Genomic DNA, 129724 nt, shown 5'->3' with positions numbered 1-129724 from the left:
TAACAACACACAACACAATACAGTAATAAAAACATGTCTGTGGCAACTTAACGGCTATTTTCTAAAAAAAAAAAAGCAAGAACACTGGTTTATATTGAAATTAGTTACGCGTAGACTGTGCAAAGCAGAGTACCAAATATGTCGTTCATTGTATTCAGACGTTTCCGAAACTCCCATTCAACTATGATAAATTGAGGCCATGAAAGTATGTCTAAGATTTCGGCGTTCGACAATAATTCAGCTTTTGCATACAGGTCTTAGAAGCTGCTGCAGTTCTTTAAATCCACGATGGATGAATCAGATAATCCATTAAAACACCATTTTAATTTCTAAGTGGTATACCTTGAAGGTGTTGCACGTTATTGCTACATAGTCTCCATCAATAAGGCTATTCAGAACTCGTTTTTGAGAACATAGGGAAACGACAATGTAGACAAATGTGGATAACCTGTCGTTACCTCTATAACGAAGAAGATCTATAAGTTTCGTGCGTTTTTCAATGAATTTATAGAATATATTCCCGGCGAAAAATAGGTGCAGAGCATATGCGTTAGAGATCGAAATTTAGGCACACTTAAACGATCGTTATTTCGATGAAAATAAACGGCACTCAAAAGACACCATCATTTGACATGAGACAGCGTATAGGGTTAAACGCAAGAGGACTAATACCTGTCAACAAACGAAATATGTTTTTTTTGCAGCATTGTTAAGTAGCAAGCCCAAGCAACTAAAAAAAAATACTCCAGAATTCTGTTGATCTGTGCTACTTGATAAAAATTATGTTTAAACACTATGAATGTGGGCCATTGGTAACTCCGATATACAGTTTACCTGAATGTTTAAGTAGCTGCCAACACGGCGATCGTTTACGTAGGCAGCACGCGAAAAAGGGTAGTTTGGACGATGTAATACGATTTTTTATGCCGGCTTATTTATAGGAGTTGCGATCGACCTACGTTAGCCCTTCTTTCTTGCACCACTCCCTTGACGTTCTTTCTTTCCACAATGAATGGCATTTATAACAATATGATCAGCGAACAATGTAGAAATATTCAATGGGCAACTAGCAAAAACAATCCAACATGCCTAGAATATTGAGTTCAGATCAATCTAGCTGTGCAAATACCACCGTTTTTATTATTAATAATAATAATGTTTTTATTATTATTATTATTATTAATATATAGAGAACCTAGAGCTAACTCAATGTGGCCTTCTAAATATGAATACTACTAATGATTTGCAATGCAAAACGCAGACCGCCCCAACTAGGCTAAAGGCCATCTTAGGAAAATCATCGTTAGTTATCAAGTTCTATTTCTTAGTTATGATTCTATCACAATTCTCGAGCTCCATTGGATAGAACCATCCATGGATAGATCCATTAGAAGTACAGTATTTGCCAACGGTTTTCAATATTGTGATACAAACCTGTGCACCTTTCAATGATTGAACGACTTATCTGTCCCGAGCAACATTGTGAATAATTTTTTTTTTATTTCTCTGATCAAATACGTAAGTTAATTAAGAGAATTTGCTGAAGGATTAATCAAAACATCTCAGTAGGAGGCAGAATTTAAGAAAAAAAATAATCGTTCATTTACGTCTTCTACCTAATTGCCTAGATTAATGAAAATTTTTTTTTGATAAAGATACTATTTCTCATTTAGATGTATATTAGATTTAAAGAAAATATAGGGAGAAAGATCGTGAGGATTTTAAGATGATGTGTAATCTGTATTGTTACAAATTTACCGACAAAACTACTTATTCAATTTGTGATAATATTTCAATACTTTTCTCGTTCTTGAAAACGAGTATAAAAAGCTTATCAGTTAATGTCAAAAACGTCACTGTCATAGCATTACCTTTAAACAACGCGACCGAACCTGAACGATAAGAAACGAGCACCTGAAGGACACGCTTATTGTGACCCTTTACTCGGTATAGCTATCTAACTAGTACCTTTGCACAGATTTATATCCCTCACAAAGATTTGAAACTGTCCTCCTGATCATTGAAAAAAAAAAAGGACGATATTGATCAGCTGGCTTTTTGCCAGATATAACCAAAAGCAGTGCTTACTGCAGAATATCATTATCCCTCCTTAGAAATTGGCATAGTTGTATGTCGGCTGTAAGGCCATAGGCGTAATGCTGAAAGTACAATATGGTCTTAGACAAGGTAGCTCTACCATGACAACGTGCTAGACATGGGATAGCATCTAGAAATGAAATCGTCCCTTCATAACCAGTTATGCAACGTTTATATACCTAGAAGTGGCTTTGGACTCGAGCCCAGAACACTGTGATAAGGACGGTAACCCAAGTGATTCAAATCTGTTAGTAGTCACCTTTCAATTAAACATGATAAGGACCGGCAGTGGTGCAGCTGAAGGGCGCTACTGTCCCTAGTTCTACTAGAACAGCTGCCTGCCATTATTAGTAGATGCAACCCGGTCAGTGTTAGCCCATGTAGCCCACTTATGGCTGTATCCAATTTAAGGTACATGTCGCATCCAAGAGCGTTAGGAGTAGTGAGGAAACTAAGGAAGCGGACGGGGCCGTTTGTCGGTTGCCTACATGATTGAATTTTGGTACTTTGGCCTGTTTCTAACTGCCAAACCTGTCTGCCCCATCGTTCCCTGTTATCAAAAATGGTAAACGCCATTGTTCACCTTGACGACGACCAGGTATTCAAATACTGTATGACAATCCCAATACATTTATACAAATAGCTAAACGAAAATTACAGAAACAGGAGCAGCGATTGAGTCACTGATCACCGTCAACTACTGACAAAAGCGTTCTTTTTCTAACTGAACGGTTGGCAGAAGTTTCAGCATTCAAGTAATAATATTTAGCTTATATATGCAAACATATACGACTGCTGCAGTTCCCGTTGGGATATTACATCTATATACCAATAAACAGGCGCAAAGGTGCACTTATGCTTCTATATGTATAAACGTTCATTATTTCAAGCAGGTTTATGTGCTTGAATAATATAAGGCTTACTATAGTACAGTCAGGCTAACTGTAAAACAATTAAGCAAGGTAACTTTCCTCGTGTGAAGTTTTGCCTTGCAGCTTGTATAGCTGTGCAAGAATCTGTCTTAGCCATCGGAGTAATTAATAAAATACGACTAGTATTTGTCAATCTGAATAAACCGTCTACCGGGCTTAGCGGGCGAGCTAGATATTCCGGCCACAATTACCGAGTTGATTATTGGAAAAAATAACATATACAACTACCTGTACGAGTTAGATCGAAACTAAACAAGTTGATCTTTCATTCGACACAATGGCCTAACTAGAATATGATAACGATACATAGGACGCGCATTGCGATGCGTATAGTCTAACTCGTAAAATTGTGCGATAATTACTGTCGGGCTATTATTTCAGATGGTCAAAATTGGCTATCTTTCAGCACCACTATCAAGAAAGTCAAAAACTCTCAAGCGAAACTATACCAAGCCTTCGTACCGGGCGATTATCGGACCTATCAAACAAAAGTTAGTATGCAACTCAAGGTGACTGTTCGTATTGTTGACAGCAGGAACGATCACTATGTCCTTAACTAGGCAATTATGGCTATAACAAAAAAAACAGTATCTAGAGTAAAAAGAGCGGATTAGAAATTTATCATTTTCAAAAGCACTCAAAATCGCAGCCAGAGTAGGGTACGGAGGCTCCTCAAATTCGAAATATTAAAATCATTTTAACCTGTTCATAACAGGAGGTCCATCATCTAGTTTGGAACGTTATCATTGTGGCCTACGATGAACATAGATCTTCCAGTCGTCGGTAAAATGTGGTGCTAATATGCTTTGATTTTTTGCACCCATTACATTTACGTCGCCTTAGTATGTATAGTACGGCATTGGTATGAAATTACATCGGTTTAGATACTGTTGATTTATATTCAAGTTTTAGAATTACACATGTATGTAATTCTCGGATTCCGAAGGTTTGGACAAAAAGCGCACGCTTTAGTTCGAAAAGAGCTAACTTCAAAAAGGCACTCCGTGGCTTATTATAAATCCAATATTTTACAGGGCAAGAAAAATACAAATATGGCTAACGAGAATAGTCTGTTATTCGAAGATCATAGGTATCTTCAGGCTTGAAAACGGTTCTCCAACAGAAATCTTTAGCTAAATGCCTGCACAGGAAGTGCTACCTCAGATGGCCATATGAGAAACGTCCAAAAGTACACCGGTTTCATGTATAAGTTCCGGGCAATACATCTCAGAGAATGCAAGCTAATTTATTCTGACAAACACTACTGATTACCTCACCCCATATCAAACCCACACCAAAAGTAACTTTCCAGAAAGGACTTGATCGACGAATGTTTTATCCAGACAAACGTTTTCAACTGGCCGATTATCGGCCAAGTGTGCCTCACGATTTTCGACTCCTAGAACATTGTCACGGGGACCATGAGGTGAGCTCTTGGTTTCGTAGACATGCACTCTGCGCATGCGCTTCTCCGCATTGGTTGGCATTGGTAACGTTTGCCCGTTCTGAGAGACATCTTTCTTTTTCTCGACAGGCTTCCAACACGTCTCATGTTGCGGCTGTTATTCGTTCACAAGCGCCAGACCTTTCGCATGTTTTAAATCATTCCTTCGAATATGTGTTCTTTGTCCGTCGCGCGCTTTACGAGAATGCGTTACCAGCGCGAATTGCAGATGAGTACCTTACTGTGGGGCTTCATTTTTTTGTGAGAACTATCTGTATAGAAATGTTTTGTGTGGATGTCCAGCTTCGAACACGCGTCCTACGCAAGAGTGCCCTATGGTTCCAAGCCTTGGCACCGCTCGAGCCATCACCGTACTTCTGCCGAGCAAGCTGTTTTTTCTGAAAATTTCTGTCAACGCATTTTTAAAATGTCCAGCTAGCTGGTACTGTTGTCGAAATTGTCAAACAACAACATCTTGAATTTCGGGCGTAACGACGTAATGTAGCAACGTATCATTAATATATTGTCGTGAGGGTGGCTAGAATTATTAGTAGCGCCATTTCTACATGTGCATAACTTATACAAATTATGACATTCTACTGTCAACATCTAAATATTGAAGGGAACTGTGTCCAACCTTGTAAGATCAACAGCAGAAGTTGATACTTCATTTACTTCTATTACTTGTCGACTGGATAAATTGAATGGAATTACCATTAGAGTATGACGCAATGAATATCGAGTATGCTATTTAACATCGGCGATTCGGACCAGGCTTTACGGTTGTAGTCTGCGTTTAAATACGCTCGAGTTCACTCTGAAGCAAACTGAAACATTGACGGTTGACCCTGAAAATGAGCCTTGTTTCCCTGCCCAGTACGCTTCGGCTTACGTACCTGACTATATTGAACGTACGTAATTTAGCCGGAGTAAGCAAACTGATCGAACAATGTCTACAATAAGATGAAATTTATAAAGGTCTAGCCACACGACAAACTCCACAATGAGTTTTAGGGTTTCATCAGTAACACTATCACAGCCAACGAATCTAAACCGGAAACGAGAGAGTGAAAAAATAAATATTTTGAGCCATTACTGGATATAGCTGCACTAAGTAGCCCTTTTAATCCTACCGTGATCACACGACACGACACGACACAACCGAAAATCCGATGACAGTATGTATCGCCTTTACCATGGGCATCGTTTGTTGACCGACATAGCCTTAGGCTTTGTTTACGGTTCAAGATCGCTAGTTGTGGCAGAAGTATAGCTATCTCGAAGATCGGTCTACTTTACCAGGACTCTGCGGCGTTCTATCACCTATGGGAAAGTGTACCGACTCTACCGCTTTACTGTACCTATTCGAAGCCCTGTAAGTGCCTCTAAAAGAACAACCGTATGTCAGAAAACTAGGCGCCTTTTAAGAGAAGAGCTGTGAAACTACCACACGCATCGCTTATTCGTGTGTGTTAAGGTAATGATACATACATCATAACTACTTTATAGCAATTTTGTGCTTGCCGGCCATTTTCACAGTGGTGAATCTTCCAGTGATTCGAAGATTAAAACTAGAAAATGTGCTCGTATAGTAGTTGTGCCTCATATGAAGGCTCCTTCCAAGTGCCACGTATATATGCATGGTTGAAAGAGCGCTGTCTGGTACAACTAGCGGTCCTAGGTATGCTTTAGGCCGCGTTAGGTTTATTGGTATCAATAGATCCCGTACAGTTCGATAGCGGTTTTATCACCCTAGGTTACAGCTGTCGCGAGCAAAGCGTAACAGCTTCTTCTCGTAAGAGCTTTGATAATCCATTTCTACTATTATTATTATCATCATGTAATAAGTGTGTGTGTGTGTGAAAAGTGATATCACTTCATTAGTAGACTGTTTTTTTTTGTTAGGCTACTTCCAAATCATGCAACTCTACATGGCGACGTACCTATTCATTTTGGTTAGTAAAATATCATCAGTACCATAAGATAAAACACGGGCAGGCGGTTGAGAGGCTAACAAATAATATTGTTAGCTTTGATTAAATAACTTTATGCACACAGATCATGTGGAAGGAATTTTTGCTAGGACTTGCAAAGGCGCCCCTGGTCACTTTTAACTAGAGGTTTAGCCATCCAAAAGACCGCGTCGATATTAAGACAAGGCTTGTATTATGCGAGTGAGACTAAGGATAGGCTTTGCTAATGCAACCGTTCGTGGGTCTCTTCGTAATTGTGCAGACAGTAACATGCTCGCCTAGTAAATATAGAGGGCATGTAAGCCGGTTCGAATTCATGCGTAGACACATTTCGTTTCATGTTGGAAGCTAAAGCAATGTTTACCTGCGATTAAAAACTGAAGACGTCTATGTAAACTATATGTGTATAAGCACTATGTGCTTTCTCTTCAACGTCTTGCCACTATCAGTCACTGTTAGTGCAAAGCGATGTCTCAAAGCCCGCTTATTAAGATAAACAAACAGTATTTTTTGCTGTATAAAAGAGAAATAAATAGAAATTGGTTTTAACCGATGGACCTGTCGCCAAGACCACGAAGGAGTTTTCATAAGGCGGCGCTTGATGCTCAAGGTCGAACTAGCGTAAGGGGATGTTCAGAATTATAAAAAAAAAATGCTTACCATTTCAATGTAGTTAATGCGGACTAATATTTGCAAATGGCCAAAATGACCCATATCAGGACAGGTGGTGAAGATGAACGTTGAACTTGAAACGTTTAAAGCACGACATTCATTAATGTTTGAACGCCACCTTTAAGTAAGACACGATTTGAAACTGATATGCTGGGACAAAAAATTCAAAGAAGATTAATACAAATAAAGAAAATGTTTTAGCAGCAATTAAATTTATTAAAACTCAGTAAATGTTAAACGTAAAGTAAGTTTCGACAAATAGATCGGTTGCAACAGCTATATAGACGCGGGCTTTTTTTTCCCTCGTGCCACTTTACTGTTGCTTATGTGTGCCGTCTATTGAATGGTCTGGCAAACGGTCGAACGGTAGAAACACGCAAAATGAGGCGGTCGCTATGCTGCTGCTGGTTAAGCTTTCAGTCACACAGTAAACGTGCTGCACAGCTTGAATGAAGAAGACGTGCCCAAAATATGTGTACGCAGCTATGGTATCGCTATACATGCATGATGGGGGCCTGCTGATCAGTGGACGAAATAGCATACAAAATGTGGGCTCCGCAGAGCCCTAGCTGCACCACGCAGCCTTTTCAACTTTATGGTAGCCTTACGGCCACATAGTTCATATAGCGTAAATACACTTTCTGACAGTAACAGCTGTCGCGTAAATACACTTCTGACCGTAACAGCTGTCATCTGACAGTAACAGCTGTCATCGCTTCAACCGCGACCCTGTTCGGATCTCTACCTGAACCTGATTGCCGCAGTGAGAATAAACGAGACTTCGGCGGCAACCCAATCGTTGCCGAGGTCATACCAATACCGCTATAGCAAAGATGTCGGCCAACCCCCCGATATCAACGAGGCTTTCGATATCCTTACTGTTAGTTATCGACTCCATAATTGGCGCCGCTTTGTTTGGAGCGATCAGTTCAGTATGTGGTACGACAGGCGGCGAGCCCGCATTATGTGTCGGTAAGTGACAGTGATTCGATCGAGCAGGGCGACTTTTATGGACGCACATCCCGCGACTTTGTGGTAACAGATTCGTCAAATAAGTTCGTCGTGAAGTATAAACAACTTGCTATTTTTTTTATCTTTCATTTCCGATCCTGTACCCTCTTTTCACGTCAGACTTGTAGTTCAGTAACTAAACTAATGTCGATTATAGCCTTTTTCTAACCATATCTTACAGTCGACGAACCTGTTACATCTGGAAGCTATGCAGAGGTGCTACATATGTATGTCGATTGTTTAGAGGTTGTCAGCGCCAAAGCGGTGTACGTTGACTTTGTCACAGAAGTGGTTAGAAGCACAGTGGCAAAGGCGGCGACAACAACAACAGACTGACGTCTCCAAAAGCATGAACAGTATTATCTCGATTAGCGTTTACAAGCTTCTGGCGGTGGCCATAAACAGCACCAAGCATTTCCTACATACATGTATATAATCGCAGAAATTTTGTAGCTTAATAATGAGCTACCTTCGTTAATCATTTGAATATCGCATCAAGCTTAAAACCTGAACTGGGCTGTAAAACGATTATTTAACGTCAACTATAGGCATACATGAGTAGTTGCTGCGGTCATCCGACAGAAGTGGATATTTAATCGTTAGATAGTTCGAATAGCTCAAACAAGAAGTAGCTGTGTGATTTGAGTTCGTTGATCATAATAACTTCGCCCATAATATAAGTTGAATGATCCTTATATGTCACCGATGTATTTGTTAACAGACCTGAACTCTGCTGTTGTTCGATGTCCGTCAACCATGTCTTATTATAGTAGGATCAGCGTACAGAGTCAAATTTCTTTGCTAGGCCATTTTTATGACGGTGTGTTTTCAAGTGGATATGATCAGACTGTTCTTACTTACCACCATCAAAAATCGATATCTCAGCACGTATTCACCAAATTCTTAACTTGAACGTTGCGGTTTACCAGGCAGACTTTCTGTAGTCCCTGTCGAGATATTTCCGTCTTTGTTTTTCCCACGAAGAGGCGCAAATAATGAAATGATATACGTGTGCTTAAAACCATCTGGATGCTTATGTTGGCAGGTATCTGCTATACTGCGCGCAACAAAGTAGCTCTCAAGACAAACAGATTTCTAAAGAATCCTCAAGTGATAAATATGTGTATCGAAAACGTTCGTGTCCGTATAGTAGTGATCATTTCAGTGGTATGGCAAAATTTGGGCCATTGCTAGCCCTAGCTGCACCTCGCAGCCTTTTAAACTTTATCAGCCATTGGGCTGGTCATCAGTTGAACTCATCTAACGCCGTTGTTTTGCATAGTTCATTACGACAGGTCGTTGTTGCCTCAATTACGTCGTCGTTTCGGCCTTTTATACATCGGCTTAAATAACTCAGTACGCTTCAAGTACGGTATACCCTTTACGATTCAAGTATCATCAAAGATCAGTTACTTCTAGAAAGCATATCAACTTTTTACGTCCGGGTTTTCTATTTAACCTCATTATCGGCTCGACAGACGTGGTACGTGCCCCCGGAGGGACACGTCGCTACGCAGCATTCACGAGTTTTATACTAAGTTGGTACGGCTTGGCCAAATAATTTGCACTGAAATAGCCTTTTGCTACAAGTATCGGAACATTTGAAAAGAACATAAAGTAAATGTAGGCCTTAAAAACCTTGCTTGACGTGTATCTCGTTTAATGTAACATGCGCAGCGATACTTTCTCCGTTCGGATAGCACCTATGTTAATTTTCATGTAACTGTCGGGCGTGTTTATCACGCGAGCTATTTAGAGGCGCTACCTATATAAACTGTCTGACAGTTTCCGAGACAGTGCAAACAATCGAAAAGCTGAACTGCGTCACCGACAGTTGGCAAGCAGATCGCTAACGTGATCCGCCGCATCGCGCGCCATGCTAGTGCTGTCCACTGGAAGAGCAACAGAGATGCGAACCCCATCGTATAATAGGACTTTATTTAACATTCATTAGAAATTTAGCACACAGTGAACGATAGCTAGCTAGCTAGAAAAGTAATGGTAAATTTGCTAAAGTCCATGAGCAATCGTTAATTCATTACCTGTACGTTGCTTGAAAAAAGTCAACTAGAAGTCAAAAGTCAAAGAGGCAGCTTCGCATTGAGTTTCCAATCACATTCTACAAACTAGCTACTTGTACTGCGTCCAGAAAATAATTTTTATCCCCATAATGGGTCCTTGCAAAATTACCACATTCCAACGAACGAATAACAAGGCTTACGCTTAATGGGCTCTGTAACGTTCCCGTCATAAAACCGAATGTTCGTGTATGTTGCCAGTTCGTATCTACGGCACTCATTAGCACATCTTAATGGATTGTACTGATCGATTGATAGAAAGCTTTTTACTAGAGCACATTTTGGCGTTTCAGTGAGCTAATAAGATATTCGACAAAACTGAAAAACGCCTTACATGCAAGCATGGCACACTTAGAGACAGCACTAATATCGAAAGCAATCTTTTTGAAAAATACCCTACCGAAATCGTATTAAACTGTATCTGTGTCCGCAAACAATACAGGTTTACAATAGGACATCTCTATCGCTGCACTTCGATCGATTACTCTTCTAAGACTAGCCAAGTTGGTTTTTGCTAAAAGTCAATGATTTTGATAAAATTCGATTTCAACTAACTAACCTGTTTGTATGAGTATGCGTGCTGCTTGACAAGTACTGAGACTAGTAATGTTTGTTTCATAAATTGTCATTTTTTGTCGAGGTAATGGTGGCATTGGCGAAAGCTGAAGCAACGGGGTCTGGATGGCTTTCAACCAGTCAGAGGCGCGTAGTACGGCGGCATACGACCAGACGCATTTAACTGCCACCCCATATCGGCAAGGCCTCACTTGTTTGACATCAGCTGAAAATTTATAAAGGATGTACGCTATAATCAGGGATTGATGTTCTTTAAGGCCAGTCTGTTGCTATCGGCTGATTAAATGTGAACCAATCTTGTTTCACGTGATTCATTTTAAATGTCTTTGGTATTTTCGTTGGCTGAATGAGAATTATAGTTGGTACTATTTGCATGCCTATATACAGACTGACAGAACAAAAAACTACAAGCAAAGCGACAAATTTATCGTATGTTAGAAAACAATTGATTGCAACAATTGAAGTAAAATAGACAAATAGAAAAATTACACGTAATACTAATATATACGCTAGAACTAATAACTATCTGGTAATTTTATGCCTATTTAGTTAACTGACGATCTATTTGCTAATATGTAGCCCACCTAAACGGTTAGAGTTCAAATATATGTACTGACGTACTGTCACCATGAGGATGTATGTCAGCCTTCCGACTCCTGTCACTTCTGATGTGTCTGTTTAAGTTCGGTGAGGCTAGTCTCCTTGTCAGTTGAAGATAGATCGGAAATTCGGATGAGAAAGCCTGACCTAAATTTTTCTAGCATTAAAAGTTATTAACGGACAAGGATTGGTATATTTGTGTTGCAATCCATATCTATACAAGATAGCTGACTGTCTATCTACATGCCAGACATTAACAAGCTAGTTTTTGTTTTTATTGACCCTTGCCCTACCATTGGCTTGGAGTGTTTGATAACTGACAGGTTTTGACCTTTTAGACTAATACGGAAGCCGTAAGATGCATTTTGGGCGGCAATGTCTCCTGTTAGGGACACCGCTCTTGTAGAAGAAAAGTTTCGGCAAGAACCGGATTGAATTTCATGTTATCTAGTCCTGAGCTGAACAAATAGTAGTACCGAGCTACATAGGTGGAATCACGAAGAGAGAAATTAACTATTCACATAAACTAAGTAAAGTCACGTATAATTCTAATGTACCATATATATATATATATATATATCTATGCTTTAAATTATTTACATACATAGAGTCCAGTTAAAGAATAATCGCTGATTAGTATGAGAAGGAAAGTAGGTAGTGCGATAACTGTTGTCTGTACGAAGTAAAGAAAGGTGTCTGCTCACTTGAAAGTTTTTGGAAAAAGTAGAAATTTGTTATTGTTGAAAACCTAATCATTTTGCCGGCTATATCCGTACCGCTCTAAGTACTCGCGTAGTATGCGTTGCCGTCTTCGGATTAGCCACTTCTCGTCCGCTGACTGAAAATACAAACTGGTTGGTAGATCTTCTTAACTCAAGGCCAGAAATGCTCTAATATATTTCCCTTAAAGGTGCTCCATAATAGTGAAGCGTATCTATATTCTGGTTATTGTTTGAGCATAAGCATTTAGCACGACTTCTATTATAGCTGCATCTGATAACCCTTTCTATGCGTGACCAAACACTGGAAGTGTGGTATCGAAATATTATGTTATTTAGTCCACGATCATTATTGGCGAAGGAATAAGTTTGTGCGTGCAGTGCGTAGATTGACTGTAAAACCTATATATATATATATATATATATATATATATATATATATATATATAGGTTTTACAGTATATATATATGGAAAATTTAAGACAAAAACAAAGTGATTTTTTCAAAACTCTTGACAATATGGGATCTTCGCTAAAATTTCGAGAACTTACTCTTACTTAAGCAGACACGATTGAGGCATGCTGGTTTAACGGACAAAAAAAACAGAAAATTAAATCTTTACATAATTTACTAAAAATTGTGACTTATTTTTTCTTAGATTATAAAACTTCAGAAATTACAGGATGACAGCATCCTTTGTTGGCTATCTAAAAGTTTGGGTTTTTGCCGAGTGCTACCTTTTCTGACACCCGAGCTTTTTCTTCGTTACGGAAAACGGTCTGAAGAATATGCCGTCAGGGTAATAACCGAAAAGGTGTTATTCTTTGTTCTCTGAGATTCAAATACACAGACAAAGAATTGAAGGTACGTTCTTTTTTTGCATATGGCATCGGGCAGGGCTCGTTGCTGCAAGTGGGGTGCAAGCAAAAAGCGAAATCTTCTGTATGTGGGTTTGGGAATGTGGGCGAGTGTTATTAGCGAATTTATTTTTTATTATACGTATAACCGCCACGCCTACCGAGAAACAGCGCGAAAATTGCCGCCAGTGACAAGTACTATAGCGTGATAGTAGTCAGCAAAGTGTAACCGTTGCAACTATAAGTAAATAAATCAGAATCTCGCTCGAGTGACGTGCTGCACACGCCGGTCATAATGTTACTATACACAATGAGTACATCATCCTGTACCTGCCGTTCAGTAGGAAAGAGATCAGCTGCACCTCTCGTGGTTCCGTCGTCGTAGACAGCTGCGGCAACGGCAGCAGCTTTAACGGTACTAGCACTGGCCGATGCCAGCAAAACGCACGCCCTACCACGGCCACTAGAATCACGTATAACGTGGCTACAACAACTAGCCTTCCTGTATTTTACCCCTGACCCGGTCTAACTTGGCCAGCCTGTCAAGTTAAGTGCATCACGTTAAAACGCCCATTGCGAGAAAGTTAGGGTCTAAAGCCATTAACGTTGGGGCTAGCTGTTACAAATAGGGTTGATGAGTATTAAGGTATAGAGTGCACAGCGAGTTGCTGAGTCCGACGCTGCTACCGTTTCTGTTGCGCTAGTCGCACTAGGTCCTGTATGTACACGGCCGTGGCACCTCACAACGCCAGCTACGAATTCTAGATAGATATGAAGAAGCGTGTGTAGGGACGAAGGGGGCGAGGTAGTATGGAGCGCAGGCAAGCAGTTGAATATCGATCGAGCTATACGATATAAGTCGCTTTTCGGCTAAGCTATTCAGTCGGCTGTCATAACTGTGCATCAAGATAACGGCTGGAAGGATCTAAATTCAGCGATAAACCCAGCCGTGTGTGGGTCAAAGTGAAATGTCCGTCTAACAAATCGGCCATGCCGATCAGTCGAATGATAGGTTTAATTCAACACTGGCAATGGCATGAGGGGATACATTGGCGCGACGAGAAATAGAAGCGGGACGGTATTTAACGTCGATCGGCTGAACGTGAGATCTGCGCGTTTATTAATCGACTGATCGCCTAACAAATCATCACTTTGAAAAATAATCTACTTTATAAGCCATATAGTCCACGTTCAATAATTGGAACTTGTGGTAGATAGATGAGGGTCTTTTCTGTCCACCTGAGTATACCGTGCAAATTTGATGCAGTCCTTTCATACCTCGGCATCGCTTTCCGCAAAGCGAATCGATGCAGTCACTCCTATACTTGGATTTGATTCGAGACACTGCATACTATACAGTTACGTCGTAGGCGTTACAAAATGCTCGTTGAATGAAAAAAACACAGAGATCGATACTAGTATAAAGACAGCCATATATATAAAACGCTACTTCTATATAAAAAAGTGCTATAATACTTGAGCGGGAGTATTGTTGATTTGTCGACTGCAGTCAGTCTTAAAAAAGACTTATTGACCTAATATGAAGATTAAACTGTTTCAATGATCGCCTTGTACGGTCGTGTTTGACCACACACTCAGACCAGAATCTCGTATATTTGAATTGATTCTTGTAAAGCTATGGATGAAATCTCGTTATAGATCTATTGTCCTACTGTGAAAGCTAAGTGAACCCATATGTAGCTTGGCGCGAAGTCTCTGGAACTTGGATTGCAGCAACAAAGAAGTATGTCGGGATTTTCTTACGTGATTTCATTACATTATTCCAGATCGTTGTAGCTCGTTCATGAAAATGTCCTTCATAACCTGAAACAGTGTGTGAGTGCCGACTATACTAGAAAATACTCGTTCCTTCATGGTAATTTTTCTCTCCTTTCGTAAGGTGAGCAAGTAACTTGTACATCAGTTGTTACCCTTCAGGACTTGACATCACTTCGACTAAGTTCAACCCATCTCAGACGCAAGCGCTTTTATCAAGGTCGTACGCTATACAGATAGCATGGAACCATGCCATCCACTGACGAGTATCAACAGTGAGAGAATAATTCTTATTTCTAATGTTAGGAGAAGAGTGTATTGAAACTACTTTATAGTTACTTTCAAATATTGGGATATTTTATAATTGTATACGGAAATTAGACGTTGAGGTTTTAAGAAGACATAAGAACGCAGAGTCTTTTCTATTGGAACAAATTTAGATCCGAAGAGTTGTCTTTGCCGATCACGAAATTAAGTAAGTTTAGGCGGTCCCTACCTAGTTCTATAGTCCACAGTCAGGTAATACGTGACGATGAGAACAACGATCATAATAAATAGGTTTTTCGAATTTCTTCTTACTTTGGCTCTTAGGACAAGTATATATGGCAGCCGACTAGATCGTTAAAAGCTAGCTACAATGAGCAAGAAAATGAAATGGTCCCATGCTGTAGTACCAATGCAAACGATGTCTGGGTTAATTAGCATCATGCATGAGACTGCTTGAAAAGGTCACTTTCTATAGCTTTTAATTAGTATTGAGAATATTGAAGGTCGACAGTATGTAAATAAAAAAGCAGGTTATTTTGTTAGAGGACGACCCATCTAGTCGCTAGAGAGTATTTTAGCGTAAGACGATAATGACTAGAAAGAGTCTTAAACCTCACAAATTCACATTAGAGGAGAAATATTCATTCGTCGAAAGCCCGGGTCGAAACACCGATCGTATTTGTCACATGGAGTAAAATAGGCGCTACCGTAATGGCAACGTACTACGTCTACTAATCGCGCCTTGAAAATGATTACTAAACACACAGGGCACATTTTAAAACTGTTGACTAGGGCTGACGTCATGCAATAGGCAATAATAGATGCGCTTCGAAACAGTCAACCGATAAACATCGATTTTTCGAATCAAATAACTTTAATCAAGAAAATTATTGAAATGGTTTCCCCTAGAGTTCTACGTGCGAACCTCTGAGGTGTACGCTTTTCTACTGAACGACATCTAGGGCCTTAACAAGTCCATGGCGCAAACACAGAGGCACAGAAAACTAACACCCGCATGTTAAAATTAGAAACATAAAGGCAGAGTCTTTGTCGAATTGGGTGCCCAGTGTTCTCATCATTCTGGTAAGCAGCCTAGCTTACAAAATATTTATTACGGAGGGCAAATAAGAGAGAACATATTGCGATCTGTAAAATATTCCGAGGGGCGATAGCTACACTATTAAGAAGCGTCTTCAAAGCTAGACAGTCCCGCTTGTTGCGGCTCTATCATTTTCCCCATCTGTAATGACTTTGGTTCGAAGTAAATACAGTTCAGATCAGATGAATCTTTGTACGACAACCACATGACATACGCTTTAGAAACTCCACCGTCACTAGAAACAGAAGGTGTTTCCCAATTAAAGTATATCAGATTTTATACTTTCCACACTTTAAATAGCTCGCTTACCCAATTCAAATAAATCATTAAGCGACTTGACATTAGTGGCATTTTCTGCCGTAAGCAGCCGCGGCCTTTTGCGAAAAGCCTGTAGGGAACAGACGAACGCGCAACTACGGACCTAGTTTATGCTAACAATATAGTTGAGCATACGCCCACGCATGTCGAATAAAAATACCTTTTAGATATTACAAAAGCCTTTCAGGCTCCATCTGCAGTTAGAAGGTTATAGTGTGTATAGACGTGTCAGCCTATTAGTGCGAGTTTACAATAGACAGCAGGCTAAGAGCACTTGTTACAGCTTTTGGGGCTAAGAGGTACACCTTACGTAAACTTCAAAGCCGCGGCTCCTCAATATAGATCCTTGATACTATACGTTACTCGAAGGACCTGTTCACATCTGTACGAAATAAAGATAGAAAAGCTACAGCCCATTTGCATCAATATATTTCTAGGAACTTGTTCACAATAATTCGTGCATTAAAAACAATTACGTCCCCGTAAAGAAATCGCTACACGTTCATGTTGAATTAGATGTATTCGTAGGTTTCGTTGTATATTACGATTTGTTACTTTTCGTAGTAAACGAACAACCGGAATAAAATAATCGACTCGGCATGGTAAACAGCAGGTCATTTTCGAAATCCGACCGAAAGTTTTCGCCATAGACGAACCTCTCTGAAAATAATAAAGCTTGCCTTTTACCAAGAAATCGGCTCCGGTTCATGTTAGCAGTTTTCGTAGTACTTTGAAAAAATTCAAAGATGATTTTTACAAGAAAAATCGGAAAATTATTTTTGGTACCGCAACTGTTGATAAACAGAATATCAAATCTCAATTCAGGCATCTAGGTCAACCGTAACACCATTTTCTGCATTTTAAATTTTTTAGCTGTTTGAGGTCCTTGCGCTCTCACTCCGAAATTTTGACCCTATTAAAGCTCTGTGCGTAGGAACACTAAAGAGTATATACCTGCGAATATCGCTGAACGCATACTTGCTGATAAGTGTGTTGTTTGGAGGCCTTAGAACGAATATGGCGAACTAGAAAAGCGGTTTAAGTTCGGAGTTTGCGCTGAAACCGCAGTGAAGGATGGTTACGTTACATAAACCCAACCATCAGAAATGATACATTCAGCGTATGGAAACATTATTGGAAATCAATGTTAGATAATAACTTTAAAAATAAAACACAAGGGTAATTTTTGCTTCTGACATTTTTCCCGAGAGTTTCTATAACAAGTTCATCGAACAAACAGTATTCGTTACACGCAAAAAAATAGACTTAAAAAGTCTACACATGTGTGGGGGTAGGCATTGCAAAGCGGGACTCTCATTGTGACGCAACTGTATAAATCGAACTTTAATTAACTAAATGAACACGCGGGCTTCGTTCCGTTTCGTTTTCGCCATTGATTTAATCAGCCTGATTCGTTGACGTTACATGCACTTTATCATATATTATAGCCTGATTACTTATCCCTGTCCGCTTTACGCACTGTTCCGTTACTCACTGGCGGTATTTTATAAGTTTATTATAAAATGAATGAATTTGTCTCATGCAACATTTAGTTAACATAAGCTATTGTTTAATTGCAGACCTATATTTTCAGGTCTCCGGTGCGTCAATTCCGTTACCTCATTCATGATTTAGTTAATCTATTAGAAATACTCTTTACGTTCTCTAATTGGAAAGCATCTAATACTTCGTTTATGCTACATGCCATGCGCAGATCGCCGCCCTTGCCGCCAGCCGATTGCAGTTTTCCTTCCAACTACAGTAACTATACTTTTTTGCCCCTTTTCTTATTGTACGCGCGATCCGGCGATGTTGATGCAGTCACTTTATAGCTCTCTTCCAGCAATTGGTACTTTCCTACAATCCGTCTAGGTATTTTATGTATCCTAGTACCCTGTTGAGCTTGGCATCAAAATTTCGAAGTGTTGAATTAATCTCATACCGAAAGCGCCGCGACAGTCTGAAATGGTGGCCCATGTCATTCTACAGTTAGTGCTAATCTCCAATAAGAACCTTGTTGCTATTTCGATACGCTATCAATTAACTGAGGAATATAAGCCGGATGCCAGGACGGTTCATTTTTTGTTAGCGCTTTCCCGAACTAACGAAGGAGGGATACTACTATTTCTAGAAAAACTTGTTTTACCATCAAGGAATACGATTTATTTTTTGAAAATTATCCAAACTTACGTACTGTGGGCTAAAACAGAAAGTTTCCCCTCAAAAAACGTTTTTCTAACGTAGTGCTTTCATAATTTTATATTTCATAAAAAGCGGCCGTCGAATAAATTGACCAAACCAAATTATGGAAGAAAAGCTTTACCAGGAAAAATAGTGCCAATAGAAGTAAGTAAATAGAGTAACTTAGGTAGAGAACATGGTATTCACATTTTTAAGTTACAAACAGTTTCGGCCCGAACCACCATTTTATTAAACTATCTCCCTTTGAACTCCATGTTGATTCTGTTTTGTGGAGCCTAACAAGACTACGTATGTCCAATATAATCCATAGCTCACCAACGTTGCCTCTGTTGAACTAGTGCCATTTGATGGTGATTGCATTGGATAACAGTTTTGTAGCTAAAACACCGAACTTTCCCTTTAGAATCATGAGTTCAATCAGCTACTTTTCTGTGGAGATCTTTCTAGGTTGAAATCGTAGAATCATGGAGAAGGTCAGACCAACCTGCCCTTTCTAGGGAGTTGATTTGGATTAGGGATAAATTTAGGGGTGACCTCTATGTGTCGAATCTTAGGTCCGGCGTTTCCTTTAGGTATCCATGAGACGGGTGACTCCCAGCACGAAACAAAGTCTGTTTAGGAATTCGAACCTAGGCCGTAACATGTCCCTAAGGTTAGCATGCAGACACGCTATCCACTAAACTATCCCGGGGACCTAGGCTTCGTATGCCAATATATACAAAAAGATTAGGGAGCGTTGCCCACAACACATATTACACAACATGTATGGATAAAGAAGGCTAAAATGAGATAGTAGAAAGATAGATTCAGATTTCATAACAATAAACTATTAAACGTATTCAGTTGAATTGCTACGGAAGTGTATCAACATTTTACCTCTGTGTCTTTGTACGCGTGAACATACACCTTCAGATTTAATGCACACTTAATTATCTCTAAGCATTTGTAGTATTTAAAATATTGTTTAGTCAGCCAATAGGAGGTCTAATTATAAATTACACGCTTAATTAACCGGTACGATAAGGTAAAACGTGATGAAGAATGATACTGCCAAATTAACGTTACTGAGTGTGAGCATAGCATCTGTTACACACAAGTTTGCTGTTTTTCGGGTAAATCACTATACGGATATCCATATGCTGTTATTATATCCGCGTTATTACGTGCGCCGATCATAGGAGACATTATTTTTATGAGGATTCATCCGGCCTGGAGCGTAATGGGACGCCCGGTGAAGTGGGTGTTTGTAGAAATCGCTCGCATCAGGAATATCACTTGTGATCTTTTAGCTGACGGACGCCTACAATATCTATTCATACACTCATAACAACGGCAGAAGAGTCACCGTCACGGACCATAAACTTCACTCATTATTATCTAGAGATGATAGGGATCGCGATTGCCGCTTGAGTCTGCTATACTGAACCTATCTTTTTGGGAGTTTGTGCGCAAGCCACTAAAATTGAAGTCCAAATGAAGCTGCAGATCTATTCGGCAGCATACAGGCGTGAAATAATATTCTTTTCCTATAAACCTGAAAGGTTTTCTCGATCTCGATACTCGTACGACCGTCAAACGCTTCCTTGCTTCCCCAATTAGACTCTTTATTTATAAAACGGAACCAATATCGATACCGTAGTTAAGATGAATAGCGCTGAAAATTTGATTTAATTTGGCATACAATCTGACCAACGAATAGTTGACCTTAAATAATCAATTCGACGTGACATGTTTTGTTCGTGCCTATTAGATTCGTAATACTGTAGCAGGCTCTTGACTTGTAGTTGCTAAAGTTTATGTAGGCATTAAATCTCGCTGCCTTAAAAATGATCCCACGATCCACAGCGAACAACCGTTTAAGCACTCATTTATATATGGAATAGAGTAAGGACTAGTTGATTACGAAAAGCCACGCTTACAGAACATGTACGAAGCTAGCCTCTTCGAAGACATATTAATCTCTCTTGAGGCAACTTATTTTCTTTTCATTTACATGGAACTTATAATGAAAAAGCTAATGACTAACCAGCTACGTACCTGCCCGAAAGGCATATTATTATTCAATTTATCAAATATAATAGCTATTTGCAATGTTTGCGCTAACGGGCAACCGTGGAGCCAGTGTGGAGCAGCCGAACACCCGCTGCGATCGTCTTCTGTTGCTTCGTCGTCCTCGTCGTCAGGTGGCATCGCCGGAAAAGTGTATTTATTGAGAGGGGGAAGGGGGAGGGAGAGAGAGAGAGAGAGAAATAAGCAGGAAAGGTGGTAAGACATATTCGCATACGCGGCACGCATAAAACGCTTCAGGCTGAAACATATTTTGCGTAGCTACGGTCTACCCTCAACCGCATTTTAATCATGAAATCCTTCTCTCGAAATTTCCTTGGCTCTCCTTCTCTCCCTTTGGCGCTGTATCGAACAAGACAATCCCCCTTAAATTCAGTCCCCCAAGCCCTTGGACCCATACAGCCGTCGCTAGCCAGCCATTAACCTCCCTTGTCGTCTCCACTTCTTAACTAAAACTGAGTGTAGGAGAGAGAAAACTAACGTACGTCCTTTCAAGATGCTATCCTTCACGTTCCTTTCAAAGATGCCTAATTTAATTAATAGAGAGCGAATGTTCCGGGAAAGCTAGACTGCAGTGGGACTGCGGTGGCGTAGGAAGGATAGGGGCGCGAGCCGCCATTGAATAAGAGGCACCAAACAGGGGCTCCTAGTTGGGGGTGTCGGCCGGCGGGCGAGGATCGGAGAGGCGGATGTGTGTTCAAAACATGTGCGTCTGCACCTAAACACTCAGTACGCGCCGGTCTAGGAGTAGCAGGGAATGAAATGGGCAATGAATGAGAAAGGACAAGTATAGCTCGTCTGGTCGACCCTCTCCACTTTGAGAGAGAGACATTGTGGCAAGGGCAGGAGTCGTACTCCTGGAGCCCAGATTAAATTTCAGTTATGTCGTAACAGCCTTTAAATACGGGGGGTATACAGCTAAAGATAGTGCGTCGTAAGCCTCGTTGTCTAATTGTTCGTTCGTGCGTCCGTTTTCTGATCCCAAGCAAAGTTTTCTGTGGTACAAATTGTACCATACCGATTTCGGAGTGTCAGTCCTTGTCACGCGTTATTCATTACCATCGTTAGTAGTACGGAGGCAGCGCATCCAGTCGCTTAGTAACTCAACGAACGCCAGATGTTCAATGGGGTTGATTGTTTATTTCCTTCACTGTCCGCAGAAATCGAAATAAGCTTTACGGTGCAATACGGCTGTTAGTGCCGTAGAGCACATTCTACCTGAGAGTGGTAGCCACGACTGACTTACACTGCTATTACAATCATGTGTCCCGCTTTTGTTTGGAGTGCGTGAATTTTCCGTATCGACAGTGAGTGCTTGTGTACAAGGTGTGCTCGTCTGGAGTTGAGTTGTGGACTACAATATCAGTATAAGCGTTGCTATTACTAATAATACTAAAGTGTCCAGTGGATCAGTGTTGAGCTATATCAGTGCAAGGAGTAACTCATTTTGGCCAGCAAAGTAGCGAAACACCTATATAGATACGTATACAGATCGAATAAATATATAAATAGAGGACACCGTGACACTGTTCGTGAAACGACGATACGTAAGAGGATATACTTACAATTCGTTGTCGGACGACCCCCGCAGTTCCGTGCGATAGTAGGTTAGTGCAACGCCGGCATCGCTGCAGCTCCAGTCAGCAAAACAAGGAAGGAACGTGCTCCGCATGTGTATAGGTGGACAGGCGGTACGAAACGATTTGAGATAGTCAAATACACCATACGCTTCTCTTATGATCATACCTAGACCGTACGCTAGATACACAGGCTTCTGCTCATGAAACAGCAAAGCTGAAAAGCGTGGAGTTATTAATATAAATAATATCCGCAGCTGTAGTAACCGTAGTATTGTATCCGTACAACCAGTTTGTGATAGAGAGACGCTAGTGACTACTACGCATAAAGACCATATAGACGAACGTATAATTGGTATATAGGGGGGAGGGGGGGAGAGGGAGGCACACAAAACTTAGATATATACACAAAACACACACATACAAATGTAACGCAGTAAAAATATATCAGACACTCTGTATGAAAAAACAATTACGGTAATTTTATCACTTCGATACTCGTCGTCATTGACATAACCAATGTCTGCCGGCTTGCTTGTCACGGCGTGACTGAGTACGCGGAACCAGCTTTATTTCTCAAACATTTATCTACTAGCAGCACTGTGGTTCGCCACTGACTTCCCCCGCTACACCCAGAGCCCTCCGTTGGATTACCCGTTTCCTTTTTGGGTCCCCCGCGCATTCACACCCTGTCAAACGATTCATGATCACGATTACAATGAGACCTGCAATGGTGCTATTACGTGTCCATGTTTGATGTGACTGCCTCTGGTCGGTACTGCAGCCGTCACTACGGTCGTCGGTCACTTATCGGAAACTCGCGGAATGGCTCCACGTCCATCCAGTCAGCCGGGGTTAGAGGGAGATGGTGAAAAAAACGATAGAAAGAACCCTGGAGTATACGAGACACATCGCTCGCACTCGCCTTCTCTACCAGCGGACAAACGATCGTTTGTTTAGACACCGGTAGCGTAACGAGAATTGATAGGAACAGAATGCTAAACTGGGAGAAAGCATGAGATATTTCCAAGAACCGGGAAGTGAGACAGAAACGTCTATGTGGACAAGTAAGGTGGCAAGTGATGTCGAATCAATCTCAAACTGTCTTCATTTACTGTCGCGTCTACTAAAAGATATCGTCCTGATGGCAACGACCACCTCACGCAAACACCGCCAGAGAAAAAAAAACAGCGAACCCTACTCAATTTGAATAGACTTCATACTATATGAACAAAACAATAGGAGCGGCAACGACAAAAACAGCGCGCGTAAGCGTCAATATGTTATCAAACACGCAACCACGTGAGCTAGAGGAACGTCGGGAGAATAAAGTTCGTTGGGAATGAAAAATAGAGCGCCTCGACGTTGTTGTCTAAAAAAATATTTGGTCGTTCAGAGAAAGCCGATGGGGACGACAATAGTCTGTCATCGTTCATCTTCTTCCCAGAAAGTGTGTACACGTGCACAGGCCTCGTGCAAGCAATCATCTTTGTCACTTAAACGGGTAAATGCTCCACCAAAAAACTAGTTACAGGAAAACGGGACCAACTCATAACAGTTTTGCATAACATCCTCCAAAAAGAAAAAAAATTGAAGTCAAAAGGAGATCATATGAATCAAAAATAACCCTCTTCTGTTACCGGTCAAAATATCCTTTCATCTTGATGCATTCGGCATATGCGTAAGCACTGCTTTATTTTCAGTTCCTAGGTAGGAAATCGTGCATAGCAAGTTCCAACGCATAATAGACTAATATTTTTTTTATATTTCATATATGCCACCACTCGTTTCTAATATCTAGGTATTAGATAGAGAATTTTGAAAGGTGTGAAGTCAAAAATAATGAAAAAGAGCAGCTGGGCGAAAAAGAAAGTTTCAAAAAACCAACATCCCACGGTTTCTACTAACATGCGGAAGTTGAATTCAGCTAAAAGTTGATTGTCAGCTAATGAAAGAGGGAAAAATTAGCTAGATGTGTGATGGACAACAATTGAGTTTTCAATTTATTCAAATGATGGTTTGCCTGAACATGTTAGTTAGAAGTTCGACCAACACTTGTTCATTATGCGGTTTCTGTTCCGCTCGTAAAGCGTCATCTGTCCTGTTATGTTAACTGTGAGCCGAGCAAGCTGCTTGACAAGCGGGCAACCGATTGATTATCGGGCCTGGCATAACCGTTGAATAAATACGGGCCTCCATATGGTGGGTGCCACCACCACAACCCCCATTACCGGCAGCGGTAGCGTCGGCCGACTGTTCCATTCTGAGTTGCTCGAAGCCAAATGTTATCTGAAGTACTGAGTATGCAAAGCGGGGAGCCGACCATCTCACTCTGATCTGAACAACCCTCAGAGAACACAAGGCCCTCGAATCATAGTCAGAGAGTCTCTTCTTATTGATGTCTTAGCACCGAAGCACAAGGCAGACACTCGCACACATAATGGGGTACGTCACATTCATACTCCATATCCAGTTAGCTGCCCTTGAGATGCATATTTTCTGGGAGAACTTAGGATGTCATTCAAGTTGAAGATATATAATACTGCTAACAAGGAAGGGGCGACGGAAGTTTATATATAACGCGACGTCATAAAATGTTCCCCGGAGGAAAAATTACGTTGAGGAAAAGGCTTAAAAGTCAATGGCTCTTGAAAAGCATCACTTTGTGTGTTGAAAAATTGTCCACGAAAAACGATCCGCATGCAAGAGCTTCCTAATAAATAAAAACAAATATGAACATCTGTTAAGTGTATACGCCAAACGCTAATATTATTAAGTGTGAGAATGTAAGCTGTTAGGTTTAACGTTCTGTAAACAACTAGTTTTCTATAATCCCAATCAGCGAATTTTGATTCGAAAAATGAAAACAATACGTCCGAGCTATTTAGTAAACATACTTCGACGCTGGCGGCGGAACGTTGAGTTTCGATTTCGACACGGCCAACTTTAACTTTCTTTTTCTCTATCACAACTTAAGCCGCCCTTTTGCTTTGTTACCTGTCAAAGCAAGCGTCGGTTGCAAAAGAGGACTCGTCCCCTGGGACGTAAGTTTAAGCCATACGAAGGCTTGTCTAGTGGTCTCGCTTATCTCGCCCTTTAACTAGCATGCAAGCCAGTAATAGCAACAAGAGCAGTCTCAACGGTAGTTAGCAGAAGTGGTAGTTAGTGTAAGAACAATACCATCGTTTTAGGAGTATCTATATCTCTGACGGTACGCGTACCTAGACATTCAATATGTATATGTATGTCGGTGACGGTAACTGGATGTACGGATGCGTGAGCTAGAAAATAAGTCGAGAGTCCGCAGGTTACTCCACCATCGCCATGACCGCCCTTTACCTCGAGTAAGCATTTATTTATTTTTTCAAGCTGCCGTGAAACAGCTCTATATTCAAACCGTACGAATTCTTATGAGGGAGAAAAAAGAGGAAGGACTAGAGAACAAGCCAGCCAGCCAGCCAGCCTGGCTGACTCAAGTGGCTGTACAGAAGGCGAGGCTTTTATTGCAGTTGGAGTTGCAAAGAAGCGGCAAGAGCGACATCTTCAGAAGAAAATTGTAGTGAAATAGTTAAGACTGAGAAAGGAGCAGCCTAGAAAGTGGGAATTAGGCCAGGGGAAGCGGGACTGTACGAAGCGTGTGAACTGCATGTCTCGACAACGAAACAAGAGCTTTCACAAATTGTACCTTTGTCCTGAACCCTCCGTGTCTTTTTCTCGTTTGCCTAGGCGCGAGCTCTTTGTGTTGTTACTAGATAAGGTGAGATTTATCATAGAAGTACATAGAAGCGACGCATCTGTCGTGCTACGCTGAAGCTGCGCGCCTTGAAGATTAACTTTTGTGACCTTGCTTTGCAATTGTACGATAGCCAGCTGTGATACGCGTATGTACTTATGTATCTATCAAACGCACACACACAGACGTATGTATACAGTATATATATATGTGTAATGGCACAGTCTACCAAGTTGAATTGCATTAACTTAACTGAACATTCAACTACTGAATGAAACTAGAGTGCTTAGGCGCTGCAAGCACCACCTGGTGCCCTCAGCTGTACTAACAATTCGCCAGCTCCTATGAGTGTTCCATCCCCTGCCTTTAACGGCACTAACATCAATAGCGTCGCAGTCCTCACCCAGTCAGTAGAATGTGAGCGTAATAATATTAGTATATAGTATAGCCTTAAAAGTTTAGAGTAGTCCTCTCAAATAAACCTTCTGTTAGTCAGCCTTCTTTGCCGTAGGCTTGCCTGTTACCGAGCGCAATCGCATCAAGCACGTTTCACAACTTCACAGAAGTTGTACTAGTAGCCGAGACTAGATTGGAACACAATTTATCAATGCAACAGCAAGCCACTGAGGTAAAAAACCTTGGAAAATAAATAGTCATTTACTTTGCTGCGGGCATTTTGATCGTGGAACAGCGGCCAGTGGAGTCAATCACAAAGTCAGCAAAAAGCCAATTACCCCGGGCGAATCGTCGACGTGAACCTTCTTATCTGGTCAGATGCACCTAGTGGTATTAATATCGGCTAGGTAGGCCAATATGATATGAGAAATAGGACGTAAAGACTATTTGAAACGGTGTGACATTGACGGTGGCATCTCGGAACGGGCCAGCGCAAGCAAGTAGGAACCAAGTGCGGGAGAGGACGTTCAAGTTATTCTGTCGTTGCAACTCGACTTACAGCTTTCTACGTCACTAGCAGCAGTTCCTTAGAGTAGTCGGAACAGGCTGTAGGGGATCAGCGACAGGGCGATTTTCCGTCCACTTGACTCCATCCCCGTTTATCCTAGAAAGCCTTGACTCTTCGTTGCACTCCGACCCCGTAGTAGAGGACTCCGCCTGACTGGATCATAAGTCACTCCTCAAGCAAGCCTTCATCTTCAGGACCTGCTTTTTCTCGAATATCCCGTGGTACGCCGCATTTCTTACGTATTCGGTCAAAGGCAATAGGTTACGCAGCATTAATACCAATACGATTTACAATGGCATTGGTGATAGATAAAATCTAGCAAGAGAACGAAGATAAGCGGTAAACATAGGCGCAAATAGCTGAAAACAAAACCAGCGTATCACTGTCCTTGGCCATAAGAACTGATCGATCTTCTATTTACATGACGTAACTTCAAGGTTCTTTATTGTCCACATTTTGCGTGTAATATTGCTTTTTTTGGGGGGTAAACATTATTAAACGATCGTATTTTAGCCGAGATACGACGTATGAAGTCTAAGTGAAAAAATATTTTACATTTAGTATTTTTTTTCAGGGTTTTAATTCAATGTCCGTATTAATTCTATCTGTCGACATAAGAGTCATCTCCGTCGTGCAGCGCGGCTCAAAAGAGTCGAAGTTTGGTGACAGTCGCAGTAAATGCAGGAAGGCGCAGGCGTGCAGAGACTCTTGAAAGCAAGAAAATAGGAAAATTGACGACAGCGCGGGTGCGTGGAATAAGTGTGTACCAGCCGTATGAAATCGAGAGGGGCTGCCTCTGCAGCGAGCGTCGTTCCACTAGAGGCTGTAAAAACATCAACTGATTTCAAAAAGCCGGTTCCTTTGGCGGTGTCCGTCGGGCACCCTCGAAGCCCGATCATTACCCATGATGACTCAGCGAAAAGGTTGTACACCTTCGCCGCGTATGCAGATTCAAGATATTCATACATATATTATACCTCTATAGGAGAATAGATATAATCAGCTTCCTAGGTAATCAACAGGTTTTCAACTTACCTTCCTAATATTTTCTCTTCAATCCCGTTACTAATCCTAGCGGGAAATATTCTATGTGTTGGCATTATTTTATTTATTATGGTTTTGTCGTGTCAGTTACCGAAGAAGAAAAAATATTTTCCAACAGTTTGTCGGGGAACTTGTGGATACTTGGGACAGCGAACTTTTTAAGTGAAATTAACTATACAATAAAAGCTGTAACAAACCACATTTGCTCATAAAATGCATAGTATTCTAATGAGTCTAAGCCTGGCTTCTTAATATAGAAGGTTCTATTCAATTATGGATTCACGTACACTCGAATAGGTTCCACCTATAATAATCATGTTTTTGTGCAAATGTTCCAAGGCGTTCTGTTGTATAAACTTGGTACCCATTATGGGCTCATAAATAGTTCGTGTTTAGTATAAACTGATATGGGGTTACGAGGCTTCTGCACAAAACCTATTCTTTGGTGACGTATACGAGATAACCACAGTAGCAAAGGTATTTGCGCACACTTAATTATCATAATTTGTAAAACACGGGCAGTTTTCGTCTTGTGTAGATGTGTTGACATTTGATAGTATTCCATTAAAGGCACGAGCAGAAGATGGGTCGAGATATTAGTCTACGGAACAGTCGGGTCGAACAACGAGAGAAATCCCACCTTTGCTACGCTGTCAGCACCGCCCATATTTGCCACTAGTCTTCTTAAAGCGGCCGAACACGTCCATGTTATATAACCGTTATCGAGCACGATTCATTGAACCATTCACTATATATTGAAATTTGCATGGGTTGTATATGTCGAACGCGCACACCTAGAGTCTACAAAGTTTTTTTTTTTATTTTCACACGAACACATAGCTACGCACACATTTCTACATGTCGTGCATGTAGATTTACTAAAAAGTGTTGGCTGATAGTTTATGTGAATACAGGTTCATGTTTCGAACACTTGTAGCAACCGCATTAAGTGACCTGTTTTATACTTAGCGTTTTCTAATGGTGCTTGACAATACGTGCGCCGAATTTGCGCAGGAGCCGTAAATAAAGTAAAAATTGGCTCCCTACCTATGCCTTCCCCGAAAATGCTAGTATAATTAGTGATAATTGATACCAATATAACGCATTTTACGCACAGATAAAAATATGCATATTTTAATGCACATCTATTTGAGGTAGATTATGTAGAGATGTGCAAATGAAAGTACTATATACACGTGAAGCATCCATTTGTGTATGGTGTATATGCATATGCGAATAGAGAGACCATTTAGTGAACACGTTGAATCCTCTACAAAAGATCTTTCTGTTTCCATGCGTTTTCCTCTCTGCCTCAATCATCATCAGTTGTCGCATCAAAGTCGTCATGGCTTTGGAGTGTACCAAAGACCGAATCCTGGCGTAGGCCGGACCCGGCAATAAATACCAAGCTCTTTATGATGTATACACTGTTCATATGCAGCCGCAGTAGTAGCACCAAGCTACTGTAGACGGACTGCTGTTGCCGTTGGCGCAGCTATTGCATGTTGTCACTCTCGGGTCCGTGGGCAAAGCAGCAGCACTATTCCATACGTAAGCTTATAAACCGGGGTCGAAATAGGAGTGGTCAGTTAAGGGGTGTATCAGGGGCCACAGGAACGGGGGGGGGGGGGGGTGTAGCCTAGATAGGGAAAACTTTTAGGGAAACCCTCTGACGGTAAAATGATTCGGGCTTTCCAGTCGATGCACTAGGCCGTATAATTGTGCATAGCCGTCTTACTTTTCTCGTTCGCTGTTCGTAGATCTATTCCTTTTCCTGGTTAGCTCTTCCTTTCTCTCCCACCTTCACTGCGCCCACTAATTTTACTGCACATGTGTCCCGCCACTGCTATTCCGGCCACCCGCATGACCGACCGCCCCCCGATGGCCCACCCGACCGTCTGATTCCTTGATGCACCCTCGACCCCTTTCCTTTGGTCGTACTGCCTTGGAGGGCGTCTGCTTCAAGCCTCCTACTAACATGTCTAGTCGAAGGGATAACTGGTATTATTGGTATGATCACCAGTCCATCGTGCTGCTTTGCTACGACGGTAAAGCCTTGACGTGGTGGCAGAGTGTTGCCATGAGTGTGCGTGCCAAACAGGATTTGGTGCCGTCCTGCCAGTGCTTGCTGCTGGTCCTAAAGAGGCCACAGCAGCTGCTTCTATGTCGTTATCGTCGTTCTTATAACTCGACGGAGGATGACATTATTCCAGTTTATAGGTAGACTCCGTGTTACGCTGCTACTGCTCCTGCGTGAAGCCAGCAAGTTACCCGACTAGTGAGCCAGTTTGCCTGAGTCACCATGGCCATGATGCGGGTCGCTGACTTTGGCCTACCGGCTCCCTAGTGAAGGTGGTATAAGTTGGGGCTCGACGGGTGCCCGTTAGGCCGTAAGGCCGCCGTAGGAAGCAGAGAAAGCCTGCTGCTTTGCTGGGTACTTATGCGCGGGAGGGCAATTATAGAAGTCTGCGCAGGAAAGCACTGCAGGTAGCCATAGTAGCGAGACCGCGCGGGCCCGCAGAGCCGCATAGGTCGGTTGGGTCACGCGCAGCTTTGGATCGCGACGATGGCAGTCGCCGACATGGATGGAGCAGAAGCGGTAGCTGCTGGGTGTCTTTAAGAGTATTTTATTGGGAAAAAAACTCTAGTCCGGCCAATGAAGCTAGCTTCCTTAAGGAAGATAAGGTATTATTATTATTATTATTAAGGTTAGCTGCTTATGGTTGGCGTTTCATAGGTTTGTTGGAGGAACCCCTGATAAGTCTAGCAAGACTTACTCCGGCTGGACTCCTAATGGGGGCAAGTCCTTGATGCTATACCCAAAAATAAGCGACTCCGAAGATTTGTTCCCATAGGATAAATAACGAATAATGTTGGACATAAAAAAATGAGCTGGCTTTACTTTATCTATGTATGAGAAGTATTGTACGAAACACTGCCCGCAGGCTCGGCGCTTGCCATCATCCACATATAAAATAACTAATGCTGCTGACAGTTATATGGCGACAATAGCTATAGCAATTTTGTGTAGACAATAGTCGCTTCGTAACGGGATGTTCGCTGATACTGCGTAACCTGTAGATTTAATCAAATGTCCGTACGTACCTAACATGTTATTAGACCTGCTTTACTCTTACCTAAGTACCTTAACCTACACATTTTTACATGGTTTGTGTCTGCGTTTAATATGTGGAAAAGAGCTTTTGAAATTTCTCGAACACGATATCAACACGCCCATATTTCGAGTACCGTAATGACCAATTACCTACCAAAGTATCTACACTTTTCGCGGAATCTAATTTTTAAATACTTAAGTAAGTTGAAAATCTTTTTTTATTTGGTGAAGCCCTAACTACCGCTCTCAATAGTAGAAATAAGGCTGTTTCAGGAATGCTACAATGTTAAATTATTTCGACGAGCTCAGGCCGTACTATATTTTGAATTTTATCCTAATACAGATAATTAGAATTTCCGTTCGCTCTACTTTTTTTCAGCATTTACTCCACCAAGACAAGTAATTATTAGGAAGAATTATAGCATATAATAATGAGATATTGAACATACTCTGCAGATATAACTTTAACGTATTTAACATGTTTGCCAAGTTAGAAATCAATTTTTTTGTCCGGTCTACGTCACGACATTTATCAAATCATGCCCAGCTACTGATTGCTGTTGTAAAGTGTCGTTTGTTTTTCTCAAATGATATTGGAGCGGGAGGGCAGATTAAGTTGAGACTATTGTAAGTAATAATATAGCAGAACGTGTCTTTGTCCTATTAGCTACAAGCCCAATGCTTCGGGTCTGATGATTCTCTTTAGCAGTATGATGGCGGCATTGCGCCATAGTGCATGGTTGACAGAGACGGAGAGTGAGTGCCCGTCGAGGAATGAAGCCAAAGGCAACGAAGCGCTCCGCTTGTTGAGGGACTGCAGCAGCCGTAGCAGTTAGCTGGCTGGCTGGCTGGCACGGAAGTGCTGCCTGCGTTCAGTCGTCTATCGTCAACCGATAATCTGCCTGCTTATCCAGCCGGTTAACGTAAGAATAATGGTGACTTGGGGAGCATGGTGGTTAGTCATCACTATAGGGTGGCTAATGCTATTGCTGTTCCACGCTCGAGTTTTTTTTTCTAGAAATATGGCTCCTTCGGGAGAAAAAACAGAGACTATCTAGATAGTAGCTGTATGAGTGATAGTAATGATACAGAAGAGAGAAACGAAGATAGAATGGTGGTAGTAGTGGTAGCCGTAAGGAAGCGAGGTTGGCTAAAGGAGACTGCAGACTCTGCACGAAAGTACTGGGAAAATAAAGAGTCCATGGGATCAGAGAATTTCCAAGATCGTCGCGGTGTTGTGCTCTCCAATGGTAAAATACCCCGACCACCGCTACTAGCAACGATGCTATTCTTGAGCGGTTGGATAAAGTGAGAGAACGCTGGATAACTTCTGGGGCCTCGCGCGGTTCAAGACTAGGCCGTCGTCCCGCTATGGCAGCAGACTGAAGCAGCGTATGCAGGATAGTATAAAATTGAAGGGAAGGGGGATATCTGGACCTGGTCGAGAAGGTACAAAGAACAGAAACTCATGGATAGCAGACGGAGCATTAATCACGGCGCATATGCGCTTTCATGACCAAAGGAGATCTGAGAAGGACGAGCTGGGCAAAGCTCCCACAGTGAAACTGCCGACCAAGGAAAATGTGTGTGATCTGACTACCAGGAAGAAAAGATCTGCTCCTGGCAGTCTGCTGCGGCCGTTTCAAGAAGAGGATGAAAACATTCAAGAGATTAACAGACGCCAAAGAACTGCGTATATGCGTCTATGTTTGGTGGCTTTGGTGGAGCAACACCTCTTTTCACAAAAAGTGCCTATGAAGGCCTTTAGGAGAAATAAAGGAAAAAGCTTCTTCGCTATAGAAATTGTCTGTTCGCTTGTTTATGTATCCATTCCATTAGTCAAACAAAATAACTAGGAAAAATGGTGACTATCTTTAACTTTTAATCACTGGCACTGTTTTCCCCTTCTGCCTTTCGGTGCAGAACATAAGAGTACACCATATAAACCGCGATGCCTCTGACACATCGCTAGAAGCCGCGATATTGACCAGTGTGATTGTTAGTTGCTCAGTCTCCCAGACTATTTTTTAGAGTATTTCATTAGTTGTTAGCGAGCACACCCGGTCGACAGACGGGCTACTGTTTTGGTTACCATTTCTATGCAGGTAAAGATAACGACATTCTGTGACAAAACAATGGCCAGCTTCTCTCTCGCTTCGATAACCTGCTGAACCTAATTCCTAGTTAAACTGCCATGAAACCCATCAAAGGAAACAAACACACAATTGGATGTAGATAGTGAAGGAAAAGCCCAGTTACTTTCATTTCGCTGCCCCCGCATTGCTCTAGCCAAGTTCGTACTGTGCGGACAAGAAGGAAAGACTTTGACAGCCAGACAGACAGAGGAACACAAGCACGCAGAGAAAGGTAAAGGTTCAGGCAGGCAAATCGACCCGTCAAGCGAAAACCGACCCATTTCAGCGAAGCTGGCTGTAGCCAATAGGGTCCAACAAAGACATCGTCACTCTTATGTGCCCTCAAAACGACCAGCACAGCTCGTCGTCGACTCTCTCTTTTTTGCCTTTTGCATAGCCCAGACCGTCCTTCGGGCCACCGTCTCACAATCAACTAACAAAAACGCTCCCATTTATCTCTGGCCTGTCGTCCCTACTGCTTCGTTTATCGGTTTGGTTGCGCTGTCACTGCTTGTTGCCGCTGCTCCTGCCGTTCCCGACCAGAACTACTACCTACCCTGCATCGCCTCTTCTTCTCTACTGAGTCAGTAGCAGAGCAAACACGCAGCTAGCATAACGCGGGCGCTCCCATCAGGTGGCGGCTGTATATGGCAGCTCGAGTTAAGAAGCCTCGCTTATCCTCCGCAGTAGTACTAGCACATGCAGTATGGCCCGAACCGTTGCCCAGACTTCAGCTAGTAGGACCGATAAAGCCGTTGGGCTCGTTGCACATGAAGCGCAGTATACTGCAATACATGTACAGTTTTTTTTCCTTTTGGGTTCCCTTCCCCCTATCGGTGGTAGTTTGTAGGGGAGGAACTTGAGGAGACTGGAGACAGTTTGCCAGCTGCTAGGGTGCAGGTTCGGGGTAAAGGGCGAGGAATAATGGAAGGTTGTTGGGACAAACTGTTGCATCATACAAGGTAGGCAAGCAGACTACCTAAAACAGGAGCCATCGACAGCTACTTGCTGGACGATCGCCCTTTTGGTCTGCCGACCCGTTGGTCATCTCGTAGATCCACGTCCAAGTGGAGCCTTTATACCAGGACCCCTCCACCCCATCTCCAGTTCTCAACCAGCATAAAATACAGTTATATACAGCCGCTTCCTTGGGCATCGGGTGGGCGCCTGATTATCGTCTTTCTGTGGGTGGGAAACACGATAGACGCTTGAAAGGAGAACGCAGGGAGTAGACTGGGAGGTATTGGGCTATGTTGTGTGAGATGGAGAGGCGAGTGAGAGCAGTATCGGTTGGGCCTTTCCTGTCATTCGTTCACTCGGTGGGGTGGTTTGCTCGGCGGTGACACTACTCCTATGACACCCCCCGCTCCAACTCCCTTCTTTCGGTTTCCCGTTCCATCGACTCTCTGGATTCGTCGTCCCGACCGGTCTTCCATACCAGCCTTTGCTAGCTAGTAGAACTGCTTGGAGGAGTACGCTATAAGAAGACGGCAACAGAGTTCGCTCCAGCTAAACATCGCTGAACGCTAGCTAACTGCGGACGCTCGTATATACATAGTGGCTACCCCTATCAATATCAGATTAGCGATATTTCACGCACTTACTCTTACTATTTCGTCTGGTGGAGCTGTGTTCACTCAACCGCCTGAAGGTTGGGTTGCGTTACTTTGGCAATTGCTGTTATTTGTTCGTCGACAAATCTATAAAGAGTGCACGAGGAGCGCGGTATCTTCGCATGCCTGGTGATGGGGCGTGAAGGGTGCACCCGCATAGCCTTCTCTTTAACACCAAGCTAGTTCCGAAGTACTCTCTATTATCTCCCTACGTTGACTGGCCTATTTTCTCTCTGTCATTTCTTCTAGCATGCATTTCCATCTGCGAATCCTCTTTTTTGTGCTGCTGAAAAGGGAAGAAGCCCTGCTGGGAAATCGGCCCCAAAGAGCCATAAGACCCGAAAGGTGGGCAGCCGACTGAGAGCGAAGACAATTGGATGTCTAGTTGAAGATGGTGACCGTTGTTTTCAGAACAAAGCTTTTCTCTCTAACAACATTATTCTGCTACCTGGTCAATAGTTTACTGCTGCTGCTGTCTGCGCTTCATGTTCCCAATAAGCAACATCGTTTCTTCTATTTGGAAAATTTGTCTATGTGTGTTGCCGATACTCGTCTAACTCTTCCGATAGCGTAAGGATTGTTGTTCAAGTTTTGTTTACCGCTCATACCATCAACAAAAGTAAAATGGAAAATTTGTTTGGCCTTAAGAGTCATATTGATAAAGTCGAGAGCGGTCCAGCTTTTGCCGTTATGAACACTCGGCAGTTGACTATTTAGCTGCGATCTTCTTTATTTTACACTATACAATTTGAAATTCCCTACGCCACCGTTTCGGTTGATTTAATCGTGTGTGGCTGACCGCTACACCATATGCTTGCCTGTGCAGACGTCTTACTCACAATGTACACAACTTTACAGATACGTGATCCAGGTTATTAGCCAGCTTATTCGTTACATTACCGTGACAATGGTAATTTCTCCCGACTGCTCAGATATGACGTGGTCACTGATCGCAACAGCAACTTCTCTCGTTCTTCTTGTCCATCATCAATAACAATTTGATTAGCACAACGAAGCCGAAACCTAGGTACGGTAAGCGTTATGCGACGCGGTGGCGCCTTCTCCCCCTTCTCTTTCCTTTCCTCCACAGTTCGTAATCCACCCCCATTCATTCGTCTGCAATTTTCTACTTACAACCACTTTCAGCAACACAGCCGTTGCGTTGCCCCATTGCACCTTCCCTTATTCCACGCAGTGCCATGCTTTTGTTCTCGTTGCTTTCCCAGTCATTGTTATTGATGTCGTTAGCCTATGGTATTTCTATCAGCGCCACCGTCAGGCTACCGGCCGACCAGACCCGACACTAGGCCTGTTGTCGCGTTTGCGTTTTTCCCATTCTTTACTTCTTCTTTTCTGATGTCCTGTACTTCACAGTCGTGTCGCCTATATAGGATGCCTGGCTGCCTATTTGTGCTCTGCGTTTTTGTCGCCAATCTTGACGTGAGCCATCTTGTATCCTTGGCGCTGGGGGCCCGGCTACACGGCTGCTGTTGATAATGCCGCTGTTGGTGGGAGCCTATCACTATAACTATATCGTTGACTGCACTACGTGGTGCAGACGTGCGCCGTTCTCTCCAGTTAGCATGGGCTGTCCGCATGTTCTGCTCTCATCGCTATCCTCTCTTTTTAAAGTACTGGCGGGCGCTCGAAAAGAGTTCGCGATACTCTGCCACTAGTGTCGGCGACCTGTCGCCAGCCGCAACGGTCTGTCTGCGTCGCTCGCTACCGACGACGACTACTGCGAATTCGTCGAGTATCATTGCGTTGTATTCAGCCAGGAGAAAGAGAGCCAAAGAGTTCGATTGAGCGAAGATTCTGTGCGGGCAGGATAGAGCGCCTAATATGGTCTTAGGAGCTCAGCTCTGACAGCCATCCACAGTCTCTTTATAGAAGCAAATTCTACCGTCAGTCCTCGGTAGTTTTTCGGGACTGTTGTCGCCTTTGGCCGCGCGAGGTTCCGCTCGCCTGCGCGCCAACCTGGCAACGGCTCGTTTTCAATGCTCGATGTTTCCAATTCAGGTCGTAGACGATGTCGTTTTCATCAGACGCCGTTCTTCGCTCCTCAACTGCACTTTTCCCTCGAGAGTGACACAAACTGGTTTTACGAGTTGAATGCGTTTCGGACCTGAAATTGCAAGTCGCTTTTGATGCTTGTACATGTTCTTATCCGGCCAAAGAAGAGAATAGTGAGGATTATAAGGATCTACGAAAGGACATCGTTTATTGGCCTAACAGAGTTTGCCTTAAGACCTGCAACCGTTTTCTATGCATATTCGTTCTTTAAAGTGCTGTGCTCTTGTCGAGGGAAGACTAGGCAAATGGAAAATCCAGAGATAGTTTTTCATTTTTCTTTCAAGTATATAAAAGGTCATAGTTCTTATTCAATATTTCGAACTTGAACTTTGCCAAAACATTAATTTGTCAATGCCACGCTGATGCAATGTAAAGAAGGGTTATTACGCAGGTACTCGGTCACTGTCAATACGTATCATCATAACACTGTTTCTATGTATACCCTACATATCTGACAAGGACCACAGGTCACGAGAATGTATTCGTACTTCATATAAATGTCGGCTTCTCTCTGTTCGGCAAAAAGGATTTTATTTTAAAGATTCAATTACGTCAGTGATATGATGGCAGGATAATTGGTCAAAATTCCTCGCCAGCATTACCTATCTGTGGAATAAATTGCCTCGAAAGTATCATGTCTGTACGTGCCTGAACGAGTAACGCCTTAGGAAACGACATTGCGCGTAGAGCTGAAATTGCAGATCCCCAAATGCAAGTGGCATATTTACTGACTCGCTTTTACTCAAGCTTGCCTATACTACAAGCCTGACTCAAGAAGCGAAAGCAAACGAATGCGGGCCTATTGTTTTCAACGAGCTGGCCTATTTCAACTACACGAGCTAAAGAAGGGTCTTTAAATATATCTCAAAATGTGTGGAAGTTACAGTCAACTCTATCAGGGCAACATAAGAACCATACTGCCTTAAACGCAGCGACTAAGAGAAGAAAAGGCTAGAACACATACTTGGCAGAAAGGAGCTAGTCTTGATCTCATTTTAGATGTATGCTAAGCCTAAACGAATGATGTCTTCATTTTAATTTGCCCATAGCTGTCTGTATTGGGCATTGGTCTTGATGCACCCTGATGCGTCTTGTTGTCAACACCTGGCGCAAACCGGTTTGATTTACTTATCGGTTCCATTTTGGAGCTGGAAAAGCTAAATTGTCGTAAACCTTGTTTTAAAGTACTAACAATGGTGATCGTTACGTCAAAATGTCACTTTCAACGAAGTAACCTAGAATCGCTTAAATAACCTCAGGCTAAGTAAGAAAAAGTCTCTAATCCCACAGGTCCTAGAAATGCCAGCTCCGCATCATGAGATACTTCGGCAGTTCGAGAATGATGAACATCGCCGAGGTAATCGCAATGGTCTTTTTTACGACAACTCACGTTTCGGTGGATAGCGATCGAAAAAGAACAAAGGAATCCCAATGCAACCATTTACCAGCCACCCAATGCAAGCGGCCACTAGCACTGACGCAAGATGATTTTTGCCGCCGACAGCGGTGATTTTTAGCCCAATCCAACGAATCGTCTGAAGGGAACAGAAAACGCTGGGGAAGTGCCCGGGAAAGGGCAAACGAAAAAAATCTATGTGCGGCTCCAGCGCACTGCTGCTGTGCTGGCAGCAGCGCGAAGTTGTGGAAGCAGACAGGAGAGAGGGGCCTAAAGGAGACCTGCGCAACCTGAGTAAAAAGCTTCTCGAATTGGACAAGAGGATCTGCCGACTGCCCGCTTCCTTTCTCACGCAGCGGCCAGGGAGGGGCTTAAAAAGGAAAGCGGGATTTCGTAATCGAAAATGGGCTCCTCTTCGAGACGAGCTTTAATAACTTATTCTCCTTTGGTAAGCAGGCCGGTCGGCCGGCAGGCATCATACGATTCCTTTCTCTGTCTGTCTGTTGTGAACCTTCAGACATAGCGACGCGTTTACCGGCTTCGAGTTGCTGTTACTGCGTCTGCTGCTCGCTGTCGTCTCCTCGTAGTGTGTCCCGTCGCAGTCGTAGGTTGTTCAAACGGAACGAGGCGAAACGACAGACGAAGGATGAAAACGTAAAGAAGCCGGAGACGACGGCGGTGGTCGTACGGCAGCAGCAGCGGCAGCGACGGCGAAAAAGAAGAAGAGGCGCTGGCAAGCGAAAGGATGAACTCAATTGTGAAAGAGATGAAAGTGGAGGACTGAAAGGTGAGCTGTGAGCTGCGTTCACTGCAGACAGTGCCGCCCTTGTGCGGTTACACGAATCGCGGCGAGAGGAGTAGAGCGAAGCGAACCCGAGTGACAATACCGAAAGTAAACGCAGCAACAGCGGCAATAACGTCCATCAGCTGGCGGTGGTAGCAGCGACCATAATGGTTCGGACCCGGGCCGACGCCGTCTCGAGTGAACTACAGATGTTGATACTGCTGCTGTTGCTTGAACCAAAACAAAAAAACGATGCATTCGACGTTTGTTACGTGGACTCATGTTGTATTGTTTGAAACGATGAGGACAGGTGGTAACGCTTTGAACTGGTGTGCAGACGAACACATAACGTCATTGCTACGTTTTCCCTATACTTCGCTTGTGCAGCAAAGCGTATGTATATCCAATAACCTGTTGCGTAAACAGAGATTCGTTATCGTCTTTCCAGCAGCAGGTTACTGTTCTTTATCCCATAAATAAAACTGTATATATTTAAACCTAAAGGCTAAACGATTGCCTTAGATAAATTTTAGTAAAGGGCCGTAAACTACATAAACCCTACTTCTTAGAAGCCTATTAAATGTTGTCCGTCGTTTATATAACGATTACTCTACTACAATAAAGCAACGTTTTGATGATTAACCTGGGCTCGAATCATGCGACGGGTGACGATGGATTAATATTTTACAACTGACATTTCCTTCATACGAGATTCACGTAACTTGTTATCATTTATCTCTAGTGGGTGATTATGTACCTGCCTTGAATAGACATTGATGTATCCCTTAGCTCGATTCGGTGTTAGCTTCAAATTTTCTCGCCCTCTTATATATACATATATATAGGAGTGGCTATTCCGGAACTGAACTCATCATCACTCGTCAGAACATCAAGCACTCGTAAAGCGAATCTAAAACACTTTGCCCTAATATTTAATCAACCACTAATAAATTTCTCCTCATTGAATATGCTAATTGCGCTTACAAACGGGTAGAGAGGCATGCCATGGGAAAAAATAGAGATGAACTTTAGCGTATTTCGAACAAAGGATTTTCTCTTCGCGAGTTCTTCTCGCTGTCAGCTGTTTCGCTTAAACTCTTTTTCCTTCTTCCTCCATTTTTTATTGTGTGGCGGTGGACGTCCAGTTGAAGATGCTAGTTCACAGATCATCGCTACCAGAGAAGACCAGACTTCATGCGGCTGCTCGCTCTCAGAGCTTTTGCCTGGAGTACCTGAAGCGTACTCTCTCTGGTAGCACGTACTATTCAAAAGTTTTCCGATGTGCGAGCATATCGAAAGGCGTTTTGCGAAAGTGGCTGGGCCCAGCGGAAACACGATTCGTTGCGGAATGCAAAGCGCAGAATGCCTAGACCATTCTTCCCAATGCCGCTAGGTATAATATAATGGCTGCTGTAGTTGGACCAACTTGCCATTCGCCTCTAGCACTGGGAAGTTCTCATCACTTTAGTTCTCCCACAAACTTATTCTGTTCGAAGCCGCCTTTCATTGACCTCTGTTTCTCTATGCAGCTTTGCGTTTTCCCCGCAACGTGAGCGAAGGACCATCTAACGAGTCACTGTCTCTTTCTCTCTCATTATCCCTGACCTGACTACCTGCATCTTGTGCCGTGTTATATCCCTATTACTCACTCTTTACTGCTCGGGCTCACAGTCAAATTCGTAGCCTGCTTCAAGATCATACTTCGTTTAGGGCTGATGAGGGTGTGGAGAACACGCAGGCGAAGAACTGAGCCTGATCCCGAATTTACTGCGCAGATTGCGCACCAACGATTCAATCTTGTTTCTCGAGAGTTTGCCTAGTAAACTAGACAGTATCTACCTAGACCGCAGTATAGGTAAATAAAACTCGTATGTATGCGAAGTTTTGCTATTTCAAGGTACGCATGCAGAATAGGCGCAGGAGAGGGAGGGAGGAAAGAAAATTAAAAAAGCAGTTATGGAAAATTGCGAATCGTTGTGTTTGGCAATGCAGCCAGTTGCAAAAAGTGCTATACCATCGGAGGCAGAGAGAAGCATTAAGGGTGAGCCAGAAATGCGGAGAGAGCAGCATGAGTGGCTGGCCATAGTGCTGCTATGTAAAGGTAGTAGAAACTGTTCTGATCCAGCGGAGCGACAACAGATGTTCCGAGGTAGAAGTACCACCTCAGTTGTCGTCGATCGACCCCCTGTTCTTTGGCCAAACGCAACCCCTAATATTTCAGACTGCTTCTTCGAGTGCAGATACGCCTTCAGTTTAACAGACATTCGTTTCATGAAGGCATTAGCCATCAGCCACAACAGTAACAGAAACAGCGATGTCGATCTACTTGCCTCACAAAGGAACCCGCGATGAAAGGGGCTGGCCCTGCAGTGACTATTTATCGATTTTTATATTGCACACACATAACGCCCCCTTCTTTCTTTCTTTCGATTGTCCTCGCTTTCTTCTCCACTTTTTTCTCTGTTTGTGACCTCTACGTACCTCTCTTAAATCTCCGCTCTTATACGAAAAATATAACGCGGTGCCACGAGATTTCTGGTTCAATCGAAGTTGCGCTGTTCATTGAAATGTCATGTCTGCAGTATATCCTACGTTGCTCGCATCGTACAGCGATCGTCTGCTACTTTCTAAAAATATCTGCTTATAGACTAAAGGGCGAGAATCTCTAGAAATATTTTTAGAATGGAAATTTACTTGCAAAATGCTTGCCGAAGCTTCGCCATTGTGGGTCAGGTTTTCGATCAAGGTCGAATCTATTGATCGTACACAACCAACCCGAGGTGGCCAACGGCCTCAATTAGAAAGACATTTTCATAAGCGCGAGCTATGCTAATCATCCACCGTAAAATTGAATAGGAAAGTAATGTAAGTGACTCGAGCTCGTTGTAAACAAAAAACGTTTAGCGTGTCTTGCATTTCTTATATGGCCACGCACAAACGCCATTTTGGTAACTAGCTGACAGAGAATCTGTTTATGTATATATAGCTGAGTAGGGCCCGACGGTTATAAACGTTGATATATAAAATGCCAAACAGCTATAAAAATGATCGAAAGTAACATTGAGTTTGAAAATTATAACTAAAAGATCTATTCCATCGCCTCGATTTCAATAAATAGCTCTCACTAAAGATGGCCTTGTTTAAATTAGGACATGTTTTGTTGCTAAGTGCGGTACGGGCGACAACAATAATTATTAGAATTTACAGTAAAGGGTAGTCATTTCGAAAATACTAGTTCATAGCTGCATACATCAATTATATATACTGAATATATGGCCTCGCCGAGTTTCATCTTTATTATCACTCACTTTTCGCGCCTTTTTTTTTGTTTCGAAAATAGAATACGCTTTTATAAACAGAATAGTTAACAGGCATGTCTGTTAGTGGTATTTTTGACACCAACAAAGAGGACTCAAGGCATAGGCAGATATCTTTTGTGAGTAATCGTATTGCATCAGATAGTATTTGCGATGCTGTTAACGGTCGTCTGTTCGTAATGTCTAATCGCCAAAGTATGACAGCCTCGACAATCACTAACCCTTTGTTTACGCAATAATCGCGCATCGTCGACGAGCCAGACCAGACTAGACCTTTGACTGCTAATGATAGTCTCATTTGTGACCCTCAGTTAAACCCCTACCATAAGCGTGAGTAGCTTCGTGAAGATACGAATCTTTAAATTTTCATCCATTATTTGTGGCTATCTTCTCAGCGTTCATCATGTTACCCTCAGAGGTTCAGGACGTTCATATGCTATTACAGAGATGGGTTGAGGCCGATGTATGTACTCTCTACAAGCTTGCTATCGTATCACTCACTCTCTCCATATATACAACAATTAGCATATCAATGAGCTCGTGTTTATATAGGTTATGTATGCAGTCGCATTGATTAAATTTGAACACATATATGCTCTTGTAAGGCCATGAGCTTTTTAACTTGATTTGTTCAGCATATCTGTATGTGCTGGCCTGCGCGAAGAAGCCACAAGGTGTATATATATATATATATATATGCAAATTGGTCCTCTGGTCAGTCGTTTTGCGGTTTGCGCAAAGTCGTATCTACGTACGCGTAATTATTATGATTAAACGTAATATCCGATATAACAGGCTGTGCTTAGGTCACGCAAGCAAGTAATAAAAGTCCCTAATAAACTAAAACTAATAAAAGTAATAGATACGTTACGAGCGTATAAATCAGATGCGTTCATGGCGTATCTATGAGTACTAGATAGATAGGTGATACAACAGGTATAAGGCTGATTATCGACTGTTTTACCTTCTGCTCAAAATGGGAAAGGCAGCTGTTGGCTTACTCCACCTGTGCGAATTCTGTTCATTTACTCAGCTTTCAACTTGACAACTTCCTGCAATAGGGTTCTATTACCGTTCTTGTCATCGTCTATCGGGGACCTAGCTGCTGTTGTTATTGTTGTCATAGTCATCGTCACTATTGTTGCCGTTGACGATGATTATCATCATGAGAGTCGTGTGGCCTGCTGTTTGGCGAGGCGGTCATCAGAAAAAATTTAAAGCTCGCTGTGCTCAGCGGGAGTTGATATTTCCAGGGACGCTCCGTGGGGATTGCTTTGTATGGGTGGGTTATTTAGCTTGTATTGTTTTCGAGTCCCTCCGCGAGTACCGGCGCTATACCGGATGACTTCGCACGTGGCTAGGCATGTGTGCATCTCGCACCATAAAAGCGCATATGCCTATGTCTTGTGCTGGATCGAGAGGAACTGCGAGCCGAGAATTAAAACTAGCTGAAGTCAAGGTCAACGTAGAAGCGTGGCAGTGCTTATGATCATCGAATCTCAGGAAGTGCAAATACAGGGTCCCTGTAGCTAAACTGACCTCCTCTTCTAAAGAACCACTGCCAGATGACAGCTACTGTAGCTCTCGGCATCTCTGCCTCTGATCTGTTGGCGGCTAGTTCCGAGCAGTTCACCCTTGTCATGTATGCACAAAGCTGTCGTGCGAGTGTTATTCGTTTCCGACCTCGGCCCATAGCATAATGCCATCTCTCGCAGGCATCATGAGCGATTCTGACGGTTGCTGCTTCTTCGTGCGCTCCTTAGTTGGTTCGTTTTCCGCTATGCTTCCCGCGGCGTCCCCTTTTGGTGCCTTTTGGTTTGCCCTGTTTCTGCCGCACGCAGAGATGACGCATGCCGTTTCATCGACTCCACAGATCCAACAGCGTATTAGGACTACCACGCTGCTACGCAACGGACGCGCGCCTGGTTTGTGTCACGACGCCTGTTATTGGCAGATGCCGGACAACAGAGGAAAACACCGTAACTGCTGGGCGCAGCTTCTTCCTTCGTCCCTCTTCTTTTCTCTCGTCCTCTATTGACGCGAGCGCAGTTAACTTAGATGGATGGGGTTACCTCAAACGACAAATTCTCTACGTCTTGGAGCCCGCCACTGTGACAGGCGAGGCGACATAGACTGACTGACCAAGCAACGATTGGGAGCAAGCCAAGGAACCCATGTATAGAACTACGACGTCAATGGCACTATAGCTATGCTGCTAAATAGACTGCTTTGTTGCCGCCTATAATTCTGTGAATGCGGGTATGCCTGAGCTCGGGGCCTTTGGGATTTTTAGCGAATTTGGCCAGCAAATGCTGGGCTTCGCTTTGGTCTGGACTGAACTATTCGTATGGTCGGTTCCACCGGTGGGATAGCAGAGAGTCGATAGTAGTGGAGATGGTGACGTCGACGCCGCTCCGCTAGCAAGCTGCTTGGCGAGCTCCTTGACGGGCGAGGATTACGATGACGCAGTAATCCCCAATTCGTGCGGCTTGTCGGTTCGCTTGGGTTTCTCCTTCAAGTCGGATATCTGTTCAGCAAGCAGCTAGCCACCATCGACGCCAGTGACCTCCGACGGAGCGACCACTAAGCCCGCTTTAATAGCTTTGCTCTCTGGCCCCAGCTGGCCTTGCTGGCCACGCCTCGCTATGCCATACCATATTCGCAGTCCAGGATATATTCTTTTCATATGTCTGTCTCCTTTTCACACTTTCTCCATCTCTGTTCCTCTCCTATTGTAGCTTCGGTGGTTCCCGGAGCACTGAGCGCGGGCGCTTATTATCCAGCGTACACTAGCGCCAACGATTTGTTCGCCAATGTCAGTCTAGGCTGTTGCCACAAACAACCTTAAGTGGGGAACGATAAGACTTAGCCATTTCTTGAGATTCGCATATATGTGGTGTAGCAACTAGGTAATGCGGTAGGCCAAACATTCGTTGCCTGCCAACGCGAAGAAGCTTCCATGGCTTGACGTGCATGATGCTCACTGCTTGCGGTGTGAGTCGTGCGTTCAATATACTACTGACGCAGTGTTGGTTTCCGCTAGCGTTTCGCGCTAAGGACTCTGTATGCAACGCACGTCTCTGCTGTAAACAGCCTAAGGAACGCAGTGCACGAGTCCTCGTACCGAGGCTGCTTAGTAAAAGTATCAGTAGTCAAGGGAAAACCATGGCTATGTTGGTGTCTAAGCTCAGTGTTTAAGCGTAGTTTTCTTGAGCAACGCTTCGTCCTTGAGAAGCGCGAGCGCAGCAGCCAAGGTATTGTATACGGTGCGCGAGCCAACCTCTACCACCTCCTTCATACCTCATTCCAGCTTTCGTGAGATGTTACCCGAAGGCCTTTTGAAGCTCTGGCGTTGCACCATACGCCGGTACTCCTCTATCCTTCTCACCTAGCTAACCTACGTATAGAAGAGCCTAAGCAATAACCCTAAAGATTTTCACGCTTCTTCTCTCAGCCGCTCAATCTTTCTCTGTCTTCCTATGTGTGGCTGGGTGCCTGTGGTAAATAGTAGCGGTATTCGCTGTCGTTGGCTTCGTCGTCGATTGCTTTGCAGTCATCGGTCCTTCTAGTCTACTATGGGCTGCCTATGGCAGAGCGTTAGAAAGAGAGGCTTAGCTGAGTGCCGAGAGAGTCGTTGAGTATGCGGGAGTCGTCAACTGAATTTTAATATCGCCGCCTTCAAGGACCTTGCCAATATTGCCCTTAATACGGACCACCACACACTGTCCGTGTCGCACTCACTCACTACTCTCACGCAGACAGACATACTATGTAGAAAACCTGCTGCCGTTGCCGCTGCGAGGACACCGTTGCTGCCGTGGCCGTCTCACTCACTGCTCACCGTAGCCGGTCCTTCAGTGGCAAGTTAAACCAACTCTAGAGAATAGGATGGGATGAGACGAGACACGAACACCCTATGTCGTTTATCCTGCCATTGTTGCTACAACTCCGCCACCGCTAGATCCTCCTTTCTGTATTGGGTATAGCCGATCAAATGCCGTCACTTGTGTCTCCTTCTCTTGTGTCTCCTTCTGTCTAGACGTGCTCCTTCGCCACCGCGAAACTCGACTTCAGTAAAGTCAGCTGGGTTGCTGCTGCTCACTAGTCGATCTTGAGGAAGATCACGGCGACGAGTCAGCTGTCAACCTGACCAACCGCCCACCCACTTCTGCGTACGAACGAACCCCTTTGCCGCTCGAGATGGGTTCTGGTTTGACTGAAGTGGCCTTTTGAGACCTCTCGTCCACCAACGATGGCGCTGGCGACGAAAACGAGGTCCGGATCGAGAGAAGACAACATGCACCCAGTAACTGATCCAACTTGGCTCATTTAGACACATTAATCTTTGCAGTTCCCGAGATTCGAATTCGAAATGTCAGCTCTAAAACCTACTTTACGAAGCACTTGACTAACAACGGTGCCGGCCACCCTAAAGGGCATTTGTCTTAGTAGAGGTGGATTGAAGCGGCTTTTAAATCTATATACGATTTCTATCCATCTAGTGAATAATTGTCATATTGGTCTTGCGTTTCGAAAAACGCTAAATCGCGACTCTTGCCGTGTAGAGCGTGTCGGACTTTAAATAACGTAAGGTCAAAATTTATCAAAGGGTATCTCGCTGATAAACTCTTCGAGAGAAAGCCACGGTCTCCAACGGAGAAGGTATAATTGTATTTCTGAATTTTATTTTTTATTTAATGTAGGTAGACTTATACTATGCAAGAGGGATAGAGTTTTAATTGTGATGCAAAGGTTGTCTATTTAGCTGTCATAATTCGTGCTTGCGGACGCGTTTAAGGCTTCGATAGTATGCCATTTGATGAGCAGCCGCACAGTTGTACGTAGTAACTATGGCCGTCATCAACAGCTAACGATAATGTAAACTATAATACATTAAGTATCCGGAGATCTCTTACATATAGAGCTCTGCCTGTACCATCCTTCCCAAAATTTCCCGTCTGTTCAGTAATACCCGACGAGCTGCGACGGGAGCTACTGATCGTAAGCTTACTACTACTACGCTGTAAAAACAGGGCTGTGTTTCACTTGAACTTACAAAGATACCCTCGCTGCGAATTTCCCGTCCCGCTATACCACATTAGAATCGCCCCTTGAATCTTCACCCTCAGAGGGGACCCCGTCAGCTCTTCGGGTCGTCTCTTGCTGAGCTCCATTCTGTACGGAGCAACCCCCAGTCCTCGTATATGGTGCTGCTATCCACGAAAACGAATTGTTGTCGTCGTTGTACGATAACTTTGGTGGAATTCAAAGCAATTCGTGACAGCGATCTGTTGTGGTCCACAAGTAGTCCAGAGATGCTCTAACACTGGATTGGCATAGGGCATGACTAACATCGCCAGTAGCAATTGGACAATGTCTTCTCTCAACATGGACCGATTGCCTGACACTAGATGACTCATCTGCGTCGCATTGAGAAGAGTCGTTGTCGTTTTACGGCGTTTTAGCGTCATCTTCTAACGACGCGGCCCCAGCTGAGAGCTGTCGCGATGCCCATGGGTTAGCTTGGTATACAACCGCGAAGCCAGTATGTTGTCGAAGAATATCTACAGCACACGACTAACTAACACGGTTCTATGTAGCGAACCGAAAAAAGAAGAAACCGCTCCTGCACTATACTACATATCCATCCAGGTAGCTACCTCCTAACTAGCAACTGATCTCGCCACCATCGTATCTACTATTCCCATGATACTGAAAAGCAGATCTCAAATCGAAGGCGAAGGAGTAGTGACTATAGCTGATTCGAATGGAGAGCTAGATGAATGTAGTTGGGGTAGAGCTGTTCGAGGTGAAGTAGTTCACAGCAAAGGACAGCTTGACTAACCCAGGTTTATGTACAGTCGTTGTCGTCGTCGCACATGGAAGAGTGAACTCGATAATTGAAGTGTGGGCCGGGGAAGATGTGAGGGTTGTGTGATGGGCCGGGTGAGGGTTGTGGGCTTCAGAGGTATGGAGAGCCTACTAACTCCAGTCAACCTTTTGTCATAAGCATATAGACGTATGTGTGCTGTCTCGCACTTCAGTTTCTAGCTAGACAACAGTTTACCTAGGAAGTAATGATGGCATGAGCTCGACGGCGATAAAAAGAAACAGATGGAAACGGGCTCTAACGGGCTTTTCTTGGTAAAGTACAGTAGCTACACTGTATTACACTACAGAATAACGACATAGTAAAACAGATAACCATTGACTACTAATGCTGCCGTCATCCTGTCCGAGTTGTCTATTTCTCGATTGTCCAATGAGTGCTAGCAAATGGCAGGTATCTCGTTATACTAGTAATAGACCACAAAAGTGATACAAATGTGAACACAGTCTCTCGATCCTAGCAGATAAGCTAAGAGAAATATATAATGTATTTATCTTTCGTATGTAAATGCACGCATATATATGCAATAATAGTTATACATATAGTACGCACGGGCTAGCCAAGCAGAACCCGTCTCCATAATTGAGTTCCTGACGGCGTCCGATAAGCCATTTCGAAGGGGCTGGGGGATTGGGGAGAGTGTGGGATGATCGGGTTGGGAATGCGCTTTTACACCGACACCAGTACACACTCCTGCGAACACACATCTATTGGCACGTAAATACCCCCTCGTCGGACTGTGTAAGCTAGCTGATTAGGCGCGAGAGTGCACGGGTCTGCGGGTGAGTCCTAGCGTGTATCTAGGATGTAGCTATATACAATTTAACAATTTCGGACTTGGGCGAGCTCCCTACTAGCGTAGTAAAGAATAAATAGTTTATAAGTGAGGGTCAAATCAAGGGGTTGTTTCTATCTCACTGTACAAAGAAACACGTGGAGACCGAAGTTGATGGCTGAATAAGGTAAAGGCGAATGTAGAAGGGTTCCTATTTGCTCGTTGATGGTCCCGGATCCTTCGTCTGTGTTCTTGGCACTTGCTTAGTTTGCTATAGATGATAGGACGCTGTTCTTAAACCTACGAAATCCTGGCAGATGAGAACTGCTAATTGTCTAGAAGTATTTGAAGCATGTTCAAAATTTATATTATACAGATCTGTTTATATTTATAGAGTTCCAACAGGAATTGTCTAACAAGTCATTACCGGTTGATCACAATAAAGTTTTATTGGATGGTAAGATAAAGGCAATAGATGGTAATAGTAACTGCTTTGCGAGTTTTTATTTGTGAAACTGATAAGCTCTGAATAAGTAAAGCATCTGTAATAAATTCGTATTTATTCTTTAAGGTACAGAGTCTACGCCCAAAAGCAAAAGGTGGCTCAAGACTCGTAAGGAGTAAAATATCTATAAAAATGAGTATATTTTTCTTTTCTGTACGGATCTAGTACGAATTATACCAATGGACATGTTCTTAAACATATATTATTGATGTAATATTAAAATTTCTATTTATGGAGTGGCATTTACATTTTTGTTCGCGTTGTATTCGTCGAATGATAATAGTCAATTATCAAGGTAAAGATATCGTTTCCGCAAAAAAAAAAGTCTATTGCTCTTTCGAATAGGTTCCGATAGCCTACTCCGAGTGCCACTAACGCTGTACAACGATAAAGACGATTGAACCAGTGTCCCCGCAGACCGCCACTGGGTGGGATAGGATAGCATTCTGCCCGCTGATTTTCTTTAGCGTCTTTTATTTGTTAACGTTATTGTCACGTAAGCAGGGTGCCCGTGATGGCCTAGTGGATGACACATCTGCCTGTTAGTCTTAGGGCCATGTTGTGGTCTGGGTTCAAATCCGGGCGCGGACAGCCAGCGAGCTGTGTGGTGGAATGCCTAACGGCGATACCGAACGTAAAACTCGAAATGTAGAATTTAAATAGATGACATTTTTTTGTTTTGCAAATCATCACTACTGTGTGAGCTATTCGGCCTTAATGTGCATCTTTTCGAATCAGTTAACGCATCCTTTACCATGTCCTTTTGCATACTTCTCATACAACACCTGTTAAAACTAACAATGAATCATGAGAAATGCCTCTTTAATTTAGAGTTAAATGGTAACTTTCACGGCGCTGTAAGCACTTTTGGATTGAAGTAAAAGTCATGAAGTATACCCTTTAACTCTGAAAACTTATCTTTGCAATTTCGTGACGCCTAATGAAACCCCTAGATAGGCAAACTAAGTTACAATTCACATTAAATTGATACAGGCATCCGTTTAATATATTTATATTTTCGTTTAGCATATATAGCGATATTTACTATGATTATCATGTAAATTTACGAAATAGTCTATTGTTTTCATTAGAACCATTGACGATACATTGCTAGAAATTAGTCGTACGCTACTTTCCAAAGTGTCTTATGCGAGTCCTGAAGCTCATATAAAAAAAATTATCTCCCATATATTATCCACTGGCCTAAGCTACTCAATATGGATACCGTGATGAATCTTACCTTGAATAATCATATCGCATTATGCTTCCCTATTGGCTCGTCCTCTGAGACATTTTGTGCAGTTAGAATACAAGAATAACAGGTGGAGACTACAAAGCTTACCGTCCTGATGGATGAGAGAAGCGCCACGGCTCTTTTCAATTTCGCCCATCCACTCGTCGTCATTGAAATAGCAACTGGGTACTCCCCTAACACAGCGCAGCGAGCGAGCAAGCTGCTCTAGGACGAACAGACTCTCGTGTATACGGACTGCATGTGGAGCCGATAAGGTAGTACCGAATATATTCACAAATGAAAGACACAGTGTTGCGGAGAACTCTGCAGTTTTATATCATACTCGTGTGCTTTTGGCAAACGATGAACGATAAGGGAGAATACTAAATCGAAACACATACAATGTTCGACCGCACTAAACGAGAAAGACATAGGTGAGAGATCCATCCTCTGAGATAAAACGTCCGCAGCTGGCGTATTACTTCGCTGCAAAAATCGGCTGCCTGATGAATTCATACAGCTGGTCAGAAGATCTGATATACACCTATGTGTGCATCTGTTTATGACATTAAAAACGATGTTTTTTGAATTGCTTATCTTTGTTGAGGCTAGGTGGATGTACTGCTAGAAGCCTATTCGGCCAGTAGTACAGTGAATGACTGAGCCCGAACAGGTCCATTCAGGTTTATAGTAATAGGCACACGTTCAACTCAGCCCCAATCTATTTCCCTCTTATAAGCGTCTTTAAGAACGGATGGGAAGCAACAATATTAAATTAGAGGGAAACTGATTCGGTTACCGCGAAATTACGTTGAACGGATGCGAGCGGTAGGGAAAGCCACACCAATGTCAAACACCAAACGCTGACTACAACCTGATAGATAAACGAGACCAAATTTGTGTACCTAACAATCAAGCTGACAGCATCGTGAAGGCATTATTTTAATAGTCAACGGCACAACAGCCTTCCAGCAGGGCGATGTTGATTCTCATACCAGTCACAGGTCACTGTAAGTAGATCCTCAAAGCGACGAGCGATATTGTCCATCATTGTAAATAGATTAACAAGTGAAAGTATCCCTATGACACTGAGCATCATGTATGAAAGACTGAGTATCAATTTACAGAAAAAAAGAGTAGCGCAACGCACCACCGTTTCTCTAAGGCTAAAAGTATAGGTCAAGATTGCAGTAGGCGTTCAAATAGGTTCATTAATGTCAGATCAGACGGTACTGGGTTTTCAACCCAGTCTAAGAAACGTAGTGTGTAATGGGGACATTATACGAGGAAGTCGGGCGCGTTTTTCAGCTTAAACTTATAGACTCCTTTCAGCTCATCGACCTTTTAGGGTCAATCGCTTTTGTGAAAGACAATATTGATTCTTTTTGACTGAGATCGACAGAGACCAATGCGCGTATTTTAGAATTTGTTCAGGTATCAAGAATATTTACTGAATTAGCCTTTAATATTTTACCTATTTCTTCAAGTCTTATTATTATAACATCTGTCTTAATTAACCGTAATACGGCTACCATCCTCTCTAATAATAGAATGTGAATTTACTCAAAGGACAGTTATAAGCTATTCATACTTTATGTGGGGAATAAAAATATATAAAATGTCTATGATACTATGTACCGTGTTGCTACTGTATATTCCGTCCTAAAAAACTTTTTTTGTCTTTGCCTTCACCGAGATCTGTCCATGAGCCGGTAGCCAATATTAAAAAAGCCGATGGGCTATTCATTTTATTATTCCATTCAATTCCGCTTAATTCGCTGACAAAAGAGAGCGGAGAGAGACAGCGAGAGAGAAGAGAAGGAAGAAAGGGAGACAGAGAGCGCTAAATAGAACCATCCGATTTTTGTTGCAAATGTCAAAGATGGCCAGCGGGTTTGCAAACTCCACATCAGGCTACCGGAAAACTCCTTAACCATCTAGCTAGTTATCCATACGGCGAAGCCGCCCTCGTAAGTTTTTTGCCTTCACATCTTACAACAGATGGCATTGGAAGGTTATGATACAGCCTTCATTTCCCGTCCTCGCCATCCAACCCACTTCGCTCTTTACGGCTAGTTTACTACACCTTTTACGGAGCTACCCCTGTCGACCCTACCCTATAGGGAATAGAGATACAGACACAGACTCGTATGGACATTGTCGTATACACTGACGTCACTACAGAAACAACGCACGTCGAGTAGAAAAAAAAAAGCCAATCCGAGACAACTAGATACACAGTTATTCATTCACTCATATAAATGGATGGACAAATGTGTTCAGACAACATTTCTACGTATTCTTCTTGCAGCGGTGAGCAGGCACCTCGGTGTTAGGACAGTTTTATTCCCGTTCACACACTAACCTACTACTACTAAGTCTTCACTTTCTCTCAGTCTCTTTCCCTCTCTATGCTTTTATCTCCCATTTCTGGTGTCGCTCTCGCGTGCGTTGGCCATAGCACCAGCGCAGTGGCTAAGGCAGACGTACCCATGCTGTTGTGCACTACGAATGACGGCGAGCAGCAGAAAGGGCAAATAGACTGATCCATGCTGTTTTCTCTCTTCTGCGTACGATAGATACAGGACAGAGGAAAATAACGTGCACGAGGACGATAATATGACGAGAAATATTTGTGGGCTGTTTTTGTTCCGTGCCTCTCGTTGTCTATCTGTCGCTGTCTGTTGGCCCCTATCCAGGTACTCGGTCCTGTCTGTTAGTATCACTCATTCCCCACTGCGAGTCGGTCGTTTATGCTATTTCAGTGATAATGCGCGGGGCACATATTGGAGGTATAGCTGGTCGGTTGCTGGCGGGATGGAGAGTGGAGGGCGGACCTATGGACGAACGAAAGAACGAATAAGTGAGTGAACGATTTACCAAATCGACCGACAACAAGCTTGTATACCCAACGAACTTACATGTGGATGACCACACACATACACACATGCATGCATCTGCGTGCTATGCTCTTGATGCGAATGGAGAAGACACATCTTCATTTGTATTTTCGTTGCCCGTGTTGGCCATGAGGTTGACGACGATCGATACAAATCTGTGCTGCAGGCAAAACATATCCATCGAAACGGAAGCGCAGGCCAGACAGTAGATGTTGCGTCAGCGGCGGCAATGACTTTGCCACTAGCATCATCTCTTCTCGGGCTGTTCGAGATTTTCACCACAAGCCGTACCTCTCTCATAGCTTGCTGTGCTCCAGACAAGATGAGCATCATAGAGCAGAACGCAGGAAAAACGACAGTTCCTGCGCGGGTGTTTTGGAAGCGGTCTCAGATATGAATGGAAACAGCCGGGGACGAGGAGACCGACGTTCTTATTTCTCGGTTACTGACAAATCAGAAAGGGCGTTAGCCTTCATAAAGCCACACAAATACACTCACACAACTGTCGCTGGCGCTCTCATACTGTTTTAGTAAAGCGGCGGTGAAGTTGAATGGTGGTGTCTGTATGATTTCGGGCCAAATACGGCCAGAGCACAAAAACCGTGACACGGTCGCTGGCTAGCTTTGTTTCCTTCAGTCACTCTTCTCCGCTTATGGCAACCAACCTGATCCTTTGACAGAATATCAGCCTTAGTGTCAGCCTGGCAGTAATCCATATGAGAACAACATGTGTACGTATGAGGCGACACTCGCAGCATTAGAAACAGCGGTAACAGTGGTCTTTAGGCGCGGAAAGCAGTTTACCACATAGGCACACACACTGCCGAGACAGAAGCACCTTGCAGCTGACTTTTGCATAGCAGTTCTTTGTGGCCGCATAAAAAATATTGGTAAGAAAGGGGACGACGCAACGTCAAGAGAACGAGCCCAGGTGGAACGAAACGGCAACAGGCAAATCGAATTCCCAGAAAAGGTTAGGCAGCGAAAGAACCTAAAGCCAAAGCCCGAGAAGCGAAACACACGAAAAGGACACAGGAGCAGCGGCAACGAAGGATGCACTAAGCCACCGTCCTGCAACCTGCATCCCACATACCGACAGACACTTGCACACACATATATACACATACAGTGTACACTCGACCAGCTTATGGATATAGCGGCTAAGTTTCCTGTGCTGCTCCTGCTGTACAACCCTAGCATGTCTCTTGAGGCTTTCCCGTCTGTTGCCTTTCTGCAACGGCATGTTCTGTGTACCGATGTTCATCTATATCAATTTTTATAAGAACGAAGCCCGTCGACCGTCGCCGTCCGGCCACGCCTGCGCGTGGGTAGCTCACGCGAATGTGTGTTGTCTGACTGTTGGATAGCTGCTGTCTAGTCGTTGGTTATATTGTGTTCATCGGGTCCTATTACGGTAGATCGGCGGCAGGACTGGCGATGTGTCAATGTTCCTGCTTCATTCATACCACTATACATTATTCTCTCTCTTAGCTCGGCATCCACAGCTCCCGTGATGGAGATACTATAGAAATGTACATAATCGAAACATATATTATAGCCGTTTAACTGCATCGGCAATGTTTTATACGAGTACGCAATAACTATGTATCTAGTTCTGATGAAATACTATATTCAGCACCGGCAGCTTCGGTAACATCTGCATGGCGCTGGAGTCGACCTCCCTTGTAAGTATAGTTAATTATTTTCTGTAGCAGCGCTTGCCAGGTCGGTGTGGCTCAACTCGAGGGTCCTCGTCCAAGCGCGGAGGGTCCTAGAGCAATTGGTGTACCCCGAAAGGCACAATACAGAGAACGACACTGCTAGGAGGCTGAGCTGAACATCATATTTTAGTCGGAGCCTTTTTTATACTGATAGTCGCGTTGCTATTCCATAGCTGCACTCCACAACACTGCGCTCTTTCCTCGTTCCAGCACTTTGCAGCTTATCGTTACCCATCCTTTACTTAAACCAATGTACTCGCGACGTGCTTCCTCGAGTTGATCTTTATCTCGCCTTTTGCTTGGCGCCGCTTACTACAGGACAGGCATGCGGCGCCGTGCAGAGGGCATTTCCTTCGGTTTACTCCACTACGAGGATCGTGCTTTTTAAGGCAGCACGCCAGGGCATGCGGTAGAGTAACCTAAGCCAGTCTATTTAGATTTTATTCTATGATAACAGAAGACCGTAGGGCAAAGAGATCCGTCGTAGGAAAGAATGAACGCGAGGCTGTTGTAGATGCGAATAGGCTCCGTAGGATTAGCATTGATAGGGAAGTCGTTAATGTTGCTGTTACTTATATTATACAGCTGCTGATGCTGAGTTATGTTTTTGTGCTACCTGAAGTGACGGCATCTGCTTAGCTCAGCGTATCGATCATCACGTATTACGTAAGGAAAACTGCAGCACACTGTGGATCTATTTTCAAAGAACCCCCAAAACTAAAAGATAGAACCTCTTATCGAATACTGACTGACAAAACAGGCCTAACCTTGTTCAGTTACACTAGATTTCTTTTTGACGACTCTTCACAAGCTATTTCACTAGACTGAGGGGAACCCATGGGCTTCCTCCGATAAACCTCACCGTATTTCTCATATGTACGCAACTGCATTCAAAACGTTTTTTGGCCATGCAATAGTGATGCACTACACTTCGCTCTACATGCTAAAGCTGGACACTCTTGCAAGCATCTGTGTTGTGGTAAGTGTAATCTATGCCTGTTCGTTTGTTTGTTGTGGTACTGCCGTTTGAAAAAGTTGAATCCGCGTCTGGTCATCTTCGTACGCTTTTTGTCGTTATCTTCCTATGTAGTTCCACCAAAATCACTTTCAAAGTGACCTCTGTAAAATACATAAATTAGCACAGGTCAGTATTAAAAGGCAGCTGGCAATCTGCAGGTTCTGCATGCCGCATTGCTGCCACAAAATGCTCGAATCCTCTGAACAGAGTAGTGGAGTAGTAGCTTGCTCAATACCGTCAGCTCTCTCTGTTTCAGCGGAAGAGCTACATTTGCCCCTTATCGTTGTCGCTACGTTCTCCGGCACTGCTGAAGTCGACGACCTATCTAGTTTGCCATGCTTACAGGCGTTTGCACGACAGATCTCAGGCGGTTTTTCGTAAAGCAGCAAGCGTAGCGGGGTCCATTTCAGAGGCTGGTGAGAACTGGGGCTGTAGTTAGTGCTGGCCATAATGGGGAAATGCTGCGCGCAAAGGGACGTACAGGGAAGCTGTTGGAAGCGGGGGAGACGCCGAGTCAGCCAAAAAGCGTCCTACATCTCGCAAAACCTTACACTATGTCCTGTCCAGATAGTCCGGACCGCGCTGTGTCAGGCCATACACACAGTCCAAAAGGCTAACACACGGGACTAAGGGCTAACAGGCTCGTTGGCTGACAGCGGCAAAAAATGCGTCAAACTTTGCTAAACGACATTCTTTCCGTTCGCGCTTACTACGATGATTGACAACAATATATAACGGACAACCCGACTGACACACCGCCGACCCCCTGAACGGCACATGAAAGTCTGGGATGGTCTCCAATATTGACAACTATAATTCGTTTGAATAACTGATAGACATGGTAGTCATATGGCTCATTATAGACGATCCAATAACTGCCTGTTGTAAGAACAACGCACAATGTTGCTTTGTGAAAGTAGAACGAATCGTGAATAGCAATCACAGGCATTGCTGCGACTCTATACTGTTAAGTTGTTATTATTTTTTTGTTCTTCTGTATTCTCTATACTGCACTGACCCATTGCGGGAATCCGGTACTGACCAGGTTCGTGCATTCAAATTACCACGTTTCTCGAAAACGTAGCCGAGAGGGCAGGCGAGGAGGGGGGGGGGGGCAATTGAAAAACTGCTCAATAAGTTAGCAAGTGCAATAGCTATCTTAGCTACAATATGAGCGTTGTACAGAAATAGGCTGGCTATAGACGCTATCAAATCGATGATGGAATGATGTTGGCGGATCTATATTTTTGTTTGTTCCTCGCACAACAGCAGCAGAAGTGTCACTAGCTGAGTTGGCCCGTCAATTTTCATGTCTAATCAGCTGCGTGTCGATTTTGCTTATTCTGTTGTCCTCTGCCGTATAATACGCTAGATAATAAGCTATGCTTGTATATTAAATTGGGCAGCTGCGCTGAACAGATGATTCGAAAATGACTTATTACTTAATCAAAGCTAATCGTATAGTGTTTAGAAAAGCATCTTCTGCATTCTAATACAGTTCTAGCTGTGCTTTGATTTTTCCTGTCATGGTACGCATCTGATCCTTTGAAGAGGTTCATGGACCCAGTTCTAAGTCGCCGAACCCTTGAGACGTTGTTAATTTATGTTAATATATACCGTTCTGGCTCGTTGCCCTTAGGTCAGTCTATCAGCACGATCTAATCGACTGTTATTAATTACTAGGCAACACCAACATGTCCTTTACTGACAGAGTAATAATTAAAACAAGCCAAATCGCAATCTGATTTGAATACGCCACAGTAAAAGTAGCCATACATAGTCACTCAGTGACGGTGCAGTCATAGTGTCACGCTATGACGGGTATCCATTTGCAGGACGAACCAAATACCACTATCGAGATCATCTGCTATTGTTTCGATATGTGGCGGGGCCTTATCGGACTCAGCACGTAGAGCATAAATTCGTAGAAAAAAAAAGTCTAATTATTCGATTGTATCCCGCCGACGGACACTTTTGATACATTGGCAAAACGTGTGAGCATTTCCAATGCGTATCGTAGCTCGACTGGCATTAGCACGATACTATAGTAAAGATTCTTAAGTTTAAAAAAGGTCCGCCGATTGACGCTATTACTATAATAGATGTTATTGATACATTAGCAACGCTTTTTGACAGGATAAAAACGTATATTGATCATGACAATCCATGCAAAAAATTATGCTTTTTTTCCATTTCGGAACGTAAGATGCCAGCCTGGAGGTAGGCTACGAAATTCGGCGCATGTGCAAAATATCCTTTCATATTTCGCTAAGCCGTCTGTTCCTAAATGTCATCTGTGTTTCCATAGCGCGCTTCCTCAACGACGTCGTATTCGAATATACGTAACCGAAGTACGAGTTCCTGCATGCGCGATGGTCCGTGTTGATTCGCTTCGCTCAGAGCTTCACAGCGTTTAATTGACTTTGAGTAGAAGCCCTGAAGAACCGGTGCATAGCCTATTTTCCAGTGTAATCGGTAGGAAAATACTAGGGTAGGAAGGCCGCCTACGCGCTTGTATCGCTATCTCACACGCTCAAGCTATATTCGCCGACTGTCGAGTAGTTACCGATTGTTCGATGCCGTCGTTGACCCATACAAGTGTCATACAGTGTGCTATATCTATACGTACATCGTGGAAGCCGCTGCTGTTGTTAGCAGTGGTGCGTATGGTCTATGGGTCAGGCGTGCGTGTCCATCGCGACTGTGAGCTTTGGGCGATAGAAAAGCAAATCGAGCACCATACAGATTAGGAAAGAGACCACAGTCAGTTCCTGCTGTGACTTGTGGGCAGGAAGTTGTGTGCGTGCGTGTGTGTGTGTGTGTATCTATGCGTGGAGAGCATGTATGAGCGCCCCACGTATCTCGACCCCGACATATAACCTCGGCTTGCTGCAGCGCGTACAAAGCTGGTTAATGCTGAAACAGCCCGCCGAGCGATGCTAGCTTTTGCCTGGCCATGACGTCGCACTCGGTCAAACATTACCCGACGATGCCGTCGGACGCTTTCAACAACAGCCGGCACTGTTCAACTCCTGCGGCTAATCAAATGAGTCGGCGTAATGACTACTCATTGAGTGACCTATAGACTGGAGGGACCAGAGAACCAATTCAGTTCGGACTATCTAATCTATTGTATTATTTAATTTTACTGGCCTATTTATTTACTAGTGACGTAAGCCAATAGTTGTATCGAGAATATTGTAATCATTGTGGCTCGCTTAATATTTATGATCGAAATTTTATTTAAATTTCGGATTATCTCGAGAGTTCAGACCTGATACCTGCCTCTCAAAATGTAATCGATCAAAAAATTCTGTTAAAAACCATCTACACATCAGAGATATATTGAACAACTTATTCATTTATTGGTAGTTACAACAGCACCGAGTCGCGTGTCGTGTGGCAGGTCGGCGTGTCATTTTCAGCGTTTCTGATACGCAAGAGGTCCTATCGGATCGCTAAATAAAGCCCATCAGAACTGTTCCAATCTATTCTGGGCTAATCGTCCTATTGTAGGAGCTGCTAGCCTTCGACACAGCGCCGGTCAACTGATGATGGATATAGACTCTGCGTTAGTTTGAATCTAATAAGCCAAACTGAGATTTCAACGGGTTTGGGAGGCTGACTAGTTAAAACAAGCAGTTACTCCGGTTCGCACGTTTATCATCTACTCTACACTACCCTCATGCAGTGATCATGTTGGCTGACGGGCGTTGCGTGGAGAGCACCCGGATTCAGGATCAAACAGCTCCTGGATGACGAGAGCTAATTCGGGGTAAAATGGCTACCCTTCTACGGGTCAGGTTAGCTTCGGCCCGTTTCAGCATTCGTTGGTGCAGGCCGGATCAGCAGATAAGCTAACGGAATATAGTTCGTTAAAAGAAGTGAAACTTAGTCGAGAAACGTAATCGATCTGAGTAAAAGTAGATTGTTTGCTTGCGCCTTTAAGCGATACGAAATAGCCGCCGCTGCTAAAACTGACTGTAAAGTGGGAAACTGTGCCATATTGCGCACGGAAGCAACTGTCGGAGCCACAAATCGCTTATAGCGCAACCAAGCTCCTATTGGGCACGTCACCATTGTGATAGCGTTTTGCCGGGTACACGCCTATCAGATTATTTCGTATATCAGCGTGTCACATAACGGTGGTCAGAAGTGAAGACGTTCGAAGAAGAAGAACGGTTAACTATGTTTTCTGTATAGTAGCTTCATGAACTTATCACGATTAGTTTAGCTGTTCATCGAACTGCTTCACCCTTGTAAATTATAATGCGTAGCTCTATCGGCTCCGATAAATAACAGGTTGATTTCAGATGGATCAATTGTTCGGCATAAATAGAAAAAGATTTCGGATTCGAAATGATAAACATCGAATAGTGACGCACACACTAACTTGTCATAAATGACCCTCAGCTAAGTTCGAATAACTTCTAACTTATAGAAAAAATGCTTACAAAAAAAAGATCTGCACATTTTTCTTAGAAGACGTCCTGGCCGGGCATTATGGCACGCTGTCACGGTGCGGCATTAAACGGTGTCGATGCAGCCAGTGACGTCTGCCAACGACGATTACTATCTAGCAACCTAATCATGTCTCTCATTGAACAAGACGATAATATATAGATATAATAGAACGGCATATTTCCGCTCTTGTGATAGCCCATGTTTCGAGTAAATTACTTGCTTTAATTACCCATCCACTTGCACTTTATTCCAACCGCATATCTAAATTTGTTGCCGAAATTCAGAGAAAATTCAATTCTTTGCTCTCGTAAGACTTCACAAGCAGTACTTAATTATGCAATACTGATACTAGAGACGAAGTGCAACGGCATAGTTACGAATGATTCCGTTAGGAGACGATTATTACCAGATCGACGTAAAAAAAATATAGGCTACTCTATTGAAGATGACTTTGATATGGCATCGCCAGCATGTGCGTCAGGGTGCTGCTACTTCTCCGAAAAGAAACACATCTCTATTCGTTGACTCATTTATATACGCTGGCCTAGTCCTATCCATGAAGAGTTTACTAATCGAATAGTTTCAGACAGTACCAACAGTAATAGCAGTATCTTCTCTCCACCCATCGGCGGCCTCCTATATAATATGTTCATTAACGTCTGTGGTATGATCGTACGGGCGTTGTGCTCGTTACAAATAAGGACATACTGATTTTGTCGATCCGTGTTACTTAGTTACCCAGGAATGCGCCGGTATTCCAGAAAACAGCGTAAAATAGCTAGCAAAGAGGCGGGTACATGTGCGACGCACTGAACAGGGAAGCGCTAACATTTACAAATGATCATAACAACTCTATGGGAACGTGTGCTGGCCGTTCTGACCCGGGGGTGTAGAGGTCAGCAGCGAAGCGACACTTGGAAGCTAAATACGGTCCGTTTCGTAGCGAGCTCTTCAAGAATGTTGAAGAAAATGAGCGAGTCTGAGCAGGATAAAAATACAGGGAATAATGTACCGATAAAAGGATAGTGGAAAAGCTATCATTCTATCAAGCTAGAAGTCATTATTTTACATAAGTATTGATTATTCGTTTTCCACTCTTGTCGCTATGCTCGTGTCCGTTGTGTCTGCGCTCGGGTACCGCTACCGCGTAGGCTCATCGTAACAGTCGATCGTTCCCGAGAGACAGCGACGATATGGTTGATGATTCACTCATTGAACGCTCGCCGAAAGAGAAGTAATAGTAATAATAATCCAAATGACAACATGAATGATTCTGAAGAAGTAAGTGGCCAGGCCGCAAGGCTCTATCGTGTATCGCACGATAATTGTCTCTCGTCGCCTGTTACTTTTGTCATTAGTTTCTTAGTGTTGCATTGGCGCGATGCGCTGACTTGTATCTGAAATCTTTCTCCTTGTATCTTTCCGTATTGCAGATACATGGAGTTCTATGGGAAGCGTAGTTAACTGCGGATGTTCTAGGAAGCTGCATCTCTAGGACTTTCAACGCTATTTGTGGTAGTATGTCGATTTGCTTCAAGATGAGACGTCGGCTGTGCAAACGAAACCAAGTAGCGCGAAGTTTCTATATGAGTTCTGAGTGAGCGAGGCAACTCGAATAGGGAGCAGATTTGCCATTCCTGCCCTTGAGCTCTCGCCAGGCAACCAAGGGTGCCTCCAAGTGACAAATGCACAAAGATGGCTGAATAGGCGGTGTATTCCTTTTCGCTCTTCTTCTTCGGCGCTGTCGTCTTTCTACTTACGCTGCCGCTTTGCCACTCCTCGGCTTCGTTTCCTCTCATCACGGAACTGAGGCAGTTATTTTCCAAACTGGCGTTCTGCAGGTCTTCTCTTCTCTCTGTTTCCATCGCGTCTATGACTCGCATCGTCATTTTCGTTGAGGGTCCGGCTGTATCCAGCAGTGCGGGCCCAACAGACGCGGTAGATAGGGCAACGTCAACAGATGCGACGGCGGTAATGGCGTGAGCAGCTTGGCGCCCCCAGTTAGTCGAAACGGCTGTCTGCTATTAAGCACGTGCGTTTGCTTGATCGTCGGTTCTTACGAATACGTTCTACGCTGCTGCTGTTACCGTTTTTACTGTTGCTGCCAGGTCAGTGAGCTCATCCATTTTTGCGAAGGTAGTGCAGAGATAAGAAGAAAAAGAGACAGAGAGGATATCCTTCGACACCAAATCTCGGCCGACGGCGGCAGCGACTCTGCTCTATGAAAATAGCGATGGCGATAAGGGCGAAGACCATGCCAGCCACCACGTTATTTGCCGACGGCAGCAGCAAGCCCGCTTTGTCGCCGCCATTATATGACTAACCACAGTGACAAAAACGAGGAATATTTTGTGGGGCACGACGAGACGCTTCGCGAGACTTCAAAAAGGTAGATAGTGAATGAGTGCGAAAATGAGAGAAAAACTCGTTTTCTGATGTCCTTCACTGGCCGCACCCAGTTTCAGAACACAGGGTGCTCAGAAAGAGACGCTCCTTCCTCGAAACCGACAGCAGCGGAAAAGGGAAAGGAACGCAAGTGAATGTAGAGCAAAAAAGAAGGTTAATAAAGTTTTCAATTAGCCTCGCTCCGTCCACCTCAGCCAGTGGGGGACGGAGAAAAGCAGATAGAAAAATACAGAGCGAGCAGTCGAGTCAAGTAGGGGAAAAAAGAAAAAGAGGGCATTCGACGAAACAGCCCATGCTGTTACTGCTGCCACTGCTAAATGAGTTTTTCACCTTAATTCCTCTGGGCTGCTATACGGCTATCGCCGGCGGTGCTAGCGGTGATGGCGATCGCTGTCAGGGGGTCGTTTTTGACGCTAAGGCCGCCGCGATCCTAGTCATCTCTCCGCATTGTCGTTGCCGTCGTCTAAATAGCCGCTGTCAATCCGACGATTGCCATTTTCCATATAAATGAAGAGACAGTTAAGAACAATGTTGGATCAGCTTTGCCTGAGCAGCTTTCGCATAAAACGGTAGGAGGGTAAAAATAGTGTTCATCCCCCGTTAGCGTTATAATCTCACTGTTCCTTTTTGCCGACGAAGAAGTGGCCCCCATGTCCGCCACGTCCGCAAAGAAGAATAAGATGAACAAAGTACATATTTAATTTTGCCGAATATTAAATCAAGTTCGTACGGCCATAAACTGACGGTCTGACCGTCTGTCGGTCGGTTTCTGCGAGCTTACTACCCGGTCCAGCTCAGTCGGTCGGTCGGTCATTTTCGCTTTACCTATCGCGTCTTCCTTAGTCTGCCTTCACACTCGTTCTCCAACTAGCTTGAGAATGTCTTACAATAGCTGCCAACGAAGGTGCGGGGGTTTTAGAGGTGGCAGGTCAGCGGCACCGAAGACAAGACGAAATAAGTCGAGTCCGTTCTAATTCCGGCCAAAATGAACCTTTCCCAACCACTTATGCTAATACAAAGAACCCTCGACGGGCAAAGGGAACTGAAGACCATCCGTGCTTGCCTGAATCCAGCCGACGCTCGGCAGACCGGAAGCCCCCAGCAAATGGACAATGAGGCTGCCGCGTCCTGAATGAAAGCTGCCAGACTTAAGTTAGGTGTGGGCGATGCTTTGCTATAGCGGCTCTTAGAAAATGTGTTCAGAGCTAGTTAAAGAATTCGAGCCTAGTTAAGCATCGTGCATTTGGCCGGACAAACAGGCCAACAGCTGCCATGGCCTGCTAAGCCCTCGACTTGAGACGATGCTCAACCCAGGGACAAGAAATGAACTGTAAACCGTTACGCAACTTGCGGCTTCCTTCAGTGGGTTTTCTGCTTGACTTTACGCAGCTTGACTTTTCTGCTACGTGTGCCGCGCATCACCCATGTGAAGTTGCGAGGAGAATGCAGAACCAAATCAGATTGCATCTTATATAAAGTAACGGTATAAAAATTAGATGGAAACATGAAGGGAGGCCCAAAGGGTCTTAAAAAAATGCTAACTCACTCACAGTGTCGTTACTAAGCATATGTCAAACTATGTTTTCAATTTTTCACCAGCTTCTTTTTCTCACGCTTTACACCCTCGATTTATATTATTCCATGTACACATATCATGCATGTCTATGGGTTCCGTTTTGTGCTTGTCGTTGTCATCATCGCCGGCTTTTGCAGATATGCAGAACTCGTATCGGTAGCCGGCGAGTATTGTTGCCCGCAGCAGTAGCTGTTTCCTTCAAGCACAGGCCGTCACAGAACACTGATACGCAGACGGCGCACTTGCTCGTTTTAGTTCTGGAAACAGTAGTAACTGTTATCAAACTAGCAATAGTACTGGTAATGAAAGCACAATGGTGGAACAGCAGTCACCCACAGAACATGCTTTCAATTGACTTAATTTAAAAATTACGCGGCGTTATCGAAAGAAGCATAGAAAGGGAGTCAGAAAGCTTGCAGGCACTGCCGAACTAGCGGCCACTGTTAGACACCGATATTATTCCTAAAAAGAGAAAGTTACTGCTTCGGCCACTTGTGCCTGCAGTAAGCGCACGATGAAAGGACTGTCTTTTTTCACTTCAATTTAAATTGACTTTACTTAGTCAGATAGTCACTTAGTGGCTAAAGGGAATGAAGGATGTTTTGTGTCAAACAGACTGTGACTGCGCAAATGAATGCGTCAGCAGGACGATGGCAGAAAGACGGCTCGAGAATGTTGTGCATACGCATCAGATAGATTCATATATAGAATGCTCATTCATACGATACTTTCGTCGCGAGCAAAGCAGAAAAGACGCGGACGCATTTTGTCAAGCAATGTTCGCCAGACTTGGATGTGCATCAGTCGCGCCGGAGTGAGAGCCAACGTAAAACCGGCTAGCTGGAAAAGGGCCCGTAACCGAGCGCAAAAAGAATTTTCAAAAACCTCTTTGTTGATAACAGGGTCCTATATAGCTGTCCTATCAGGCTAGCGAATCGCTCCTCGACCCGGAAGGAAACGCAACTTAGAGGGAAACAGAAAGACTAAAGACTAAAATGCTATCGCTAAAAGTCGGCCCGACCAGCGCAGCACTGCAGACGAAATTGGCAAATCATTATCGTCTATTGCATGTCTTTCTTTGGGTAGCAGCAGAGGCAGCTCTGAAAAGGCATTCGAAGAGAGCCTTTTGCATCCGAATCTCGAGTACATAAGGCAATAGTTATATTGAAGAGCAGGTCCGATGGGTTTAGCGAAACAGGGAGGCTTTACGCGATCCTAGTGGTGCAAGTGTTCAAAATATGGCAAACCGCTTGCAAAGATTTCACGTTAATGGGACCATCCTATTTACACTGTTTTCCTCTATGGTTGCACCAGCGCGTGAGCGAACGATGAGCAGAAGCGGGAGCGTCTAGACGCATCTTCCGCGCATTGCCTGGAGTTGTAAGGATTCGAATTATGGCGGGCGCTGCTTTGCTTTTTCGTCGGTAAAATGCACATGAATGGAACCAGCAAAGGAAAACAACAGGAAGAGCAATAGAACAAGAAGTGGAACGCGAAGAAAAAGAAGATGAAGAAGAAATGCAGAAGGCGATGTACTCCCAAAACGATGCAGCAGTTCCCCAGCAGTACGTCCTCTGTTAGATAGCAGCAGCACGGGGCATACCGTAAGCACGGTGCTTAGGGTTGGCGGATTGTGGGAAGCCTCGGGAACGGAGCAAGCAGGCAGGAACTTCGTGTTACAGAGGAAACTAGGCGGAAACTTACTAACGGCGCCCCGTGGGATGTGAGGTTTTGCAGGACCAAGAGGGGCTGAAGCGGGGTCTAGCCACTCTCAAGGGATCTCGTGTGAAAAATGAAAAAGCCACCGGCTCTTCTCGTCCCTTTTCTTTTATGTTTCTACCTTCGACCCCTTTCCCCCACCCGCCTGTTAGAAGCCTCGCTTTAAAACGATCCGAGGTTCCACCCGATGGCAGTGAACGACCATTGCCATTGGTCTCACCACTATATCGCTCGGGGTCTACAGCGCGGCGCGTGCGGTTTCGTAAAAAGAGGAAAAGGCATTGGACCAACGCAAACGCTTGTCGTGAGGTTGTATGGAGGATCCAACCCATAAGGTCTACATGCGTATATAGCTATCTGTGTACATGCATGTGATATGTGTGTATGTATTTGTACAAGAATGTGTGACTGGCGTTGAAAAGGATGGGACAGTGGAGGAGCGCGTTTGTTGCATGGTATTGCAGCATGCCACTGCGTGATAGGGGCGGCAGTCGTTATTGTTGTCTCATGTGATGGATAGGATAAATCATTTGGCACACATCGTTCCTGCAGAATTTGGCACCGAATGTCATACGTTCATATAGTCTTCGCTCTACAGAAGTTGGTAGTTATTATAGTTGACCTTAAGCTAAAAGCTTTGGCGCTAATTAATAACGGTAACGGTAAAGCAGAACTTAGGTGTCATGGTAATAACAAGCATCGAAAATCGATACAAATAAAATGCAGTTTGAAGAAAATTGTGTCCAGCCTTGATGTAGGCAAGGTCGTAAGGTAGCGAATATTCGGCGAGTGTCAAGATGTCGGTAATGTCCTCAAAGAAGCGTGGCTTTAATCGATGAACACAGATCTCTTCACTGTTTTAAAGCTGACAGACTTAGCTCGAATGTTGTCTCTTTTAACTCGACTGAGCGCCAATTGAATGACGACTTCACAACCTGACAGAGTATATAGTGGTCTTTTTAAATGGTGACTTCACGTAACATCAAATAGCTTACTGCATTATATATCGTGTATAACAACATTAATCAAAAAGTAAATGCTCGCTTTATGCTGAGCAATAAGGAAATAAAGTTTAACTGTTATGTGCTCTGTTGTTGTTAACGAATTAATGGCTAAGATGCTTCCCGTAGAAATATAACGTACATCCTGAACAAAACGGAATATTCCCTATGCACAGAGGTAGAATATACTTGGTATATTATTATTGTCAATGTTAATGTAACACATATGTTTGAAACGCTAAGTAATAAAGAAATGTAAACAGGAGAAAGCGATGTTCTCCTGTACGCATCCTCAACGATCTATCAAAGTTCGGGTGCAAATGATAGTTCTCGTTCACAGAGATACGGATGCAGATGTGAGATTCGATGCAGCAGTGTTTATAAATCGTACTACAGCGGCCGACGCTTATAGCAGGTGTTGCCTATGGCTTCCAACCGCCATTTTGAAAAAGCATTTTCGGTATACTTCCAAGGAAGAGTTGAGCTGAAACGTGAAAAACAGCATTACTTGTTAGTGGGCTAGTTCAGCCCTTCATTTTGTTCGACATTTAGATTGGTTGTGATTAAACCAGAGACTTAACGATATGCCAATCCAAGATTGGAGTGAGACGTAACGTAATCATCTTAATGCAGTCCAAGATCCATTCCCGCCACATCGCTCCTTCTCTCGTTCGTGTTGTAAGCTATATGAACAAGATAGAAGTACGCTTGCCCTTTACAGCCTGTGAACGTTTACTAGCTTTCACTCAGTCGCCACCGGCCTGTATATCGCCGATAGATTAATCTGTTACATTGAATCACAAGCAGTACGTATATATTCATAAAACACGGTACCTAAATTGGTAAAAACTTGGACGGGCATTTTGTAGTAGCGAGCATATGTTCATCTACCGCTATTCGTACATAAAAAAAGGTTCACTTTTATTAAAAGCTAGTTATGAGCGAGTGAAGAATGGTGTGCCGTTTTCTTCATTTGAACTATGATATAATCTCTCCATGCTGATGAATTCATGCCCAGCGAGATAAACACTTGCTTTTTTGGCAAAAACGACAGTCTACGTTATTTCCAGTTTTCCTGCGACTTCTAAAAAATCCGAGAAGTTTTTCGACGGGGCAACCCAGTAAATCCTTAAGGATACGAATTTTGAAAGGCTCAAAAGTCGCTTGAAAGTTACCTTTGACACATCTGGATTTGGCCGATTTGGAGTGGAAAGTATCATTTATCAGTAAGGTTGTCCACATGGATTCCAATAATTAGTCTATTTGAGGCTTTTTGCGCCTTTTTGCATTTCTTTAGACCTTTTTCGCCATTTAGAGGTTCAGCATTTTTCAACGTTTGCCTGCTCTCAGGCCAGTATTTGATTCGGCTCGAATAATGTTCGCATGTAGCGTATGAGCAATCCCTGGAGTACTTTCATGCATTGCTTCGCGTACGGTTACCATCAAAAAGATCAGGAAAGATGCATTTTGAAAGTGACTAGTTAGAGGTTCAGCAGCCGAAGTAAAGTTGTGACCGCCCTGAATTGCGAACAACACACTCTAGTGTATGTCAAATAATTCCTTAAATATTATCGATTTAGATAGTCATAAAGACGAATTGCTGGAGAAATATTCTGTATATAATATTGCATAAACCCCTAAAAACGTGTCTAGAGAGTACAACTTCAGTAATGCTGTCAAACGTTTAAATCTACAGCTTTGTTGACCTTCTTTTTTAAATATAACAGAAATTTTTAGCGACCTCGTTGCTTGTAAATTATTGAGCGTTTGTCACACCAAAACGCGATATTAGATCGTTTACGCAGGACGCAGTCCTAAACAAAATCGTACAAACAGATGTCGCTTCTTCTGTTGCCATTTTGTTAATTATGGCTTATCAGGCAGTCGGTTTTGTGCAACTCCTTGTAGAGGGGTCGTGAGAGTACGAGTACTTACAGATGTACTTCTTAGTCCTCGTTCGAACTCAGCGTGGTGGTCGTTTGATTGTGTGAACTTTTAGGCATCTACGCTACATATTGTTTTAATTTTAATTTCGTGATTACACCGCCGACGCCCCCGGGAAAAGAGAAAGATAGAGGTCGAGAGAAGCCGACAGAAAAGGAAAGAGCGAAAGCAAGTGAGAGAAGGAAACACGTTGAGCAGTCTCGCATGTGGAGCCTAGAATGGAAGGTGGTAGCGAATACCGTGGCACTCGCAGCAGCTCAGCGTTCGACTCACGCGGATCCACAGACGTAATCCACCGGGAGGGCCAGAGGGGTCTCTTAATTACAGCCCTGCCTGCCTGCATCGACTAGCTGTATTACTGTTGCATTTTAGCGGCAGCAATACAATGACCGGCAGGCGCTCCCACCGCAACTGTCGTCAGTGTCTGCCGCTTCAACTCAATTATTCGGTGCTCCTCTCGCTTTAGCCACTAGAGCGTATGAATGCGCGTATACGCTAAGACAGACAATTCCGCAACTTTAACAGGGTCCGCCAATGAGGTGCGCATAAATTCGAGACTAGCGTGACTGTTACTCTGTGGAACGAAATTTTGAGGGTGAGAGATCAGATTGTCCCAAAGAAGTGAAGACCTTTATCGCATACAAACACCGCGAATGGTGGTGTGTAGCAGCACCTCTATGACAATTCGTTTGAACTGCACCATTTCCTAACTGTCACAGCCTCCTTGTTGCCGTTCTCTGTTTTATTTGCACCCTAAAGTTTTTAAAGAAGATGGAATTATTCGTTTCATGCTTGCGTCAGGATGTGGGTATGCCGTAAAAAATATCGGTCGGTCATCGCGGCGGTATCGTTCCCATCGGTTCGTCGTATGGAAGAATCGGTATGATGAAGCAAGGACGAAATGATGAATGAAGAAATGAAACGAAATAGGTTTGAGATGTCTTAGTCTTTTGCTGCTGTTGCCTCACTAGTGCCTTTTTTGTCCTAGCCATTTACCTAAGAAAGTGTGTTGTACATTTAGCGATACCCTCCCGAACGACAACTGCAGTCTTACTAGAAGTCCATCTATTCTAAATTCCTAACAGAACTGCGTAACGTCTGGACAAATAGAAAAGGAGGAGTGGGAAGCCGGGAAAACAGAGAAGTGAAAGTGAGTCGTACGTTTGTAGACAGAGTGCTAGGTTTAAATTTAAACCTTTGCAGTCATGCGTATCATTGGCTATCCTTGGTACCGAATGTATGCTTTTAGAGTAGACTATAAGCATACGGTAAACGTGGTTCAATTAGAAAGTTTTTTTTCGGAACAAGAGCAGCAACTGTCAAAAATCTTCGCGATAGCCAACATGTACACCGAGGTTACAGGCTTATAATATCGACGGTCTGCGCGGATGCCCGTCACCTGATACTCCTAGAGATCCGAAAAGTATGTACATACACAAAAGTAGAATATCCACAGTTAATCAAATTTTAAATACAGTAGATCACAAACATAGATCTACTGCCTGTGATTCTCTGCTTTGTCCTTTTTAGTTAGCATTTGTTTTGCGAATTTTTTTAACCTTGTCCTTCTTTAGAAGTTTTTGAACTGTCGGAGTTTGGATACTAAAATGTAAGTTTGTTAAGTTTTTTGAAACGCGTTACAGCCAGGCTTGGACGCGTCTAGACGTAGTGACACTGAGTACCTTACAAGCGCAACAAAGTTGTCCTTCGCGAATTTAAAAAAAAATTTAATTTTAAATTGGTTCGAGTTGGCGAAGGCTAGCGATGTCCTTGTTAGCACGCCTATTTCGTCCTGTATGTAATACCTGTCCCCTCAGATACAGGTCACATAACGAGTTAAACATACAACGTAAAGGGAGTTGTTACAGCTATTTAAGCTGAAGAATGGAAACGAATATTATGGATAGCACACGAAGCTACTCGCGAATCAATACGCTAAATAATACAAAGGCGAACTTGCCAGTATAACACCGTTCCTCAGATCGTTTCTAGACTTAAATCTGTTCCTCACCACAATCAGCCATTTCACCTCAGTATATTATCGTTATATCGAATCTGCCTTTACGTGATCTCTGACGTCCATTACGCCGTGCATTTTCATAGTGGTCCCTTCCCCTCCTGCGGTGCCGAACATACCCAACCAAGAACGTAGATCCAACCAAACTCGAATGTAGCTCTCTAACCACGACTACGAATTGCCTAACTCATCAGTATCCCTGGCTGCTAGTTTTACCAAAACCTCTTCAGCAGTCCCTACTCGAGTCCCGTCACTGACGCGCTTACAAATAATTAAACGCTTTTTCATTGGGGGACGCATGTAGGCAAGTTCTGCTCAGACGGGTCAGCCTGTCCTACTCCTCGACTGTAACTACACACACAGCGTCAGGTTGACACAGCCTCGGAACCTGTATCGAAGCTGTATTAAATGGGGCACTTTTTAGACAATCGATATAGCGTTGAAACGAAAGGGCACGCAGCGGGGTTTTCGAGCTAAACGCGGGAGCGGCGGCTTACTCTGCCCACTCGTGCGGCGCATAGCAAGCAAATCTCGTCTCTTCTCATAGCATTCGTTTAACGATTACAACCAATTTAACGTCCTTGTTCAAGGCACGCAGCAGTTGCGGCATAATAGGGGCGAGATAGGAGAACTTGCTAGCAGGGAGCTCGGAACGCATGAAAGCACACAGCAGGATGCGTTTACACGCAGCGAGAAGACAGGAAGACTCTCTCTTCGGCGTCCGGTAGCTTTAAACGCCGCGCGTCTAACTCTGCATGACTCTACCGTTCTTCCTGCAGAGCTGGTGGGCTTCCTCCCTGCACGTTCCTTCTAACTCTAACGGTACGCTTGGCGAGCCTGGAATGTCGCTTGCCTATCTGTCTGGAAGCCTTCGAAATCCCCAGGCTAGCCAAGTGAGTTTTAATGATGCCTACCGCATCGCCGAGCTGCCGCTTGAAGCTAGGATCGCACAAGTTGCCTGGTGCAAGTTCGAGTTGGCCACGTCTGGTAGACCAAGGCATGGGCGGCCCTGGCGTAATACTCACCATTCCTCCAGCTGCCTACATTCCACCTGCTAAGCCTTTCACTACTGCCTCAGGGCTTCAGCTTTTTCCCAGACATTATTCAGCTACGTCAAAGCTCCAATTTCCTTCTCGCCTTCGTCGAGCTTTCGTCAAATTGAGCGCGTCTATACATGTACATACAGAGCACGCAAACAAAGCCTGTCACCTGCTGTCCAGTAGTAATAGCCGTACGTATAGTTGAAAGTTCTGTAAATATATGCATGCTGTCGGAACCGTTGTTCTTTTGGCTGTGAGTTCTCACGGCTCCTTTACTTCGTATCAGTGACATTTCGTCGTCTTGGGCGCCCGCTTTTTCTTCTTCTTCATTCTTCTTATTAACCAGTTCTTCAAGATGAGGTAAGCATTCCTGAGCAGTATTGCAGAGGTGTCAGCCGTTGAACCTGAACAAAAGGCACAAAAAATACCAGGTTGACAAAAGCCAAGAGATACTCGTTGGATGGAAGCATTACCGGCCGGCAAATTGACAGCCCACACTGGCAGTTGCTGATTGTACGCAAGTGGTGGGCAGGGAGAGGTGTATGGACAGCAAATCTCCAAATCGGTGGCTCGACGTTTGAAGCCGCTACCAAGGGACCTCGAACAAGAGATAGGGTGGCCAGCCTGGCAACGCTGTCAGTTGCTCGACTTTACCGGTTCCTATGTGAGACACTTTGAAGCATTTTTATTCAAATTCGTACCCCAAGGCGTCTATTCGTCCCAGGCATGGATGCTTGGTAGTTTTCCCGCTAGACCCGTATTCGTCGAAAGGCCTTTGTCTCGAAGTTGTGGCCGCTGTTAGCAGACAAGCCGACATGTTGGACCGTCGGGAGGAGGGGCCATTCGTCTATGAGACCATAGCTGAACAGAGCCCAGCGCCCACATTCTGCAATCTGCGCTCTGTCCATCTCTTTACCTCAGCCCACTTCCAACCCACTCCGGTCTCTCAACAGCTGTAACCTCGCAACCAACCTCGCCGTCATTGACCGGCAATCGTTGCAATTTATATTCTCCAAGTAAAGTATGTGTCCAGCTCATTGTAACTGGCCGTCACAAACTCAAGTGTAGCGCCAGCAGATATTTGAAAAAAGGTAAGGATTTAATAAAACAAGCATACAAACAAACGTACACACGAGGTATTTTTGCAGCCGCAGCGGCGATAGCAGTAACGAAGACTGACTGAAAGTAAGAACAGGAACGAAGCAGGGCAAGCATCATCGCTGCCGCAAAGTAGACAAGACGACTATATGACAGACACACAATAAGCGTAACGGAAATTTAAGCGTTCGGCAAACTCACCCGACGGTTTCGTTGAGGCAAAGGGATTGGGGTGTGGGCACATGGGTTACATTGGAGAAAGGCGGCTGTAGGCGACCAACGACATCATCCGTGGCATTGTTTCGAGTTCCTCCTGTGCAGTAGCATCTCTTTTCTCGGCAGTAAAGCGTTTTTGCTTGAAAAGTTTGTCGCTTCCTGTGTCGTACTTCAGCTCCAACAACGTGCGCTGGATAACGCTAGTGGGCCAGTTGACCGGTTTACAAGGATATCCATCCATTGCGAAAATCTATATTTTGCACCGCTTCTAAGAGAAGCCCTAGTGGGATCGACCCGCAGGTGGAGCTTTCGTGCTACGAAACGATGAACATGCTCTCGGACTCAAGGTGAGAGGGCTTCGTACGCTCTCCAATCTTTTCTGCTAGTAGCCTTCTGTTTCGTCGTTCCTTCTCCTTTCTTCTAGGATTATTTTTATATATTGTTTTTTTTTTGTCTAGTCTCGATTTTTCCGTGCGGTTCCTCTTCAATCTCATATCCAACCATACCAGTAGAGCGCGGCTCACTTCGTCTTAACAGAAAGATGGGGAGTCTTGTTGGGATTTCGCGGGCTTCTCCCGCTTCGTCGCACCGACGATGACCGGGAGGGTTCGCGTTTGGCGAACCTATCCAGAACGATGTTGCGTGGCATGGTACATACCAACCAATATCAAGTAACCATTATATCGCGCTCGGTGTAAGCAGAAGCACGCCTGGGACACCCAAGAAGAACCTGGAGAGTCGCGCGCCAAGGAGACATTTAGCTTATTGTTACTCTTGAAGCTCCCCGGTGCGTGAAATGAAAACAATTTCGGTGCTCACCCCCAACTATCATCCTCCAACCTCGTAAGGGTCACCACCACCAGCCTTCCCGGCCTTCCTCTCTCAACTTTAAGGCGTCCCAAAACTACAGCGGCTAGGGGCCTCCGCCCACATAGCGGCCTCTGTTGAGGCCAGCCAATCGACATCGTGGCCCGATCTTTGATTAATAGCCTTGCCGGCTTCACACGATCGCTTCCGTCCTTCCAGTTGTCGTCGGTTCTCGGCATCGGTAACAAAATGCATCCAACAGCTTGCCACTTACCTATTCATTCTGAACGTCTGCAGAAGACAACCAGTATAAGTAGCAGCAATCGCTTATGTATTTTAAACCGAACAAACCCGAGGGGCCTCATCAAAGCAGACGCAGCAGTTCACCCACGAACAACCTGTTAATTACGATATATCAAGCAAAACTCGTGCGATGAGGTCGGTACTCAGGCGTGTTATTGCGATGTTGTAAGCTGCGAGGGAACTCAGTGGATAAACGATACTCTCAGCATGCTACATGACTGAGGGAGGCCTAATTTCACACTGGGGCACCTTGGTCCGTAGAATTGGGAAATGCTATAATGGTATTAGTCGTAGTCAGTCACTTATCCTGTTCTATTCTGCAGTAAATACGAACGGTCAGAGATGACAGTGTGATAGAGAAGCTTTTTCATTCCCGAATTTGTTTTTTTTATTTAGTTCCTTATGTGCACGCTTGCCGCTGATCATCTGAGACGAGCAAAAAAAACGCACATGGCTCTTACCGGGAAGTAGCCGTTGCTATCGCCTACCGTTGCTTGCCGCGGAGGATGATCTACCGGTTCGGGCGAGCGGGCGGCAGCGCGCGCCGCCTGTGCTTGAGAGGGCCGAGAAGCCACCTCCACTAGCGCCATCTTCGGGACATTATGGTTGCTTACGAGGACACTCAAATCGAGTGTTGTTGATCAAACACTGACGTCGACTTGTAGTGCTAGTGAACAAACGGGCCAACAGATTTATTCGCACCCGGGTAAAAAGATCGCTACTTTTATAAACTCAATGGTCCATACTATATAATAGAAATGGATAGTGTACGCGAGCAGAGACCCTAAATAAACACCCTCGTTTACAAATTACCATATGTGCTCGGGTCGTATGCCGCTGAAACAGACAATTAGTAGTGCCGCACGACGACAGATCTCATGGATAACTCGGAAAGTGCTCGAGTGTTTGTAAGTGCGACTTCGTGCTACTCAAGTGATGACAAGGTATCGCTAATTTTACCCCTACCGCCAAGACCCGAAAAAGCAAGACCCTCTTTAGGTACTTACAAGTTTTTTTTTTTTGTTCTGTGGGTATCCATTTTACACTTTAGACCGATATTTAACAGAAGTTTAAAAAGTAAAAAATCGCTGTGCAGATAACTGCAGGTACTAGACACACAGATTAATAAAAGAGGTAGAGGAAACGGAAGATTAACGGAAATGAAAAAGGCAACTGCCGTAGCAACTAGAATTAATGAATTGTGTAGCATTAACTGCAGAACGACAATTAAAGACAAATTGATCGCTTAAAACCGCAAGACACGAATTAAAAGACAAGTGCCCCGCAAATGCCCCTCCATCTGATGTAAAGGGTGTTCTTTCTAAGCCAGTTGTGACGAGACTGGTAGCAGAGGTAAATCTTCATGCTGATTGCGACGGTTCTCGTCTACGTCAATAAACGACTCATTGTTTAGCGAGTCGATCATTTGTTCGCTCTTCGCGAACGAACATACGTGAATTTTCATACAGGCGCTGGGGCCACGTGTTTGTAGTAGTGGATATAAAAAGTAACAGTGTTCAGTAAAATATCAACACGATACCACCATGATCACCGAGCTGGCAATGTTATTCACGTAAACGACAGATCGACCCCCGCCAAACAAGGCTGATTCTGCTAATCTGCTGATAATGCACACAGCGCGTGTGATGCCAATGATTATTATAGCTAGATTTTACTATTGCTAGAGATAAGAAAAGGTCTGAGAGGGCCAACGAATGAGCTACATTGCCGTCCTTCGTCACTGGTTGCCCTAAGATATTTATACTGATTACAAGATCGTTAAATGAATTGACGATGAATTTTCTAATTACATATAATATTTATGATTATCAGCGAATAGGTATAGAAATCCGGTTCAAAGCTAACACGATTTACCTTTTAGGTTTAATTGTTACGCCAATGTGTGCAAAGCTGTCATGTGTATCCGGAAAAAAACAATTCTGTTCTTCGTTTATATAGAGATATAGCTGCGAGACTGAAGGAACTTAACTTACCTCGCAAAACTTGCACGAGTAACGCACCCGAAGCACACGACTCATCACTAAGACCTGAGTATCAAAGAGTATTAGTTTAGATTCTAATAACTGACAGTAATCCAACTTATTAGTTGACCTTAGCAGTACGCAACAAATTTGACGTAGGTTTGCTTGCATATGTTCTTGCTCGACTCGTGTAGTCGCTTTCTTTGTTATGGAAACAAAGACCTCTAGACAAAAACCCATGTTTCAAACTATGTAATAATATTAATTTGCATACTGGTCTCCAGGTTACATGCAATATTACTATATTGCCTACTTTATGTATGTGGGCATGCCATGGAACCTTATGGAGCCAATTAAGTTTCGATTAGCAAGTCTATCGTTCAAAGCCTTATGTACCGAACAGAATATATTCCCGGCTCTTAAAGTTAGAGTTCTTTATTTTTTGAAGATGCGCCAGATTCAAATTTCTCCTTTTCTGTAGATTTATCTTATTTCAACGTCTTTGTTCAGCTTGTCGTCGATGTTCTTCCGAGTCACATCAAAGCAATTACAAACAACGTCCGTTGTGCTATTGTTACGCTACTTATAAAAAAAGGAGAAGCATCAAAGCAGGAGATTCAAGGGATAAGGACTACGTTTCGACCCGGTTGTCTCGAACACCGATTCCCATGTAATCAAAATCAGTCTCGTTCTTGTCCTATATTCTGTTGTTCGATCGGGCTTTTTTCTTTGGCCTTTTTCTTGGATCTCTCCGGCTGTGCGCGTCACTGTTTAGTCGTTAGTGTGAATGGACCCGTATTTCGTTTTTCTCGCGTATATTCATCCCAACAGCTAAAAAGCCCCGTTTTGCCCGCCTGCTGCCGTTGGTTTTGGTTTACTCATAGTTCGCGTCGGTCTCAATGTTGATTCCATTGTCCTAGCTCTTCCTCCGGAAGGCAGCCAGCTCTCTGACTCCCGTGTCCGCCTGAAAGCTAGCCGGCTAAACGTCCACATAGGTCGTCTTTCCGCCGCCTGTCTTCCCTGAGCACTGGCCGACCTTCTTCGTTTCCTCTTTTTACCGTAGCACGCTGTTTTCTTTTGTCGTCGTTCGTTCGACTGTCCCTTGATCGACCAGGACTGCTATGTTCCACTGCTTAACCCCGTACCGAAGCTGCTGCTACGCAAAGTGGAGACAAAAAGAACAGAACAAAGCGCGTTTTTTTCTGTTTCGCTGAATCTTCCTTTGATGAACCTGTTGAACAGTTGTGCTATAGCTGTGCTGTAAAAAGTCTGGGAATTGCCGGGCTACTGATGGACCATAGCACTGGCGTATCTGCGTGACAGTGTGCCGAGTTAGAACCCCTTCAAGATACATATAGGACCTGTCGATAAGACAGCCTCTTCGTTTTGTCGCAGGCATCTGAATACGTGCTTAGCATATAGACCGCGATGCTAGCGAGCCTGTCGAACAGGGCTAACGATGGCAGAATACGCAAATGCACGTGTACACAAACATCCCCCTTCACACACAGACATTATATATATATATATATATATTGGATAGCACTGGACTACTTTTATTCTGGATCACGTATATACCTCTACAGAGTACTACTATAGCGACTGTAAAATGTCCTGGCCAATGCCCGGTAGGCTTTCCAAGCTCTTGTAAGAGCTAGACGATGGCAACGATGTCGACGAGCTATCCGGTGCTTTCGTCTCTCGAAGATGCGCCCACTCAAACGGTGACTCAGTTAACCGATGCCAACGCCCGTGGCAACATTAGGACTAAAAAAGTTTGCCTCCCAGCGAGGATAAATCACCAGAAAAGATCTTTTCAGTGCAAAAGCCATGCAGTCTAAAAGGCTAAATGGCTTCATTTGGTTTGTTGCAACCCTGAATGCTTAGATCTCAGAAAGGAGTACAACGCTATACTCCTACGACAAAATAGTAGGTATAAACCGCCCTTAGCGTGACCGGGATGCGCTGTTACAACAACGCGCTGCAAATAGGACATCGGATATTAGGCAAGATTACCAAAAAGGATTTGTAGAATAAGAAGGGCTGGGCCGTTCAAGACAGACCCCAATTATCGCCGCTTAAGCCTAGATCACAATCTGACATTAGTTGCTGCAGAGGGCATAATTCGCTGGGTCAGGTTAATTTAAAGCATTGAGGCTTGCGGTACACTTTCCAGTAGAACTATGGACGTAAAATTAAATACTTACAAAAAATACGGTTCCAATCAAAACAAGAGGTTGAAATATAAATTAATTCATCAAAGTAAATCTGTAATGCCTAAGAAACGCGAATCTGTTTAACCCGGCTATACAGAGTATGATGACCTTTCTGCTTAAAAATGATATTAAAACTCTAAAAAAAAAACAAGATCGAATAACTATTGCTTAAAGCTGAGTTGCCTTCGCAATGTACTCATTAACCCCATATGCGATGTGTTTTGAGAATCGAACAGAATTTTTCTAACTGAATAGGAGCTGGTTGAAGCACCAGAATTCTGTATGGGAATATAAAGGCGACAGTAGACAGAGGATGTTCGAACAATTGCTAGACACGTACGTCTACTTCTACCAATAAGTCTAACAAGAAACAGCCTCTAGGCCAAGTTCTGAAGTTTCATAAAGGTAGCATTTTCTTCGTGTTTTCTTTTCCCTCATAGATAAGGTAATCCCTCTCCGATCTGCTGAACGCGGAGTACAAAACGACAAAAAGTAAAGCTCTACACTAGTCACATCGCGTCCAGGAATGAGTTGGAAAGACGCGGGGCTGCCTTGCTGGCAGGTAGCTCTTTCGAAAACGGAATCTACTCCACTTCGTCAGGAGAGACAAAGGGACAGTCATCCGAACAGGCAGCAAAGACACGAGCCGGCAGAAAAGATGAGAAGGACGGACAGACCCGCAATGCGACTTTAACGAAGGTGGATGGTGCTATCCCCTACAGGACAGGCTGCGTAGGTAGCTTTTACGTACATGCTGCGGCGGTACGTAGGCACGTACCCGGTAGCAAGTAGTGGCAGCGTAAGGCCGGGTTACAAGAAGGAGAAAAGTTTCCAGAAAGGGCTTCCGGAATAAACCGGCAAACCAAAGGGTTTCTCGTCCTGAATTTTTTTATCCTTTTCACCTCCTTACCCTCAAGCGAAAGTCCTGCAAAAGTAAGGGGGTCTCACAAATATATGTATGCGCTTAGAAGGGATGACGGAGATTATCGAGAAAGATTGAGTCGCAGAAACGAGGGTGATGACAGCGTCTTACGTTGTTGTCGATTGCTCATTTGATGCCGTCAAGCTAACCAAGGTGCCATAATGCTTCTTGCCTCGAGATATCCCTGTCACCACTACTTCGATACCACTAAAGCTCTATTTCTCCCTGTATGGCTGTTTTCATCTCTCTCTCTCTCTCTCTCTTTCTGTCCCTTTTTTCTCTCCTTTTTCTTAAAAGTGTAAGACGGACCAAGTCCGGTACTCAGCGACGCAACGCATCAGATATAGTGGTCGCTTCTTTAACTTTAGGCCTCCCCGATTTACCTTTGCGAAAGGTGAGGACGAAATAAATCTTACGCATCTAGTACATGGTACTAAACAGATGATTTATGAGTGAATGTCCCCCTCGAACCCATCGTTTGTTGTCAATAAGCGAGCGTGCTAATCATTGTGACGAGAATGTATTCAATTACTTGCCCGTTACATAGCCAACGTAATTATACCAAAGTTAAACTTCAGGCACAACTTACTACCCCCTGGGTACTTTTGCCTTTTTGTCCTCGCGCTGTAATCAAACCCATAATACGATAAGCAGTTGGCCTCGCCGAACAAAGCGTTAGGTGGAAAACGTATGTATCTTAGCTTTAACTTCCCTTAGCTTTAAACTTCAAATCGAGTTGAAATTTCATAAAAAAGTATTACGTCTCGATGCGTTCGCAGTAAGTATTCAAGCAGTGTCGCTAGCAGTTCAGGTAAGCCGCTCTTCATTAGGTACTCATTGCATTGTGTTTGTCGTCTCGCTATGAGAAAATGTAGTAAGAATACTTGAACGATAAAAGGCCGTCGAATTTAGCACTATAGCGCTATATGTTGAATCGAAAAATAAAGGGCCAGTCAGCGCCTTTGCTGCAATTACAGTCAGTGCTGCATAATAGGGGAATGGAAAAAAGCCTCGTGTTGACTAAATATTTACCACTCGATTATAAATTATGGACTGACAGCTAACATAACCTCTACGGCACCGTGTCGTCCTGCACATGGCGATTCGAGCGTAAGACGGACGCCCCTTACCCTCAAACCGTACCACCTTTCTTACCAAATAGGGAAGCATGTTATTACTGTTACGTTCTTTCAGTAGTTGGACCGATCCGGCCGGCCTGTTCGTTTCACTACAGTCAGTTTGTCCATGGGGCCACTTGTTAACGGAAAGGGCAACTGCTGACTAAAAGACGAGACGTCATCAGCAATAATCGAGTAAGGACCGAACATTTAATAATAGCGAGCGACGACTTCCTTTGTCGTTTTTGCCGGTTATCAGCGCCAGTTGCCGTTGAGTTCGCAAAAACATAGTACGCAGCTAAGCTGCTACGCTACCGTCGAGCAAAGGCTATTGCTCTGCCTACCGAACACTGTGAGCGTTGAATGCACTGAAAGAGTTCACAAAATGACGTGGCTTCCGTGAGATTTGTCGGCTATACTCCATTTATAAGTGAGCTATAGCGTGACTGTGCGCGTGAGGAACCACACTTAGTCCGTAGCCATGGAGGTTTCACGAAGATAAGGAGTTCTAGTGTGATTTGTCCGGTACTTCATTTTTCACTTGAGCTCCACCGTTGTTTGCCGCTTAGGCCCCAATCACTTCTTGCGATTCCCGTATCGGTTTCAGTGCAGCTCTGCGTACGTGTTGATACAGTGACCTTATATAAATATAAGATCTTCTGTTGCTATTAGGCGGCACAAAAAGAACTCGCCACCACATGACCAACAGAAAAGTACAGTCGAACAAACAGGCTTTCATGTATTGTTGGCGTACTACTGGTAGTCTCTTATGGCTTTTTAAATTACACTCCTGCCTCGCAATTTTGTGTAGCTAATTGATAATGTAGCCTCTTTTGTTTTTTACTCAAATGAATTATGCGTATGAGACTGCATTATAGCGTGAAATGAAAGTAACAGCTCAACGTGCCCAAGTGTCGACCCTCGCACGCTTACGCACGGCGAGATTATCACGCGCGCACTATTTTAAAGCGTCCTTTTCCATTTTTCGTCCAGTCCGCGAGAGATCCACAGCCACGAACTGACCAAATAGCCTTACATTCAAACGTTCATTATCAGCGTTGCGCCTCAGCTGTATCATGATGAAGTCAGTTGCAGGACTCCGGATGCTATAACGACATAAAATTTTCAAGCTGCACTTTGACAGTGCGAACGAACTAGCAGGGCCACTAACTACTACTATTACGATCAGCTTCTATTACAACGAGTGTCCAACCAGCCCCGCTGTCTGTGAATAAACCGTCATTTGCATTTACGTGAACACGTTATAAGGGCATAGTATACTATCTACTACAGTTTTTAAGCTCGCGTAATTTTTGCGTTTGCCGCCTATTTCTCTGCTGCGCTAGCTACCGAGCTTGCCTATATTGGCCGATTGCCAAACGTCTATAAGCAGAAGCGTTAAGTATACATCTTATACATAGATATGTAGGTACAATAGGGGATGAACGAAAATGCTAACCTATCGTCATCTGTCTGTAACTGTCTACGACATGAACTACACTTTTCACATTGCTCAATGGACCCGCACGGACGCATGCATGTATAAAGGTCTGTGGATACGATGCGAAAGAATATTGAAACAGAAGGAATTGAGGGTTTTAGATCGAAAATGACCACAACCAGGTAGCAGTACTCGTATAGCGGATCCAAAATGCCGATTTTGGCGGGTCAGTTGGCCGAACCTAAGGGATCGCTATGTTTCTTATTGCCTTAACAGCTGTATGCTTTTACTTTTACTATCATTAACGAGATATAAATAGCACAGGCATTTGAAGCACCTTGTATGTGTTGCGGGTACAATAAGGCTGATCTTTTCATAGCGTACAGTATCTTATCCCTTCGACACTTCGAAGAACGAATAACTCACTCTGCTCTAAATCGATGCTGCTATTGTCCATCTCTTCACATAATTGCCCCTAAAGCTCGAGTATAATGTCCGCGTGAAGTTACCTTGTTACGAGAAAATTATGTATGTGGTAAAATTTTTCAAATCGAGAGAAACACGCGGAGTGGAAATATAACAGGTAGGGGTAATGCTACCGACGCTGCCGTAATTGCTCGGGGCGAGCCAACTGGCCGAACTACGGAATTGATTCACCATCTGTTCGTTGCAATAACCAACGAAGCAGTAAACAGTGAATCGCCAGACGTCTGACCATTAAATATACTTGTGAGGCATCTGCAGATCCATTCAGTGTCTGCTTTCTGGCTACTTAACATAGCAAGCTACGGTCATATAATCACCATAAACATACGCCTCGGTATCCGTCGCAACTTTGCTATAGAAACATTCTATAGTTTCATTGACCAGGCTGATTTTGCCACAGTTCCGCGCTCTGCTATCCCACAAAGGGAACGCGTCCTATTTTTGTGAAAGTAAAAACTTTTGGTTATCGGTATCCACTGCCAGATGTCTTTTCCATTTAAAAGCGCGCCGTGCATACTAGAATTAATATTACGATACATAAAAACATGTAAATTTATGAAAATAACAAATGAACTTAAAATGGTCGTTAGGTCGAACAACCGTAATTATCAGTTATGAGTTTATTTGTTGATGTGAACTCGTTTGCGGTCCAGTGATTTCTTTTCGACCACTGCTATATGTAGCATTCTTCTAGTCTCTGTATGTGTATATATATATATATATATTGTAAATTCGTCAAGGCAGTCTGCGCTGTAGAGAGAGCTGTCCAACGAAGACTTTATGTGGTGTGTCAGGACCGTATGTAGGTCGTAGTCAGTGGATAAAGACAGGAGGTAGAACGGATAAACTAAAGAAAAATCCAGGACACAATGAGGAGAGTAGGGTTTTGTGATGTCGACCGCACGCTCCTTCCGTGGTGAGGATTAGCGAGAGACGAGGTACGCCATGTCGAGCAAAGAGCGTACCTCCCTGTCTTCAACGAGTATTCAAAGAACTGACAACGACCAGTGCCAACCTCTACGAGTCGAGCGGAGGTCTTTTGTTTTGTCGATGCAAGGCTCTCTGGCGGAGCGCCCTAACCATCGTACTAGCCGGCCTACATAGGCCTGCAAACCAAGCGTGCGCCTAGCGGTTGCGGGTGTCAGGAGTCGGTCACACTCGATCATAACAACCCGCCCACTCTTTGTCCGGGCACAGCGTGTGTCTAGCTCGCAGAGATGAACTCGTCGAAAGCACGCACAGCCAATCACTAACGACAACGCCATTAGCGACGATGGAGTATGTGTGTATTCAATATGTGTACTCGCTGAGCTTTCATTTTGACACCACGCAAATGATCAAAAGGAAGAAGGAGCAAAGGAGAAACTACAGAGGAAGCTTTCGAATGGATCTAGTCTTGACTAGGCACTGTGAACGGTGAACGGACGCCGACGAGGAGACTGGCACACACAAGGTATAAAGCACGAGCCTCTGACCGACCGAGAGACTCACAATCTAGCGAGTCCAGAGAGGGAACCGGATAGGAACAGCGCGAGTATAAAAAAAAAATAAAGAAAACCTTCTAACAACGACTGAGTCGCCGCGTAATGAATATGTGATTGGCTGTACCACTAGAAACTTGAGATGACGACCAATTAAGCCTAGGGCATCGAAAGACGGAGATTTATGTTGTTTTCTGATAATATTTGGTGGCTCTCATGGCCACCTCTGTGATCTCCGTGCAGAAAAACTAGTTTACGGAATCTTACTGCTATAAGTCACTGGGAGAGCATGTCTGGCTGATTGCACGATGTACAAGTTCTGTACATATCTGGAAGAATCTTGGCCAGTGTGCGTATCACAATAAATAGGTATAGGAAGGCAGAATATATATACAGAGAAGTATCGTACAACCGGTGCCACTATTCGTATCGTCCAGAACGTTCGTAAAGAGTTGCACACTATATTAGGTTGAAAAACATCCTTATATTGATTGTAAGCCTTGAACTCTTTTTGTGCCACCTTGTAGGAATCTGAAGCGGACACGTGCGTTACAGAAGGTCTAGAGATGACGCAGCACAAGATGACGGTCATCGAATCTCCACAGAGTCCACCACCTCGTAGCCCTTCGTCGGACAAGGACGTGAGGACCCGCGGAGGAAATGCTAGTCTCGTCAGCACATACGTGGCCAGCCGAAGACTCAAACGTAAGCTGAAGGCCGCAGCCAAGAGCCTCGAGCTAAAGGAGGCACTTACGAAGCAGCTGCAGGGCCATATCGCCAAGAGCCTCATCAGCGGTATTGCCAATCGACTCGAGCAGCAAATTGTCCAAAGTCTCGTCACCAATTTAAGTGCTAGCACGGCGGCAAACTCGCAGTTCGGCGTTCAACAGAGTGTCCTAGCTGCACAACCTTCAGCATCCGAGGTAAACAAAGTTAGGCTGGCGACGTTAGGTACTATAAGCCAACTGACAAATCGATAGACTGAAGGCCAACATTGAGAGAGCTCTCGTTGTTCATAGAAAGCTAAGATATAGTGTGTTAGCAAAAGGCAAGTAAAAATCAGCCAAGGCTACCAGAAAGAAGAAGGGGGGGGGGGGGGGTCAGTCAGCATGATCAACGATGGACTCGTTAAAGCGACGGACAGGCGGAAGAGGAGCAAAAGAGATCCAAGAACCCAAAGAGCAACGAAGACCCAGCTGGAGCGGGGTAAGGATGCAATGGGGAAATCCTGTGAGATGGGGCTTCTCCTCTGCGGTTGCAGCTATCGAAAGTTGCAGTCCTGATCCCTCGAACCATGGCTTGCTGTACCGGCCCTGAGAAAGCGTCAGCTTGAAGCTCTCTCAACACTGCCGCAGTTGACCTCACTTTTATCTTACCCTTTTCTAATCTGCGTGTACTTCGTCTTTGCCTTCAGGTGGCGTGCAATATGTACCAGGTTCCAGGAAACGTCCAGCAGCCAAATCCAATCGGTGGGTTTACGCTTATACATCTAACAACTTTAGTGGCAGCCTACAAAATATAGTATCTAATAGGCAAGATCACAATTCACGACGTCGCACACACAGAGACATATTATGCGCAATTTCCGCCGCAGCATCCATTGTGAGCTGCCGTTTCATACATGCCACGATGTGATTACAATACAGATATTGATAAACCAGCGAGATCACATGACACAAGCAACCTTTCAGCACTGAAGCTTAACGAAAGCAAACGACCTTTTAGGTACAGGCAGGCTGGGCATGACCGGGGGTCCATCTGTCCAGAACGTTCGGGGCGTACCTGCTGGGCCTGGCCAACTGCTCGTAAACAATCTGTTGGGCCAGCTGATAGGTTCTACGCAGCCCACGCCACCAGTCAGCCTTGGCGGTATGCCTACATGTGGTGTACCAGTAGCGCCTCAGCCTCACCATTATCGACCCAGCAGTACAATGTCATCGCAGCAAAATGGTTTGTATGCATGGAATCCTTACCTTCTTATCCATCATGAGTTACTCAACAATTGCACGTAAGATTTTCATGACACTGCAATAACAAAATGTGAATGAAGGAAGCTAATTTTTTTATAATATAAAAAAAAATTATTATAATGCCATTCCGTTTCCGTTTTGCCAACCAGTGCTGTTATTTTTATTATTATCATCTTTATTACTATTACTGCTGTCTCCTATTCAGTCATAATAAAATACTATTGCTTTAATCGAGTTATACCGCTCGAAAGGCCGCCCTTAGCCTAGGTTTCGTCACATCTCGGTAAATAAAAGTCTAGCCGTAGCAGCTATCGCTGATGACTCTCGTTATCGAGAACTATTGGGAGTACCAAGCCAATGCCTTCTCTTTATAAATAAAGGCTCTAGTTTCACGTTAGATTGTCTGTGCCCAGATTTATGACACCGTAGGATGCTACTGCCACCCGTAGCAACTAACGTTGTAGCAGCGGCAGCCACAGGCGCGGACAATAACAACGAGTTGCATCTTGAGTGCACGCCATACTGAGTGAACTCCGCGTGACGGTCGTGCAGTGGCATTTCCACTATTACGATCACTACGACCCATACTCAATCGAATCTAAGCATAGGTTTCAGTAAGCCATGGCGCACTTGAGGGCACTAGAGCGTTGCAGTTCTCTTTTCTAGAAAAGAGAAGAGACCAAAAGCTAGTAGCCAGCACATCTGTCATTGGTAGTAGTTACTTGTGCTTTACCAGTGAAGGCGATGCTACCGCTCGTTTGTTGCTACCGCTCGTATAATACTGTTGAATGAAAGGCTTCAAGCTTTATGTCCGGGACTACCTTTAGGCATTACATGAGACGATTGGTTGCTCTTTAAGGCTCTTTCTTTTACCGTCAGTGAGATTACTGCCGTAGATAGTACGGTTCGCTGCTACCGTCGTTACACAGTTGGTACATTTCGACTTTCCATCGTTGTATTGCCGCTTACTTGCTTTCCACACCTTCTCTACTTTTCGCTGTGGCAGATTCCTTGTCGCTACCATCAAAATACCAACAGCAGATCCCGCCTGCGCTCGCCCACCATCTCGCATCGCTCAACAACCCGGCCGGCAAACAGATTGAAGGACCTGAAGGCTCCAACCTGTTCATCTACCATCTACCACAGGTAGGTAATGACTAAGAGCAAAAACATCATTGACACTCACGTATATTATATATACTCACTTTCGTAGACATGCCGGAATCTAGCCAGCGACCAGCCTTTACTGTGAAGATGGCAACATCAGCGTACCGACGCAGCAAAACCTTGCCGTTTTGTTGTTGCCATGCGATCACAACTCAGTTAAGGGTTCGTCGAAATTTTATAGCATTGTCGCTGTTACGTTCCGCGTTGCATGTAGCAGTCGAGACAAGAGCGTCGTTTGCTATGGACGGGCCAAAGTAAAAAATGGGCGATGCTAACAACGTTGGCCACAAACCCATCCACACATATGTCCACGTAGAGATATACACAGACAAAGAGTGACACAATTCAATTTTTAGAAACTTTCACCAACTTGCGTTATCGGTTGCCACGGGTCGTGCCTCTGTGCCGCCTACTCTTTTTCTGGGACTTTATTTATCGTATGTAAGCGTTAAGTGCGTATTCTCGATTGTATCTTTTTGTAGCAGTAAGACGTATTTCCGGACCACCGCCTAATTTTAAAGAGTTAAGTTAAGAGGCGACTCTTACAAGTAACCGTTAGCTCGATGTCACAGTTAGACGTTCCACAGTAATAAAGGCTAATTAATAGGTGTCCATCTTTTAGTTGTCTCTGGCGAACGCATATTCGGCTGATATTACTGATATTAAGGTTATTTCATTCGGGTCGGGCATTTGTTGTCTAATACAAGCCTATATCAATACAATAATTTGTGATAAATAGATGAAACCCCGGGCTGTTAGCCTCTATCACTGGGGTGCACGCGCATCTATCCCTTACGCAGGTTACGATTGTGGTTACCAAGTTTACGCACAAGCCACTACCAGAGCCGTTTTCGTATGGATTTGATCGCAATTAGCCCACAACTTTAATGGGGAGAAATCCTACATGCTAGTTTTGTCACAAGATAGGGTCATCTTTAAGGCAGGAATGAAGTTGGCCGAAACCAGTAGTACGGCAATGCCCCATATACAGAACGTGAAAGTTAACACGAATTTGCAATCGCCCAGATGCGTGTCAGTCCTATCGGTCTATCGAACGGCCGAAAAGTTGTAGTTAACGCATGAAGGCATTAGAGCGATTTTGCAGACCCTAGATAATCTGTGAGGTTGCGTCCTGTGACACCTCAAATCGCGCCAAGAGATGTGGCATTGTAGTGCAATAACCTCGGCAGTGAATAGTAAATAGCGATATAATGGCTGGAACAGTTAACCATAGAAGATCAGAGAATATCTTTCGTTCCCGCTTTAAACAGTGTAGCAGTTAGTATGATCAGCCTAGCCTAGCATCTGACCATGCCATGAATAGTAAAAGCTGATACTAAACAGCTGTATTCTATCCTAACGTATTGATCGATCATTCAAATACTGGTCACTCGCGGTAAACATACAACCATATCTAATCTAACAAACACAATATGGCCCTCATGTGGTCATCATTCTACAATTATGCATATGCATCTGTGTTTGTTATCATGTTGATGTTTACAGGACTTCTCTGATAGCGACATGGTGCAGCTGTTCATGCCGTTCGGCGAGGTGATCTCAGCTAAGGTGTTTATTGATAAACACACACAACTCTCCAAGTGTTTCGGCTTCGTATCGTATTCGAACGCTATTAACGCACAGGCGGCTATCAAAGCATTAAACGGGTTCCAGATCGGCGCCAAGCGACTCAAGGTGCAGCTTAAACGATCAAAACGACCTGATCAGCAACGTTACTGAGACAAGAATCAATCAGACAGAGCATAAGAAAACAACATATATAACGGTTGTTTTTTTTTTTCATACAATTCTCTGCATTGACATTGTCATAATACATCGATCGTAGGATTTCTCCACGGGTATGAGTACCAGATCAGTGTAGCAGATTTTACTGACAGATGTTACTGGAAGTTTTTTCCAAAATGATGCTATAACGTTAAACGTCAGAAAAACAATAACGGTTACTATTAATAGTTGCAAAACTTGTTTTTTTTTTCATAACAATTCGTACAACTTCCAAAGGGATAATGGCTTAATTTCTATAGTAGTCAATAATGATCATGACGATGATGATTCTAGCCATAATAATGAGACAGGAGTGATGTTATGATAACGATCATGATATTCTACGGATTCATGAAATGTACACTTGTATAGCGTATTCGGTGCTGTTGTGAAAGATTGTCGAGGTGTACATTAAACTATTGCACATATATTGCTCTGAATGGTCGTCGTTCAGCAGCTACACGCTAGGCCATTGCCTTGTGCAGCTTCACTTGGTCGTCGGTTTGATGGCTGACCTTTGATCCTAGCCGTGTTAAAGGTAGGCCTCCTAGGCTCGTCTTAACACACACAACGCCGTATCTACCAAGGAGGATACCAACAAGTTCTGAAAATGTGGGAGCAATGAGCAAGACAGCGTACTTAGACAACCCTTTGCGGTTTCCAAGGTCTACAACCTCGCACAGAAAGACGGGTGCCCTCAGAGATCGACAAACGAGAAGAAAGGAAGCAGCGAGAGGAAGGAACTGACGGCGATTTACATGACGAAAGGCGAGTTCGTATGGCGTAACAATCTTGCCGTGTACACGAGGGGTCATTGGGATTCGTTTACAAGAGTAGTAGCGTCAGGACAAATGAATATCCTAAAAGCCAGAAAAGCAAACTACCGACCCCTACATACATAAGAACAAGTACTACTTCCAGAACTACGGTCGGCCGCTGCCGCGGCCGCCTGTTGTTGTTGTTGTTATTACGGCTGCGAAACACCGAACAACAACAACAACAACAACAACAACAAGTGATTAATGTATTAATAAATGTCTATCCTGTATGCGTATTTTTCCAGCCAATGCGTTTTCACTAAATGTCGTTTTATTCAGCTCCGCCAGAGAGCGTTGTTTGCTTTCCATTTGCTTCCAGTAGCTGCAACTGATCGATCCCCAACTAGTCAGCATTCGATTACAAATCATATGGAGCCTTTTATCGCTCAAAATGAAAGAGGTTTGTATACGTTCGTGCACAATTACTCAATGAAGAAATCAGCAGTGGTTTTTCGTCTAGTTATGAGCGTCATTCGGTAGAGTAGAGAGAAAAAGTTAACACGATCCCTTGCGAATCGATGACTGAAGTCTATGGAGGTCAGGCTATAGTCAGATGGTCAAACCTCTACGTGTCTAAGAGTGCTAGCCGTAAGTTATCGGCTATAAAGAAGTAAAAAATAGAACGCTTACAGGAGCCCTCGTAAATTGCCCGCGACAGTGGTAAAGCAGAAATTCGCAACCTAGATAAAATAATATTATCATGATATTTGGTTAATATCTGACAGTATAATTACCTAGAAAAACCAAAGATTTCAATTGCAAAAAAGTGCAACTAACAAAAAAAAGTTCCTGTGCACTCTGTTTTTATTAAATTTACCTATTGTTATTGCTTCATGTTGGCAAAGTAAGATTCGGACGAATAATATGTTGTAATACGGCATTTGTTTTTTCTCTTTCGGTAACACAGAATTATACTCCTTTGTCAAGCCTTTAGAAGTCGAACGGCCTATCTAGCAAATTGTCTAAGTAGAGGCGAAACCTTTAAACCCATGCGTTTACATAATATTGTTAAACATGGACACAGCATCGCCTGTTCGTATTATCTAACTAGATTAGAACAGCATACGTTGAAGGTCTGCCCTATTTATCATGTACGTTCTACATAAAATAAAGATAACAAAGATCAATAACGGTGCAAGTTTGAAAAAGTCAAATGACTATAGCGTCTTAAGTTGGTTAGTGGCCTGATTAATACCCAGAACTAGCCATCCAGCGTGTAAAAGTATAATAACATATAATTTACTCCAAAGTACACAAGCCTTTGCAGCAATGACTTAACACATCACACAGTAACAACTAACAATGACTAACATTTCACTTTTTAAGAAAAGCGTAGCGGATGCAAGGAGAAAATTTTTAGACGAAGAAGTCGGGTAGAACCGCGTAATTCTAGGGGCTAATTTAAGCCTAGAGTCGGCCTGTTTGCGGAAGGGGTACCGGGGCGGGCCAGCAAGTTTGGCTACTCTATACAAACATAATAACAACATGCTGTACGCGCACGAAGCGTCTGCCTTTGGTCGTCGTTCATATGTTTGTCTGTCCTCTTGCGGAAAACGAGTGAAAGTCTGTTTGCATTCATGTAAACGCGCTAATACAAATCCTTGAAGTCGAGTCCTCTAGCGAGCGAAGCGTGTCCAGGCATCTTGTTAGCCACGGCCGGTTGGGCTAAATCGCCCACTCATATTCGACGTGTGTATGCTCATTAGGAGGGTTAGAAGCACTTGAAAATCCCCTTAACTACGAGAAATGCTGCCATTTTCAAGCTGACCAAGACAGACCAGGCCATTTCGTGCTACCACGCAATGGCACATTACGCACGGCAGCTGCAAATAGTTATCATAGCTAATCTCTGTTTTACTACGGCCATTTGTCACACTTTGTTGCACGTTTCTCATTGAGTTTTGAAAGGCAACCTCGAATTGCATCGACTAGCCGTGCCCGATCATCATTAATCAATAGCTTCAACAAAATTTGTTTATTGTTAGGTTGCATCGTAACAGGCCAATCTTCTCCAGATGCCAAGGCCAACGATTAGCTAAATAAAAGGACACTTGCGATTCGAATATCGGTAACATGTTTCGTAACTAGGTTCGTCATTGATTGATGCGCTGTGCATGCATAAGCCTTCATTAGATAGACACATCTGTTGCAGCTATTAGGTACAATTGATCTGAATAATACGGCAAGATCGAACTAGCAGAGATAGAACAAAGATCGTCTTTCTTTCGTCTTAACACCTAGACCATTGTGATGACTAGTAGTAGAATATTTCGAGGATCAACTTAAAATTTATCTAGATCACGTATAATAAATCTTTCAAATTCCCCCATAACGTTCACAGACTTCAACCGAACACGATCGGATCAGCCTATCGTCGTCTTCGTAGTAGTCGGCCTTCCATTTGTAATTTATTCTTTCTTTATTACAACTTAACTTAAGTGCAAAAGTCGTTTGATTTTTTAGGGATTTTTTAAGGATTTTATTCGTGGCATTATATTTAAGTAGAAGGAGCAAAGGTAAAAACCAATTTAATTTGTGATCAACGTATACAGCCAACGTTCATTCTGTTTCATACCGTCTTTGCGCTTGTGGATTTGATACGAGTCTTTTTCGTAGTTGACTTCCCATTAATTTCATATATTGACCATAAACTATTATAACATAATTAGGTTGTGAATAGCTCAGCTGTCCTGAAAGGTCCTGTGTCTGTAAAGCATTCAATGTAATATCGCATGGTAGCGAGGGCGGCATCTTTGGAGACCTGTTCGTGCCCAGTGCGACCGTCCAAGCTACTACTGATCGTGCTTTGTCGGAATGATCTGTATCAATACCACTAAAATTCTGTGTCTCTTTGCCTTCTCATCCAAATCGCCGTTGTAAAGCAGCTCGATGTTTCGTGGGTCGCCAAAGTGTCATCCTGGGAAAAGCTGCGCGTGAGCTGGAATTGGTCGAATAAACACGTTTTCTTATTAAAAAAGTTAGAACCTCTTTTCTTTATGTTTTAGCGATTCTTTTTTTACTAACCGTTGAAAACGTATGTATAAGAAAAAAAACTTCAATCGGTACAACAGCAGCAGCAGCAGCAGCGTGGTGGCCAGTTTCTAATGCAGGTATTGTCCCTGGACATAGACAGAAATAAGGCCATTCATGTTTTGGAATCACTGACATACTGAGAGGATCCGATAAATTCAATCATAGTCTTCTCCGCTTTCACAAATCTGTATGACTGGTCACCTTGGGGCATTGGTCAGCTAAGTGTGTTTCTACTATTAGTGTACGTTGTCGACGCCGTTTATGCAATTTCAGCCACGGTATCAGCGTTAAAGATCTCATTCTAAAACCCAAAGATGGTCTGCCATTTTGCACACCAGTGAGCAATTCTAAGACGCTTCGTGCTCTTTCTCCACGTATATACATATTTATGTGTGTGTGCCATCAAATTGAAGACCTTTTGTTACGCTTTACTTATAGGACCGTATCAAAACTAAAATATATATATATTGAAACTGATTTTTCACCTTCGCTAGACGTGTCGCTCCTATCGATCAGGCTTATTCAATGTAACCACAATTACTATTATGATTCTGGGACTTCAACCGCTTGTTAGTTATTTTCGAAACGATCGTTCGAAACGGTGGAGCCGTATTGGTAGGTATACACTCGTTAAGGTATAACTCAAATACGGTCCAATCAAAAAAAAAAAGCTTCAGCAGAATTAAATTCTAGACTGACAGCAGGTCAAAGATGCCAAACATTGCAAAAACCTAGAACGGCCAAAGGCGTAAAACGTCTAACAGAAACTAATTATTGGAGGCTATTTGCACGAGCCAAAAACGGCCGTTAATTTCTGTAAGCACTTTTAAGGCATTTTAGGCCCTCTTAAGAGACCTATAAGGGTTTGTTTCATAAAAAAGATGTCGGAAAGCCGCACGACAACCGTCAACCGTCAGTTCTGAAAAAACAAGATGGCGACAGGGACTGGTAAAGCGCAAAGAGACTGAATAATAGATTTCTTATTTCTGCTTAAAGTACGAAACATACACATCATTTTTTACTATCGTGACAAGTTTGTTGCCCTGTTCTAGAAAAAACAGGCTTTTGTCTAGTACCAAAAATGCCGGATGAGCCAATGCGTGACATAATATATACATATTCATATAGTTATGATAATGTGTCTGTCTGTTGATATAGCGATACGGAGAACAGCTGCAAAAATTTCGCCTGAATTTTATATGTCTTGGTAGATAATAGTGCTACTGTGCCTACTACATGTACCGTTGTAGTATCATTTTAGAACTGCTGGCGCAGCGATCAAGAGCGTGTTTCGTGGTCGTGAACCCGACCCTCTATTGCTCTGTCGCTGCTTAGTTCTGCTTTAGGCGGTCTAAATATTTTGCGGCCCGATCTTGGCCGACTGGTGAAAGTGGTCGACCAAACCCAAACCGATGCCAGGACACTTTTACCGTCATCGTAGACGCTTCGACGTAGCAGCAGCACCATAGTTCTGCATCCGCAGCTGCTGCTGCTGCTGCTGCTGCTGTCGTGTGAAAAATCAGCTTAGCCCAAAAGGATGACTCAAGCCGACCCAGAGTCACGTTTAAACAAGAGCCATCTTTCCACTGTCAAAAAAAGTTGTCCATTTGCTTTTCTCTCATAGCACCTATTCCGTCTAAGGTTGAACTCTAACTGTAGCTTGCTAGTAGTCTATATCTGAGAAAGACAAGGCCAGCAAAGAGATAAACAAATATCTTTGAAGTCTTATCAATAAACAGAAGAATCACTGCGCTTATTTCATCGTTGGAACCGCGTAATTAAGTCACATGATCGTCCTAATTAAAGAATCTTCTGTGTCATCCATTTGTTGATACTTACTCCTGATATTTTCGCTCTGGCTAAATAATTTTAACCTGGTTTATCTAACCGATTCACACTGCACTGTGTATGAGTATGGGTAGAATGCGCTACCACTTATCGAACGCACGCCTTCACTGCTTACGGCTTGTCCGTATAAATCTTGTGAAAGTTGCCAGGCTAATGAATGTCGACACATTTGTTCAATACGAATATGATCCGTATCCGAGGTTGTATTGAACGCCGGAGGCGGCTACCAGAACTGAAGCAGCAGGTTTAGGTCTGACTCTCTACGATGTCTGCCGGACCCCTTTCTAACCGGCCGAAGGGTGGAAGTGTCGCTACCTGTTTCATTTATTCGGGGTCCAGAAACAAGACAAGCGGCAGTTCCTCACGCCTACATTGTGTGTAAACCCGGCGACCTAAACAAAATTTGAGGCATCAACTGCCTCGTTGCTACATAATTTTCATTCTCGTCACATGCAAATATTTAGCTCTAATATAAGTTAAGGGTACAATGGCTTCTATGCAGCACAAGGTTTGTCCACAGGAGTATTAAACTGTCTAAAAAAAAAAACGCACTTAGGTAGAACGAATGTGTATGTCGGTTCGTTTGATTTGTAGCGTATATAAACACAAAGGTCTATCTGGAATTGTCGACCGTTAATTGCACGTTTACTTAAGGGCTGACGAATGACTAATAATAATATATAGACAATTTTTTATTCTACGTTTTCTACCATATCAAACGCTTGTACCTTTTAGTTTTGTTTCTTACGAATCTGATAATTCCCATCAGGATCTGCAAAGTGACAGGAGTGATCAGAGAGCAGATGGCATAGTGAAGATGAAATGGCAATTGTGATATTTTAAAGTTCGTCTGAAAATCATTATTGTTTATGGGTGTCCTTCAACGTGCCAGTGTATTCCCTTCATGTACTTTAAGGGTGCTCATCCTTCTGCGCCGGTCTGCTTGAGTGCTGTGGTACCCTATACGTGGGGACCAGATTCGTGATATCAGAGCAGAATAGAAAACGCAATATAATCTTTTAGAAACTTCTGAATATCAAGTGCCAGACATCCGCGCTTCTGTCGTATGTCAACATCGTAAGATGACAAAGTTTACCTCTTGAGTTTTACGTCTGGAACCGCGTTAAGGATCGCACTGAACGGCACTACAACTAATACTACTTCCACTAAAATAGCCAAAGCTCCACCTACCTCGTAAACATTACCATATATATATATATATATGTATATATAATAGATGATTGATAGAGTTATATCATATAGTTTAGACATAGTCGTGGAGACAAATCAGAATAAATTCTCCTATGTATATACATATATAACGTAGTGTAGTATGAGTGTTCGATCGAGCCCAAATAATCGATTGCCAGTCGGGATACCATCCTCATACATATACGACGTACAGTTACGATAGACAATACAAATTTCTACATAATATCTTCGGATATTCAAGACATTTAAGACAACCTAGTTATTAAGCTTCGGGGTAGGCGAAACCATTTTGTTCATCTACGCTGCTCTCAATACGCCGATGATGGAGACATAAAGCGGTACCTAAACCGAAATCACATACAAGACTCGTCCATCCACGCCTTCTATGCTAGAGAAGTGCGTGATTGGAGTTTAATAACTCGGAACATGACGACTAGTTTATACAATATGTCACATCGATAAAGTTGAGTTTTCTGTTGATGTTCTGATAGAGGAGCAAACGCGGCGGCTACCCACAGTCAAAAAGAAAGAAAAAGGCCCTGCGTTAGCGAACGTAATCAACTGAGTAATCAGTTTCTGCTCGTTATAATTCTGAAACTTGGATCGTATGAGAGGCACATTAAAATCCTCGTGTGTATATATATATGTACATTGACTGTCACCATAGTACTCGTGAATCCACTATAACAAGCATGGAAACATTTAAAAGTAATTATTCGAGTTCTAGCCTATATGGAAATACAACTCCCGCATTAAAAAAAAACTTGTCGTCCTTCAGTACTGAGTACATGTCTCTTAGTATCTGACGCCGTTGAGGTCTATTAATCTTTGCCTCAGCTCCGCTGGTATGAAAGGAACCTACACGTTTTTAAAGAATCGTATCGTATCATATTTTCAAACCCTTGCCCACACCTAAATCACGGTACGACGGCATGTGCTAACAATAAGCATACTGAGGACAATATATATAGATATAGCTGATTAGGATTGTGGTCTGGGTTCGAATCCAGGCACAGGCACACTTCGTTTTCTGCTGGGACCCAGCCGTCGGATGGAACGCCTGACCGCGTCAAACCGAACGCAAAGCTCGAAACACAGGAGATTGTTTAGCTACCACAGACTCGTTATAGGATCAGTGGCCAGATATCTGAACGAGCTTCTCAAGGACAATCAACAATTTAACAACAAGATGTCTCAACAACAGCATTTACTCGTCATTTATTCTCAAGTTCACTCACAGAGACCAACAACAGAAAACTAGCCCCCAATATCTAAAGGAAAACATCGATACGAATCGGTCTGAAGCTTTCATGTTGTTCATCTACGGCAACAGAGTCTACTTTTGTTTTCGCATAAAAGCAACAAACCATAGTACAAAGTGCAGTACCTCTTCGAGTGCATATCAAAGAAGGTTATAAACACCTCACTGCCAGCGAAAACGGAATTCGTGTATGTTTAGCCCTAATAAAGGGCGAATGCCTCGAGTTCTCTGAAATAATCTTGATGGCCTTGAGAGGTATTAAACCGTAAAATGGAAAAGTATCTTCTATAGCATGCTCCCGCGAAGCATGAATGTTGCTTTTTTGAAATTCTACTGAATCATATGCGGTGGCCGTGCATCGAGATTAATCGAAGGTCCTTTCAACATATAGGAACAAAACACATGTTTGTCATAATACAGCTCTAGTTTCTGATACACGGAAGTCGTATATGTACGTGTATATACGGCTATTGTAAATATAGTTGGCTATTTCATTTCCTTCAGTAGCATGAAGAATAAATAATAAATGGTAGAATACGATCGGCATGCAGTATTCTGGTCCGGCTCAGCTAGTAACGCGATTACATCTTCACCTGGGTTTACGATTCTCAAACATTATGTTGAATAAGGTACAATTATATTTATTCATATATACACGTCTACCAGGCACAGTGCCTCAACCGATAGCGATAGCCTTTTTGTGAATCCCGACAACGAGGTGCTTTCTTCAGAATGTGCTTATCACCATTGGGATGAATTTAGCTGGATTCGTTTGATTTGTTAAAAACATGCGACAACCAAACACGCAATGAAAGGACGGATTTTGCTTCTCGCAACACGTTGACACGCAGGACAGATAATTGAACATGAACCTAAGTGAAAAAGCTTATCTTCTATCTTCTTGAATGGAATTACGGGCTTCTGGGGTTTTCTCCATTTAAGCGTTAATGGTGTCTATGCAGGTTCCGTCACCTACTGCTTAGAAAAAGAGATCGAGCTGTGAAGAGCAAATATAATATGACTATCCGATCCAAGATTAGAAAATCTTTTGGTTCTGATTACTCAACTATAACAGTAACCGTAGCTAGTTACTCGCAAGCTGTTAATGCTTGACTGATGTATCAGAGACGGCAAACACTGCTCGTGTTTACTCCTGTGCAAAGATTTCCCAAGTGAAATTCCTCGTGTTCCCTGCATATCTTTCCTATTATCAATAAAGTAAAAAAAACAAACAAAGGCTGTGATATTATCATTCTATTTCAATGTAAGTTCAATTAAAATATAGCTTTACTATGTCTCAAGAAGGGGTTACAACGATAGGTGCATGATACTTGTGACACGGCTACAATTTAATTCCCTCTAATGCTTAGATGGATGATATGAAACTGCATTATTAAAAACACGTTTATTAAAAAAAAAAAAAAAAAAAACGTTTTTTCGTATACTCAGTTCGGCATTTGTTAGGGATAAACACGACTCATGTTCGAGTAACCGTTTCGAATTCCGATTTCGCAAATTTTTGGGGTAATAGTAAAAAATGTTGCTAAAATTTGCCCTTTGGATTTGTTCGAGTACGCATACACATAACCGCTATAAAGCAGCGGCAATAGATACTTTTAGACGGCGCAACGTAAACGACCCGTTCACGGAACAGAGGAATTAGTGTTTTTAAGTGGGATAGTAACACAATAACCTCCATAGAATAACTGGATACCGTATGAGCGAAAATAAAAATTAGAATCTCTTTTAAAAACAAAAATCAATATTAACAGGATTATTGTCGACATAACTGGTCGCGTCTTGCATTTGTTACTTAGGTTTCTTGCCATAGCGCCAACAAGATATGTAATATTGTCGATTTATATATATGTATATATAATTATACAATAATGATAATATTGGTTGTTAATTTATGTTGCGAAATCTAGCAATAGGCATACAAAACGCTGCCTAATGAAGTGGTAAGGTTACAGTTCTGAAGCAGTCGAAATATTAGGAGCGCTGAACTATATATAGTTCAGCAAGAGCTTAAAACGGGCTGGAGGTCTGAAGAGGACCAATCATAGTACCTTATCAGGACGACCTGATACAATTAATATGTCCTTCTTGAAAATAGTTTTTAATTTTTGTGTTGAAAATTCAGTTGTATCAGCATTTTTTTTTTTAGTTGTTTTCGTCGACAACTTACAGGCAGGTTCGAAACCCGAATTTGCTCCAATTCCGCATCTGAAAATTGTAACCAATAGAAAGCAAATACGTTGTCTTCAAGACACTGCAAGGAGTCGAGCATATGGATAACGGACGAATATCGGTGCGATTTTTGATGAGTGAATCCTTTTCTTCACTGTTCGAAATAGTTCTTCATCGATCGCACTACAGGCATCGATTCTTCATATAAGGCTTGGCGCAATTTCGGACCAGAGGCTCTTGAGACGGTCAGCGGCCACATCCCGACACACGGAAGAAGCATCAACTCGATCGTAGTCGATATAGCATAGGTTTCGCGGTCGGACTTCGCTGCGCGAAGAATCTACACCACTGTCACAGCTGTAACTGTTACCGACATCACCTGTCGAGCGTATCACCATGATGTCCCGCGACAAAATGATGAACGAAAACAACGACCACTGTGTCAAACTGTATTTCCGAGTGAGCTTTCATTAATATTCTGCTTTCTCGGTTCGATTTTGTGTCGCCATGAACCGTTAGATAGTCAAGTCTTAGCCCATGACCCGTTAGGTTGCCAAATTGGTTCATTGTAGTTCATTAGCCTGTTTCTCAAACTGGTTCCGCGATATGTTCGCCTGTAGAAAAAGAGAAGCTAACTCTATCTTTACAATCAGTTTCTATTTATAAGATCTGTTTATTGCCGTAGCTGTTCCATTATAATAAGAGAAGCAATGCCAGTTGTGGTAGCTATAATCGGCGGGCAACCCACCTTGCGTAACGGCCTCGTATTGTTGGGTTAATGACCTTACACTTGTTCGAATTCAAACTGACTACAGCGAAATATATGCATCACATCATAGATATGAATTCTCAAACAGACGTACAAGAAGGCCAATCAGTGAACGACTTGTAGCACAGCAGGCTCATCTATGCCTTAAGACTGCCCTGTTAGACCTAAGCAGCCCTTTTTATTATTAATGTATGTGTAGTTTAATCGTTTTCGCTGCGTCGTGCTTTACCCAATTCCATCTAGATAGCCTTCAGACCATTCCGTTGGCGGAAAAATCTAACAAGCATTATACAGCACGAGTCTACTCAAACTTACTAAAAATAAAAAGCAAACTAGACTATTTTGACAGCTTAACTATGGACTTACTGAATTTCACACACATTCTGCTATACCAACTAGAATTTCCACAGTTCCAAAATTTCACATGTATTTATGTATTAGAACAGACGGTCCGACGCTTTCGTGAGGAGTGGAAGCATACGTCAAAAGCCTGACTGATTCTGGTCCTTTCCTATTCTAGTCCTAACGGTGCTTGGCGACTACTCGGAGTGAGCCACTAGCCAATGATTAGGGCGCCAGGACTCGCACTTCATCTACCTACAGGCCTATTCTGTGCATAGTCACTACCGGTCGAAATTTGGGCTTTGTAGCAAACATAAAGGCGTGGCAGCTAGCGGCAACATGTCGTATCCACGGGTTCAAGGTAGGAAGACAGGTCTGTCCTTTACAGGGACTCAAGAGACGCCCGAACATCGTTTAGTTCATCTTGCCGTTGCCCGAGAGCCTGGTGCTCGTTCACCAACTTGACGGGCCTTTCCGCTCGATCTCGTCTTCCTTTATTTCTCTTTGAAGGGATTACTGGCAAAGGTCATTAATGTCTTCCGTATACCACTATCAACTATGTTCAAGGACATCTGATTATTAGACGAGGACGACGACATTTTCTATCGCAGTGTTTATAGCAAGCCCACACAATCTATAATAGCCTCTTAGATTTTGGTTGTTGTGCAGTGTCCAGCCGCCTTATGCGATGGAACGATAGTCAGACCGAGAGGCTATGATATAACATCCTGCAGTCGCTTCGATAGTTACCTCATTGATTAGGTAAACTCCTCGAGTTATTTTTATCGCGATAAAAACTACTACCGGCAGATTAAGTTTAGGGATTTAACAACAGCATGGCTCAACGCTTTCGTCGTTCACCTTTATCACTTGAAAATATATGGTGGCAAATGAATTTGTATATGACATGCACAGGCCGACCGAGACGACAACTAATTTTCAGTGCCTAAGACGCGTGCCAACATAGTAATTGATTTCTAGGCAATTGTTTTGAACTAAAAGTTTAGCTTTGAAACGATCTCTTGTGTGAGTGGTTTGCTAATATCCGAAAAGCCATTCTAAAAAAAAAGATTTTTTTCAGAATATCCTCACGCGACGAACTAGGATAGGATTAAAGCCTAGACAGCATCATAGCCTGCAGACTAACTCAGCTATAGTAGGTGCGAACCGGCTTAACCAATCGTGCCCACTAAAGTCGTACGCTGCATTAGATGAATATTTAAATAGCGGATCCCTGGAAACAGGCAAGATTAATAGACATTTGTAAAGTTTCCACCTTAGTACAAGGTCGTACCCTGTTACGAACAAGGAAAGTCCTCTACCCCCTCCCCCTTTGGCTTAAAGAAATCCTATAGTCGTAAAATGTATAGGAGTTAGGTATGCTGATAGGATAACCTAGCGTCCTAATTATATCAGGAGTTTATTAATCCTTACTGCGTATAATTTTATTGGTAAATATACTGAGGTATCTCTTCCGTGACATCTAGTGTCATGTACACCGCACAAAATACAGGGGCTTGAAAGACATAACTAAAAGATCAACCCTACCTGAGTCTAAGTAGTAAGCAGGATATGTAGTTGTCGAGAGAGATGCTTCTGAGCGCTATTACCGCTAATAGCTGAACCTTGGGCACCTCAAAAAATCGAATACATTCCAACTTATATCGACTACGAGCGCTACCAGCGTGTGAGGGCGTTCAATATCTTATTTCGCCTCTCAGTTGCTATTTGCGCAGGATATAACATTGTCGCTTATTCTCAGAAGTGTTTTATATATCTAGATATATATCTTGTCTTTCTTGTTAATTAGTTCAAACGTTAAACAGCCCTGAGGGCAATATGATGTTCGAAAACGAGCAGCTACCCTAAAACTCCTTAAAATTACAAAAAGGGACCCCTACTGCACTTTGACAAAGTTTAGCATGATTCGATCCATGGAATATTTCGTTTCTGACCGGATATGATCCTGAGTTGCATCTGCCTTAATATTCCTTATTCATAAACGAGTTGAAAAACCATCCCATCGCGTCTTTCAAATGCACGTTCTCATTTGGAGAGAAGAGGGATTGTTCGATTATCCGAGGCGATGTCAAGCGTCTTCTTGTTGCTTGAAGTTGAAACCACTTCAATTATATATATTAAAACATTAGCATAAAACACACATGCATTCTGGGTGACATTCACTACTATTTTTTACGCATTAGATTTACGCTTAGTCTAACGAAGCGCTATACGATGATTTCCGGCGCGTATGAGGTTTAATTTTAGTTGTTTTCGATACACAGATTAAGACATACGCGAGGCTGCAGGGACGCCTGCACATCTACAACTGGTTAGGACTGACAAAAAGGTTTATTCACAGCTTTCTGCTTTACTACTCAACTGCTTGACGCGAGTGCGCAAACGAGGACCACCCGCCGCGTCATTCGTAACGACAGCGATGTACGCTCATTGTATCCTATAGTTGCCACTATTCGTTCAATTTCTTCGCTTACTATAAATGAGCCGGTAGCGATCGTTCAGTCCTCGTCCCAGCAACAGAAGCGCCAAATCGGCAACAACGCCGGTTGTCCATCTAAGCGTCCCTTGAGCGTTTACTGCAAGTGCAAAACCCTAATATAAGGCGCTCATCGCTCTTTACTGACGTTGGCAACATGGAATGATGCTACCGATATTGATAGCATGACACTGTTGCCTTTATGGCCGTCAGAAGTCAACAACGGACAAAAGGCCAATATTCGTACAGCCTCTAAACCGGTTTGTATTGCAGTATCGTAGAGGTACACTTTTTGCTGTTGCTACTGCAGCTGCTACTACCGTTGTAATCCCACCTCAGGTATTCCTGCAAGCGTGCCTGTCTTCTTTCTTCTTCGGCGTTCATAGAGGCATTATCAGGTCGACAAGCGATATGCTTGTCCTTACGGATAACACCCAAGCGCACACACACATATATCTACAACACTAACATAAAATAGTCAGCAATACCGTTCACCCGAGCCGTGTCATGCAGTTGTTATATATGTGATAGAACTCAGACACCGACAGACGGGCGAATGTACTGCTGTTGCACGATTGCCGGCTGGTGGCATGACCAAATCGTGGCAGCTCATCCCCCTCATTGTGCAACGATCGTGGTAGCCCCGCCCGCACTTAGATAATATACTCAGACCCGGCCATACGTCCTCTATGAGTCTATACCCGCAAATACTATAGGTCTGTAGTTCAGCCGCTCTAGAAGCGCCGGCAGCGTCGCGTCATAGCAGCATTGTAAAATTTAAGCTAGAAGAAGAAAGCCCTTTTGGAATTAAGAAAATGTGAGTGACGCTTTTTGGAGAAAAACATCGTATTCAACAATCGTTTTTAGAATGAGAGAAGCAACCTTTCACTTAGCTCAGCGACTTAATAGTATGACTTACGGCTTTCAGCGGGCATTCGTCGAGGTAGTTATGGAAGGACAATGGGAACAAGGGGTGGCTGACTGGCATCTAGTGTATTAAAACTTTTTGCTTTTCGCTAAATCAAAAGCAAGGATACCATGTGTACGTTGCTGTAAAGACATTGCCTATAACATGATGCCGTTTATCTTATGGTCTTACTAGTAAAATGAAAGATCCACACTATACGCTAGTCCTCCAAAACGCCTATCCTTTGCATGCTACAGTGCGATGTCGGACACGTTTGTGTCGGGATCGTTGGTGTCATTCATTGTCTTCGAACCTTTTTTAAGTCTCTAGGAATAGCAAATAAATATATAGCAGACAAAGGTGATGCAGCGCTAACATTATTTTCCATCTAGGAAAGTTCGCACCTTCCAACGGTAACAGCCCCTCAGAGACCTTGTAAGCAACGATACGACGAAAAAAATCCAAGGATGGAAAACGGGGAGAAGAGGCCAAAACGCGAAACATCATAAGGTGACGGATGTGCGTTGTAAAACAAAAACAGTTCGCAAGAATTGAGCATGCACTCGCCCTCAATGAGGACAGCCAGACAAAGTACCTCTTCTGCGTGAATGCGTGATGGCAAGACAGGAGTGAGGTAGAAAGAAAAGAGATCTGAGTCATTCAAGGCAGTACGCTCTGGACGGTACAAAGGTAAACAAAAGCAACGTGCTCGTACTATGTGGATGCGTCATGTTGGGGTGAGGTGTTAAGGTTTCGACGATATGTGCCCTTTTGCTGACTCGCACACTAGCGACCTTGTCATGCCTTGCGTAGTTACCAACCTTTACCAAACCTGTCGCTGAGTTTAGCGCTGCAACGACTACTAGCGTTTAGGCAGTGATACAGAATATAGATACAAGCACCAGCAACAGAAATGTTAGGAACGAGAAAGAATCGACGTCTACCTAGCAGCAGCAGCAGCAGCACGGGGTGAACGCTACTCCACCCAGAATGTGTGTATATTGACTACAGCTGCCGTTCCATGGCAGCAGTGATCGTGATAATTGTATTGATGATACCCATAATGATAATGATGATAACAATGCACAGATTGTTAAGTATGTATTGTTCTTGTAATATATAAAAATAAAGGTAGTTGTACGGCTTATGGGCGTTTATCTAGCAGCTAGTTTGCCTCGAATGCTTTTCTACCCTTTATAAACATGCAAGAGCCAGTGTGGGAGCAGCTTTGTCTGGGTATACGTATATGCTCAGATCGTACATAGGTCGTCTAGGTTAAGGACAAATCATTCACCTGGCTTTTAGCGTGCAGCGTTTAGGTGGCAAATGGAAATAAACGGAAGGGCCTGCAACGAGTCTCACATGCATTTCTGTTGCAGTTACAGTAAGGAATGCTATAGCACCAGTGATACCTGGTACTATATTAGAGTAATATAATTTTGAATAGTATTTCATTCTTCGAATGGCTTTTGCGATTTACTTATTAATGGCGAATATCTAGGTCGATTATGTCCTATGTTGAAAACAAAGAGAAATATGCAAATATAGTTTTTAGGTGCCGCAGAGAGCCGCATAGAACAGATATTAATTAATTTAAAGCCGAGTAATTGTACTATAACGAGTGCGAAGTTGATAAGCGAATTACCTGCAATTTGTATAGCGTTGATGTTCTTTAGCTGAGTGAGTGTAGGTCAATGTAACGATACACATGGTGCAGCATAAAACTAGCATAGCCGAGATCAATGCTGAAAATACTCGTGGCCTGAATATAAGAGGACTACAGTATGGATGTGTCGCTTTAATCTGGTCGAACGTATCCACTGATAGCCGCGACTCAGTCCGTAAACCTTAGAATAACATATTTTATAGGTCCTTAAGCAGCTCATTATAAAATCTAAAGTGCAGAATATCGCGTACCGCTTATTTTCATAGTGGTGCGACCGTGAGGCACTCGGAAAATGTTTGCGACTCTAAGATGGCTTACGCAATGCTCAGCTCGAGCAATTTAGAGTTACATGTCTAGTTCGTATAAAAGGAAACCGTAGTTTAGGCGACTTTCCTGTATTTCCCTATAAGCCAGAACGCTTAACACGTATATCGTTGAACAGGGTAGCGGTTCTTATGACTAAACATCTTCGATCGTTTCAAAGAGGCGATATTAGAGCTATCGAAGATTCCTTCCTGTGTTATATAAATCAACCCAAGATGAACTGCTAGGGAGCAACATCTCCATTAGATAGTTCCTGTTTTGAGCGTGCTACGTGTTCTGGCTTATAGGGTCTTTATTCCTCGAAACCCAGGAAAGCCGCCTAAACTACGGTTTCCTTTTATAGGAACTAGGCATGTAACTCTTGAGTTTCAACTTGTAAGCTGTCGATACAATTTATAATAGGACTACATTATATTATGTAACACGACTGCTTTCTGTCACACCTCATCGATCAACAACAGTAACCGACTTTACACAAGGCTCGACGCCTCTATGCTTAAAATGACGCTCGTCACAATTTCTCGCAGCATGTCTCTACGAAGTTAGACGAAAGCCCGCCTCAAACTCGTCGTCTCTTTTTACATAGTTATTATATATGGCATCCTCTAGTCTTGTAACGTTGTTGTGGGTACCAACCTTGTTGCAAAACAGAACTGCGTCACGCCAAACCCGTCGACATAATTGTCGCCCGGCCTTCTGCTCCTTTCTCTTGCAGTCACGTTTGTAGTGGCCCAGTTTGGTAGCAAAGACGTGGTTCCACGATGGATGCCGCCTTCGCCGTCATCTGTGCCTTGCAAGGGTGTCTCCGCTCTGATCCGTTTGCTGATGAGCTCGTTTGTCTAATGAAGTCTTGCAACCAACTAACCAGTCAACCGACGAACCCCATTAGCGATGGGGTAGCTTCCATCCCACTCCCGCCATCACCATCTAGGGCCGCCTCGCGACTTACTTCCCACATGTGCTGCTTGCGTTTTCGTAGTTCCCATTCCGGGCCCAGTTGCTACCCGGGGTCAGCCAATGGCAACCTTGGCTACGTATAGCTTTCCTACACATGCCCGCCACTGTTAACTGGCCAACAAACTAAGCCGGCAGTGGTCCCGCTAACAGTTAGAGAGAACGTCTCTAGTGTTGGCAGTCGACTGTCTCACGGAACACCAGAGCCTGATTGACTGGCCTTAGCCGTCAAGGCTATACGAATATAGTGCCGACACACTAACACTTGTCCCATATTATCTTCTCTAACCGAGATACATTCGTATCCCTTAGAAGATGATGCTCTGTCTCGAGCTGGCTTTACGACATCCATTGCTTGAGGCGTTCGTTTACAGCTAACGCGTGACTTTGTACAAATTTCGAATAATAAACAAAACTATCTAATATAATATTACACATTTTAAGACACGTAGTTGGCTTCTAAATAATGTGGTCCTAAATTTGTTTAATTGTATTGAAATATGTGATTTATCCGAACATCTGATGTAGCCATAGGAGATAGCCACAGTCGCATGGATGTTGCGTACGATTGCAGAACTGTATAAATATGCGACCAATTTTTCAACTGTACTTGCGCAAATCTGCTTACCAAATTCTTTGGTAGCAGTGCTATCTTTCGTCTAAGTAACTTGTTTGACAATGTTTATCGTATTAATACCAAACTACCGAACTCTGGACTCAAACGCGGCCACAAACCATCAAGGACTAGCGTTCAGCTTAGAGAAGCTATCCTTTAACTGTTGAATGGGCGCATTGAAATCACCTCGGGTGTCTGTCATATACAACCGGCTCCAATAGATATATACGTGCCTTGAACGAATCCCTTGAAGTATTTGACAGGACGCCATAATATTTGACGTTTTCTAGTGGCCCAGACCGTAGGCCGTTTCCGATTGCTATGGAGCTAAAGGGTTCAGCTCGTCATTAATTAGTTTCGAACTATGGTAAATGGAGCTAGTCTTTTGGCACGGTCAGTCGTAGCACTAGTATCATCTGGAATAGTTTCATTTTCGCAGAAACTAACGCTACTTATAAAAACTGTCGATAGTCAAAGCGGACCAAGTTAGATACCTTTCTTCTTATTCGCAGGATAAAAATAATGGCAACGCTAACTGCTGTATCGTGTTGAGCATCTCCGTCGCCTAGTGGTTCTTCGTCGCGTGTTTACTGTTGTTATAGCGTAGCCCTAATTTGTCGTTTTTTTTTCTTTTTTTTTTTTATTGAGCTAATTAATATTTGTTCCAGGTACTTGCTCTTTGTTACGTTTGGCAACATTTTTCTCTGTTATGCCTTTGACTCTTTTTTTTTTTTTCTATTTGTTCTTATCGTTTTTGCTCCTTTTCGTCTCGGTAACTTTTATTACCTTCTTCGCTTTTTGCTGTGCCGTTGAACGTCCATCTTTCTGGGTCAGTTACAACTATACGTTTAGCGATTGCTTAGGGAGTCTTTGGGCGCAGGTGAAGTGGACTCGGCGAGGCGGAGATGGCGGTGGGGTTCCACTCTAAAGGACGATACTAAAAGTTTGGAGCCTGGGTAGGGCATGGAGAGTATATACATTTAGCTTCCAGCTATATCGTCGTTCACATACGGATAAAAGGAGACTGGGAGTGACTTGAAGATTGCCACAGAATATAACGTCACACAGGCCCAATAATACGGTAGTAATAATAATTGCTATCATCGTAGTGACCTCGAGAGAAAACAAATAGATCTGTAATTTGCGTTTCGTGCAAGTTTTTCCGTACCGTCTAATGAAGGCGCAGTCTGCGCTATGAAGTGGTCTCAAAATTTACCGTTCCTTTCCGTCGATTTTCATAAAATTAATTCGTATCATCTAGAACATAATCACTATCAAACAAAACATCCGTAAATCCGTAAAAAAATTTTCATAAGAAGAAAATACCATATGAAGTCGTTCAACTAGCGCTTTATATGGGTGACTTCTACTCCGCTAAGGGAATAGGGAACAAATTTGGCAAATCACCCAAGATCGGTTAGACTTTGCCAAGTCTACGGTCTTCATTTACGTGAAAGTTAAATGCGCATTACGACGAGTACCTTCGTAGTAACAATCGCCGTAATAGTTAATATATATAGTTAATAGATACGTTCGAGTACAACACGAAGTGTTCACAAAATATTTTATGTATTACTGTCTACAGAATAATTTAAATATGAAGCCTAGAAAACTTTACATATACGAAACGCTACCTTTTGAGAAAGGTATATGATCCAACATCGCAGGCATCAAGCTTTCTGTGAATAAATGACGAAAATACCGAACTAACGTGAATAACAACATAAGCACAAACTGTATCCTTCTTTCCCTCTACTTTTCTGCGCTTCGCTCATATGCGTCCTTTGCGCTGCATTTTCATCTTTTTCGCTGTCGCCTGCTTCTTCGCTGAGGCGCTCTTCATCATTTTCTTGAGTATCCTGTTCCTGCATCGTTCAGGACTACTCATGCACTGGTAGCGGCGTTTTTTCTTTCCCAGAAGAGGATACCCGTAACATGCGGATGGTAAATGGGCAATGAGAAAGAACCCGGCTTTTGGGGCATTTGAAGGGGTAGAAAGACACTTTGACAAGTTCATTTTTGTCCTACTGCCTGCACTGTTCTACTACCGCTTCACGCCGCTGCCGCATGACCTGCTCTCTAGCTTGCGTCTTCTCTGTCCGCCGGCGCCGCCCTCTTCATGCCTGCCCAGCATGACAGCAATTCTCCTTTGCCACGCTCTCGTTCTGCCATGCGCAACCCTCTTATCAGACATCTTGTCAGTTCACTACGTTTCGCTTTTACCCAACCATCGAGACCCTAAACGTCGTCTACTCCTTACTTGGCACTCCGTGTTCTGATACCCGCTCGATTTTTCTCGTCTATATTGCGTGCGTACCAATAGAAGTAAATCGGACAGGTCTATCCACACCGTAGCAGGCTACTGCTTACAAAGTAAGTAGCGTGGGCCAAAGAGAAGTCAGGGAGTCCGCAAGCAGCAAGCTAAATGTAGTTCACTTATTAACAACTACTCACAAATATAGTATTAGCGTCTTAGTTGTTTTCATTGAGATAAACTAAGAAGAAGGCTGTTCTAGAGATAAATGAATAGGTAAGGCGCACGTTAGGACCTGTTTATCTTTTCTTAACCAAAGGACAAGCCGAAAACATCGGAATATCTTCTACTCATTAGACACGCGTTGTTCCTACCCGTTCCTATACTATAACTGCAGCCGAATGACGCACCAGTCGAGTACTGAGACGCAATAAAATTATCTCTTACTACGCGGTCATTGTTATTTATTTAATATAGATTTATTATAGCAGTTGGGAATCCGCGCGAATTATCAATTTCATTACATGTATGAGTAGATTTACGACCATTTATCGAATCAGTTCTATATAATTGCAAGCAATCAATGGGCAGTACTTTCAAATGATAGCTCTGCATTCGTTCGGATACATTGGCCCTCAGGATGAAGCTGGGCCCTGAAGGGCCGTTATATCTGTTCGCCGTATGTAAACACTGCTTTTTGTTCTCATATCTATGTATTGACGTTCTGATTGAAAGCATTAATGTTACACTGTGTTTATGCCCCTATACAGCTGCCGTCGTGACTAAACAGTATGAAGCAGAAGTAAAGAACCTCGATCATTTTTTTCGATATAATCATGTAACTGTTTGTAAGCTTTTCTATAAGACTCATCATTTCTAGGTGATCGTAGCGCAAAGACTTGTTCATCTATAAAAAACCTAACACGTTCCATTCGCAGAACACTAAAACGATAGTTGCGTTGGAAAAAGTATTTCCGGCATTTTGCTACAAATGGGGGACTGAGAAAGCATGGCAAAATTTCGTAGATAGCATGAAAAGCTGCAGCGATCTATTCACCGGGTTATAGCCCAGAACGTTTGGCGACCATATTAGCTTCATTGTGGTGACACTTCGTATGTAATAGTAGTTGTAGCGTTGTAGCTTTTTGAGGATTGATGAGTACGTGCTGCTCTTTTTGTTTAATGAAGAATGAAAAATACTTTGTGCACGGTAAAAGTGAGCGTCTCTTCGCCAGGTTGTATACAACTATCGGCAGCTTATGGTTTACTATACCTGTTTTTTTCTCATGTTCCGATTTTCGATTGCACAACAGACTATCTTAATAAAATCTCATTTCGCGATTATTCTAGATACTGATTAGGCAGCAAAGTAGTTTTTAAGCTGAAGCTCATGTGGCGCGTAAGCAGACAAAAGCACACGATCGACTGATTTAGTTGTATAGCTTCCTGGTTCCAAATTAGCTAATGCTCGGTTTGTTATAGGAAAACTATTGTAAATATCATTTGGAGATACCCCTACGAAACCGTTGTATAACCATAAACAGGTTGGTTTTTAATCGGCCAAAATCATTGTACTGCCTCATTAGTACAATATGTGCCAAATATGTACTACTTAAGGTCCAGACAGGAGTTTGCAGATTTCTACATATGGTAAACTGAAAATGTATGAATGTTTATAGATTTGTATGCAGTTGGTCGCAAAAATTCTAAACAGCTAACATATACGGGCCACTTAATAACATCTGTTTTTATTTGTGTTCCGCATGTGCTAGTAAATTGAGTCTGTACACATTCAAATGAGAGGTAACGACAACGACCAATAATAACATACACTACTGCGTATGATTTCTTACGCATAGAGTACATAGCTGTCTACCGTTGTCCCTAATGGTTAGCGAAAGTGCAATGATAGCAATTGTCGGACAAGGACGTGTGTCCGTTCCAATCCGCGTTGAGGTTTGTGGAAGCTGGTCGCTTGCCTTTGTTTTTCCTCGTTTGATGGCTTGTTTTTTCATTACGGCTAGACGCCCTCTTCCGCTCATTCGAGACAGGAATTCCATTTGGCTATTTTTTGCTTCTTTCTTTTATTCAGTGTTCAGCGGCTGCCCCGGTGGCGGGCCTAGCAGCAGCAGCAGCAGCAACGGCGATCTGCCGCCTATAGTTCTGCTACTGCCAGACTAGGTTTCGGTTTGGCCTTGCTCCCTTAAAATGTTTTTCTCGTTCTTTCTCTTTTGACCTGAAGCCCTCCGAGGACTGTTCCTGGTGCCACTAGGGTAACTATTGCGACTGCTGTAGCCTCTTATATTCTGATTCCAGCCAACTGTTCCAGCAGGTCTGACCCAACATCGTACGGGTAAGGCCTAGCTGACAGGCCTGTTGTGCTAACCATGCAATAGTCGCATTGTAGATAGCCTAGAAGGTTGGTACTGAAAAATGAGTGCGCGATGGAGGTACAACGGGCCTGTTCAGGAGCGTGATGATAAATTTGCTTTGCCTGCCACGAAGCAAAAAAAAGAAGAGACCCACCAACAGTAGGAAAGGAGGAGGACTCGCCCCGTTGCTGCGTTCACGAGGGTTCGAACTGCGTAGCGGTAGCATTGTCCATGCCTCTTTTTGCTGGTCACTTTCTATGTGTCTCTGGGTCAATAGGCGACGGTGGCCTCTATGGCTGTATGAACGTGCGCGTATTGTGGCCTGAATATAATGGGGGGCCCGTAGTGTTGTCCTTCATGATGAATGCTTCATCAGAAGTGTTCGATAGAGATGCGATATGAGAAAGTGGACAGTGAAAAATCAATGAACGCTTATTCTCCCAGAAAGAGCTATACATGCAATAGGAAAGCCATTCTGGTGAAAATTTCATGTGTATGTTCGGTTGCCGTGGTAGCATGTGTGTCAGATGTTTAATAATCATCGCTTTTCTTTTACATGCGTGTATATATATACACTGCTGTCAAGCAGTGCGCACATGTTTGCCAACAAAAAAAATTCAACGAATTATTGATATTTTTTGCTAAGTAAAAATTTCAGAAGGGCTTATTTCTTAATCAGAAATGTCTCCGTTAGATCCGACACAGATTGGCGAAGATCTTCCATTCCCCCTGACCATTTATCAGGTGCACAACAATTCTTATGCTGTCACTTTCCCTTCTCAAGGAATCCATTATTATGTTGGGTCAAAATAGGACAATTACTAATTCTTGTGTAGAATACGATAGAGATGAAAGCATGGAAAAGCGAAATCGGCGGCGCATAGGGCACCTCAGCCTCCCAAGTGTATTTCAAATTTCGCGTACTCTAAGGAACGATCCGTAAGTTCTGTGGAGGATAGATAACCTACCGGGTATTTCGTGGGAAGGCGGGAGAGGGCGAGTCTTAGAAGAAAACTCCGTTCACTGAAAAGATTAGGAAGCCGCTAAGAAATAACAGACTAAGCGCTAAACTTAATACGTGAGATTTTGGATCTCTACCAGCAACTCCAATATATTTTGATCCCTGAAATCAAAAGTCTACTAAAGTTTAAAGATTCGAGTAAAGTACCGCATGCATGTACTGCTGCCTGAAATCAAATGTCCTTGAAGTTTTTGTGAGTGATAATTCAAAAATCTTTGTTGCAAGCATTCTGACGGTTTTCCATTCTTTAACCCTTGCGGCACACACAATAGGCCAAATTGACCCGTCTTTCTTTTGAAAAATAAAGATGTTGAGCATCTGGCTTAAGGATGAACACTTACGGAAACGTAAGTCGTTGCTTCGAGTTCTTTGATTGTTCTTTACCTCTCCGAGGTGTAATCTTAACTACTCAGACGTATCTGTTATACGAGTGTACAATTGGTTCCTGACTCTTGCGTAACTTCACGCGTGGCAATGTAGGAATTGAGGAAACTCTTGAGTAGCGTTGTAAATCTTTTTCGATGAACAGCTCGCCGCATTATGGGAAACTTTATGTGCATCAGAAAATGTTATGCTTTGGTATACTGGAGATGCTTTCATTTTATGCCGGAACTTGAAGGAGCATCACACCTTAAGCAACACCCCACCATAGCGAACCTCCCGACGGTTTCAACTGCACTTTTCACAGTTCCTAGACACCTTACTGAGTCTGACAGCTTTCCGGCTAATCTGGCTTGAGTTTTCGCGGTGCGGCAATTGATAAAAACTACGAGCTATATCCTCAATTTTTTCTCATTACAATGAGTCTGGAGGGACAGGGAGACGGAGATTGACTCCCGTTTGTCACTCTTCCGCTACTACTATGTATTGCACTGATATATAAGACATCACGCGAGTCGGAGAAGCCCAGAAAGGTTTTGACTTTTGGAATCACCAAGAAAAACGCCGCTACCTAAAAGTTGACGGAAGCCTTTGTCTGACCTGCTGAGGTATCTCTGCCCTTATATGTTATTACGTTTAGCCGTATTTACATGGGCTGGACGTCGCAAGGAGGTGGAGCTGTGTGTACTCTCACAACCCACGCACTTTGGGGTATACTTGCATTGCGCTGTAGCGTGATTCGACCTTCTAGAACTTATTTTTTTGTCCCACAAGATGCGTCCAGATGACCCAGTCTTTACTATTTATAGCTTAGAAGATAGTTTTTGCTTCTACAACAGTTGTCTGCTTTCGGAATCCTAGAAAAATCGTAGATATATTATCCTTCATCACTACACATAAATCCAGCTTTAACAGTTACCTTCACTCTGAAAATTGTGCATCTACATGATTAGTCCGTCACCAGAAGGAGCTCGAGCTATCCTGAGTTTCGCCCTAAAAAAAAATCCCTAAGGTGGATAAGTTTCGTTCCCAGTCTGGTAGGCGCACACGAAATAGGACGTTTATCTAGTTTTTTGCGTATAGACAATAATTTTTTAAGAAATTCCACTTCGTTTATTGCTTTATTTCATTTTCTTTTTTAATTGCTTCCACGATGCTGAAAGACGTTTGGAATAAGCGTTTGATGTTCTGGGCTAGTTGCTGGTTTAAATTTTCCTATCTCAATTCCAATTCCTCAAGCAAACCACCTTCGTAAAGTTATCTTAGGACTCCTTCATTACGGATTGACCGTTCTCGGTTGTTTCAATCGCCCTTGAGAAAATTAAGTCTTGCAACTCTAGCTTTTTTTGCCTTGACATTGTTGACAAGGTGTCCATACGCAGGCAACCCCACCTCCGGCACCAAAAGCCCTTTAACCTCGCTTAGGATTTTCGCAACAGCAGATGGAACTTCACCATTTTCGGCCAATGACTCTTAGCAGAGAACCTACATGAGAATTCTAGTTACCCGCTTTTGTAGGTAATATGACAACTTTGCAATACTAAGTCATAGAGTAGTCTTTAAAAGGTGAAGCGTAAAATGTCGTCGACAGAATTGCTGTTGCCCACCACAAACATACCTTTTTGCACCTGCCACCCAGTGTACCATGTAACACTTTTTTAGAGTCAAAAGCTTCAGACTACGGGCTCTAGACCACGAAAAAGCGTACACAGTTTAAAAATACTTCCGCTTCTTTCGAAACGTAACGTTTGAATGAATATACTTGAAACAATCTTTTAAATTAATTTTCTTCTGTGTCTATCGTTTAATAGTAGAGGTTTTACTATAGTACTTTTTGCGCATTTATAAAATAAATTTATTTTTATAAAAAACTGGCCAACTTCCTCTGAATCCCTAAGATATGTGCGGGTTCTCTGAAGCTTGCTGACTCATTAGATTAATTGCAATGTTCAATACTACAAATTCATTTTTCATTTTCGGTAAAAGAGTTTTTAATGTGGATCGTTATATCAAAAATTACAATTTGTTAACCCAGTCCAATGGAAGATAACCAGCTTTTTTGTAAATCTATTTGAGGCGGCGTGTCTGTGGCTTGACATTTAAAAGGGTAAAAAAAGTCGACAACAATTTGAAATAGATTTTTTTCAGACAGTCCTTTAGTGGGATTTCCTCTTTCGAGTGTATTAGTGGAAGGTCGAAAGTCACCAGCAAACAGGCAGCATCGTCCATTTAGATGGTTCTTACATGCACTACATACGTTATGTGTTACCTAGTTTAATAATTTAGTTTAACTTTACAAATGAATTCGGACGATATGAGACATAAAAAATTAATTTTATCTCAATTAAAGTTATTAGATACGTTTATTCATTAGGTTTAACTGGATTCCACTTACTGTTCTTAAAGTTATTGCGTATTCTTTTCACTAACTAAGTTCTGGATTGCTGGATTAACAATTAAAAATGAAATGTTTTGTAAACAGTGTAGGTAGTATAGTAAGAGACTTTCTCTGCTGATGGACACTCTCTAGCATGGCTATTTTCAATAATACGATAAAACTGGTTGTGTTCTGCGATTAGGAACTGTTTCGTATGTTCTAGATACATTCAAAGCAAAACCTATTATTATTATCACAGGGAAAACGAGGATAAGGCTCCGTTTATTTACGTTATCAACGTGAGAAAATACGTTTTAGCGGCCAGGTTGATCTTGAGGTCTAGTCCCGAGATTTCTCCCGACTCTGATGGTCCCGACCTTTCTACGTTGCCGATTTAAATATCGGCATCAATGAGATTCCTTAAAGCTCAGAATGCACAGTTGTTGATTGAGAGGCAAAATATCTTGAGTGACCTCTGAAATCTTCAACTACTATTGAATAGAGAGAAATCTTTTGATGATTACTCCCTATCCCAACTACGTGCATGAGACAATCACAATTTGTCAAACTAATTTTTTGTTCAATATTCCTAGCTAAATTAATATTTCAAATACAACTTCTATATTATTTCTTGTATTTAAAGATGTAAATGCTTTAGTTTCTTGGATTGTCAGAAAAATACTAAGCTTTGATCTTTGGTGCGGAATTTTCTCTCTGGTTTAGCAGTTTGTATTGCAAAAACGATAGCCCATGCCACTACTGCGTGGATGATTGAGAGGATTTTGTACCTTCTAATCAAAGCGATGAATTTGAGACCGCTTCCACGTAACTTTTTTCCTGCTTAATCAATACTATAGCAAGAGCACGTTCGCGATCTCTGGTGCAGAAAAATACGTATTTGTTTACTCGTTCTAAAGGAGGCACTCAGCGAAGTGGCCGTTATAGTCATCTACGAAGCGATTTTGCAATTTGACGCGTCGTCCAAAAGACCAGCCCTATCCCTAATTTTCGACCCTTTAATTCACGCCGGCTTTCCTAAACGGAAGCCATGACAGGCTCGCTGCATTCCAAACCTACATCTTATTACCATCTTCCACGGCATTCCATGTAAACTCGAAAGAGTGGGGATTATAGGTCCGCTGCTGGCACAAGATTAAGTAGTCTGACAGCCCCCAATTCTATTACTACACATCGAGGGCACTGAAAGTTTCCGTGAACAAATTCTAGAAGAGGGCTTACATATGGCTACTAGTTCTACTCTTGCACCCAGTTCACAACTAGGACTCACTATTTCGTTCCGAGCCATAATAAAGCCGGCGCTACAACTGAAACGCTGGGATAAAATAAGCGGACATTACGGCAGCGGTGCGATCGCTGAGTAGTGAGTTCGCGTTTTCTGATTACTCACTTCAAATTAGTTTCATTTTTCCATACTGCCTAACCTCTGCTAGCCTTGTTTCCGATCAAAGTATGAAATTAATTCAGTGGTATACATTTGAAACATTTCTGACTATCCCCCATTTCCGTTATCCACAGGCACGCATAGGGAAAGAGTAAGTAAGCACATTTAAAAACATTCACGATCGCTATCGTTTGAATGAAAAGATGTATGTAAATGTATGTGGAATGTTAGCTATCATATAAGATATCCATGTGTGATATAGCCGAACATAAATATAACTTCACCATTATTTTGCGAGATTTAAGAATGGCTTAATTTTTAGCTCTATGTATATCTCTCAGTGATTCGTATTCCTCCGAATTAATGCGTCTTTTAGATCTTACCTCAGAATTTCTAGATTCCGGATCTCGTAAGATACGTGAGGTGAGGTGAGGTGAGGTGAGGCGAGGAGAACTTTTAATATATCGAAAGATAATAGATCAATATATGATTTATTTATAGTTAACTTGTTGGACTTTCTTTTCACTCAATTCAGATTCCGCTTGTTTCTTCAATGAAACTTCGTAGTATATATAGAGTTCACTCTCCTAATTGTTTCATCGAACGATGTGTTATTCATGATAGAACTAATACAAAAAGAAAGAGGCTAAAAGACGAGCCATCTACCCATTGTTTTGTGTTGTTAAATTTAGCAAGAAATTCTCCTTGCCATGCTTTTTCATTGCTGGCTGTAGCCTGCCAATACTTGATAGAAGAAGTACCGGTTTGTTCGCAGCGTGGGAACCGCTGGTAGCGATAGTTCCGCTTAAAGACGACGGCGTTGCACTATGTCGACAGTATCAGTGAAGTGGATAGTGCGACCATGTGGTGCAGCGCCGTGATTGCTGCTTCCGCCGCCGTAGCTGCTTTCACTCAAACTTTTTATAGGAAATCACTTAGACGCATATGGAGGTGTCAAGCCTAACCACCTCTCCGTATTAAAGCGAGCCTGTGCTTGGATTCCCTTTTCACCCCTATTTCATCTCCTTTAACGGCTCCACTCCCGTTTCTGCTGCCATATCCCCTAGCGGCTGGCTGATAACTACGCCATTGCCAGTACAAGAGGGGGAAGTTGGGTGGCGCGAGTGTGAAGGTTGGTCTTGAATCTGCGTCTGAAGATATCGTTCGATGGGGCTGTAGAGAGGAAGAGTGGTGCTCTACTTTGACAGGCGAACCGCGCCCATTTTGAGACGGCTTCTATGGCTCCTTTTAGACGTCTCTGCAAACGCTTCTTTCTCTCCTCCCCATGTCCGGCCCCCTTTTTCGGGATAGAGGCAACCACTGCCGCAAGCTGCTCCGATCCTATTTGGGAAAATCGGACACGATATCGCAGCCGACGTCTCCACTGCCAGCTTCGTCGACTCCTGCCCGAGTCGCTGCCGTAGCCAGCGCCTTTAGCAGGCATCGGCGACTTCTAGAACCTAGAGGTAGAAGAAAGTTGGCGCAATAGAAAGGCTTCACCGATATTCAGTAACACTGCCCCTTTTGCCGTTCTGCCGTATCCTCGTTCTCGCAACCGATTTTTTCCTGACTTCCACGAACTCTAACCACCTTAAGGCGATTTAACGGGCAACCTTTTGATGGTCCCCTTCTCTCTTTTAGTTTCGACTTAAATAGTTCTTATAAAACCACATGCGGAACGTTTGCAAAATAGGTGGATAATCGCAAAGCGTAGTTAGCTATATCAGCGGCCCAATTATCAAGATATTTAGGATTACTAATTAAACAATATTGCCTTAACTGTTATATAGTTCCTATCTTTTATAACATTATTCAGTAATAATCAATCATCATTCAATAACCACCTGCGTGCGCGATACCTTCTACCTATGTTGCCCTGCAAGTATAGGACGCCCTGTTTGGGGTGTATCTGCCAAAAAACCGTCCCCTCTATGGATCATACACTACACAAGTATTCAGAATCTTCATAAATCTTAGTATAATTTCACTATACATATCAGTGTATATGCTAAATTTGTTCTTCTAGTATTTCAAAGGTCATTGCTAATATATGGTAATAATGAGTACTAATAGTGAGAGTAAGTGAAACTCCTAATTTGCATGCCATGTCAACATACCTTCATAATTCCTCAAAGCCTTCAAACCCAGTAGAAAAAATGGGATGTTGCATTAGCATGACGTACATGCATATATAGTGACGGTTGGAAATGGATTATGAATGTTTAGTAACCGAGACCTTTGTCTATCTGCACGCCTCCTGTCAGTCCTTTGTGATTTATCATAATATACGTTTAACTCTTGAGTGACATCAGGATGCGGTAAGCAAACCCTTTACAAAACCACTGAAAATTTGCCACCGACTTTACGGCTGCCAAGGCTTTAAGGGCCGCACGTGGCTCGAAACAGATCTCTTCACCTTCAACATAGAGAACGTCTGATCTGCTGAAGACCTCTGCGAAAAGAACGTCTTTTTGTGCATGCGAGTTGTAACGGCAACACTGCAATAGGAGGAAAGAACCCCGCGGTTTGGGCTGCAGGATGAAGCGGCTGCGGCAGCGGGAAGTTAATGTGGGGATGGGAACCCTGCAGACTTCGGCTGAAAGCCGTAGCTGAAGAGAATAACAAACCGTCAAGCCGCCTACATCATGGGCGGGCTCAAGTGTCGGCTCGGACTCAGGATGGTGACGGCTGCGTAGTGACAGTCCGCTGCATCTAAGAAGTCCTTCCTAGTTCACATATGAGCTGCAAACATTAGACGAACCATCAAGGGCTGGCGGCAACACCAGCTGACTGCGAAAAGTAAAGTCGAAGCGGGTAAAAAAGAATTTCGCGTGGTATCGTGCAGAACGAGGCATGTACGCCATCAAAGTGTAATTCGACGCGATGTTAGGACGAAGCGAAAGAAAAAAGCAGTGAAGGACTATGCCGCACCACTCTGTATATAGAAAGAAGAGATCTAACATCAGTCAATGACGTGAACGCCGACCGACAGACAAACAGGCCCGTCCAGCAGTCGACGATATCCGATGCTCACTACTTCCCTTTGTGAAGACAACTGGTAAAATGAATAGACCCTTTTTGCTTCCGTGGCTAAGAGGCCTGCATGCCGAGTTCCAAGATAACCCGTGTATGGCCTGCCCAACGTATAAATATCACAGTTTGTGACGAACTTACATTTTGCAAACGGCAGAAGGCAAATATATACTAGCCTCTGTTCCGTTTGATTTACAATAAACAGACGGTCAATTTGAAACCATGAACTGCTTCGGGTGGTAATCCACAGATCAAGGCGACCATTAAACGACGTGTCCTAATTTGGATACAACGAGATAAGTGAAAACTTTACTCTGACCGGTCACTTGAAAACGATATCACATGGCCTTTACAGCGACCAAATAGATCAGCTTATAATTGAAAACACTGAATCCATATGCTTTCCGTTAGATTGAATTTTGCTTTGCCAATAAGAAAGAGGTACTGTTCCCATAGGGTCGGTGATAGCAGGCTACACATATACAAATACGCTACGACGATAGAGACACGAATGAACGAAATCAACCTCTAATACCGAAGTGTAGCTATTAGATTTGCTCTGTTACATGATAGTATAGGTCGGATGCTGTAAATGTAAACGTAGCGTATCGTAAATGACAACTGTCATCAAACAACTATAATCGAATTATTCAGTGTCTGGCCTGAAAAATGACTGGTATCACACCGTGTTCTGTTGAACCGTTCGTTGATCATTTCAGCTTCATGCAAATCTTCCTCAGTTCGCGTCTCAAGAGTCTTTAGCTTCGCATCTATAACGATTAGTTTCAATGATAAATCCGAAAGGACCGGAATCGTTTGCCTTATATAGAGCTATACGCAATGGCTCAAACAGCTTACAAGCAATAATACTCCAATGCGAAATCGAAAGCGTCATTTTTACACGGTGTGTATGTCTATAAATTGCTTCATTTCATGCTAGGTAATTATGTGTATGTTTTGTCTGTACAAAGACCCAAAGGTTGTGTCGTGATGAAAAACAAAAAAACACTGGCATTTTTTTGTCTCTGCAACAAACATTAGCAGTCTCACCATCCGCTAGAGAATTTCTTTTCGGCTTCAGGCAAAAAGACGACTGATATCGGGTTGACACTTTGCATATTGCGTGCATATCGAGCAATATGTGCTATGTTATTAGCGGAGGAAGGTGTTCGTGGACGTCTATGTTATGATGCGAGATAAAAAGACGCTGTTCGTATGAAAAATCCACGTGTACATGCTCAGATCGACACTGAATTGGCTACAGTCTGACGCTACAGATCTGCTATATTTACGAAGCTGTTCGGCCACGAAAAAACTAGCCAGATCATTTGTCATAGAAAGCATGGAACCGTTGTGCTCATCGTATTTTTCCCCCCGAGTGACACGTTGGCCGCAATGAGCGGGTAGTTCATCCGGGATGGTAAGTCGAAAATTGATAATTTATCATTTACAGGTAGATATCGCAGTCTTTTATTTATGAATTAATATTAACAAGCCGCAACCTAAATGCGCCACGCACTTCCACCGAACTACCCAGTCGATTGAATAGCTTCAATATTTTATTTATATATATATATATATATAAATAATTATTGCGCTATAATTATTGAGATTATAATTATTATATAATTAATCATTAAGATGCGGCGTGCGAGCTTTTATCCCGTCCAAGTTTCTAGTCAACACTTCAAAGAGACTCATATATTTGAAACTGGCTGGGTGCCGAGTGACTATCCGTGTACGTATGTAGTATACACTGAGATGTCGGCTCATGAACGTATTACTATGTGAAGTAGGATTCACCACCTTCTTCTGAACTGAGGTATATCGTTTCTTAGTATGTCACTTGAGTTTATCAGATTTGCTCTTGAAGATGCGCGTTCGTTGGACAAGACACATTGAATGGGCTGTAATCTCCACAGATCTGCAAAACCCGTTTCAGAGGTGTGCCAAACACACGGCTATGTTCGACGACGTATTTGTTGCCGGACCAATTAATCGACAAATGATGTGTTCCATTGAATAGAGTGTACGACATTCTATCTGAGAAAGATTTTTAAGGAGAGATATCGCTATTGGTCCTCTTAGCATCGAGTCCGCTATGATACACACCCAAAAAAAAGGTAGTAACACTGCCTGATCCCAATCATCACGATTCATGCTTGTTGTTGTTGTTGTTGTTGTTATTGGGAAGAGTAGGCCGATTGCATGCGAAGCGGAATAAAAAAATTCGTTGCAAATACATTGTATCTTGATAAAAATGCAGCAGTTGTTTATTAAGTGGGCCTTTACTGAAATTTATCTTTTCGATACTCGGATTATCGAGCGAGGCAGCATTCCTGTATATCGTCTTGTAACTTGCAAGTCTCCTGTTACTATCATTTTCTCAAAATTATCTAACCGTTATACTGTTAAAATTATTACAAGATAACCACTGACTTCATCATTAAAAGCTATTACTTCCGATTGAGTACCGACGCGAAGACCTACATTTGTTTTTACCACTTGTATACCTCTGCAAATATAAAGCCTAGATTAAAAGTTAGTTCGATCGAAACTGCATTTGTTATTCTACATATAACGCATTTAGAGATCTCTGGGTCATTTGTAGAAATGTTTATGTTAGAGACGTATATTGAACGACTCTGAAATCAGCTCGGCGGGACGAGTGGTATCTGCGAGTATTTGTAGATATGATAAATGCGTTTCTTTATTCTTACTTGCTTACTTTGTTGCTACAGATTTTTCATTATGGAAAATTGAAAAGTACATACATCTGTGTGTTCGACGCCTTTCGTAACGCGAAAATCCCAAGTTAGCATTATTACAGCTGGAACAAATAGCCAAACAGACGATTGCCGAAAGACCGAAAAACATACTTATTCTAAGAGAACATTAGTCGGCAAGTAAACGACGGGAGACTTTGACAGATTTACTCTTCGTATTATATACTATGGTCAGGATTTGTATCGAGGGTCATTCTTTCATCGTCTGACAAGGACAGAAATTACTTAGAGCCCGTTGGCAATAAGCATATTTCGTCAAGTGCACTGGGGCATATTCCTAAAAATGTCGATACTTGTGGATCTAAACATACATCAGTGGTCCCGGACAAGAATGTCTTGTTTTGATACACACATTTTTTTGTCACACGTCAAGCCGTGTTTTTGCGGAGAAACATCTATTATAGAAAAGAATATCGAGGAGACTACGCATTGGAATTTTATTTATTATATGTCCGTATATATAAGTGTGGATATATATCCGCACGGAGACGATTAACTTTCTGTTTTCCAAAAAATAACAATCTGTTTGTGCGTGTTGTTCTATAGTAAAATATAAGTCCTCTAACAGACGTTTGTTTGCATTACGCAATGTTCATAGATGAATGTCACGTGATTTTCTTCGTTTGCTCTGTCTTAGACAAAATACAGTGAGATACAATGTAATCACACAGGGAGACATGAGCTAACGTGTTTCTACTGTAAAACCAATGCTTTGTTTTTTTTTTTTTGATTAATTATGGTTTTAATATGTCTCTCATTGTTTTTGCTATGGAATAGGTCTAAATCGATGCCTTCTAAAAGAATGTCGCATCTGTCAAATCATGTCCTTTTCTGGCTACTTATCAGTCTATTTGTATTTATTTATTTATTTATTTTTTGGGTTATTCGTTTTTTTCTTTCTTTTTTAAGTTGTCACTTCAGTTTTGCTTCCAGTGTCGTCAACAGACTTATCACGAGAAGAATCTCCAGTCTTCATATCTAGTTACGCTCTAGACCACAGTTGGCTATGACAGGCAAATTTTCTTCCTCTGATTCGATATCACGATTGCATATACACACGTACTACGCGGGCAAGGCTAGGCAGAAGTCCACAGAAACGAGCGGTCCACTAAGTGTCTCGAGCTTTACGCCCGGTGCTGACCTAAAGCGCTACTGCATGCGGCCAATCGCTCTACGCTTGCTTTCCAACCTGGACTACCTAGTGTGATCTTGGGTTTAGTGGGAAAAGGGGTTATCACGGAAAGAACTTGCGAGGATAACGAAAAAATAAACTTCATGATCGAGAAAAAGGGTTCAGTAACTTACAGCCTATTTGTGTTGTACTTCAAACAAGAACAAATAGTTTTCTATACATAGATGCATATTCCGGCGTCAAACATTTGAATACGTAGTGCACTGGCATACTAGTGTTACACTCAATAGATGTTACTTAGTATATTAATAGTTATTTATAACGCTTACCACGTAAGAAGATAATGTAAATAAACGTTAGGTATATTAAGTTGGCTGATTGTACCAATGGTTATCGTGCAGCTGCACGTAACGAGCGCAACGGTACGCTGGAAAACGATAAGCTAATTTTTCGAATTTTTTTTCGAAAAATTTTGCGCTTTCACATGCATATGGGTACAATGAATTCGATTCCATATATTATCTTTGAAATAACCGTATCCTGGTGCTCAGAGCAGGTGATTGATGACAATAATAATGGTAATATTTGGGAAGCATTCAGTACCAGTAGGAGTTCTCTCCGTAAAACTCTCAACTCGGTAAAACCCAGTAGAAGCTCTGGCAACCTAGCGAACTATTCCACCAATAGGTAGTCAGTTCCCAGTTCGCTTTATATGCCAACCGTGTGTAGATTACAGTTGAGTATATATATATATCATTTTGTAATACAGGAAGGAGTTAAACCATTTCTCCGCAAACAAGCTGTTATCTATAACAAGCAGGAATCAAAAACACGAAGTTCACAATGGAACAGTATTCGATTAATTCCCTCGCCGAAACGTTCTACTGAAATTGGCTTCCGGATCTTTCTCTCAAAGAGCTCCGCTCGTTTAAAAACAAATGGGAAATCGCCATTTACGTAAGCTCGAACGGAGTTTTAAAGACGTTCTGTTAGCGATTTTCTTACATCTACAGTTGGCTTTAATTGTGCGTAAAGAACACCGATACGCACGTTCTGCTATTTCCCATTACGCGATATGATATGTGTATAACTATGTAGGATTTTTGCCACTGATACATTGTCTTTCAGGACAGAGACGTGTACGTCGATGAACCGTCATGTGACAATCAGACAGTTGCAAGCGGTCAAATATCTGCGTTTCGTCATATCCGCGTGAAATACTTTGACCCAGAACGTGTTATCGAACGAGGACAACCCTTTGCAGAATGGCCTAATCGGATTATGCTGTCGAACCTATCACAGCCAGCGACGAGAGAGAGCAGTAGACAGCCTTCGAGCTGGCAAGGTGCGTGTGGCCATGATTCCAGAAGCATAAAATCGCCAGCCAGACCCATTATCGAGGATAGTTTGAGAATAGTTTGTAGTGCCGAAGAACACTGCGGCCTTGAGCAATTGCAAATTGATTCAAGCGAGATATGTGAGAAAGCCATGGAGCTTGTCGCATGTGTTCATGCCAAATGGCGCGCAGACATTTTTGATAAATATCGACCAGGACCTGTCCCTGACTCGGAAATACTGCAGATGGAAAGCGACGCGCGTGACCTTAGGGCGCGTTATGAAGATGCGCTCTTTGTTTTGGCACTTACTGCAAAGGCGCAGGAAGTTCAGGAGGGCATTCGCCAACTCGATGAAGAATTCAAGGAATCTACATCCACTGATGGCCTATATAAACTACTGCCCAATAAAGATCTGAATCCATACTGCGCTAACTGAGTCAGCAGTGAACCATTCGCGTGGATACACTTCGAGCTGTAGCTCTATAACGCATTGCCTGTATTAGCCCATGAAGACCCTCATTTTGAGCCTAATAGCGTAAGGTATACATACATACCCTGCTTCTCACTGTACGGAGACAGTGCTACATACTTATACAGTTCCCGTAGGTACCGATGCGGCGATATCTAATTACCATATCTAACCTACTCTAAAAATAGCTATTTTGTAGTTATGCCAAGAGGGGCTTGGCTCTTCGACTCAGAGACAAACAATTTTCAGCATAAAGTAAGTAAGCATATACTGTTGTATAGGGGACGTATATAGGTCGATAGGTCGCAGACGACGGTGATGATGACGTTAAAACAATGTCAAACTGGAATGGCTTGACGGTGGTGGGAGCTTGTCATATTTTAAAGGTGATTTCCTTGCATCGTTATTAGATCCCTTACAAAATGCAGGCAATCGTTTATCATTTATGAAACGTATAATGGAGCATGTGACACGCGTCTGGACCCCGAAAACGCCACTTCATTGTCACGCTTCGTTCTATTGCTTCAATTGCTATTTGTCTAGGTATTAGACACGGAGCACACAATGGAAGTCGATCGATACAAGAATACTTTGTAAATCATACTAGTAAACATGTGGCGGGGAAATTATGGACGTTTCCAAAGGAAACTCGTTACAATTATTATGTAGCTATTCCATGCGCATGCAAACTTCTCCAAAATAGAAACCAACGACTACTTTTTGTACCGAAGCTACTGGTCAAAGGCACGATGCTAGGAGCGGTACGAAACGATATAATGAACTACGATATAGAATGCCGCGTGTTTGCTGTGCATATGACTGAATAGATAGATTTCCTCTACCTCTGTAAACATAGGTATATAAGAGACAAGAAAAATGGTAAAGCGCATTTGTATGCCTATATTGGAAATTTCGGCTAAGACTGTTCTCCTATTTGATGTACATATTTATATTTGAACGTTATAAATAAAATCGTATCTCTGAGCGACATAGATAATGTACAGCCTTTTGGACTAGTGCAACGATTTTACGAAAATATATGATTATTGACCAGTTTGTTATTGCCTTTTCTTTTCCATCGTATTGGCCACGGTTTAAAGCAATGACCGTCCTAGCCACTTATCGATAAGCGTCGGGTTATGTTACGATCCTAATTAGGGCCCTATTAGGATATAAAAGCCCTAGCCTTTTGCTGGTATGTTGTCACACAACAGCGAACAGTTTATTCCTGTGTATATTCTGAAATTACGAATATTTCGTCCATTTCTATTGTGTTTGAAAACAAGTAAGGACTAGCAACCTTTGAAAATATAAACACAGTACTTAATTATAATAGAACAAATCTACCGCTCAATCAACACTGTTTGGTATGCCCCGTCCGTTGAACTCTTTTAGCGATCGCGATGACGATAGCGTTTCGCTTAGTTGTCTAAGATCAGCACTTGAAGAAGGACCTCACTGGCCTTGGTACGTATGCGTCACGCCGGCCTTTTTTAGCAATGTGGGGTTATTATGGTATGTCCGTTACCAGTCCAGCGTAATTGTCGAAATGCCCATTTTGCCTTAACTTCCGCCTGAGTCTCCCACAGGTACACTCACTTAGCAACTATATGTGGATGATGAATTGAGTTTTCTGAAGAAATTTTCCTCTGGGTCGAATAAGTACTATATATGTATTCACTTAATACTATGATCATCGGATTAATCTCGCTTGCGCATATCAAGGACATCTAGCAAGGATTCGTTGACAAGTGTTAATTCATTTGTCATAGACGAAAAGTTGCCGTTTGGAGCACCGTTTGTTGTTAGCGTTTTTTTTTTTTACGGTGACGTTGTGCTAAATAGCTATGTCTCATTTATAATTGGACGGGTATGTCAATACACAAAAATTAGCGCATCCGTGTCTCGGAGAACCCTGCCATGGGAGTTGGGCATCCGTTTCACTGACCAATAATCATCGTGTGATGCGACTTGCGGAGCAACAATGTCATTCTCTTCCTTGAACATGGTGATAAAGCGACAGTATTGGTAAATATCAGATTCTGTCGTGGTATATTGCGTGCCATGATGCGAGAGAAACAATCAATCAGTATGAAACCATATCCTTAGTATGGCTGATCTCGGCGTGTGGCGTTGACATCGATTGGCCACCTGGGTTTTGCAATTCGATCCCACCCGTTTTTCTCCGTGGGGCCATTTGAAGAACAATATATAGAATAACACCGAAAACGATCCGCGACCCGAAGCACTGTATTCGTAAAATTGGCGCTGAAGTACACATGCGACATCGTGATTCAAATTGAAGTAAAACACTGAATATTGCAAGCGATTTCTGGGAGGATATTCGACGAACATTGTTTCCCTCGTGCGACGCAGATTAAACTCCCTGGACAAAAGTTTGTTTGTTATTTTCCACTCTAGAAACATTTGAATAGACCCGATACTTTCAACTAATCCACTTTTAACTTAGGCTGTTTAGTATTAAATAAGAGATTTTGAATTCCCTTTTTTGAACTTTCTTACAAATAATTTTTTTTTTCCACTTTCAATTATTATTATTATTACATCATTATTATGTATGGTAACTTACTTATTTCGCTGATCTATAAGTACTACAATCTATAAAATTTCGTATCTAAGTAGTTGTCCTATTAGAAAGTTGTATTGTTTTTGGAAAAATGGTCATCTGTGGGAGCAAGGTTCGACGAGTAAGATGAATGATGCAGTTTCTGCACCTTCTCCACCATAACTTTTATTGTGTGAAGTCGACGGAATCGAGGGCTGTCGTACGGGCGCTTTGGCCTGCTCCATAATCTAGGTCGTTAAATGCATAGTCTGTTTATAGTTGCCTCCAATTATTGAAAATACGACGACCTTAACTCATGAAGCTGTGGTGAAGAACACCTGGACTAGGCTACAAAAAAGATAGTTTTAGCTATTTCAGATTACATCTGCTTAAGAATAATCAGCCGCTGGTCCAGCTGCATTCACCTATTAACGTGGTTGAATCCAGCTAGGCAGCGATTATCGTGAAAGATCAATTTTTACTATAAGTGGAAGCAAAGAAGAACGAATATATTTA

General features: G+C 43.0%; 1 protein-coding gene and 3 long non-coding RNA genes across 19 annotated transcripts; 2 read left to right on the top strand and 2 right to left on the bottom strand.

Moving 5' to 3' along the window:
* Positions 1 to 17855: 17855 nt before the first annotated feature.
* Positions 17856 to 22877, bottom strand: LOC147758432 (uncharacterized). Its single transcript, XR_015323336.1, has 3 exons — positions 22742 to 22877; positions 22254 to 22482; positions 17856 to 18379 (listed from the first exon to the last, which is right to left on the bottom strand). It is a non-coding gene; the product is annotated as an uncharacterized LOC147758432 (long non-coding RNA).
* On the top strand, positions 22240 to 89640 carry LOC111250823 (uncharacterized). 16 transcript variants are annotated; one of them, XM_022806652.2, is made up of 6 exons: positions 22240 to 22379; positions 85247 to 85642; positions 86134 to 86188; positions 86445 to 86669; positions 87696 to 87835; positions 89363 to 89640. In XM_022806652.2, the coding sequence occupies exons 1-6, from the start codon at positions 22359 to 22361 to the stop codon at positions 89594 to 89596; spliced, it is 1071 nt and encodes a 356-aa protein (XP_022662387.1). In that variant the 5' UTR covers positions 22240 to 22358; the 3' UTR covers positions 89597 to 89640. The 16 variants fall into 16 exon arrangements, with proteins under 16 accessions (XP_022662387.1, XP_022662359.1, XP_022662439.1 ...); XM_022806624.2 differs by lacking the exon at positions 22240 to 22379 and adding an exon at positions 23112 to 23769; XM_022806704.2 differs by lacking the exon at positions 22240 to 22379 and adding an exon at positions 23811 to 23946.
* Positions 49581 to 75708, bottom strand: LOC147758431 (uncharacterized). The gene is made up of 3 exons (XR_015323335.1): positions 73949 to 75708; positions 50850 to 53680; positions 49581 to 50403 (listed from the first exon to the last, which is right to left on the bottom strand). It is a non-coding gene; the product is annotated as an uncharacterized LOC147758431 (long non-coding RNA).
* Positions 89641 to 122043: 32403 nt separating the features above from the next.
* On the top strand, positions 122044 to 127699 carry LOC111254707 (uncharacterized). The gene is made up of 2 exons (XR_015318464.1): positions 122044 to 122338; positions 125965 to 127699. It is a non-coding gene; the product is annotated as an uncharacterized LOC111254707 (long non-coding RNA).
* Positions 127700 to 129724: the final 2025 nt, after the last annotated feature.

This window comes from Varroa destructor, unplaced genomic scaffold (genome assembly GCF_002443255.2).
Source record: "Varroa destructor unplaced genomic scaffold, Vdes_3.0 BEIS01000001.1, whole genome shotgun sequence".
In the NCBI taxonomy this organism is placed as follows: Eukaryota; Metazoa; Arthropoda; class Arachnida; order Mesostigmata; family Varroidae; genus Varroa; species Varroa destructor.
Note: the sequence above shows the minus strand (reverse complement) of the source record. Positions and strands in the feature narration are given on the sequence as shown.

Coding starts and splice junctions, on each gene's coding strand:
- LOC111250823 (XM_022806624.2), top strand. CDS start 23,608: ATGAAAAATAGAGCGCCTCGACGTTGTTGTCTAAAAAAATATTTGGTC. Junction 86,670..87,695: donor AATGTCATCGCAGCAAAATG/GTTTGTATGCAT, acceptor TCGCTGTGGCAG/ATTCCTTGTCGCTACCATCA. Junction 87,836..89,362: donor TCATCTACCATCTACCACAG/GTAGGTAATGAC, acceptor TGATGTTTACAG/GACTTCTCTGATAGCGACAT.